We start from the raw sequence: 144,179 nt of genomic DNA on the forward strand, positions 1-144,179 counted from the left end.
CTCCTATATATACATTTTTTCTACATATGTGTATATAGAAAAAAAATATATGTACATAAAAATAGGTATTTTTTACTATCTATAATAATATCCCAGGCACCAAAACATCCAATAGAGGATGTAAGTGCATGGAGTTATACTCTTTTTGTGATGGTATTAATATTAATAACTAAGATAATATGTGGCATTTATAAAGAATTGTGTCTTGGATGTAATGCTAAACTTTTTATTTTTATATTTCATTTTAAAGGTGTGGATTCACTATATTACAGAAATATAATCTATTAAACTGGAAAGGAAAACAAAACACTAGGCTTTCAGCATAAAACATTAAATATATCAGTTAATATAAACACATAACAAAAAATAAATGGTGTTAACACTACACTTAACGTTATGGGATACTATACAGTTCCTATAAATCATGGTTTAATATATCAAAATATGAAGAATATTAATGATTACTATTCTAATGTGAACAGATGTACGAAATCAGTACACTCAGTAAAATTCCAGGTTATGATTTAAGAAAAAGAATGCAAATAGTTATTTAAAATCTTGGAATAACATCAATATATTAACATGTTTAAGTCTAGGTTGTTCAATGATGAGGTTTTTTAATATTCTTTTACTCTTAGTTCTCCATATTTTGAGGAAAAAAACCTGTTTGAAATAAAAAATAAGAATGTATTATGTAATTACCTATAAAATAGCAATACTAGTAATATATTATTAACTTTTGTAAAATAATCATTCAGGCAGTAAATATGTAGCTATGTAATAGGAATGTTACTAAAACACTATACTTCTTTTAACAAGATATGATATACTATCAATTTTTATTGAATTCTTAAAATAAGCTATATTCTACATTGTGTTAATTTTTAATAGCCAATAGTATTTTTTTATTCTAAGGACACAAATAGGTTTTGTTTTTATCCCCACTTTGCAAACTTGCCTAAGATCATACAGTTGCTGAAAGGGGCCTACAGATCTGCATCCAGGAAATATAATTTCAGTGCTACCCTAGGTAAATGCTCTGGATTCAGCACCTCTTCATTGAATGAGTTATTTTTATTCCTTACATTCATTACTGTCTATTCAAATTTCTAGTAAATGAATTCAGTTTGAGGTTGTATTGGGAAAGATGACAAAAGCATAAGTCATTTAACATAAACATTTATTTGAATAACAAGTAAAAATCTTATCAAAAATAGTGATTGGATCTTTTTGCCTGGAGGTAGTATGTTCTTTGAAATTTTTCCTACCACGAGTTAGGTCCTCCAGAATTCATTAACTAGCTTATAGCCTACTGCCTACTTTTATGATTAAGTTCATATGAAATATCTAGAATTCAATCTCTTATTTTTTAAAGGTACAAGTATGTTACTACTATAGAATTCTCTTTTTAGGATTAGCCACTAACCTGTTGCATTATCAATAATTTAAGTCAAAGGAATTATGTTCCTATCTCTGAATCAAATGCCATATACTTTTTGTAACTCTCACCCACAAAAATCCCATTTTTCATTTATATTTTAGGTCAATGTGATAATATCCTGTGCATTATTCCCAATTATAATAGTTCAATCTGCTCTTTCCTCTAAAATCTATGTCATATTATTGCTGATACTCACATAGCATATAGCATTTGATGCTGTTTGCTAACTTTTTAAACATTATTTTATCTACCACCAATAGATTATAAATTCATGGGAGACAAAAGTACATTTATGTTTCTTTGATAGCACTTCTGCAAGTTCTGCAGACACAATATACATACTTACTGAATAAATCATGATAGTCACTTTTAATCAACTGTTCTTCTCAGATCCTAGAAGTCTGTGATATTGAATTAGGAACATACACAAAAGATGGAGCTACTGCTTCTGCAGAGAGTCAGAAGTTCAAAGCCCCACAGGGAACTAGATACTGTGGATACAGGAAAAGCCCATTATTTGGGGCGAAAAAGTTTAGGACACAAAATTTATGTTCGTAACTTATGTGACAATTTTATACTCTTGAAATGTGTGGGTTGATTATCATAATTTTGAATTGATGATTTTTCATGTTTTTCTCTTGGTCTCAAAGCTGTTAATTTTAGTTGATATTAACTAGCTAGGAAAACATGAATTCAGAGTTGAAAATTTATCATAGACCATATACTATGTGCATAAAGTGTGTTGTTTTAAGCCATTAGTACATAAAAAATTCACAGAACAGTAGATTACTTCTTAACGAAAGCCTCCCTTTAAAGTTTGCTTATAAGGAGTACCTTAAATAATTGGAAGGAAGGATGAATGAAACTTTTCAAGTACACACAGATTTTCAGTATTTGTAACAGAAATTTGTGAAAGAAAGTTACTTCCTGGGGTTAAGTTTAATATTATTTAAAATTTTAAAACATGAACAGACTTTGATGTGTGATATAATTATTTAAGAACTTTCCTCATTGATCAAAAACTGTGTATGTTTCTTTCATTTCATTTTGTTCCTGTGGGCTTTGTAAAACATGCTTCAAAGCCAGTCTATTGTAAAGGTTTCATGTTTTATTTTAAGCATTTATGTAAGCTTAAGCATGCTCATTTTCTAATATGATTAGATGGTTGTAAATAAAATGCATTGAACCAGATAAAATCTAATGATAACAATGCAGAGCAACTGAGAAGAATCTATAACAATAGCAATAAGATTCCTTTGGAATGGGAATGATAGAAATACATTTCATTTGAATTATCAATAACAACCAAAGCAATACCAAAAACATCTGAAATATCATAAAGAGCAGCCTGTGAGGAGAGATACCTTTTCTAATTTCACCAATTGGCCTCCATTTACTCCTCCAAGCAAATAGGAATGTACTTTTGGAAAAGCAATGTGACACTTAATCTGTTCTGACAGAATCTTTAATAGTGCATGCTGGTGACAAGAGTGTTCAAATGGCTGCAGAGCCCAGTGAAACAGAGCCTAATTATCTCATTAAACCAGCATAGAAGGCTGTATTTATTTTTCAGTGGAAGGTGTGAAAAAGGAGGAAAAGGAAACTTACTAGAATGAAGGTTATGAAATGTTTAGTTTAATTGTCATTATAAAACTAAAATGTGAATGGTAGATGATTCAGACTAGTCTTTTTATTCCTAAAAATATTTAGGTGGCCAGACAACACTTTACCTTTTTTTTTAAACCATTTTTAATGAAATTCTTGAGCAAGCAAGTAGAAAAGTAATTATTTTGATTTCTTTTCAAATGTTATTTTAAGTCATATGTTAAGCAAACACTTCATAAAAACATTTTCCAATGCGATAACCGAGTTCATCACCTATGAAATGTCTTCATAAAAATCATACCAGCATGTATTCTCTATGGCTAGCATCTTTTATAGTTTTATCTTTTATACATTATATAATGTATCTAAGGATAAATTTCTAGGGGTTGCAAAAGGAATAAAAACAGGTTGCATGCCTGTTTTAAAGAATTCCTAGAGTAAATAACCTTGTTTAGGTGATTTAATTGATAATTTTAGTGTGTAAATAGTGAGTGAATGAGGAATAGTGATTCATGTGACACAGTATCAACTGTATTGTGCACAATCCCTTGACTAAGTATATGAATGATATTTACACTTTATTTCATTATTCTTTGAAGTATTTTAATCAACTATTTCTTCATTTTAATGATATATAGTTGTCCAGAAACCAAACCCTTGTCCCTGAGCTATGGAGAGGTGACCTGGTTGGGCTAGAATACGGGCAGTAAGCCCAGGCTGCAACCAGTAGAGACACCTGTTCCACACAGCACCACAACCCAGAAACCTGAGCACTAATGATCCTTGAGGACTTCACCCTCCCACTACTTCACAAGTGGTGGGAAAAATCAAGTGGCACAGAACTAATTGGCATAGTAGGACTAACCAAGATTGTTGGTACTTTTCCAAACTCTGATTTGCACTGAACCAATAACATTGGCCCAAGTGCTATATAAACTCCTAGACTAGCACACTCAAGTGGTAACCTATTTATTATCAGGTCGCCTATGCAAGTGTTGTTTCTCTTCTTTACACTTGACTAGATCCTCTCTTCACTCTTCCTTTATTAACCTGTGAATTTCAGTTTTCAGATTTGCAAAACAAGAACCTGGAAAGAAGATGGTAGTGAGCTTCTGGAGTCTAGTCCAACACTGGAGGGCACAGCCCTCATTTAGCACTGCAATACTGAGAGATGCAATACACCACTCAATGGTAGTGGAGAAGAATTGGGCTTTGCTGGCTGCCTCCCTTGGTGCTGACTGTGGTAGGCATTCCCTGCTGCATTAACTGCTAACATTAAAATGGACTTTCTCAGTTGCTGAGAGCTGCAGTGTGAATAGGCTCCACCTGCCAGCACAATCAGAGAATCGAGTTTTGTCTCAAACTCGTTTCAGTCTTACTATATTTGTTTCAACTCTATAATTTTGCTCAGATTATTTTTGCAATGGGGGAAAGCAGAATGGAAAGTCATTGACTAGATTTTTATCCTGGGAAGTCTTTCATCATCACTATAAAAGAAGAATGTGCATCTCTTCTCTGGAAAATGTTCTATGACTCTCACCATTCTCCCCACGAAATTCATACAGAAGCTTGTATCCACAAACACCCTCATTTGGAGTTAGTGATTTCTTCTTTTTTCTTATGTGTTTGTTTTGATCATGTTATACTACTTACTAACACAACAGATTCTGATTAATTTTTGGCAGTGTTGTTGTTGTTGTTATTGGCTTTTCCTATTTGACTGTGAGTTGACGTCAATACGTTAAACTAGTCTTCGAACCCAAAAAAAACCACTAATGAGCAATTAGTATGCATATACTACTTATCTAATAAAGTATACCACAAAAAGAGGAGCAATATTAGCACATTTTTGCATACATTATCATAATTTTTAGCTTTATCTCTGAATTTCTGGTATCTATTCTGTTCTGTCCTCATCCTTCCCTTTCAGAAAGATAACTGAGAATATTCATTAATACAGTTTGTAAATTTATTGTCATTTACTCTTCTACTTGCAAAATGTAAAATTATTTAGTATTTTTAAAAATGTAACTACCATGGACATATTAAGTATAAAATGTCTACATTGTCATAGTGAATGTCTTTTAGAGGTCAATTTATGAGAGAGACACAAAAACAAGTTTGCTTAGAGAGAGATTTTAGAGAGATGACATGTTAACTTTCAGAGTGAGGTGAATATTTATAATTAATCTCATTACAACCTCTGGAAAATAATGGCTTATGAAGGAAAAGCAGTGAGATCTTTGGCAGTCTAAATAAAGTATTAAAAGTTGATGTTTGATTGGAAGTTGCTTAAGTTCTTAATTTTGTTCTCCATATCTAAGTTATCTTCCTGTTTTATTCATCAGATTCCTTTAGAAATACTTTTAGAAAATACCTATAGAAATAGCTATAGAAAATAGGTGTAGTAGTACATATTCTTTCTAAAATAAAAATAGGTATAATTTAGAACAATTCAGCAGGATATTAAGTAATTTGAATATTTAAGTCAAAGAAACTTTTGGTTTTTAGTCAATGTCCTATTTTAAAAATCTATAAAATTTTTGAAAAATTATATAATTTAGATATTACAATATTCTTAGGTGTATGACTTGAAAAATATGACTGTCTTCTTTTATTTAGCAAATTGGCTAGATTACTTCATATACGCTGCTAACCTTTCTAAACCTTGCTTTCCCCTCATGTGTATTAAGAGATTAAAATATTGTAACTATTTCTTAGATTTCAGAATGCACAAGTACAAAAAATATAAAGAAAATACATAAGTTTAATTTAAAACATTATTTTACATTTGTAGTTGGTGTCAATATTTCTGAATTTTATTTATAGATATAATCAAGCATATTTTACCATTAAACATCACTAAAAAAGGCAGAGAACAAAAGAATGTTGAAATTAAATTGAACATAGGTATCTTATATAAAAGTACAAGTTATTGTTTGCTAGTTTCTAAATTAGCTATGTCTTTTTCACTTACAACAAAAATATGTGCACTGAGCTTTTTCGTGCTAAGAAAGAGTTAAAATATATGGTCAATATAATGTTGACTTATTCATAAATTTGATGCTTATAAATTACATATTTTCAATATAGAATCAATTTTAAGGATTCTAGCATATATTATAATTAATAAAGTTATAATTTATATTATATAAAATAACAATTTCACATAAAATGGATAATATTCAAGAAATAAGAAATCTCAAATCAAGTATGTATATACACATATAACAATGCTATTAATGTAGACTTTTTCCTGTGCTCCATAATAAATTTTTCTCAAAAGAACAAAAGCAAAGATTTGCTCAGTTTAGTGTTTTTCTCATTTAATTTCATAATTTGTTCAACTCACACTAAAATTATATTTTTTTCTTTAATGCAAAACAGAAGAGTATATTTACTTAATTATTTTTCTGATTTCTACAATGACCTGCTTTGGTTTGATTCCCATTTAGAATAAGTCCTGTTGATTGTGACATTTGTTAGAATAATTCATCACACTAGCCCCTTTCCTCTTTTCCTTTCCTAGAGAAAACAAAAGAAAGAATACTTCCAAGATATTCTCTACTTCTATTGTGTCATGAAATATTGATCTCCTGCATTTAAGTTAAATAATTATGCTACTTTTGCTTGATTACTGCATTAAGTGAAACATAAGTATATGCAGAAACATTCTAGCTCTGAACTAGATTTCTCTGTACTCTGAAGTCTTAAATAAGTAACATGAATCTAGATAATAATATTGATTTGTAATCAGTGTGTACAAATATAACCAGAATAGAAGATAAACCTGGATATGCACATTGCTTTCTTTGTTTCATTGCCTGCTACACCATTTACATGTTATTATACCTTATGTTTATTTTTGTTACATTAAAATATTACTTCAGTCAATAATTTATGCTCAGCAGCACAAGGGGTAAAGCACATCAAACCTTAGATGAAAGTAAAACTATCACATTGCTTTATGTATCCTCTACCTGAATTTGACACAGGGAGAATGATTTTGTACCTGTTAAACCACCTCTAGAGGTGGTTTTCCCCAGATCATGTGGGATCTATGTGGTACCTGAAAGAAAATTGAAATTTTTTCTAAGAAAAATGGGTTGGTAGGAAACATACACAAACATTACAACCTAAAAGCAAAAAAATGAGGGAAATATATAGAAAAGTATGTGGACAATCTAATCCTATACCACACGTCATAAATTATTTTATATGTACACAAAAGAGTTTTTAAAAGCTTATTTACAGAGTGCTTACTATAGATCAATATTATAATCTAAATAGTTTATATGGAAGATCTCCTTGAATCATCACAACAACCTAAGAAAGTAATTCCTTTTTGAGAGCCACTAAATATTTTAAAATTGCAATGATAGCCAAAAGAGTAACAGAAGTCTCCCATGTGCATGTGTACACTCACACATCACCAGTCTTCCCAAATCAGATAATACAATTTAATAATAGTTAATTAAATCATTGGCTCCTACCAATTGTCAACAATGTCCAAAGTTAATCTGAACTATTAGTGATAAAAAGAAAATTGATAAATCCCATAATTAGTACTCTAATTTTGTTTATGTATTCATTGAATGCCCTGTACCTAACAGGTAAATCATAAGGTAAAAAGAGTGTTGTGCAACAATTTGGTGGACACTACTCAAATTTTTCACACTAAAACATACAATTAAATAAAAGGATTATAAAATCTTAACCAAAAAAATCCACAAGTAACTCAATTTAAAAATGGCAAAAAAACTAAGCACTTCTCAAAAGAAGAAATATAAATAGCCAATAATTCATAAAAAACTGTTCAACATCTCTAGCAATAAATTCAAAATCAAAGTTGCATTAAGATTTCATCTTGGGCTGGGGATATAGCACAGTTGGTAGCGTGCCTGCCTGGCAAGCACAAGGCCCTGGGTTCAATCCCCAGCACCGCAAAAAAAAAAAAAAAAAAAAAAAAAAAAGATTTCATCTTGCTCCAGTCATAATGGCAATTATCAAGAATATAAATAATAACAAAATTTGACAAGGATGCAGGGAAAAATTACACTTGTACATTGCTGGTAGGACTGCAAATTAGTATAACCACTCTGGAAAACAGTATGAAGATTCATCAAAAAGCCAGCAATGAAACCACCATACGATTCAGCTATTCCACTCCTCGGTATATATCCACAAGATCTAAATCCACGTATGCCAGTGTTGCAGCTACATCAGTATTTCTAATAGTGCAATTCACAATAGCCAAGCTATGGAAACAAACTAGGTACCCCTCAATAGACAAATGTATAAAGAAAACATGATATACATACATAGAGTTTTATTCAGCTATATAGAAGAATTAAATTATGATGTTTGCCGGTAAATGAATGGGACTGGAAAACATGATACTAAATGATGTAAGGCAGACCCAGAAGGTCAGGGGTCAAATGCTTTCTCTCAATGTGGAAGCTAGACCAGGTTAAGGCAAAAAAGAGAAGAAAGAAAAGAAGAAAAAAGGAAGGAAGGAAGGAAGAGAGAGAGAGAGAGAGAGAGAGAGGGAAGGAGGGAGGGAGGGGAAAGGAAAGGAAAGGAAGAAAGAAAATGGATGGGGAAATTCCATGAAAATGGAAGAGAGATCCATAGAGAAGAGGAAGGGTATTGAGGGGGAGGGAGGAAGGATAAGAAAAGAGAGGAACAGTAGAATGAATCTGACCACTTTCCTATGTACACATATATTAATATGCCACAGTGAATTTCACCTTTATATATATTCATAATACACTAATTTTATGAAAAACTATAAATAAATAGAAGAAAGATCAGTTAAGTAGAAAAAGGGAAATAGGGAGAGGAAGGAGAAGAGTGAAAGGGAAATTACTGTGGACTGAATTGGAGAAAATTTATTTCATGCTTGTACAATTATGTCAAAATGAACCTCAATACTATGTATAACTAAAAAGAGCTAATACATAAAGATCTTAGTTTCTCATTGTATCCAGAGCAAAATGTTTGTCAAAAGGTTTTGCTCATTTCTGTATCCAATCTAATATGCTATCTCAAATTATTAGAAATAATTAAACTTATGTGGAGTTCTCAGTGAAGTATGAAAAAAAAGAGGTCAAACACACAATCATTCCAAGACTTAATTTTGAGATTTGAGTTCTTGAAAATTAACTTAAAATGTTGCTCCTTAAATGTTTTTCAGTTTGGGATTCTGAAAAGCAGAACTCTGCTTTGGCAGAGTTCCAAAAATCACACTTAGTTTAATAACAAACTATGTATCTGAAGAGATCTGGTAGAAAACTGCTAACACTAATTTCACAGCAGTGTCTATCAAGTAGTTCTAGTTTGGCAGAGTAATATGGGGGGATTATTCTTGCCAATTTTTTTTCCTTAGGTAATCATGGAGAAAGCCATTATTCTTCACATATACATATATATATAATATATACTACAGTATTGCTAATAAACATGTTAAATGATCAATATGTATCTAGATAATAAAATAGATTTGTAATAAGTATATACAAATATAATCAGAATAAAAGATGATTCTAGATATGCACATTGTTTTATTTTTCCATTACCTACTTTCCTATTTCCACTTGTTATTGTACCCGATGATTTTTTGGTTAGGTAAATAAAATTTTAATCCATATTTTAACTATACTTTATGTATACACAGGACGTGGTGTTTGTGAGCATCCAAATGCATACTTCCCAGTATTTGACAACTAAATTTGAATAGCATCGAAATATTCTTCTAAAGTGACATTTCTTGGATTATAGATACTTATTAATGTTATCCGAGTCTAAATATTGATAAAGAGTAATTGGAAAAACATTCATAAGAATCAAGAATTTTTGTACAAGTAACATCCAAGACAAGATCAAATTGTAAATATAATACATAGAAATTGCATGAGTGTATTGTGATTTATTGAAAGGCTTTATCTCAAGTAATTTAGACACATGAAATGCATGCATGAAAACAGAATGCCCAGAATTGTATTTGTATGGATTTTGTGTATGTGTGTTTTATTTTATTTTGTTTTTTTTTTTTTTTTCATTTTTAATTAAGAAATTGGCTCAGGGTCCAAATCAAAATAAGATTAAAAAATCACTTGGAAAAAAAATGTAAAGCAATTGATGAAAAATAAAGGACAGAAATAAATATAATGGGGACAACTGCAAAAGAAAGAAAAAGAGGAAATCCAACTCTACAACCCAATTAGAAGATGAATATGAAAATTTATAATGAAGATAAATTAGTGTCTAACCTAGAAAAAATATGTTTTTACAATGCATATCCAATATTTACTCATGATATAGAATTAAAGAGTGAGAAAAGCTTTTTTGGGTACATGATTTTTTGTCCTATTTTTCTCCTTATCTTTATAACATAAATTTAAAGTCTAAAATGTAATATAAAACTAATTGATTTTGTGTTACTCAGTACATGCAGTCAATAGACTGAAGATACAGAAAATATACTATGCTTCATTAAATACCCCTATTGTTCCTGCTATATAGTCATTTGTAGAGTGTATTTGATCTCACATGGTAACATAGTGTTTATGCTTATGGGGATCAATTTAAACTTTAAAGAAATGGATGATCTCATTGGAAATATTTTAATTAATAAATAGATCTAAGCAATGTTTAAATGGTTCATCTCTTCATTCATAGCAATAAGGTTATTGCATATATTTGAATAATAAATTAAGACTTTCAGATATTGACCTAAAATGCTTCAATGTTGCTATAAATACACATTTATAAAGTTATGGGCATTTGTATTTCATCACCATTGTATTCTCCTCTATTATAAATAATGCTACAAAATCATACAGAATTTCCAGTATTTTATGTCATTGCTGAAGGTGTGTTTCTTCATAACTATGAATACCTTTCTTTCTTATTTTTTTATTTTTTTTATTGTAAACAAATGGGATACATGTTGTTTCTCTGTACATGGAGTAAAGGCATACCATTTGTGTAATCATAAATTTACATAGGGTAATGTTGTTTGATTCATTCTGCCATTTTTTTCCCTTCTCCCCCACCCCTCCCACCCCTCCCCTCCCTCTATACAGTCCTTCCTTCCTCCATTCCTGCCCCCCTCCCTAAACCCAACTCCAACCCCAACACTAACCCCTCCCACCCCCCATTATGTGTCATCATCCACTTATTAGTGATATCATTCTTCCTTTGGTTTTTTGAGATTGGCTTATCTCACTTAGTATGATATTCTCCAATTTCATCCATTTGCCTGCAAATGCCATAATTTTATCATTCTTTATGGATGAGCAATATTCCATTATATATATATATACCACATTTTCTTTATTCATTCATCAATTGAAGGACATCTAGGTTGGTTCCACAATCTGGCTATTGTGAACTGAGCAGCTATGAACATTGATGTGGCTGTATCTCTGTAATATGTTGATTTTAAGTCCTTTGGGTATAGGTCAAGAGTGGGATAGCTGGGTCAAATGGTGGTTCCATTCCAAGTTTTCTAAAGAGTCACTATGAATACCTTTCTGAAAAACACCCTACAGTTGCATATTTTTAAGACATATTTTTTAACACTTCACACTGTCTTCTGCCACCAAGTCACTTCTGCAAGACTTTCCAACATTTACTATATCACAGTACATCCAAAAAATGGTAATACTGTTATAAGCATGACTGCTCTGCTCGTAGTCATTCACCCATACCTGTTCCATTTCTGCTGAACTGCCCATGATGTAAGGGGAATCACATTTTCAGTGACGGTCATCCAGCGGAGTCAATTTGGTCTGGGAGACAAACAAATAGTGAGGCTCTTGAATTTGGAATGGTTTATTGTAGATTCAGGAAACCCAAGAACCGGAACCTTGAACCTGGAACCCCGGCGATCGAGGAGAGTCGGCTTATATCCCCTCCAGGAGGTGAAGGGTAGGGCTGATGCCAATTATGCGAAGATCAGGCGAGGAACCAGCTGCCCAATCATGGTAAAGGTCAAAACAAGCAGGCACATCAGGAGCACTCGAGAACACATGTGCATGCATTGTATGCGTGGACTTAATTGAATATGGCCAATGACAAATCACCTGAGTGTGCTTATGTTAATTAACCTTCTCACTGCCAATGTGACCAAAACAACTTCTGGCTGGCTGCCAGGCACCATCTTGGCGTAGTCTGCATGGCATAGCCCCCAACATTCAGAACACTACTCTGTCACACAGAAACAGTACAGTCAGCACAAATTATATAATCCAAGCCAAGAGGCTGACTCTTTTTCTTCTCACCCACTGTCTTTCTGCTCTGAGAATTTCATATATTTGTAGAGCCTTCGTTCTTCCTATTCTTATACATTATAAAATGCAACAGCATCAACTTTCAGCATTATACCCACAATTTGAAAAGTTTTACAGTATAATCTTTACAATTACCCTAATTGGAATAAATTGCTATCTTCCATTCATAAGTAAGGATACTACTGCTCAGGGAGGTTAAATAATTTGCTTTAGAAGACATAGTAAGTAGCAGCAACAGGTATCAAATGCAGTTCCAATGATGCTGAAATAATTTGTCCTTTTTCATTGTGCCGAGAAGAGCCTCAACATTTAAAAAATCTATTCTTCCATTGTTTTAACGTGTTCATGGTCTGTGTTTTAGAATTCATGTTATAAAAAATTAACCTCTTCATTAGTATAGGGTAGAACACTGTTCATTAAGATCTCAAGAAGCTAAATAATTATTTTAAATTTTCTAAGAGAAATGACTCTGGACATTGAAAGCCCCAAGTAAATATGATTATAAACCATTAGACTAGGATTTTTAAATCATTTTAATTACTATATAATTATTATTAGTCTTAAAATACTTGATTAAGACTCTCAATATAATATTTCAAGTCTCTATTATTGAACTCATCCTTATTAGTTTTCTGTCAAGAAAAAATTAAAAATTTGATCACTGTAGTTTCTGTTAAAATTTCTTTGCTCCAATAAATGCAACACACACTCTTAGGGGTCTAGATCCAAACTTAGCCTCTTGCTTCATACCAAACAACATACAAAGAAAATTAGCAACAGCATCAAAGACTCCAACATTAATTTTAGAAAAAAATTAAGTATCTAAAAAACATTTTAGTTATACTTGTTTTTTGAAAATTCCCAATGATTACAGAAAAAAGATTCAGTATAAAATTTTAATTCTTGTTGTTTTCAGTAATGTGTTAAAATGACCATGAGATTTTATGTTTTTTATATAAATTGCTATATTTTTATAATTAATTCAACAATGTTCTCAACAATTAAATGTAACATTATCCTTTTTGTCATTTTTTGGGGGGTCATTTATTCTGTCAGAATGCAAGAAGTAAAATTATTTAATTTTTTTGTGACTGTCAAATTTCTTGATATTACTAAAAGAAATTTAGATAATAGACCTTTATTCATCTACTTATTTGTCCTTGAGTGCTTACTATTTTGCTTGTACCTCATTAAGTGATAGGGAAATGAGGATAATACCTGATTTCACAGAGTTTTATATAACAAGAGCAGAAAAATTCATATGAAAATGGTAAGAGTTATCTTCCTGAGAAGTTTTGCACTACAATTCAGATCTAATATTCACAAAAGGAAAAATGCAAACTAGGGTGGATGCATTTGTTGTGCTTTGTAGCACGACTTTGCCTTTGCAAAACAGTTTTAAAGCTCAATAAATACCTGATGCTGAACATTTTGTTTTAGTGTGGCTTTTCCCTAAATTGCTAATATATTTTATGTTTTATCACATACACCACTTTGGCTTAGTGACCATTATAGGAACCTTAATCTTACAGTGATGTGGCAGATACATTTCTTTTTCCCAGTCACATAATAACATTTGTAAGCTTAATTTTGTAAATGTTTTCATTTTACTTTTTTGTTGTTGTTGTTTCTCACCAATATATCTTTAAGTCCTTACTCTAATGCTAGTAGCACTGATGGCTTTTTTAAAAGGCTTTTTCATAGCATTAATTACACATTATACAGAAGTCATAGATTTTAAACTACATACACTCCTACTTGTTGAAAAATTATAAGTCAATTTGACATCATATTAAATTAATTTAAATTATAATTATAATGCATATTAAACTACTAGCACATTGAACTGTTATCACCAGGTGAATTTCAACTTGGTGTACACATTGCTATAGGAGAATGATGGATTTTCTTTATAAGCTAAAGTGGGGCTGCCATGTGCCAAAGCTTAAAGCAGTTTTATAAGTCATTTTGGCTACAGCTAAGCTTGAAAATGTTTTTAGTTTGGTACAATGGCACACAGCTCTAATCCCAGTGACTCAGGAGGCTGAGGCAGAAGGATCACAAGTTTGAGGTCAGCCTTGGCAATTTAGTTAGATCTTGTCTCAAAATAGCATATTTAAAAAGGCTGGGGATGGTACAACACCCCTGACTTCAATCCCCAGTACTGCCAAAAAAAAAAAAAAAGTCTGATATTGAGACTAAAGTATTTCAAAAGGTCATGCATTATTTAAAATTTTATTCATCAAGTAAGATTTTTATTATTTGTTATATTTCAAATGTGGGCGATTTTCAATTATCTAAAAATGTGATTTATGTCAACTAGCTCTTTGCTTACTTGGGAAAATACTGAGATTTACAAATAAAAGGTCCATGTTCAGATTACGCTCTCAAGAATGACTTTCCAAGACAGGTAAATTTTAAGTTCAAAGACAGCAAGAAAAAAATAATAGGAAAAGAGAACCATTAGTAAAAGCAAGAGTGTGTACTTATCAGAATGGATCATAATATGGTATAAACTGTAGCTTGATTTTATGAACTTAACTGGTGTTATAAAAAGTCACACTTTGCTGGGCGTGGTGGCACACACTTATAATCCCAGCAGCTGGGGAGGCTGATGCAGGAGCATCATAAGTTCAAAGCCAGCCTCAGCAAAAGTGAGATGCTAAGCAAGTGAGTGAGACCTTGTCTCTAAATAAAATACAAAGAAAGGGATGGGGATGTGGCTCAGTGGTCAAGTGCCTGAGTTCAATCCAGTACAAAAAAAAAAAGTCACACCTCTGTGGAAACCTATGATAATTTATTATTTGAATGAAACTTTGGACTCTTCAAGTTCTAGCATAGTATGATTTTCCTCCCAAGTTGGCATAGTGACAGATATCAGGGGAAATTTGGCCATGTTTTAAATAACTTCCTAATGTTGAGCTGACCTCTGGTATTGAATGTTCCCTGTTTCCTTTCATTGTGAAGGAAGGTTTGTGCATTTTCAAAAACTGACAATTGTCACAAAGGAACCAAAGAATAGTTATTCTCTGAACCCTGAAAGTGAATTTTGTGTGGAATGCAAGGAAATAGGTTGAGCATTTACCTTGTGGAACATTTCAGTTTTCCAGGACAAAACTACATTATGAAGTAGCTAATTTTTTTTAGAAATTCAGGAAAGTTAAAATCCATACACACTCTTTAGAAGAGACATTTTATTATAACAAGAAAAATGTGTTAATCTAGAGCAGAGTGATTAGGCCATTTGTCAAATAGAATTACTATTTCTGATAACATTTACAGGTCACATATACTTTTCAAATCTCAATAGAAGTAAGCCTGCTCAAATGGAACTTAACCCACCTGAATTCATGAGATTGATTGTTAGGAGTAAAGGTTGAAGCATTCTGTGAAACATTTTAAACACTTACAGTTATGAAGGAAAAACTAAGAGAGAAACTAAAACTTAGAGAAGTATTTTTATCAAACAGCTTTAATTATAAAGACAATAATTTGGTGACTCTTCACTATGAGCCAAAAAAATATACTATGGGTTTATAAATAGGTGAATTTTAAGTTTTTGTGTGTATGATCACATAATGAGTTATTGAATGCCTGTGTCTTTAACCATGTAATTTTAATGAACTTCTTTACTTAATATATACTATTAGGAAAGTACATATTAATATTACCTATTTGTGAAAAGTATTTTCTATGACAAAAATGTGAAAGTGATAAATACTAAAAAATGATAGAATAATAACTAATTATGTATTAGCTCATTGATATATGCTGTGGAGATTTATATGTACTTTCTAATTAATTTTCTATCAACCCCCAAATGCTTGTGTTTTTATACATAGTTCACTGGTGAAGGTATTTTGAGATTGGGAACTAACTTAATATTTCACACACACACACAAAGAAAAGTGCACTACCAATAATTGTCCAAACTAATTGTAACTCTGGTCTTTGTTATAGCAATTGTTTCTTGTAATCACTCTGTGCTAATTTTCTATGGAAAAGTATCCACTAAGACCAATGTTTCATTCATGGAAAAGTATTATTGTTCCCTCTATTCAGAGATAAGAGTTAGAATAATAAACATACAACTAAAATTTAGAAATCTTTTACAAGAAACCAAAACTGATAAAACTGATTTGTTCTTTGCTAAGAAACTGATTATTAATTTTTTTTTCCTGTACAGAGTTTAGACTAACATCCTTCTAAATAATATACTTGCAAAATAAATAAAATGGATCTAGACAAGTATAATTGAATAACTTCTTATAGCTTTGAGTATATTTTAAATATTTTATTTATCTTAAGTTATTACTTGTAATTCATATATCATTTGCTTCACAAATAAATATGCAATAGTTTCCAAACAAAAATAAAATTATAGCTGGGTGTGACAGTGCACACCTGTAATTTCAGCTGCTTGCAGGGCTACAACAAGAGGATCATGAGTTCAAAGCCAGCCTCAGCAATTTAGTGAGGCCCTAAGCAACTCGGCAAGACCCTGATTCAAAATAAAATATAAAAAAGGGCTGGGATGTGGCTCTGTGGTTGTGTCCCTGAGTTCAATACCCAGTACCAAAATAAATAAATAAGTAAATAAATGAATAAATAAAATTTTACATAGATTTGAAATCATTTGGATGCAGTAATGCATCCTTGTGACATTTTGTCACTTAGAATTTATTGTAGTAATTGTTTACCAAGTGTTTTAAATTTCTCTATCATCATAGTAGAAAAATTAATCTGCTTATGCTAAATTCTAAGTGTATTTTTATAAGTGTCTTTTTAATAAATAGTTCTTTGATTGATAATAATTCTTAATAATTTTAAATTAATTTAAGGAGCATAATATCTTTATGTATAATTCTCAAAAGAGGAACCAAAATGTTCAATTGAATCATTTTTTAATAAAAAACTGAAATAAACAATATTTTGAAGAAAGATGTTCTGCAAAAATAAGAGGAAAAAAACAAGAGATCTGTAGTTATTTACATTAGTGTGAAATAGAATTGGGAAAATTAAAATATAATTGGATCACCATTAATTTGAATCCACAAAGTGTTTGTTATAGATACTATCTTAGAAGTATTATAACATTACCTATTGCCAAGTATTTTATGATAAGTGCTCTGGTGCTGGCAGTGAATAATAGCAAACTATTTCAGATTCTATAGAATAAAAATATAGGATTGGAGTAAGTAATTCAAATTGTCTTCTTTTCCAAGAATATGTAATTTAGCACCTTTTAGGTTGAGATGATTTTAGCTTGAGGACTTCTAAGACCAGATCTAAAACAGTCATATGAATAAAGCATGATCTAATTTTGTGAGGATTGATGTAAGAAACCTAAATAAATGTAAGCTACAGATTACAGATTTTTCATAAAAATTATTGTTATGATTTCAGTATTTTAAAAAAATAAAGATCATAACAAATTTATGATGTATAATTTACAACTTATACAATTTATTATGTTGAATGCAACATGCTTTGTTTTTTCACCTACAGCTTGACTCTCTTCAATTGGGTAGATGCCACCGGTGGTAAGTAGCCCTTGGTACCACCCATAGGCTACTTCAGGCATCTCTCCCATGTGACCTGGCACTGTGGTCACCATGGTACCCAACTCTTGCACAGTGGTACTTTTCCAGTTGTGCCTATGGATGACCTTGCCCACAGGAAGAGATTGAATGAATTATCTTTCTTTGTAAATGAATTTCAGATAAATTTGCATTAGAAAGTACCACCTAAAGAATTATATTCTCAGCTAAAGTTTATCTTAAAAAGCAAGGTAGTATTAAGAAATATAAAGTAACAACTGTATTTACCTCTTCCTAATAATGATATGTATTTTGAAAAATAATATGATACTACTTTACTATATACTATGATTCTATTTCTTTAGAAAACTCTACCTGAGACTTAGCACTACACCTAAAAAATGAACTCATCTCTTAGAAAACAGTTTATGAACCATTTATTGGTGGGGATTAAGCCTTTCAAATAGTAGATACAATAAAAATTATTGAAATGAAGGTTTTCAACTTAGATAAATGTGTTACAAAGAAGCATTTTTTCAATTTTTAATTCATTTTTATTGTAAACAATGGGATACATCTTATTTTTCTGTTTGTACATGAAATAGAGGCATACCATTTGTGTAATGACACTTTTATCTAGGGTAATAGTTTTTGATTCATTCTGTTATGTTTTTTTCTTCCCCCTACCCCTCCCACCCCTCCTATCCCGCTAAACAGTTCCTCCTCCCTCCATTCTTGTCCCCCTCCCACCTCCCATTATGTGTCATCATATGCTTATCAGTGAGATCATTCATCCTTTGGTTTCTGAGATTGGCTTATCTCACTTAGCATAATATTCTCCAATTTCATCGACTTGCCTGCAAATGCCTTAATTTTATTATTTTTTATGGCTGAGTAATATTCCATTGTATATATATACCACAGTTTCTTTATCCATTTATCAATCAAAGGGCAACTAGGTTGGTTCCACAATCTTGCTAATGTGAATTGAGCCGCTATGAACATTGGTGTGGCTGTATCACTGTAGTGTGCTGATTTTAAGTCCTTTGGGTATAGGCCAAGGAGTGGGATAGCTGGGTCAAATGGTAGGTCCATACCAAGTTTTCTAAGGAATCTCCACACTGCTTTCCAGAGCAGCTGCACTAATTTGTAGCCCCACCAGCAATGTATGAGTGTGCCTCTTCCCCCACATCCTTGCCAACACCTATTATTGCTAGTATTCTTGATAATCACCATTCTAACTGGGATGAGATGGAATCTTATGGTAGTTTTGATTTGCATTTCTCTTATTACTAAAGAGGTTGAACATTTTTTCATATATCTGTTGATTGCTTGTACATCTTCTTCTGTGAAGTGTCTGTTCATTTCCTTAGCCCATTTGTTGATTGGGTTATTTGTATTCTTGGTGTAAAGATTTTTGAGTTCTTTATATATTCTGGAAATTAGTGCTCTATCTGAAGTATGCATGGAAAAGATTTTCTCCCACTCTGTAGGCTCTCTCTTCGCATTTGCTGATAGTTTCCTTTGCTGAGAGAAAGTTATTTAGGTTTGAATCTATCCCAGTTATTGATTCTTGCTTTTATTTCTTCTGCAATGGGAGTCCTGCGTTAAGGAAATCTGATCCTAAGCCGACATGTTGAAGATTTGGACCTATTTTTTCTTCTATAAGATGCAGGGTCTCTGGTCTGATTCCAAAGTCCTTGATCCATTTTAAGTTGATTTTTGTGCAGGGTGAGAGATAGGGGTTTAGTTTCATTCTGCTGCATATGGATTTCCAATTTTCCCAGCACCATTGGTTGAAAAGGCTATCTTTTCTCCATTGCATATTTTTGGCCCCTTTGTCTAGTATGAGAAAATTGTATTTATTTGGGTTTGTGTCTATGTCCTCAATTCTGTACCATTGATCTACCTGTCAGTTTTGGTGCCAATACCATGCCGTTTTTGTTACTATTGCTTTGTAGTATAGTTGAAGGTCTGCTATTGTGATACTCCCTTCTTCACTCTTCCTGCTAAGGCTTGCTTTAGCTATTCTGGGTTTCTTATTCTTCCAGATGAATTTCATGATTGCTTGCTCTATTTCTGAAAGGTACATCATTGGGATTTTAATTGGTATTACATTGAATCTGTGTAGCACTTTTGGTTGTATGGCCATTTTGACAATATTAGTACTGCCTATCTAAGAACATGGGAGATCTTTCCATCTTCTAAGGTTTTCTTTAATTTCTTTCTTTAGTGTTCTGTAGTTCTCATTGTAGAGGTCTTTCGGCTCTTTTGTTAGATTGATTCCCAAGTGTTTTATTTTTTCGAAGCTATTGTGAATAAGGTAGTTTTCCTAACTTCTCTTTCTAAAGATTCATCCCTTATGTATAAAAATGCATTGGATTTATGAGCATTGATCTTGTAACCTGCTACTTTACTGAATTCACTTTTGAGATCTAAAAGTTTTCTGGTGGAATTTTCCTGTTCCTCTAAATATATAATCATGTCATCAGCAAATAGGGATAGTTTGAGTTCTTCTTTTCCTATTCATATCCTTTAATTTCCTTGGTTTGTCTAATTGCTCTGGCTAGAGTTTCGAGGACAATGTTGAATAGAAGTGGTGAAAGAGAGCATCCCTGCCTTGTTCTAGTTTTTAGGGGGAATGCTTTCAGTTTTTCACCATTTAGAATGATATTGGCCATGGGCTTAGTGTAGATGGCCTTTACAATGTTCAGGAATGTTCCCACTATCCCTATTTTTTCTAGTATTTTGAGCATGAAGGGGTGCTGTATTTTATCGAGCGCTTTCTCAGCATCTATAGAAATAATCATATGATTCCTGACTTTACGTCTGTTGATATGGTGAATGACATTTATTGATTTCCTAATGTTGAACCAACCTTGCATCCCTGGGATAAAACCCACTTGATCATGGTGCACTATCTTTTTAATATATTTTTGTATGCGATTTGCTAAGATTTTGTTGAGAATTTTTGCATCAATGTTCATTAAGGATATTGGTCTGAAATTTTCTTTCCTCAATGTGTCTCTGTCTGGTTTAGGTATCAGGGTGATATTGGCTTCATAGAATGAGTTTGAGAGGGTTCCCGCCCTCTTCTATTTCATGAAATACTTTGAGAAGTATTGGAATGAGCTCTTCTTTAAAGGTTTTGTAGAACTCAGCTGAGAACCCATCTGGCCCCGGATTTTTCTTTTTTGGTAGGCTTTTGATGATCTTCTATTTCATTACTTGAAATTTATCTATTTAAATTCTGTATGTCCTCCTGGTAATTCAGTTTAGGTAATTCATATGTCTCTAGACACCTGTTGATGTCTTCGAGATTTTCTATATTGTTGGAGTATAGATTTTCAAAATAACTTCTAATTATGTTTTGTATTTCACTCGTGTCTGTTGTGATATTTCCTTGTTCATTCCAAATTTTAGTAATTTGAGTTTTCTCTCTCTTTCTCTTTGTTAGTGTGGCTAAGGGTTGATCAATTTTGTTTATTTTTTCAAAGAACTAACTATTTATTTTGTCAATTTTTTGTATTGTTTCTTTTGTTTCAATTTCATTGATTTCAGCTCTGATTTTAACTATTTCCTGTCTTCTATTACTTTTGGTGTTGCTCTGTTCTTCTTTTTTTAGGACTTTGAACTGTAGTGTTAGTTTGTTTATTTGATGATTTTTTCTTCTTTTATTCAATGCACTCCATGAAATAAATTTTCCTCTAAGTCCTGCTTTCATAGTGTCCCTGAGATTTTGATATGATGTTTCTTTGTTCTCATTTACCTCTAAGAATTTTTTAATTTCCTTCCTGATGTCTTCTGTTATCCATTCATTATACAATAGTGCATTATTTAATCTCCAGGTGTTGGAGTAGTTTCTGTTTCTTACTCTGTCATTTATTTCTAATTTCAATCCATTATGATCTGATAGAATACAAAGTAGTATCTCTATCTTCCTGTACTTGGTAACATTAGCTTTGTGGCATAAAATATGGTCTGTTTTAGAGAACGATTCATGTGCTGCTGAGAAGAAGGTGTATCCATTCTTTGTTGATGCTATATTCTATAAATGTCCATTAAGTCTAAATTATTGATTGTGTTATTGAGATCTATGGTTTCTTTGTTCAATTTTTGTTTGGAGGATCTGTCCAGTGGTGAGAGAGGTGTGTTAAAATCACCTAGTGTTATTGTGTTGTGGTCTGTTTGATTTCTGGAATTGAGAAGGATTTGTTTGACGTACATGATGAGCCGCTTTTTGGGACATAGATATTTATGATTGTTATGTCTTGCTGGTTTATGCTTCCCTTAAGCAGTATGAAATGTCCTTCTTTATCCCTTCTGATTAACTTTGGCTTGAAGTCCACATTATCTAATATGAGATTGGATACACCGGCTTTTTTGCTGTGTCCATGTGCATGGTATTTTTTTTCCCATCCGTTCACCTTTAGTCTGTGGGTATCACTTTCTATGAAATGAGTCTCTTGCAGGCAGTAAATTGTTGGATCTTTCTTTTTATTCCAATCTGCCAGTCTTTATCTTTTGATTGATGAGTTCAGGCCATTAACATTCAGGGTTATTATTAAGATAATATTTGTATTCCCAGTCATTTGGCTCATTATTATTATTTTTTTTTGATACGACTTGGTTTCTCCTTTGTTTGGCTGTTCCTCCATTTGCTGATTTACATCATTGTTTTTCATCTCTTCCTCGTGGAATATTTTGCTGAGAATGTTCTGTAATGCTGGCTTTCATTTTGTAAATTCTTTTTGCTTTTGTTTATCATTGAAGAATTTTATTTCATCGTCAAATCTGAAGGTAAGTTTTGATGGGTGTAAGATTCTTGGTTGGCATCTGTTTTCTTTCAGAGCTTGATAAATGTTGTTCCAGGCCCTTCTAGCTTTTAGGGTTTGGATTGAAAAATCTGCTGATATCCCTATTGATTTTCCCCTGAATGTAATTTGACTCTTTTCTCTCGCAGCCTTAAAAATTCTCTCTTTATTTTGTATGTTAGACATTTTTATTATAATGTGCCTTGGTGTGGGTCTGTTGTAATTTTGGGTATTTGGAGTCCTATAAGCCTTTTGTACTTGATTTTCCATTTTATTCTTCAGATATGGGAAATTTTCTGATTTTATTTCGTTGAATTGATTGTTCATTCCTTTGGTTTGTTTCTCTAAGCCTTCCTCAATCCCAATAATTCTTAAATTTGGCCTTTTCATGATATCCCATAATTCTTGTAGATTCTGTTCATGATTTCTTACCATCTTCTCTGTTTGGTCAAATTTATTTTCAAGATTAAATATTTTGTCTTCAATATATGAGGTTCTGTCTTCCAGGTGTTCTGTCCTATTGGTTATGCTTTCTATGGAGTTTTGAATTTGGTTTATTGTTTCCTTCATTTCCAAGATTTCTGTTTGGTTTTTTTTCAATATCTCTAACTCTTTATTGAAATGATCTTTTGCTTCCTGTATTTGCTCTTTTAGTTGTTGATTGGTGCATTCATTCAATGCCTGCATTTGCTCTTTCATCTCATCATTCAATGCCTGCATTTGCTCTTTCATGTCCTCATTTGCTTCCCTGATCATTTTAATTATGTACATTCTGAACTCCCTTTCTGACCTTTTCTTCTGCTGTGCTGTCATTGGGTTTTATTGCTAAACCATCTAGGTTTGTTTGGGACATTTTCTTGCCTTTTTTTCCTCATATTGCTCAGGTATCTAACCCTCTAGTAGTGAAACTCTGAGATATTGCAGATTTCCTCTATTGACTAATACTTTCTCTGTAGAATTCCAATAACTCACCTCATAGCCTTCAGTAGCCTGAAGTCTTGGAGGAACTTGATAATGTGGTGCTCCACTAGGAAGCTGCCCCTCTAGGGGTGGTGGCCTTCAGGTGGGGCATATTCCCTGTCAGTGATCAGAGGCACCTCCACTTGTTGACTCATGGTCAGCCAAAGGGGGACTAGACTGCAGACTGGGGCACGTCCGATCTGGACCTGTGTCTCTGGTTCTACTTCCCTGGTGGGAAAGCCTCGCCCAGTGGGGAAGACTCACCTGATGGGGAAGTTTTGCTGGGCAGCTCTCCTTTGAGAAGTTCCCTTCGGTCCAGAACTACCACCAGGACTGGGAAGCCCTCCTCTGCGATGTTCCCTGGGGTCTTGACCTACCACCTGGGCTGGGGAGCCTGTCCCTGCAAGGGACTCCCTCTCTGAGCCACCCTCCTCTGCTACATTCCCTGGGGACTGGAGCTACAGCCTGGGCCTCGGGCCCTCACTCTGTGTTGAAGCCTTGCTCTGTGGCCCTCCTCTGCAATGCTCCCGGTTGACTGGGTTCTCGGCTCCAGCAGAGGAGTCTCACTGGGCCATTCTACTTCACAAAGTTCCCTGCGTTTCAGAACTACTTCCCCATCCGGGGAGCCTGACCAGTGGGAGAAACTCACCCGGTGGTTCTGAGTTGGTCCAAAGTCTCTCAATACCTCCTCTTCTTCACTCCTGGGTCTTGTCAAAGGTCCTCTAGCCTCCTGTAGGTGTCTCAGGAAGAGAGTCTCCCTTCCAATGATGATGCCACACCCTCAGGAATAATTCAAAATGCTGCACCAGCCTATAAAGAAACCTCTGACTAGCTCCACGATGCAGGTGGGCTGGTTCATCTGCTGGCTTGCTCCACGATGGCAGCAGACCTTGGTGTTGTGGTCAGGTGGGGTCGCTCAGTGATGGCATCTGTCTTTGGCCTGGTGATTGGGCGGGTTGGCTCTCGGTCACCTAGCTCCGCAATGCAGGCGGGTTGGGTGCCCGCCTTTTACCTCCGTGATGCAGGTAGCCTGACTTACCCACCAGCTTGCTCCAGGACTGCATCCGACCAGTGAAGGCACCATCCTCGGTGCCATAAGGAAGCATTTTGATCTGTGGTTTTCACTCAGGAATGTATATTAGAAGAACGTGGTGAGGTTATAAAAAGTACAAACATTCAAGCTCTATCTTCAGAATTTCATTTAAATGTTTGGAATGGGACCATGACATTGAAATGACATATAGTATCAAATCTCAAGTCATTAATCATGTAATTGGAGACATTCTCAATTCAAGAATCTTACTGCACATACTCTTCTGTGACAATTATGAAACCCATCAGTTTTGTCCATCAAATATTTTGAGCTCGTGACATTTTTTGAGTGGTATGGTTCAATTGTACTCTAGACCCACTGAGAAAGTTATTTTTGGTAATGTGATATTCTTTGGCCATAAAAAGTGAATGGTCTGTACAGATATGTTAAGTAGTAATAAACTTATCATATTCCATTAATTCCTACCTTATTTATTCAGTCTGAGCCTTTGAACTGAGGATATTTGCCTACTGTTACTTTCTTATTTTGTTGAATGACAAAGAAATGAACATAAACTCTTAAAACTATAAGATTTTGGAGCATTTGTTACTGAACCATAACCTAGAAAATTATGATTGATAATACTATTTATGAACTTCAACTCATAAAGAGAAACAATAAAAGTCATTATTTTAAAAGAATGCCTAATGTGTTCTGTTGTCACTCCCCAGAAGAAAATTATGTTGGGGCTCAAGGGAACCAAGACCATAAACACAATTACAATATCTTCCTGTTTAATAATTCATATATTCAATTGGTAGGTACATGATGATAAATTTAATTAAAATTTCTGTGATTTGAGCAACCGAGCAAATAAGTTAAAGAGCACATCTTTTGCCAACAGACTATAATAGTTTCAACCTGAGTTAATTTCTGCTTGTTACTTATCTGTTCAACAATGTCTTGTAATCATTCCTTTAACCTATACATTTATTTTGACATACAAACAGAATAAATTTTCATATGCACTTTTACAACTGTATTGTGGGTGGTTTAATGCTTGTTTTCTGAAACCCTCTCCCCTTCACACAAGTATTGGTTTTTAAAAACTGACATAGTACTTTCATTTTTCTATGTAATAAAATTAGTGCCATAATTCACTTAGCAATATTATCTAAAGTCTTGATTTCTTATTAATTACTTTGTATAGTGAATGCTTTTTCTTTGTACATTTTTCTAATTAACACTTTATAATGTGTTTTAATAGCTTATAAACTTTATAAGGGGAGTTAAATAGATATTTTTTCCAATAAAAAGAAAAACCTAAAATTATACAACATAGCATTAAGCAATAAATAATAATCACATTTTTGGAATCCCTTCATCCATGAGATGATTGGTAATATCAATATTTGTACTGCACAAAGCCTCCTAAAACTATTGTGTTTAAAGTATTCAGGGCTAGGTGACTGTATTTATAGACCCCTTTCCAACCAGACAGAGGTAAATGACAGTCACAGAAATGACAATGTGAATTTCTACAGATTATAGGCTGTGCCATAGATGTTACAGAAAACATGCAATTTTCCCCATTCTTCTCTGATTAGGTTGTGACATGAGGTAGCAAGTGGGAGTGTCTTATTATCAGAAAAACTCTGAATTCACTTTAATTGATTTGAAAGCAAAGATAATAACTTAGCAGTATAATGATTTTTATCTGTTAGTTACACCTATCTGTTATGATACACCTATACCTCTCAAGTTAATGCAATACACAATCAATAAACAGGGAATAACAACTAACTTGTGGAACCTCTTTCATTTCAGGTTTTTAACTCTTCTTGCTTTCAAAATTTCATGTGTTCAGAAATTTTCTTTCCATCACTGATGCATGCTTTCTAAATTCCTATTTACTACCTCTCTTCTTTATTTTCTGAAATGAGATTATTCTGGCATAAATATGATAGATTATAGAGACAATGTTAAGAAACATCTCTATTGTTTATGAGATTACATGTTTTCACAAAGCCATGTGATGGGGTAAAATACTGTCTATATGGGCAGCATATGAAAAACAGCTCTTGTGAAAATTCACTGGTTTTAACACACCTTTTAGATGTAATTAGTTCAAAATGGGCAAAAAGCTTAAAGAACAGTGTGCCTTATTTGCAAAAATTACTGTAGTTCTGTTATCAAAGGTTATCTCCATATTTTTAAGTGTTTAGATATGAGAAATTCCTCTATTTCCCAAAAAATAAAATAAAATAAATTCTAATGGCTTTCTCATCCTTTTTCAAATTTTAAAGTGCAACTTACTTTACTTTAAATAATATAAAATAATAATTCAAAAATAGTCATAATAGTAGATGTTCAAATGATTATTGTTTCTTATTAACGTTGACCACCTTCTATTAAAGAAAATTCAAAAATTTTAAGGACATCTGAGATTAATTTAAAAATACTATCTGCATGAATTCATAAATTATAGAAATAAGTTCTGAAATCACAAATTAGTGGAACCCTGATATTTAATTATAGAGAACTACCTACTAAAGAACATCATAGTAAGGAATACTATTCATACTCTGAAATGTACTTCAACAATCTAATTTTTATTTGTGGAAAGAATACAATGGGAATTTTGATACCATTATTTCCTGTACTCTTATTAGTCACTCTAAAACTGCTTTCCTAATTTTTAAAGTTTTTAATATTTTGAAATAAATATTATTTCTACTTTATAAAGTATTATCTTAAAAAATACATTTTTTTAATAAGTAGTAATAGAATCATGACTTCAAAGTACAAATCAAATATTAAATGTGGAGAGTTTATGTCTTGCTCTCTCTTATACAGATTTTAGGTGATTAAGATTTTGATTTGATGGCTTCACATATTAGTTGTCATTTTAAACTTTTCATTATGTGTTTTATTTTTTAAAAGCCTACTTTTTCACAATCAATGTACCTTTTAACATTATGAGCAGAAAAGAATTACCAAAATACTTTAAAGTTACCAAAATGCATTAACGCTTAGTAAATTTAAAATACTCTTTTCCCACATGAGAAATTTTATGTTATGTGGTAGATTAAATATAAATGCACACATTTATGTAGTCATAATAATAGTTTTCAATTTCCTATCAATTAGCATGAAAATGAAATAAAAAGCTTGCCAAATACTGTATTTTCCCCTCAGAATAAATTCATACATCACAATGTCATGCTACTTACAGTACAATTTTGCCTGGACTTTTTGAAATTCAAGGCTTTACATGATATACCAATCCATCAAGATTCAATATCCTTATGTATGTCAGCTTAAAATCCCTGAACATGATACTGAAACTATGCACTCCCACTGAGCAGTACTACAAAATAAAGAATAACCTCAAATAGCATGATAACTATCAATTGATATTAGTGAAAGAAAATAAAATTTTCCTTATTGTTATACATAAATATCAATTAATGCAATTATGTAACTGAATTGTGTTAAATAAGAGGTAACTATATATTTGACAAAGAAGCAAGAAAGACCAATGCTAGACCACAGGTTTTTATGTTATGTCAACAAGGAAATTACATTTTTTAAAAAAGGAAAATGTTTTAGAAATAAAATAATAATGTGAAAGAGAAGAAGAAAATTTTTGCTTTTATATAGTAAATATATTTCCCCATAGAATTAGGCTAATATATTCTTCTGAACCCTATTTATCCAGTGTTAAGGATTTACACAGGTACGAATAATGATGGATCAGAAGAATGCAGATTCAGGCAAAATTTGTACAAATCCCTAGCTATTTTGATATACTAATATTCAGAATTTTGGAATTAATGATCACCATTCGATTTAAGAATTTCAGTAAACTCATGAAAATATTTAATGAAAAATTAACTCATATTAAGGAATCCTAACCATTAAGAATAAGCTAGAATTATAGAAAAACTTCAAAATTTATTTAAATCATAAAATAATAATTTTACAGAAGGAATAACATATTCAGAATAGAAAATCATTTCATCTCATAATTTTGTTGGTAAAAGGTTTCTTGGGACTTCATTTCTGGTTACTCAATGGGTGGTTAGTGGTGTCATATCTACTAATACAAGGGGAAAACAGTTTCTCTTTGAAGTTAAATATGTATCATTTCATTGTATCCTCAGAAGTTCTTGTATGTTCCATTATTTTAAAAGGAAATTAATTTACATTTGGAAAATCAGAGTTACCTGATTGTTGGGAAGTGATATTCAACCCAAAAACAGACAGGGGGAATACTCAGTTAGACATTGACTATTATGAACATAAATATTGTGCTGTACCTGTATCACATGGAAATTCATGTTATGACCTTGAAACTATTAGAGATTAAGAGTTTATTCAAATTACTCAGAAATAAATGTCAATGATCCGAAACTGCCCTGAACATGATCCATCTGTTAAAGACAATCCTAACATTTGATACCCAGGCATCAAGTTCATGTTTGATTATATCCCTAATTAAGATTCAAATCAATTGGTGAGTTCTAGGGAAACAACTATCTGTTTACCTTAAATTTTTAATGCTTATTTGAGTGTCACCTTTGAGCTAAAATTGCTGTTGATTGTTTTGGACAGTGGTGCAGTCAGTGAAGGCAAATGCATACAGAAAGGGGCAGAGGAAGTAAGAAGCAGAGAGGATATGTGAGAAGAAATGCCTTCAGACAACCTAACTTCAATTCTGAATTCAGAAACTCTGAATACACTAAAATACTCCTGTCTAGATCTAGGTATGGCACTCAGACAGATTGGCAAGCAAGGGATTAGAGTGGAAAAGATAATGAGAATTATGGCAATGCTATTTTGACTATAAATTCTCATTAATTGACACAGTTACCCACATTCCACTACTGTGTACTACGCTGTGCCTTAAAGCATGTTTTCCAGTAGTTAGTTCTGGCTCTGGGAAAATCAAATAGGCAGCAATATGTTTCTTATGTGTTCACTCTTCACTTCCCAAGTGAGAATATAATTTTGTATGATTTGGAACTGCTCTTCATCCTGCAGGTGAGCCTGCTGGAGTGATTATAAATTCCATTTATAATATTTAAACTGCTAGAGGAGTTTTATGAATTATGACCATGGATAGAATTTACTGTCCAGAGAATGTTATCTTTAATTTAGTGACCAAACCAACCTCTATTTTTTTCAAACCTCTATCAGAATAAAATCTTTTTTAAAAAAACAAAAGATCCCATGGGCACTGTCCTTATTATATTAAATAGATTTGGTTCGAAGGTCAATTTTTATAGCTATCATATTAGAGTAGCTATTTAACTGGCAAAAAAATACATTTCAAACAAAGGAGTAAAATAAATCATTCTAAATTTCTAAGCTTTTGCTGAGGTACTACTAATTGTATGCTGAACTTAATGTATTCTGTCTGCTATTTTTCAAGACTGGCTACCAATATTAAACATCAAGTATGTGTTTTTCCCTAGGAATATATTAGAAGTTATTTATATTTTGTGGATTCTGCATATTATTGTGAGATAGTTCACTGTTTTCCTATTACATCCTTAAAAAGAATGAACTTCAGCTGAGGTTGGCATGGGATGCTTATAATTTCAGCTACATAGGAGGCTGAAGCAGGAGGATCACAATTCAAGGTCAGCCTTGACAATTTAGTGAGACCCTACCTCAAAATTTAAAGGTAAGCAAACAAACAAATTACTGGGGATGTAAATCAGTGGAACGCCCACACACTCACATACATACACACACACAAGAAAAGACTTGAAGACAACTTTAAAACTTAGGGGTTCTGGCAATATCTTGACATAATGACATGGACATTAACTACACTAAGGCATAGTCATCTACTTAAACCCAATCCCAAAATATTTATGTCCTCATATTTTTGTCCATACATGGGTAGAAATAAGGTGAAGAATAAATAACTGGAATATAGACTTGATAATTATATCTTAGTGTGGGAAAATTTTAAAGAAAATCATACCATTTCATATAAAAAGTTATGCTCTATATACCTTACTTGAAACTATAAATTAATTGGGGCATTTTCTGCTAAATAAGTTGAAATGGTATAAGAAGTGTATTATTAGTAATTTGAAGTAATTCCTACCTATGGTCCAAATGAAAATTTAAGAGATGCAAGAATATTACTTTCTCAAAACTTCAGTGTAAAGAGTCTGAGAATCATAATGACTGACATGTTTTATAGTATTAATCATAAACTACAGATTATAATGGGATCAAATGTTCTCTTAAGCATGTATCAAATCATACCTCAGTTCACAAATTAACACCAAGGTGTAGTCATCAAGAACACTAATTCTGCCAAGTTACGATCTTTAAAATTTTTGATCAAGCAGTGCAGTGCAGAGAGCTGTGACTGAGGATGAGAGAGCAGTGACTGAGATTGGGGGTCTCTGATGACCTCATAATTGTGGCATGCCTGGTGCCTGGGAATGTTTCTGTGCAAAGGTACAGGATGCTTACCTGCTGTGGCAATGCCTTGCGAGAGGAGGCTCTGTGTAAGGGTCCTATCAGCTCTGACCTTGATCTCAGGCACATAGCTCCTGGGAATAGAGGAATTCTTATGCTAGACAACCACAATGTTTCACCAGTTCAGCTCCTCAGGTTCCTGCCCACTTTACAGTAACTTAACAATGAACTTTCTTGAGAGCTACACAACCTAACATTGCACTTTGCAACTGTGGACTGCAACTGCTGAAAAGCGACATAGATGTCGGAGTTTGTGTAACTTTCCAAATACAAAGAATAATGCTTGCATAGTCTTTAACCTGAGAATGAGACATATATAAATAAAGATTGCTGGTGTAACTCTTTAGATCTGCATCTCCATTAGAGGGCAAAGCTCCACCTGATCTCAGTTTAATCTTCAAAATTTGTTTGTGAATCTTTATTTTCCAATTCCCCTTGGCCTTTCATCTAAACTGAGAGTTTGGCCCCTTTGGTCACGGCAGAGCAGGATAGTATCTAGTAGTAATAACAAAGATTTTTACTTTGATTTCTTGTGTCTTAGATTAAAAAAATAATTTCTATCATCTAAATTTAAAATAGATACAATTTAAGATTTTGGTCAAAATAAAACTGATACTTAACAACATTCTTTGATCACACTTAACAAATAATGATTCCAGAACAAGACCCATTTTTTTATTCCTAAGAATTATAGTTTTGTGATAAATCTATCAATGACTGAGATTTTGTGAAATTTCTGATTTTTCACAATGCATTTAACGTAGTTTTATGAAACTAGTCCTTACTTTCAGAGAGGTGCTTGTAAAAGAAATTTCAGTCTCTCAAGATGGCTTTGTGAAGTCCTAGATATGACTTATTAAGAATTTTGTTTATTATACTAGAATTTCTACCTATGAATAACTTGAATAACTTATAAGTTTATATATCTCAACAGGTTGATGAGTTACTTTACCTCATTTCGTAGGAGACTGAAAACGAGTTTTCCTTTGTTTAATACATGGGAATAAAAATGCCAATTTTTTGAAGTTTTATAGCTTCAAAGTCTTTCTGTTGATGCTATATATTTTAGCTTTGTATCAGATTTTAAAAATACATATTTTCTGTCTGAGACTTTGTTGTGGAAATTAACTTTGTAATTCCTAAGAAATCAAAGCCATGAATACTATCATCAAAGGGGAGTATAAATGTGTTCATAAAAATCCTACAATCTACCATTCTAAACACTTAGAATACATTTTACATACTACAGATAGTCCAACCTCATAGAGAGACAGGCATGGCTAATTCAAATGACTGAAAAAATTTGAAGCTCATTTCATTTATTCTGCCTCTGGAAGAATCATGTGAAAAGTAAGAGTCGTTTACAAGTAAGGGATTATTATTTAACAGATTTGCTATAACCTCCTATAAATTAAAGTCTACATATCAATTTATATGCATATTCAAAGTGTCACTGGGTTATTATGTAAGTTTAGTATAATTCAAACTAAAATCAAAGTTTATTGACCTAGAGTGTTCTTTCTGTTCCTTAATAAGAATCAATACTGTAATCTACTTGTTTGCTCAAGGACAGACTTGATAGATGCATATTGGGATTCATTTATTCACCCCTCCAATCTCATGTAATAAGTCATATTATCATGTTTCCACTTTTTCATAACCTATTATAATGGTCATTTCATCTCCATGCTCATTGTCATGTTTCATTCAGATCTTTGTTACTTTTCACCATGAGGAGAGAGTTCTCACCATGTTTTTCTTCTGGATATGCCCACTTATAATTTACTGCCAAAATAATTTTCTGAATACAGACTTTTTATCATGTCATTCCTAAAACGTTTATATTCTTTGAAGAATTCAGATGTCATGGCCAAGCCTCTAGGTCCCAGATCTGGGTACTAGGGAGGCTGGGGCAGAATGGTCACTTGATTCTAGGAGTTTCAGGAGCCTGAAAAACAGTCAGAGGAGAAAGAGAGAGAGAGAGAGAGAGAGAGAGAGAGAGAGAGAGAGAGAGAGAGAGAGAGAGAGAGAGAAAGAAAGAGAGAAAGAGAGAGAGAGAGAGAGAGAAGGGGGGTAGGTGGAAAGGAAGAAGACATAGGAAAAAGAGGTAATACTGAGTAGAAGGAAGATGAGAGGGAGGATGAGAAGGAGGAAGGAAAAAGAAAAAGGGAGATGGGAGGAGGGGAAGAAGCTGTTTAATCCCCTTTGCCAGACAAATAAGAACTTTTATTATCAGGTTCACATTAAATAAATAGAGTGCTCCAATTTGACATAGACTTATTAACACATTTTGAGCTGCATTTTCTGTTACTGAAAATATAAAATTCCTGAATATATTTTATTTTAATGAAGACAGCTTCATGTTAAACTAACTTCATTTATTTCATATATTTTGTGCATATTTCATATACTAGGAACTGTGGAAATATTAAGAATATGGTAAAGAAAAAAATTCATGCACACAAATATCTGTTATAAAGTTGCAAGCATACAGTAAGAGATAAAGAAATTAGAAATGAAATAGAAGAGAAAAATTTCTATAGGAAATACTGGTATTCAGAAAAATTCAATGTGACTTAAGTATTGATAATATGTGAGAGAAAAGAGATTTCAGAGAAAGGAGTAACAAGAATAAAGTTAACAAATGAGGAATGTGGTGTTATTTATAAATAGCTATTCAACTTAAGCTCACATACTATTTTGCTTGTAGGTTAAAGTTTTTATATTTAACTGCATAAGTGACTGGATGTCACTACAGATTTTAACATAAAATAGATTTTCAGAAGTATGCCTCAAGAAAAATAATTATTATGTTAACATTATTTGTAAGAGTATTGCAAACTTTTTGAAAAGATCACATAGAATTTATGAGAGGCACATAAATGAATGGAGATCTAATGGTGAAAAGACTCAAGAAGAAAACAGAATATATGATGTACAGAGTTTTCAGAAGATGTTTATGAAAATGAGGAATTTTGCTGGTGTGCACTTAAGGAGTGAAACAAAAGTCAATTTTCATTCATAATAACAACATATTATATTTTAAAAGTGAGTACTGTTATCACCTGGGTTTCTAATAACCACCCTGTGGTATTACTAAGAAAAATATTGTCTTCATTACTTGCTTTTTGGACCAGAAGTTCGGAGGAAATTAAGTAATTTTTCCCACAATCTTGCAGACAATGTAGGGGGTAATGCTCCAGTATCAGTGTTTTCAGTCAATACATTTTCTTTTTGTTCTAGCCATGAAAATACATGTGGAGTTCCATACTGGGGGGAAAAGGTTACAGAGATGAATAAGGTTCACTATCTTTCCTAAGGAAGATACTTTTACTATCTACTAGAAAAATAGATTGACTTTAACATGTTAGTCTAAATAGAAGACTACTGAAAAAATGGCAATTACACTGAATCGTGAAGGATTAACATGATCTCCTCTAGCACATAGGGAGTAAGGGCTATATAAGGTACAGGAAATGGTAATGTAAATTCAAAAGAGAAAAAGGAAACAATGATAAGTCCAGAGGACAAATGAGCATGCTTTTTGATGGAAAACAGAATATTTGTGATGAAATGAAACAAAAACAGAAAATTAGTGGTATCTGCTCATCAAGCTTTTAATGTTATGTTTGCTCAGATTTACTCTTATAATGCTAAAGACTTTCAATATTTCTGTGTCAGTGTTCAGTGTGACAAGAATTGTAAATTACTTGTTATGGAGACAGTAGAAACTGATTATGGGAGACATGGGGATATGTTCATGGGTATGTTTGAGTGTGAAAGTTTTAGGACTTTAATGTACGTATTTCCCAGGAAACAAAGGTAGACTTAAGAACAAGAACATAAAGGTTAGGCAACTGTCCTATGAGACAGCATGAAATTAGGGTGCAGCAAGTAAAAACATAGCAATATTGAAGAAATGACAGAGGTTGGAGTGACAGTAATTTTATGTTCTCAAACTTCTCACTTTCAAATAAAGAGTAATAAATTCCCTGGAGGAAAACTGTAAGGAGTATTAATATTTAACTGAAATCTATCCAGTTCTAATAACCATAGCATCCTCCTACTTCTTCTGTTGAAGCAACACTGATAAACACTCTTCAGGTACTATCCATCAAATGTTTTTATTGTGATCTCTTTCACAATATGCTACCCCATATCTTCTCCTTCTAAGCTAAGGCCTCCTATTAGATCCACAACTTAAAAAAAAAATGTAGTTGTAGGTGGACACAATACCTTTATGTTATTTATTTATTTTTATGTGGTGTTGAGAATCAAACCCAGTACTTCACACATGCTAGGTAAGTACTCTACCACTGAGCTAGACAGTCCCTAGACCCACAACTTTTTAGGCCATATATCTTACTCTTAACTGTCCTTGCCATTCTCCTCTAACCTTCGCTACTCTGCAGTTTGGGATATTAGGATCAATATTGCAAACTGCAATATTGGGGGTGAAATAAATGCATGATTCTCTTAATATACCATAAAATCTTGGATTTTTTTTTCTTGAGAAAGTTTAGGAAGTATAATCCAAACTTAATCAGGACTATGATGTATTAGGTTATTTCTTTCAAATTAGTTTGAATAATAGAGAGAATATGAAAACACATGCAAATCCAAAATGCATAAAAGTTTGGTGATGCTTCTTAAAAATTAACTTGCCTTAAGATGGCAGTATTGGTCTTCCTAAGATGTGGGAAAGTTTTAGAAAGGGCTTCATGTGGAAAGTGCAGACTTTCTAAACACTCACCCTCACATAGACAGATACAGAAACCCATGCTTATCAAAGAATTGGATGGATGTAATATACATACAGATTAAACTAAAAGTCTATACAAACAGCGATAATGGGTAAAAACACAAGCAGTGCAAATCTGATTGACAAGTTAGTTAATTAAAAGCAACAAGGAGAAAAGGTTTGGGATCACAGAAGGGATTACTCAAAGTGACAAGTCTTCCAAATTATTTTGTTTCAGTGAAGAAGGAAGAATCAATAAGTGAAATTAAAAACAAACAAGCCAACAAACAAAATCCTCTAGGAAAATATTGCATGTTAATAAATTTAGTGAAATCCCAGTTTATGTAGAAAATATCTTGGTCTGTGGCCACATTATGCTATTAAAAATAAATTGTATAATTTTGAGAAAGGGTAAAGATTCCTGATTATCAGTCACTAGGGAGTACTTCTCATACAAGTTTCATTAACATTCCAAGTTGGTTGACCCATGTTTGGTCAAATCCCTTACAAATCTTTACAGCCTGATTAGTTTGAAATACAAAATATAGCAACCCTTATGTTTCTCAGAGTTTCTGACTCATTCAATAGAATTCATAAGCATTTCAACATTCAAGTCAAAGACAGAAACATGCTAGGAGATATAAATGATGATCTTATAATCAGGCATAGGTCATATTTAAAGTAAAAGTAAAGTAGCCAAAGACAACTTTAAGAACTTAAAAAAATATGTTTTTCAAGATTATATGTAAGGTTAATGGACAATATATGTTGCATATACTGTATTTCAGTAATATAATTGTTTATCAGGCAATTATAATGAGCCACTAGATAGTCTGTAGTATATATTAGTTGTTTAGTATATTATTATTTCTTGAAGTAAATGTATTTTTTTAATATTAATGTTAATTGTCATAACAATCTCAGGTCTTCTTTCTTCACTCACCTTTTACTTTAAAAATACAAGAAAACTAGGACTTGTGGCCTTTTAAACAAATACAAATCCCTTAAACACATATATCATATTTTCCTAAGGATATTTTATATCAAAGATTTAATTTCCATATAACTTTTAATTAGTTGTGTAACATAGCTAAAATGTCATTTAGAGCAGAATCTCATGTGCCTTGGGACAATTATTGAGGCAATAATTTATCATGATTAGCATGTACTCACTTAACATTAAAAACAAAAAGGACAAGTATGCAGAGCAAATCAATGGAATCATAAAAAAGAAAAAAAAGTAATCAAATTATAATCATTAATACAAAAAAAGAGAAACAATTTGAAATAGTTGAAAATTACTTGAGAGGTAAAAATAAAATCATTCATTGTTTTCTTTGAAATTGGATAAATGAAGATAAAAAATTCACAATACATGAGATTGCCCTGATAATCAACAAATTCACAATCAACAAGAGATGTGCAATTTGAGATTTTGAGTAAAGGATTTTCTAATTTTCTGGGTCAAGTCTTATGTTTTGTAAATATGACATATATATTCTAGAATATAGTCTAGAGAAAATAATTTATTTTATCTCTTTACCACTGGGTAACATCTCGGGTTTAATGATTTCACTTGTGAACTGTTGATTTTAGTCTGACAAAGATACATATTTATTTGCATGGGAGTAAAAACAATACCAATGCTTGTATGGGAGATGTTACCCGGTTTACAATCTAATTCATCAATTTAAGGTATGCGTCTCCTTCACTGAATAATGTATCACAGTTTTTAGCACAAGTTCATTTTTCATTTGCCTGATAATGATGATTTTACTATTTGGAAAATTATATGCTGCCACTCTATGTACCTTTATCTACATCCAGTGCATATCTGTATCCAATCTGGCATTTGTCTTTCCCTGGTGGCATCAGTGTTCCATAGTTGGCTGAGCAGGGTGTTTTGAATCAGTTGATGATAGGCATCAGTTCCAAATGAGATTCCAAATAAAAAGTGTACCTTTGTCCAGCGAACACAATTTGTTGAATGCTACTAAACTTTCTAGTATCCATAAGAGTTTGCTGTACTATTCTTTTCTGATGTACCAGTCACTAGCATATGAGCTATACTGTATGATCAATATTCTTAACTGATGAATTTGAGACTGTGTGCTCTCCAATAAAGTAAATTGTCTTTTGAAATCTTATATTTTATCAGTTCTATCAGATTCAAATTAATTAACATTTTCAGGGACCTCTAACATCAATTTAAATCTCATTATATTTTAGCATGAATCCATTCCTTGTTTTAAGTTAGCCATAGATTTGAAACCTGATATATTCATGGAAATGACCATTAACAATAACACTTTATGCAGTTACTCAGCAACATTTCTTAAGCAAAATAAGTGTAATTCTCTCAATTATTTTTGAAAGATAAATGTGACAACTTAAATTGAAAATCAAAACCAAGTGAACCCTACCTATAAAACCAAAATATTTGGTTGTTGATGTCTATCAGTTCACCGACAGATGTTACTCAATTCAAGAACAAAGTATTCTATTAAATGTGCAACATATCAAAGCAATATTCAAAAAACTTAAAATCTTAGTGTATATGTATGTGTGTGTTCCCTGCAGTTCCACACAACTGAGTTCTAAACACCATGACCATCATGACATATGTTGTTATGTGGGAATACACATGTAAAGTTACTGAAGAACATTGCTTGCTACAAATATGATGTGTAGCATGGAGCAGTCAGAGATAATTATGGAGATTTATAGAAAAAAGGATTAGCTCATTCCTGGCTTCTTGTGACACTTAAATTGAAAGATAAAGAATTAGCTCATATACATATATGACTGCATGACTGATGTCATCCTACAATATGTACAATCAGAAAAACTGATAAATTACACTCCATTTACACATGGTTTATAAAAATGTATAAATGCATTCTACTGTTATGTACAACTAATTAGAAAAAGTAAGAAATTAAAAAAAGAAAAGAAAATGGGGTAACAATATGAAAGAAATAATCTATACCTACCTGACAAAAAAGAAAAGATTTTAAATTAGAAATCTGGTACAATCAGATCTGTGTTTACAAAAGTTATTTGGAGGGTCCATGAACAGAAAATGGAAAAATTGCAATGCAAACACAACAAGGCTGGAGTAATGTCACTTTTATTAGAAGCACCAGAATTTATATTTCCTACCATGTTTACATCTTTATCACTACATGTAAATTTATAAGTAATTTTTAAAAAGAAGAAACTTAAGCTTGTAATCTTAGGGATTTTTTAGGATAACCAAATGGATTATAGGAAAAGTCTAACAAGCATACTCACATAATACAAACAAGTAGTTTCCTCAACTCTCATATACCATTTGTAAAATCTAGTTTAAAACCCACCAGAAACCGTACAAAGTCAGAAAAAAAATTCTCAATCATAAATAAAACCCAAATCATTAACTTTTATTTATTTTTATTTCCTTGAAATTATTTTAAGTAATTGGTATAAATTATTTTTACAACTCTCTTAAGTACTTGACATATAGTTATCACCAATATAAAGAATAAAACAATTGAGTCTTTGTGAGGTTGTTACATTCAGAAGTTTTAAAGTTGTTATTCAACTCAGATTTTTCTTTAGTTTTTTTATTTTATAAAGTATTAAAAATATAAAAAAGAGAATAATAAAACATCATAACCCAATTTAAAGTATTTTCAATTTATAGTCCCTACTCAATTCTGACCTTCTCTAGTATTATTTTCAAGATAATCCTTGATAACATGTTTCTTCACCATAGCTATTTTAGCATGTATTACTACAAGATAAGGACTCTTTAAAAAAATAGCCATAAAAACATTTTCTAACTTGAAAATATCCACAATTGAAAAAAAACCCTAAATATCACTTAGTTAAGGTTTTCCAAATCATTTCATGAATGGACTTAAGTAGTTTAAGTTTTTCAATCAAATTTTAAATATGGGCATATTTCAATTATTGACATGGCAGTAATCTACGTACCTATCCTTTGTCTGTTTCCCCCTTTTCATCCATTTATAGTTGTGGTGGCTATATTGCTTGACTTATTTTTGTTCTATAGTTTCCCTTACTATGTATATTGATGATAAAACTCAATGATATAATTTTATAAACTCTATTGATTTTTACATTTCTGTGGATTAGTCAGTATAGCAGGGAGACTTCTTCAGATTCAGTTTTGAGTGTCTTGGCAAAACTTCTTCATAGTCATGTTTTTCTATGAAGAGGTATACAATATTTTATTGACTATTTTTGCAAGCATTGGTAATGGTTGATTAAAACCATTATTTTACTGGGATTGTTAAGTAGTACTCATAATTTTATTTACCATCTCCATTTATATTTAGAATAGTTCTACAAAGAGAAAAACTGACTTACCAATATTTAGTATGCTGAAATAAAATCTATAAAATACATTAAAAATAAATCCTTGAGTCTTTTGTCTTTTTTCTTTCAAGTTTTCCAAATTATTGATTATACAGATTTTTTTTCAATCAGTGTTAACTCTTGAATTTAAATATATATAAACATCTTAACTACAATTACTATCCCTGCTGATACTCAAATTGTTGTTCATCAGGACATTCTTGATATTGATAGAGTAGGCCTATTTTTTAAATTATATTTTGACCACTTAGTGCCAAAATTTTAGATTTTTAAAAATTTTTTCATAAAACATCAACATATCCAAATTTTACTTTTTAACTCCAGTCACTTACCATCATCATAAGAAATTTATTTGTATATCACTTGCAATTATTCTGTGTTTAAAGTATGCTTAAAATGTGTTAGCTACCTTTTCATGGTGTTCTGGGCCCAAGTTTCTAAGAGTGAGGCCTCCTTCATTTATATACTCATTAGTCTATTTTTGTCTTAATCAATTTGTGCTGCCAGAACAAAATAGCTGATATTGGGTAATTTATAGAAGAACTGAAATCATTTCTCAGAGTTCTGGAGGCTGCATAGTCCAAGATCACAGTGCCAGTATTTGATTTGGTGCGAGTCTTCTTATTTCATCCTCATGTGGCAGAAGGGCAAACTAACCAAACACTGCATGAAGCCTCTTTTACAAAGGCCTTAATCCCATTAATGAGAAAGGAGTTCCATGTTTTAATCACCTCTAAAATGCCCTATCTCATAATACATCACTTTGGTGACATGTGAACTATGAAAGGGATTAAGTTACAGCATGAATTTTGGAGAGAACAAAACATTCAAATTACAGCAGGATCTTTCAGAGACACATTATATAGTATTTTAGCATGGACACTGGAGCCAGTTTGACTAGGTACATTTGTAAATTATAAATTTAAGAGCCTGAACAAATCATTTAAATCCTGTGCTTTGACTTTTCCATTTATAAAATGAAGAAGATAATAGTTCCTGTCCAAAAGAATTCTGTTGAATATTATATTAATTAATGTATGCAAAATACTGAGTGTCCTTATCATATATATTATATTTGCAGATTTTCTTTTATTTTCTATTCCATAAAATTTCCTGCCCTCATCCTGAAACAAACTCCCTGATAAAAGGGAAATTATATAATTCTTGAAATCACGACACTTAAGGTTATATAGTTCTGCACTTGTTTGCTATTTTTTTTAAAAGCAAATATCTTCTGCAAGAACATATAATACAATTATGCTGAATTTAGCAAATTAGTCCACAATTGAATATTCTTACCTAGCAGGTGTCCAAAATAGTTTTTTTACAAACCTGAAAAATGTAGTGCTATATTTGCTAGTTTTGTTTAACTAAAACAATTCAGACTATGAAAGTAACTGAAAAGGAACGCAAGCAATATGTATTGTGAGAATTCTTATGAATGAATCCATATGTATAAATTGTTCAGCCGAGTAGAAATTGAACATTCCTATGTATACGTATGATTTTAAATTCTAATTCATGTGAGATATGCTTTCATATTATGTCTATTCACAAATTTTTAAAAGCCACATTATATTCATCTTTCTTCTCTATTCATTATTCAGATATTATTTGATATTCTTGTGTAAAATTTTTCCAAACATCAATATTATACATGAATACCACATTAATAAATGATCTTTAATTAACCTTGAATTTAAATGTGCATTCTTCCTTTTACTGAACTATATCATTTTATATGTGTTTTAGTAATGCAATTTAAGTAAAATCATTACTTCCAAGCAACCAAAGATCCTCTTCGGTACTGTTTTACCTGAAAATGTAATAAGTCATATTATAGAAATAATATAAACCCATTTCACTTTTAACTTAAGAGTTGGAAATATTGCTGTGCCTTTCCAAAAAGCACATTTAAATATTCTCAATCTAAGCAATTATATTTCCTTGTCTCTACAATTTAAACTGGTCATGTAATTGATAGTTTTTTTTCTTTTGATTATCTGGATAATGCATAGCACTGGGAAAATCTATGGTTTTTATGCATTGCACTGAGCAGGTCAAAGATTTTCACAATTTATTATAACTAAATCTTCATAATATTCCATTATTTTCTCCATTATCAAATTGTCTTAATTACCCCCACCATAGAGAATGTACAATTTTGGATGCCATTTATCTATAGGCCTCTTTATTTGGGAAAAAAAATAAGTCCTAGAAGTTTTAATATGAAAAATAAATATAGAGCCACATATTAGGTAGCTTAAAAATTAACTGTCAGTAACTGTTATTCATGGGATGTACAGTTCCTCCCAATTTTACCCTAAACTCCGATCACTAAAAAATACTCATTAAAAAATAATCATTATCACTTGAGTCAAAATGCTTATCAGAGCAAAGTTCCATCATTCAAATGTTGAGCTCCTCTTATTTTTGCAATAGTAGTATGAGCCATCCTTCCCAAATGTAACAAGACTTGAATGTTGTACACTTTTCTGACAGAGTACAGTTTGAATATTTTAAATGAGAAGGGTCTCCTATACTGACCTCTCATTTGGAGCAGTTAAAGAAGTGAGGCAGCTTATGTACTGTATATGTAGTAGCAGAATGATTACTTGAAAGTACTGCTCAGTACTAAATTAGAGGAAAGTTGGTAAAATTTTTAGTTAAAGTGTGCCTTTGAAATTCACTATTTCTATAGCAAGAAGGTTGGAGAAAGGATATGAACTGACACCATTATCTTGATAGCTGTCAAGGAGTTGGTTATTGACATGAAAAAAGATGACTCTGTCTTTCCAAATAATAAGAAAGCTCTTTACATTTTTAAAATGAAAGCCATTTAGTAAAAAGCCTTTGAAAAGTATGTTTCTATGAGTTTAAAATACAAATCAGAAGGTAATCATTCCAACTGATGATAGCAGCAGGAAGACATTTGTGCAACTGTAGTTGCTATTCTAGGGATCTTGCCAATGGGCCACCATTAAAATTGAGTTGGCTTTGATTATAAATGACAATTTTCCAGTATAAGCTTTGCAATTATCTTAATTGCACTAGATTTTAAAAAAATCATAAAATATTGCCCCTTATCCAATTCTTATTCATTGTAGATTTTATTACTCTAAAAATTTTTTAAACTCAAGGCACATGAAAATGTGAAAAACTTCTAACAATATACATAATTTTAATGCCATTTCTCCATCTTCTAGACAAAAGTTTTATTTTCCAACTTAAAAGTTTAAATGTATAAGACCCAAGGAAACTTGGAAACATTTATAGAAAAAAATTCAATAAAAAATTTCAAGGGCCCCTCTCATGCTCCATTCATGCTCCTTTGCCTGTGGTGATGATATTATTCACCAGAATTGGAGAGCCACTGTGTGAGCTTCTGCTGTAGCCATGGACCTGAGGAGGAAACCTAGTCTGCAGCAGACTACAGAACATGTGAGGCTGATCTGTAGTTGCGTGACTATTCCCAGCACTGTGGCCAGATAGCTTCCAGGCACTCCTCCAATGAGAATCAGGACTTGGCTGCCTTTTTTTTCTACTGAGGAAACAACGCCAGTGGCCCTGTTCCATGTGAAGGATGGCATTTTTATATCAACATTAAAGAGGAGTGCCAGTGGATCATTACCTCATTACCATCTATGCTCAGGAGATATTGAGGAAACAAACTGCATTTCCATGCAATCCATAAGGGTGGCAATGGGCCTTTAGTGGGAACCAGAAGTGCAACATCTGCCTGCACGACCACCTGATTGCAGTTTGCTACCAGAAAGTTACATATGGGGAGCATGGCAACCTTATTCTCCCCAGCCTCTTCTGGCACTTCTCCCAGGGTTGCTCTCACAGCCCATAGCTTTGGAAGCAGAAACATGGACACTTCTGGTGACTGAGTCCATGGGGGAATTGGAGCCCATGTCCTTCTCTGTCCAGAATGTCCACACTAGTCCCAGGATAAAGTTTGGCCTCTGGTCCAATGGGAGGATCCCAGTGTGAATTTCTGATGAGTTTAATGAATAGTGTAACGGGAAGGAAGGAAGAAAGGAAGGAAGGAAGGAAGGAAGGAAGGAAGGAAGGAAGGAAGGAAGGAAGGAAGGAAGGAAGGAAGGAAGGGAGGGAGGGAAAGAAAAGAAAAGAAAAGAAAAGAAAAGAAAAGAAAAGAAAAGAAAAGAAAGGAAAAGAAAGAAAAGAAAAGAAAGGAAAAGAAAGACAAGGGAGGGAGAAAAAAGGAACTTGGAGTATTTGGCTCAGTCTCTGGCAGGGCAAATAAAAAATATAGTCTTAGAGTTCATGGGGCAGCAGGAGAAACAGATAGTCTTATAACTGTTCAGATGGACATGATGACTGGATTTATTCATCTTCAAAATGTAGACCAACGGCAATGTGAATTTCAGTTTCTACAGAGGTCAATGTCAAAGAAGGATCTGCTGGGGCTGAGGGAAGCTGCCTTGTAACCATAAGGAGTTGGTGGCTTACTAACTGGATTCCTTACCCAAATGTTGTTCTTAGGGTTCTCTGAGGAAGGTGTCTGACTCACTAGTTTCCCATAGACAAAGAAATTACTACATCAGGGAGGTGTCTCTGGACACCATCCTTTGTTCAGAGGACTCACAGCCATTGTGATCATTTGCTGGAACCCTCTTATCTCTCTTGGTCATGGTGGTTAACTGTACAGATATCAGTTGAGGGGTGATGCCAGATAAAGAAAAGACAAACACACATAGGGAGAAACAGTTGGGGCAAGGTGGATAGCCAAGCCCTGGGGGGGCTTGACTGACATCAGAGTTAGCAAGTTTATTATATAGTTTTCATCAATAGGTTATTTGTGGCAAGGTTTCAGTAAAGCAGGCAATCTGAAGGATGCAGAACTGGTGAGACATTAGGGTCATCTTGTTTTGTTCAGAATTCTCTATCCCTGGGAGAAGGTCCTAAACTCAAGGCCTGAACTGATAGACCACACCTTCTCAGGTAGCTATCCCCCACCCCTGCTGGTCACTGTTACCATAGCAACTGGGACATCTTGACCTACACTTCCCACAGGCAGCTCCCAGAGCAAATACAGGCCATGATTTAGATCACACTCTCCACAATCATTGTTGTTCACATTCAATATCACTACTCTACCTCCCCCACTTGTGTTTTTTGTTTTTTGGTTTTAGTTTTTTCCTGTAGCCAGGACCTTGTTCAAGCTGGGCAAGCACTCTACCACCAAGTTACACTGTGAGACCTTTCATAAAATTTTATTTTGAAACAAGGTCTTACTGATTCATCTAGGCTGGTTTCAAATTTGTCATCCTCCTGCCTCAACCTCACCAGTAGCTGGGATTATAGGCATGCGCCATTGTGCCAAGTTATGTTCCCGTTTTTCTCATATATACATTGTGGTAGTGTAGAAGAGTAGGACCTCTGTAAGGGCCAATTTCTCTGAATTTTTCTTCTAAAATCTGGGAGATGGGGATACCTAAAGTCATTTAAGAAAGTGGAGACCAAGTGACAGGAGGAGAAAGTTCCATGTGTGTATATGTGTGTGTGAGAGAGAGAGAAAGAGAACTTCCCTTCTATGTTCTGACTCCTTGAAGCAAAACTGAGCCTCAGAAGTACTACAGCTTCTCCTCAGCAAACAACACCAGCAACACGAAATTTAGTTTTGGAAATAGAGATTACCTGTTTCATAACAATTATGGTTCTTTCATTTCCAAATATGTTAATTGCTTTTAAAGTAAGAAAATCCATGATAGACTTCCTATTACCATTTTTGTCGTCAATCTATGTTTAAATGTTGAAAGAACTTTAAAAATGCAAAACATATTTTCTTTTCTTTCAATATCTGAAAAAAAGGAGAAAAGTCAATAAGACAAAAAAATAAAAGGACATTTTTATAATGAATTCAGTAAAGGGTTTTTTTAATGAGCTAATCAAAATAGCTTAAGACAAATACTACAAGTCTGTATTTAAAGGTGTCTACACAGGCCTGGGACCTATTTCAAGACTGATTAATTGGTGCCAATAATTTATATTAACCTAACAGGGGATCCTTTGGAAAAAAAAAATATTTATTTTGCTCTCCACCCTACCCTTTTGCCCTTCTTCTTCCTAATTTTTTGGCTGATGAGATTCCCACCTACTGCATGTTCAATCTTTTTTTAGATTCACAGAACCCAGATGACCTTCATAATACCCTTTTCTCAGCAACTTAGTTTTAGTAGATCCAAGTCCATTACTGTTGCATGTTCTAGAAAAGGCAGTCTTCTTAATTGATGAAGACACTGAACAGTTTTTGACCTTACTACCTCTTTTCCTTTTTCATAAAACCCTTACCATCCTTCAGTTCCCCAAGATAGAACTTCAAAGTTCTAGCCCATTTATATGCTTTAGAAACAACTTTGAATGATCCTGATTGCTTCCCACCAACTCTTGTCTCCAGAATTTTGGACACTTACAGCAACTGACAGTCAGGACATTTGATTAGATAATGCTGACATCAACAAAAACAACTTTACAGAAGCAATGGTATTGAGATAGGATAGAAGAAATAAGAGGTAGGTAGAAGGGAGACAAAAGAAAGAAAAGGAGATTATAACTTTAATCTCAAAGCCTTGTACTAAAGTTCCTCATTCCTTTTCACCCCAAACCAGTATTCCTCCCAGGATGTCCCTTCCCAAATTTCTGGGAAATTTATGTATCTTAAAGTTACTGTAAATTTACTCAAAAACTTCATTAGTGGAAATTCAGCAACTTATGGAAAATATCCTAATGTAATATACTAACACATATGTTTTTAGAAGAGATTAAGCAAAAGGGAATATGATATTTTAAGAAACATGTAATATCAATGTATACTCCATAATTAACTATTAATCAGATAATGGAGGCAATGTTAAAGATCCTGAGAATAACTATACCATAAAGTTGCCTTTAAAGACCCTCAAAGTGTATTTTATTCTCAATATAGCTTACCTTCTTCTTCAAATGTGTACTCCTTGCTTTCTGAATAAATCTGCACTTTTGTTTCTGTCTTGAAATTATTTTCTGAGATATTTGTCAAGGACTCCAGCATTCTGAATTGAAATCCTCTCTTTGGGGACCTCCTTGAAACCCTTGGTATTAATTTTACAAGATGCTGTTTAACACCTAGTTTTTAAAATTTACTATAATAGGGAGTTTTATTAAATACCATTTTGAGTTAAATGATATGTTTATCATTTTTTTTGTAGTATGAAGAAACACCACATATATTGGTAACTTGAAGCATAGAAATTTAGCTTTCCTTAAACAATTTTTACCTTAATTTACTTTAAAATTTCAGAAAACCTCTTGTGAGTCTGAAATTAAGGACAATAAGAGAAATCATGTAACACCTAGATGTAGTAATTTAGTACCTGTTGACTAAATTGGGAATTGGCATCTTCAAGATCTTCCTTACAAGTTATGAAACTCCATCAAAAATATAGAAAAAAATATTTTCAGGAAAAAATAAAATGAAAGCTTTCATAAACATGTTTTTGTAGTTTTGTGCTATCAAAACATATGCTAATAACTAAAAAATTTTAAAAACTGCAGTAATCAAATCATTTATCCTTTTGACAGATCAGGAGATAACAATAAAATATCAGTGCCAGATAAGATCACTGGTATAAAAATTTCATATATATTTTAAGAAATCCAGAGTATAAAAATAAGAATTGATAAAATTATCACTTAAGAAATAGAAAGGCAGTCTCATTTAATGCTGTAAAGTAAAAGTGAGAAACTGTTGATTATTTGACATCTGTAAATTTTTTCTGTTTATATATAGAAACCCCTAAAAGGCCACCAAAAAATGAAAAGAAGAAAACCTGTAGGATCTAATAAACTCAGTCAAGTTGCAAAATATAAAATCAACATACAAAAGTAAGTACTATTTCTCTACATTAACATTACATTACATTAACTCCCTTTCTTGAAATTTCTGAAATCTCAAGAAAGCAGTCCCTTTTACAAAAGAAATGGTACAAAATAAATTAAGTAGGAATACATTTAACCAAGGTGGTGAAAGATCTCTTAAGAAATATTTATAAAATGAGACCTGAAATGTTGGTTTTCACTGAGTACTCACTCCTTCCTTGTTTCAAAACCATTACAGTTCTTTCATTTCCAAATGTGTTGACTACATGTAAATTAAAAAGAACTCTCTTTACTCCATCTCAATCCTCTGCAGCATTGTTTTTTTGATAATATGTTCTAACATGTGTTAGATGACGTCTCATTGTGGTGTTAATTTTCACATGATTAGTGATGACAAGCATTTATTTATTTCTGAGTTATTTGTATGTCTTCTTTTAGATATTTATTTTCAGGTCCATTGCCAATTTTTAAATCTGATTATTTGTTTTCTTGATATTGAACTATGTGAGTTCCTTAACATATTTTAGGTACTAACCCCTAGCCAGATGTATAATTCTGCAAATATTTACTCCAATTTTGTAGGTTGTCTCTTTATTTTGTTGATTATTTTCCTATTTTTGGTTAATGACCTTTACTTTTAGGTTTTACACACACACACACACACACACACACACACACACACACACACAGGAACACATTATTGCCCAGACCAAAACCAGGGAGAATTTTCCCTGTTTGCTTCTAGCAGTTTTAGAACCTTATAGATTTTAGGCTATATGTTTCTGTAACCTCTCTTGAGTTGATTTTTTATATATGTTGGGAGATGAGAATCTAATTTCATTTCTTAAATGTGAATATCCAGTTTTCTCAGCATCATTTGTAGAAAAGACTATCCTTTTCCATTTGTGTGTTCTTGATTTCTTTGTCAAAAGTCCATTGACCATAACTGTGAAGATTTATTTCTGTGTTTTCTATTCTGCTTACTAGTGTAAGCAGAATATATGAAGTTTTTATGCCAGTACCATGTTGATTAAATTACTACACTTTGCAACAATTTTGAAATCAGGTAGTTAGATGCTTTAGGTTTGTTGTTTTTGTTTGAGATTGCTTTAACTATATAAAATCTTTTGTGGTTTTGAGGTAGGATCGAAGAAATAAAAAATAGATAGAAAGGAGACATAAAAAACGGACAAGGAAGAAAGACTTTAATTCAGAAATTGCACATACTTTTCCAGGCCTGTTTCTCCCTAAACCAATCTCACTTGTACCAAATTCCTGGGACATCTGTAAATCTATCTGTGCACTGTTAATTAACTCCACACAATAAATAGATTAAGAAAAGAGAGATAAGATATTGTTTGTTTTGTTTTGCTTTGTCTTGGTTTTGGTACCAGGGATTGAACACAGAAGCTTAACCACTGAGCCTCATCCCCAGTTCTTTTTTTAATTTTGATACAGGGTCTCACTAGGTTACTTACAGCCTCACCATGTTGCTGAAATTGACTTCAAATCTGCCTTCCTCCTGCCTCGGCCTCCCGAGCCTCTGGGATTACAGGCCTGCCCCACCAAGCAAGGTGAGATATGATATCTTGAGGAGTCTATAATTTGGGGAACATTCCACAGATATTTACTGATCAGATAATGAAAATCACATCAGCCTGAGGATTCTGAGACTGACAGGAACAGTAGAAACTGTCTTGACATTACTAAACTGCTATCAATCCTACGTACCTTTCCATATCAATCCTGAACCAAGTTTCCTTTAAAAGAACAGTTGGGAGATCTCAAATCATGTCTCTCACTCTCAAGATGGCCTGCATTTTCCCTTGAGTTGATATTCCTTTGCTTTACCTCCAAAAGCATTGTATCTTGAGATATCCCTCATTCTCCCTTGAATGTGTTATCTACTTTCCTCAATAAAACTCTGTCCATGCCTTTGACTGGTGCATGTTGAAATTCTTTCTTTTATTCAATTTAATTTTTTAAATTTGTTCCAACTTGTAAATGATAGTAGAATGCATTTATACATTTTGATAGATCATAGATAAATGAGTGTAATCCCTCAGTTTTCTGATTATACATATTATAGGATCACATCAGTCATGCAGTCATATATGTACATCAGATAATAATAACTATTTCACTCTACTATCATTCCTACCCCCATACCTATTCCCCTCCCTTTACTCCCCTCTACCTAATATATAGTAACTCTATTCTTCCTAGCTCCCTGCTCATTGTAAATTAGCATCTACATATCAGAGAAAACATTTGACCTCCAGTTATTTGGGTTTGGCTTATTTTACTTAGCATGATATTCTCCAACTCCATCCATTTACCAGCAAATGCCATAATTTCATTCCTCTTTAAAACTGAGTAATATCCCATTGTGTGTGTGTGTGTGTGTGTGTGTGTGTGTGTATCATATTTTCTTTATCCATTTACCTGTTGAAGGGGCATCTAAGTTGGTTCCATATTTTAGCTATGATGAATTGAACTGCTATAAACATTGTTGTGGCTGTGTCACTGTAGTATGTTGATTTTTTCTTTTATTTTTACAGAATGCATTTTTATTCATTTTACACAAATGGTGTAGAACTTTTTATTTCTGTGGTTGTACACAATGTAGAGTCACACCATTCATGTAATCATACATGTACATATGGTAATGATGTCTGTCTTATTCCACCATCTTTCATACCCCTGCCCCTCCCCCTTCTCATTTATGTAATCCAAAGTTCCTCCATTCTTCTTTTACCTCCCTGCACCCCCATTAGGAATCATCATCCACTTATCAGAGAAAACATTTGATCTTTGGTTTTATTGGGTTGGCTTGTTTCACTTAGCATCATATTCTCCAACTCCATATATTTACCTGCAAATACTATAATTTTATTCTTCTTTATGGTTGAATGATATTCCATTGTGTGTATATACCACAGTTTCTTTATCTATTCATCTATTAAAGGGCAACTAGGTTGGTTCGTAGTCTAGCTATTGTGGATTGGGCTGCTATAAACATTGATGTGGCTGTGCCACTGTGGTAGGCTGATTTTAAGTCCTTTGAGTATAAAACTTCTGGGTCAAATGGTGGGTCTATTCCAAGTTTTCTAAGGAATATCCATACTGCTTTCAAGAGTGGCTGCACCAATTTGAAACTCCACTAGCAATGTATGAGTGTGCCTTTTACCCCACATCCACACCAACACTTATTATTGCTTGTGTTCTTAATAGTAATTCTAATTTGTGTTAGATGAAATCTTAGGGTGATTTTGATTTGCATTTCTCTAATTACTATAGATGATGAGCACTTTTTCATATATTTGTTAATTGCCTGTATATCTTCTTCTGTGAAGTGTCTGCTCAGTTCCTTAGTCCATTCATTTGTGGGTTCTTTGTATTTTTTGGTGTAATATTTTTTAAGTACTTTATAAACTTTTGAGATTAGTGTGTTATCTGAAGTGTGTGGGGAAAAGATTTTCTTCCACTCTGTAGGTTCTCTTTTCACATTATTGAGTGTTTCCTCTTCTGAGAAAAATCTTTTTAGTTTGAATCCTTCCCATTTATTGATTCTTGCTTTCATTTCTTTGACTTTGGGAGTCTTGTTAAGGAAGTCTGTTCCTAAGTCAACATGATGAAGATTTGGGCCTACTTTTTCTTCTATTTGGTGCAGGGTATCTAGTCTAATTCTGTTTTTATTACTATTGCTCTGTAGTATAGTTTAAGGTCTGGTATTGTGATACCTCCTGCATCACTCTTTGTGATAAGGATTGCTTTGGCCATTCTAGGTCTTTTATTTTTGAAAATGAATTTCATGATTTCTTTCTCTACTTCTATGAAGTGTGTCTTTAGAATTTTAATTGGAATTGCATTGAATCTGTATACTGGTTTTGATGGTATGTCCATTTTGACAATATTAATTCTACCTACCTAAGAACATGGGAGATCTTTCCATCTTCTAAGGTTTTCTTTAGTTTCTTTTTTTAGTGTTCAGTAGTTTTCATTGTAGAGATCTCTCCCAAACATCTTTTGTTAGGTTGATTCCTAAGTATTTTACTTTTTTTGAGGCTACAGTGAATGGAGTAGTTTTCTTAATTTGTCTTTCAGAGGATTCATCACTTATGAATAGAAATGCATTAGATTTATGAATGTTGATTTTATATGCTGCTACTTTGCTGAATTCATTTATTAGTTCTAGAAAATTTTTTGTGGAATTTTCAGGTTCCTCTAAATATACAATCATGTCATCTGCAAATAGTGATAGTTTCAGTTCTTCTTTTTCTATTCATATTCCTTTAATTTCTTTGGTTTGTCTGATTGCTCTGGTTAGCGTTTCAAGGATGATGTAATGTAGGGAACATTCCTCAAGCTTATCTGACAGCAGTTGCTGACACCATGGTCTAAGTAAACTAAACAGTCTGGACAGAGAAACTGAGGTAATGGTAAAGTCTCACTATGGAATGAAGGTCTTTGCAGTTGCTAAGGCTGAGTTACGCGCTGAGGGAAGACCTCGCTTATCAAGCATCCCAGCAAGCTGAGATGTGAACTCACCAGTGCTGCCTTGCCTCATGCTGTGTGCAGGAGCTTACCATCCCCCCGGTCCTTTGTCTCAGACTTGTTGCTGGGCAAAAATACTTAGGCATACTTGATTTGTTTACATTATCTTGATGTATAACTCACCCATAGGTCGATTCTGTTATGATTTAACAAGCGTGTTAACCTGATTGGATAATGTGCCTATATATGTCTTGTACAATCCTAAGTAAATTAGATCTGTGCCTTCAGAGCCCGGTCTCCAATATCTGAACCGGGGTAGACATCATCGTCCTTACCCTCAGCAGGACCCCTAGTCTCTGAACCTCTACAATGTTGAATAGAAGGGGAAAAAGAGGGTAGCCCTGTCTTGTTCCAGTTTTTAGAGGGAATGCTTTCAGTTTTTCTCCATTTAGAATGATGTTGGCCATGGGCTTAGCACAGATAGCCTTTACAATGTTGAGGTATATTCCTACTATTCCTATTTTTTCTGGTGTTTTGAGCATGAAATGGTGCTGTATTTTATCAAATGCTTTTTCTGCATCTATTGAAACGATCATATGATTCTTAACTCTTAAGTCTGTTGATGTGATGAATTACATTTATTAATTCCTGGATGTTGAACAAACCTTGCATCCCTGGGATAAACCCCACTTGATCATGGTGCACTATCTTTTTCAAATGTTTTTGTTTGTGATTTGCAGAATTTTGTTAAGGATTTTTGCATCCATGTTCATCAGGTCTGAAGTTTTCATTCCTTGATGTGTCTTTGCCTGGTTTTGGTATCAGGGTGATACTAGCTTCATAGAATGAGTTTGGATGTGTTCCCTCCTTTTCTATTTCATAGAATACTCTGAGGAATATTGGTATTAGTTCTTCTTTGAGGGTCTTATAGAATTCTGCTGGGAATCCATCTGGTCCCGGGCTTTTCTTGGTTAGTAGGTTTTTGATGGCTTCTTCTATTTCATTTCTTGAAATTGATCTGTTTAAATTGTGTATGTCCTCCTGATTCAGTTTGGGAGGATCATGTCTAGAAATTTGTTGATGTCTTCAAGATTTTCTATTTTGTTGGAGTATAGATTTTTAAAATAGCTTCTAATTATGTTTTGTATTATAGTGTCTGTTGTGACATTTCCATTTTCATTACAAATTTTAGTAATTTGAGTTTTCTTTCTCCTCTGTGTTAGTGTGACTAAAGATTTATCAATTTTGTTCATTTTTTCAAAGAACCAACTTTTTGTATTGTCAATATTTTGAATTGTTTCTTTTGTTTTAATTTCTTTGACTTCAGCTCTGGCTTTAATTATTTCCTGTCTTCTACTACTTTTGGTGTTGATCTGTTCTTCTTATTCTAGGGCTTTCAGATATAATGTTAAGTCATTTATTTGTTGACTTTTTATTCTTTTATTGAATGCATTCCATGCAATGTATTTTCCTCTCAGTACTGTTTTCATAGTGTGGCAGGGATTTTGATATGTTGTGTCATTGTTCTTGTTTACCTCTAAGAATTTATTTTTTAATCTCCTCCCTGATGTATTCTCTTATCCATGCATCATTCAATAGCATATTATTTAGTTTCCAGCTGTTGGATTAGTTTCTGTTTTTCTATTTTATTATTGATTTCTAATTTCTTTCCATTATGATATGATAGAATACAAAGTAGTACTCTATATTTTTTATATTTATAACGAGTTGCTTTGTGACATAATGTATGGTTAATTTTAAAGAAGGATTCGTGTGCTGCTGAGAAAAAAAAAGTATTCATCATTGATGGATGGAATATTCTACATATATCTGTTAAGTCTAAATTTTTATTGTATTATTTAGTTCTATGGTTTCTTTGTTCAGCTTTTGTTTAGAAGATCTATCCAGTGGTGAAAGAGGTGTGTTGAAGTCACCCAGAATTATTTTGTTGTGTTCTATTTGATTCCTGGAATTGAGAAGGATGTGTTTGACATACGTGGATGCTACATTGTTTGGGGCATAAATATTTTTGATTGTCATGTTCTGTTGACTTATGATTTTGTTAAGCAGTATGAAATGTCCTTTCTTATCCCTTCTAACTTTGACTTGAAGTCCACTTTATCTGATATAAGGATGGAAAACTCTGCTTTTTTACTGAGTCATGTGTATGGTATGTTTTTTCCCATCTTTTCACTTTAAGTCTGTGGATATCTTTTACTATGAGATGAGTCTCTTGAAGGCAGCATATTGTTGGGTCTTTTTTAACCCAATCTGCCAGTCTATGTCTTTTGATTAATGAGTAATATTCAGGGTTATTATTGAGATATAATTTGTATTCCTGGACATTTTGGCTTATTTTTGGTTTTTAACTTGATTTGGTTTCTCCTTTGACTGGTAGTTCCTGTATTTGCTGAGCTACATTGTTGTTTTTCATTTCCTCCTCATGGAATATTTTGCTGAGAATGTTCTGTAGACGTTTTATTTGTAAATTCTTTTAACTGTTGTTTATCATGGAAGGATTTTATTTTGTCAACAAATGAAGGTAAGTTTTGCTGGGTATAAGACTCTTGGTTGGCATCCATGTTCTTTCAGTGGTTGAAATATGTCATTCCAGGTTATCCTAGCTTTTAGGGTCTGGGCTGAGAAATCTGCTGATATCCATATTAGTTTCCTCCAGATGTAATCTGATATTTTCTCACACAGCCTTTAAAATTCTATCTTTATTTTGTATGTTGGGCATTTTCATTATAGTGTTCCTTGGTTTGGATCTGTTGTAATTTTGTGCATTTGGTGTCCTATAAGCCCCTTGTATTTGTTTTTTCATTTCATTCTTCAGTTGTGGGAAATTTTCTGATATTATTTCATTGAATAGATTGTTCATTCCTTTGGTTTGTATCTCTATGCCTTCCTCAATTCCAACAATTCTTAAATTTGGTAATTTCATCTTATTCCATAATTCTAGGAAGTTCTGTTCATTATTTCTTACCATCTTCTCTGTATGATCAACTTTATTTTCAAGATTAAATATTTTGTCTTCATTGTCTGCGATTGTCTTCTACATGATCTAGTCTATTGGTGAGTTTTTAATTTGGTTTATTTTTCCTTCATTTCAAGGATTTTTTTTTTTTTTTTTTTTTTAGAATCTCTGTCTCTTTATTGAAATAATCTTTTGCCTACTACATTTGCTCTTTTAACTGTTTATTGAAGTGATCATTCATTGTTTGCTTTTGCTGTCTTATATCATCCTTTACTTCCCAGAATCATTTTAATTATGTACATTCTTAACTCTTTTCTGGCATTTCTTCTCCCATGCTGTCACTGGATTCTATCAATATAGAATCTTGGTTTATTTGGGGTGCTTTCTTCCCTTGTTTTTTCATGTTGTTTGTGTATCTTCCTCTCTATCAGTGTGGATCTGAGGTATTAAAGTTTTCCCTGTATAGTTTTATAGTGTCCCTTCAGGTTTCCAATACCTCGCCTTTAAGGGGAGATCAATATTAGCAGCACCCAATGCAAACAATATGCAACCTCAAACCAGATAGCTCCTATTAAGATATTTCAGTATTGTTGTAATAAACAGAAAGGATGAGTTGAATTATTATCTACAGTATAACCAATAAGTTTGCAATGAAGTTTACAATTTCTAATGGTGTACAAAAATGATGGAGAGGGGTGTAGGATGTAATGTTAATGGGATAAGCAGTGTGTATATAGAGGTACTACATATAATCAAAAGAAGTTTGTTGTTAGTATGAGAAAAGGGAAAAAAGAGACTCTGAGGAAACAGGTAAATAAGAGAAATATTGAGAGAGTGAGAAAAATAAAAAAAATTAAAAATAAAATTTAAAAAATCTCTAATATAACTGTATATACTATTCAAATCTCCCAGTCATCAGTAACCTGATGCATGAGAGGTACCTGATAATGAACCTCTAGTCATTAGTAGTTGTCCCTGGATGGGGGTTGTCCCACCTAAAAATGGTGACTTGGACTTTGGGAATAATCCAAGATGGCAGCAGAGGCTTCTGAACCTGTTGGTAGATGGGGAGCCACAGTTTGCAGGTGGGCGGGAGGACCTGGTTCTGAAGCCCATGTTGAAATTCTTTTCTGTCATGTTTGCTGAGAATCCTACTTGTTCTGAGTGGAGTTTTCTGTTCTCTCTGGGAACACTTGGATTCTTCAGAGACATTTCTTCTTCTGTTATAGTTATACATAGATTTAGGATTGCTTTTTCTATTTCTGTTAGAAATGTCATTGGAATTTTAATGGGGCTTGTATTAAATCTATGAATAGCTTTGTGTTTGTATGGGCATTTAAGCATTATTAATGCTTTGTCCCATTCCATGAACAGAGAATATCTTTCTATTTGTGCCCTCTTAAATTACTTCCACCAATGTAATTCTTAAAATTTTTTAGTATACAGTTGTCAAGTCACAATGATGAAGAAAATGATCATAATCAGCTCTCTGGCTCCATTTGCTCTGCATCCCTGGATTCAATGAACCACAGATGGGAGGTATTAAGAGGATAATTACTTCCAAACCGAAATGTATAGTTTTTTTAAAATTGTCATTACTCCTTAAATAATACTGTGGAGCAATTATTAACACTGCATTTACATTTTATTTAGTATGATGAGTAATCTAGAGATTTAAAGCATACAAGATTATGTGACCAGGTCATATGCAAATACTATGTCTTTTAATTAAAAGACTTAAACTTTGATGGATACCTGTATCTGCATTAAGTCCTAGAACAAATCCTTCATGAATATATTTCATGAGGAAAATCTGCAAATACAGTGTCCATATTTTTCAATCCACTAAAAATAGTTCACAAAATTGTGAAAAACTTCCAGCAGCAATAACTGTGTAACAAAATAAAAAGAAGCACAAATAACCACATAAGTATAATAACATGCATTCATTTTGAAGACAGATTTGTGTTCAAATTCTCTAGATGGTCATCACTTGCTCTGAAGCTGGGCAATTTAATAAATTTCAGATTATTTATATTTTAATAGGTATAATAATACCTCCTTTATAAAGTTTCTGAGATAATTAAATGAACTCCTTTGAATGAATTAAAGAGATTTTTGTTCTTCAACTGCTATACAAATATAAATCATGGTCCTCTTGTTTTATATTTCATAAAAACATGCATTCCTTCTGTATGTTAACCATTTGTTGTGTGATTATTTGATTGATTTTTCCTACACAGGAAGCCATGATGTCCTATTCAAATGATCTTTGGTTTATACTTAGCACAGTGTTATATATGCAGGAGTGCAGTATACTATGAAACTACGTGTATGAGATTATTTATAATCAGAAGACAGACGTGAAAATCTTGGAGTTCCAATATGTGTCACTTTGCAGTATGATGAAACATATTGGGAGTTTTTAATCCTTGGTATGGGGATTTTTTAGGACACATGGACATTTCAGCACACGTATAACTTTTATCAACATTAAAACAAAGCACAAAAAAATTAAAGAAAAGGTTGTCCTTACAAGAATATTTTAAAATCCCTTTATGAAAGAAATATCTGGAACAAAACCCAGACTGAGTACAAATAGCAGAAAGGGGGAAGGATCCCCCAACTCTCATTATAGTTTCTGAGTGAATATTCCCAGTCATTTGTCTGACTCTGTCACTGTATTTGGTCCATGTTCCTGGCCTGTTTACATTGTCTTTCTTGGAGGAAAACTGCCAGCACAAACTGCTTGAGCATCAGATGATGTGTACAGAATCACTTTGGGCACAAATCAAAGTAGACATATGACCTTTAGAAAGTGGGTGCACAAGGATTACCTGAACCCTAGGACATGATGAGGATTTACTTAATAAATAATTCTACAAATAAGTCAATCAATTAATTAATAATTATTTAAGCTTGCTATATAGAGTAGCATAAGTCTGTAATCTTACATACCCATGAGGCTGAAGCAGGAGGATCACAAACTGAGACTGACCTAAGCAACTTAGCTAGACCCTGTTTGAAAAATGAAATAATAAACAAAAGAGGGTAGAATGTGGATATAGCTTAGTGGCAAAGTGCTTGCCTAGCATGCATGAGGCTCTGGGCTCAATTCCCAGTGCTGTAAAAATCAAAGATGATTAAAATAAAATTCAGGGTAAATCCATAAAGATGAGGAAAAGGAAACAAATAATTATTGGCTTCGACAATGCAGAAATATTAAGAATTTTATAATAAGAGCTATCCTGGATCAAACTATAGATCATCTTGAAATGTGGTTTTCAGGGATTATATAATGCTAATAGCACTTTTTAAATCTATGGAAAAGTGAGTTAAATGGATCTGATATAAAAATTGGGAATTCCTAATAGTATGCTATTTTAAATTATGTGCTGATTTAAGTCACAAGAATTTCCTTTGCCTCAGAAAACAATTTCTTATGAGGGAAAATTATTTTGATAACCTGGAAACCCAAACTAAGCACACTCTGAAGTTTTAACAACTTGAACACTGAGTTATACTAAAGCAATAATGGCCCTCAGTGCTAGCATTGTATTAAACTTCAAAGAAGTATATTTGTGGAATTAACCATTCTAGTTAGCAGACTGTTATACTAGTAAGAGTTTTAAAATTCATTACTGAATAATATTGTTGAAATAACCAAAGGATACTATAATTAGATCACAGTGATTTCTTTATAAAAGAAGACAAAAAAATCAGATTTTATACCATATAGTTGCACAGAATATGATTTCAAGTCCACATAATTTTATTTGCCAAAATAATATTAATATGAACCAAAAGTTATACTGTAATAGTCAGGTATACAGGGAAGAAAAAGAAATCTATACTTCTAGAATTCTATAATTTACAAAGACAGAATATACACAGATATAATCATAAGTGTCAAAGTTAGGAATAGTGGTGATAAATGGAATTAGAGGGAGAAAATAAAATCTTGTTGATTTTGAATATTGGTTATTTTTAGTTAATTTATACAGAAAGGAGGAAAGAATTTCAGAAGAGAAAAATGTCCTTAAAATTTTCAAGTATACATAGCTAAAATTATATTAATTCAACATACAGTCAAGACAAAATAATAGACAGTGTCCATTAAAGGACAAATACTGAAGGAGAGTCCACTGTACATGAATGTGTACAGACATACAGAAGAAAATTGAGAGTGGAATAGCTGTCAAACAATATGTCAAAAGTTAGTCTAATATATAATGACACATAATAATGGTGAAAGTGATAATTCATCATCATCAGTATAAATATGAGAAACTGGGTAGAAGGCAGGTTCTGTAGTAAAAGGTTTTATAAATAGAGATCAACTATTTGGTCTTAAAGAGCAAGATAGAGCATAGAAATGTGGCAACATGGAAAACCTTTCTATTGTCCATTCCTAGCTCAAGGATTAGTATGTCTCAGGAAATAGGCAACAGATTGACTATATGAATTCATTGTATATCGCACAACAAATTTGAAGCTAAATCAATTTTAGTGCCATATAAAAGTAACATGACAACTTACAAAAGAAAGGGTAAATGATAGTCACCAGGGTTATAGTAGGAAAAGTGGTAAATTGCTTATCAGAGGGTATAAAGTTTCAGTTAAACAACATGAATACATTCCTGTGTTCCAGAGGTATGCAGTAGAACATTCTCCCAAGTTGACAATGCTGTGCAGTGCACTTAAAAATTTGTTAGGAAGGTAAATCTCATGCTGAATATTCTTATTAGAATAAATGAATAAGTAAATTGTTCTACAAAAAGACTTTAAAAAGTAACATGTCTAACTATAATGTAAATAGTGACAAGATTTAAAGTAACTCTATTCTCAATTTGGTTTTTAGAACTTCCATATACATTTTATAAAACAATTATTTCAAACTTTTTATGTAAGTAGTGGTACTTGGAGGAAGAATTTCATATTCATTATAGAAAACTTTCTGTGGACTTTGGTAACACTGTTATTTCAAAAATAATTATGTTATTGTAACTGTATCAATTCATTAAGACATTGTCCCTATTTTTTATTTTGAAGTCAAACTTCCAATGAATTTTATACAAAACTATATTTAAATTTATTCTATGTATAAATAGATGTACAATATTTTCTATTTTTTCATATATCAGATATATTCTAAAACATGAGTAGATAAAATTTTGAAAATTCAGTTGAATTTTGGTCTCACTAGCTAAATATATGTTGCAATGGTTGAGTTGAATGTCAACTTGATTGGATTAAGAGATGTCAATGATTAAGAGGCTGCTGGGTGTGTCTAGGAATGATTGGAATGTTGGATAGTGAACTTAAGTGGAGACCCTCCCTAGGTGTGGGCAGCACCACCCAATAGGATTGTGGCTTGGGTGGAATAAAAATTGGAAGAACAAGGAAGCAGATGCAGATACAAGCTCAACACTTCTTGAACTTGTTCTTAATTGCAGCTCTGAGGATATCAAACTCTTGCTGCTTCACTCTTGCAAAGTGGACTCTGCCAGTGATTCTCCAGGGAGAGTTTCCAGAAGCCTTGGTCTCAGATTATGGTAGCTCTGTTGATCCTTCTTCTCCTGGGGACTGTACAGCTACTGGCTCTCTAGTCTGCAGAGGACCATTATGGACTATCCAGCTTCTGGTTCTGTAAGGCAATGTAATAAATCCCATTTTTATAATCATACTTCCTGTTAATTCTGTTCCTCTAGAGAACCTTGACTAATACATATGTTTATTTATCAATACCAATATATCATTAAAAAGATAGAGGGAATATAACAATAAACATAAGAATCCAGAATGAATATCACAAGATAACTCAAGTATTGAGGATTTTCTGGAATACATTATGAAAACTGGAATAAATTTTCCTAGATTCTCATTAGAAGAAGGAAATTTGAAGTATATAGTGTTGAAAGGGGCAATTTCCCCAATGGTAATTTTCTTCTTCAAACTTTATAAAATCCACTCTATGAAGAAGAATAATGCTAGCAGTGGAGTGGATGCCCAGCAGTAATTTAAGTTAATTACACAAAATGATGTAACAATCACTGAGATTTTAGCTGTCAAAGCTAGGTTATGCTTTCCAGGATAAACTGTAGGTACAGTTCCAAGTAATTCAGAAATACAAATCATAATCACATAAATTGAACATGTGATTTGAACAAAAAATATAGAAAGCCAATTTAACTGTATATCTTTAGACATCAAGTTTCTCATACATCCATTCAATATACACATCTATATTTGACTTTAGAAATTTTCTAATTTACTATTTATATATTTGTACTTTCTTTTACATGCTTTGTGTTTTGATTTGAGAAATTCTTAATTTCTTAGTTCCTAAATATGTAATCCATTTTTCTATCAATATATTAACTGCTATTTTTATTTATTTATTGTTTTTGGTACTGTGGACTAAACCCAGCGTCTCATACATGCTAAGCACCTGTCCTACCATGGAGCTACACTCCCATTCATATTGTTTACTATGAGCTCTTTATCCCATTTTTAAGGTAAAAAACAATTATTTCCTATTCATAAAACATAAATTAAATATTTGAGTAAATAGTAATCTCTCTTTTTTAATCTTATTACATGCTGACTTTATGAAATGAACTCACGTGAATATACATATATGTATATCCTGGTTTCTTTCCTGATTTTCTACTTATTCATCTACATACATTTTCTATCAATAGGTTAATTTCATGAAATTTATACCTTGCTTTTAAATATATATATATATATTTTATATATTTTATATATTAAATATATATATTAAATATATATATATATATTTTGGTGATACAGGGAGAGTGGGGATTGAATCCAGGGCACTCAACCACTGAGTCACATCCCCAGCTTTATGTTTCATATTTTATTTAGAGACAGGGTCTAACTGAGTTGCTTAGCACCTCACTTTTGCTAAGGCTGACTAAACTTATGATGCTCCTGCCTCAGCCATTGAACCACTGGGATTACAGGTGTATGCCTGTAATTTGAGCCTGAGCCTGGCTCAAATTTATTCTTTTTTTTCAGTTTTGCATTTTATTTTATTTATTTATTTATTTTTTAAACTTTACAGACTGCATTTTAATTTATTGTACACAAATGAGGTACATCTTTTTGTTGCTATGGTTGTGCATGATGTAGATTCATACCATTGGTGTTATCATACATGTACATAGGGTAATGATGTCTGTCTCATTCCACCATTTTTCTTACCCCCTCCCTCTCATTTCCCTCTGTGTAATCTAAAGTTTCTCCATTCTTCTCTCACCCTCTACCCCCAAATCCCCATTATATATCATCATCCAATTATCAGGGAAAACATTTGGTCTTTGATATTTGGAGATTGGTTTATTTCACTTAGCATGATATTCTCCAATTCCATCCATTTATCTGCAAATACCATAATATTATTCTTCTTGATATGAAATTTGAAATATATTTCTCAGTGTCTTTCAATTCTGTGATGATTTTGACTTTATTTCAATTTATTTATTGATTTGCATGGAGGCAGTTGTCAATTTCATATGGATTTACTCATTTAGGAATGTTACTTCAGATCTTCCCTTCACTTTTATATAACCTGACAAATCCTGTAACTACTTAGAGATCTCTTTGTCCTATTTTACGAACTAATATGAAAAACATAGAGTATAGTTGCAGTAATGGTGATATTTCTAGTGTGTTAATTCATTCAATAGAATGACTATAGAGTTTATATTAATAGAGTATACTTAGAAAAATGTATATTTACATGATTCTTTAATTTTCTCCCAACACTGTTTTATTTTTTACATTTGGTGAAAACCTGTCAAACATGTATATATAGAAAGCTTCTCCTAATTTCTCTTTTGTTACTGTGATAACTGATTATTGAATTGTTTTATTTGGATATTTCTTTAATGTGGAAATTTAGTGAATACTTAGGGATATTTGAAAGTATGGTGAATTTCCATAGGATTAACTATATAATATTGGACACATCTTTCTATATATTTCCAAAATTTCCTACTCCCTAAAATTAATATAGTGCATTTTACTTTATTTTTGTGTGTTTGGAATCAATAAAGAATCAACTAATTAGTTAATGGTTAATTTTTAAAGTGTACACAAAATATCCATCTCTATTCTTTCTGAAATATTTTAGAAAAATTAAATTAAATTATATATATTTTTATGGAATAAAAATATTGAAAAGAAAATTTATTTTCACCAAGTTTTGGCATAAATTGAAACTTTTAAATGAAGCAACAGGAAACAAATTGCCTGCCAAGGAAACAACAGGCAATGAAAAATCTATCTGGTCCTGCCGGCAGTTCTGAGACTCATTCCCAGACAGCTGTTACTAGAAGATCTTTTAATGAGTCCCTTTGTGGAAGTGTAAGGTGAAAAGCCAACTTTTAGCATGATGAAAATGAATCACAGGCACATCAGTAGTGAGATATAATGGAAGAAATTGAGTATTACAAGTATGCAATTATATTTTCAAAGTTACATAGATAATAACTATTAGATCAGATCGTTTCAGTCAATAGTGAGCAACAGCAGGTTTTTAATACTACAATATTTAGTTTAAGTAATGTATAAGGCTGGTTGTTCTGTTAGAAAATGCAGATCATAGTAAAGACTCACAGTTTGCCATTTTCACTATTGGAAAAAAGTGAGAAATTACCTTAAAGAGATTTGTGTGTGTGTGTGTGTGTGTGTGTGTGTAATTTTTCAGGAGGTAGCATTTAATCTCCTAATTTAATTCTAATGTGTTTTTAAAAACTGTTTTTTTCCCCTTTTAAGAATTATTACTTAGTAAATGAGTTGGTATGACTTACCCAATTCCAGAAATCAAATATATTACTCATGTCTGTTGTTTGTCTAGATTGGTTGGAATATGATACTAATGAGAATAAGGTCATAGATCTACTTCTCGATCTAGTTTCTATGTTGTCAACTATTTTCTGTAAGTCCTTTATCACATACTACATACCCCAAACTGAAGACATATCTTTCAAAGGTTACTAGTTTTCATTAACAAGAGAGACCACAAAATATAATTGAACATCTCCAATTATACCAGAAAAAATAAGAAGTCATGTTTTATTGATAATGAAAGGTTAATGCTTTTCGTATTTTGCTGGACATATATACTGCTATGCACTGATACCTTCTATATTCTTGTTAATTGGATTATTTTCTGGACAAAAGAATCAAGGAAAGGGTAGGGAAGAATGAAGGAACTTTGGATTATGCAGAGGGGTGCGAGTGGAGGGGTGGGACAGTGGGGATGGAAAGGACAGTAGAATGAAACAGACATTATTACCATATATACATGTATGAAAAAAATAAATAATTTAAAAAATCAAGAAGAGCGTCTTGCATTTATTTTTGCCCAGGAAAAATCCTTAAGAAAATAGGATGTTTGCTTTGCATATTTCAACAATTAAATTAAAATTATTTTAATTTACATATAAAGTGAGATCCTGTAGTATTTGTCTTTCTGTTCCTGGTTTATTTCACTGAATATAATATCCTCTAGATTCGTCCATTTTGTCACAAATGACAAACTTCACTCCTCTTTCAAGACTGAATAGTATTTGGTTTTGCATATACGCTACATTTTTTTCATTTATAGGCACTTCTTTTGTTTTCATATCTTGGCCATTGTAACTAATGCTGCAATGAACATGGAAAAGAAAATATTTAGGGGGTGGCAGATGGGAAAAGGGGAGATAATTGTAAAAGGGTAAAGAGTTTTAGTTGAACAGGAAGAGTAAGTTCTAGGGGTTAATTGCACAGGATAGTGAAGATAGTAATACTATATATTTCAAAATTGTTTGAAAAGTAGATTTGAAATGCTCTCACTACTAAAAGTATGTGAAGAAATGGGTGTGCATTTGTCTGACTTAATCATTATATAATGTATAATTTGTATGACAGCAGCACATTGTACTGCGTAAATAAATGTTACTTTGTCATTTAAAAGATAATTAACTTTAATATTTAGTTAATACAACACAATAACAAAAAATTATTTATATTTTCCATTCAATTTTCAATATTTTGATTGAAGTGAGAAAAGTATAAATTTGAGAAAGCATTTAAAAGCAGGAAAATATTTCCTTTGTCAGTTTATTCCCAGATTAACATTTAATCATCACTGTTTGCCTATTATTCTACTGGCATTTGTATGGAAGGGATTTCACTGCTTCTTGGATTCTGCTACAGTTCAGTTTACTGAAGATATTGTTCCCAAACTTTTTTAGTTCATGGATCACTTTGCTAACCATAAGCTTGATCCAGGCACCTATATTACTATTTTATGAAAGTGATTCTTCCCATTATTATTTGGGATAATGTTAGTTTCTAATGAGACTTCACAAGAAATTCGAGTATTTATCTTCAAGATTTTCAAATATCCTGACAATTACAAAATTCCAGAAACAAAAATGTGATTGTCTTATTGAAGAATTATTATTATAAGAGAGTTTTAGGATATTTGTATAATGATGGAAGAAAAACTAAACTTAAAATCTCAACATAAAATTCATAGGGAGAAAGCTTATCAAAATGATAAGCATTAAATGGTTCTATGAAAGAACTGGGTATCAGAACAACAATAGAAATATGAATGATATTAGAATTACTGAGCATGTGTGGGCAGGAATAACTGATATACTAATCACCTTCTTTAAGTGCACCAAGCAACAGAAGTACAGATTTTGCTTGTCATTATAGGAATTACAGGCATTACAATTAGATGGTATTAGATCTATATATCTATGATTCATGACAATTTTTTTCTTTCATTTCATATATTTTGAAGTATTATTAGATGCTATATTTTTATAGATCAGAACACTAGTGATAATCTTGAATGAAGGTCTATAATAATATACTTTGGAATTTCAAATTCTAACTTGTTTTCCAAGCATGGCCCAGAAAATATCAAGTTTCTGAATCTGAAAAGATTCTGTGGACAGTGAAATACTAATGCTATAATTATCAGTAATTTTTATAATTTAGGGAAATATATATGAAAGAAAACATGTCCTATGTGCACTTGTTTTATTTTTAATCATTATCTATTATGTTATTTCTACCACCTCTAAAACTTAAGAATTTTTATTTTAGAAAAAGCATGCTAATTTCTACTTTACTATTTTGCATCTTTTTCTAGTGACTCAAAACTATCGAATTCTAAATAACTTTTTGATATGTGCATAAATTAACATATATAGTTCATCAATTATAGCATAATATATTTTTAAAATAGGCTATATTAACCAGTTATATTTTTTCTGACAAACATCTAAAACTATCATAGAACATACCATTTATTCTATTAGGGGACATTTTCCTTCAGACAAATATTCCAAATTCTTTGAGTATCTCTCAGGAGCTCTTTCTAAAGTTCTACAAAGTAATCAGGTTTTGGAGCAATGGAGTAACATTATCATACTTCAACTTTATTGCATTTGCATGTCCATTTTAATTTTTCTGTTTCATGAACATCCACTTCAGTAACTATTTTTTTAAAAATAAGCATGAATCATGGTTAAATTACTACATTTATGGCTCACTGAAAACAGATGTTCATTATATATTAGTTAAGAAACTGAAAGAGTTTAGAGAATACTTTGTAGCACATTCAGTAATTGATTATATTTTTTGCTCAATGGTTTTTAACACATTAATGTACAGTAAAAGCTCATCTCTTTAGAACTCTAGGAAAATCAGATTTAAACTATGGTAATCAGTCATCCTTACTAATTCACATGTTCAGTGTTTGAACTTGGAGGCAGGGTTGAAATCAAGATATTGATATCCTGTTGCTTGACAAATCAATTTGCCTAGATCATTACTATCACAAATTCTATCTTCTCCCTCTCTTTCTCTCTCTCTGTCTCTCTGTCTCTCTGTCTCTCTCTCTCTCTATATATATATACATATATATATATATATACACACACACATATACTCAATTGTATTCTTATTCATGCCTATCATTTAATGAATCATCAGTTTACATTAATTAAGCTTTTTATAGTTACTGCTTAAATTCCATCCAGCAGAACTGAATTACAAATGTTAACAAAAGCAGTCAATTTAATCTGAACAAAAATGATATCACATTCAGGGTAAACAATGACCAAAAATACAGCTTTAGTAGATTTATCTGTTTCCTTTGTTTCTGTTTTTTTCTTTCCTGACTCTTCCCTATCACAAATATAGTTCAGATGTAAAGGATCCAAAAAATGAAGAAGGTTTCTATGTTTATGGAGGAGTAAGACTGACCCTACCAGTGGAAATAAATATGAAATGTTGAGATCAAAAATTTGTAAAACAAAGTAAGCAGATTGTTTATGCAACGTAATGCGATATATACTTTACCTATTAAAATATTTTATTTCCTACTCAAACCAAAATTTATTTCTACTGTATACTTACTCTAAATATGTATTGGTTAAGATCTTTAATTCTTTATAATTTGGAATGTCCGTGCTATGATTCTGTTATGTCACTTATTAATAGTTTTCAGTTATAATTTAAACTGCTACTATCACTATGCACAAACTGTATTGTTTCTTGCTCCCCTTATCCATAAATTTTGGATATAAAAAAATAATTAATGTGGCTCTCAAGCTATGTTTTGTTCCTTTTTATAACATTGCTTTAAGAATTCTTTTTTACTTGAATTTTTTGTGTTCATCCTTGACTATGGATTTTCAGTCTTTAGTTCTTCTATTCATTTTTCACTTCTCCAACAATATTTTCTGAAATTAACTTGTGCTTGATTTTGCCATGCAATAGATACAGGTTCTATCCTATTTTAAATTATACAGCTAATTTAATGACTAATAACTTAACTATTTTCAGCTTGTGAGCATTAATTTTTTCACTGAACCTTATTATCAATTCAATGTGAAAATCAGTGTATTTATAGAAGTATATATGCAGAGATATTATAAAGAGATTAAATGAAAGAGAGGGAGAGAGAGGGAGAGGAAAGGGAGAGGCAGAGAAAAAGGAGGATAACAGAGAGAAAGGGAATAAAGGAAAAAGAGATAAATTATTAGATTCTTTCCTTTCTTTTTTATTTTATTGCCTTGGATATATAATCAATTTTTATAGTAATAATTTTCAATTTTAAAGTATGGTTGTATGTGAGTGTGTATGTGTATCTGTGTGTTTGTGTGTCTGTGTGTGTGTCATACTGTGAATTGAACCCAGTGGTGCTCTACAACAGTTATAGCCCCAGATTTTTAATTTTTATTCTATTTTTATTTTATTTTTTTTATTTTGAGACAGGGTCCTGCTGGCTTCAAACTTTCAATCCTCCTGCCTCAGTCTCCTGAGTAGCTAGAATTATAGACATGTACCAAAGCACCTGGCCAATACATTGAAATTTTTGATAATTGCCAGTAGATAAGTTAAGAATGCTGACATTATTTTCCTGCTTTTTTATGATTATAAGTAGCACTTAAAAACAAGACAATTGCTGAATGCTTTCTAATCTATATTGACATATTTTTAGAATTTGTATGTATCCTAACTACATTTTCTGATGCTATCGCATCTTTGGCAAAGAGGATTGGCATTTCAAAATTCTTCTATATAAGGAAATTGAATATCTTCATATTTTATGTCATACAAATAATTTAAGAGGGATTGCTTACATATGCCCTTCTTATATCTTTCTTGGAGTGACTCATCAATAAAACCAACATCTAAATTCTCATTTTATCAAATTGTTACATTGCCTTCTTAGCTAGAATGCTTTTCCTCTTGTGCTTACTGAGTTTACAAAGTGTTTTGCAATTAAAATCATGATTTCTTTCTTTTCTCCTATTCTAGTCATAAAACCTAAACTGTTTGTCAGAAGAATCTCTTGTACATAAATCCTTACTAATAAATAAAATCACCAAAATTTATATTTTCTTATGGAATATTTTAAAGTTTTACTCTGTTACTGTTTGGATTTTATTAATATCTTTTAAATTTTCTATAAAATATTACATAGTGCATGTCTTCTTAAGACTCATAAGTTATGGATAAAGCTTTTTAAAAATAAAATGTTTGTGACCGCTATTCTGTATCAAGCAAGGTTACATCATGGAAGAGCAATAGATTGTAATTCACAAGATTCAAGCTATAAATCCCAATCCTGTCTCAAGAGATATTTGGCTTTCAGTCTATGGGCAAGTGTGGTACTTTAGTTGGTTTGTAGTATTTTTATAAGTGAAATGAAAAGATCAGATTAGAGAATGTCTAAGTCAGCTCTTATTTTAATAGATGATAACAGTTATATTCTTAATCCCATAATATCCTATTTTACAGCATTATGACTTCTGTGATTAGTTAGGATACCAAAATGCAGCAGATTTCCTGGCAATAAAATGATATACATATGTTAGCAACAAAACCATAAAGTTTTAAAGTTTTACATTTAGCCTGAGTCTTACTGCCAGCTCAGTTACAAATTTGTATTTTGCAACCTAATATTTGAAGATTATGAATAGGAGTTCTACCTGTAGGGCCTGCTGCAGGAGAGGTGGTTATCTCATTAGATCTCATTAGCTCAGATAAGTCAGTTCTTCAGGCAAGACAATACTAGGAAAATTTAGAGACATTCAGGAGTAATCTAGATGACCGTTTTATTTCTGAGGAAATATATTTTAAATGCCAGCAAAATGTGAAATGTTGAGTATGCAAAATTTTAATACTACTGCATCAGGTAATGTACCATTCAAATCAGTTCACTCCAGTGTAAGTTAGCAAATGTTTATTGAATACCCATGCAAAGTTTTGTATTACAGCAGAAATTTAGTATATACGAATTATACATACTCTACTGTGAGAGGCAGGCTAATGGTTAGGTGCCTGTGTTTGGAGGCAAGATTGTGTTCAGATACAGCTGTGACCTCATTAACTATGTGACCTAAAGTAAGTAAACTCTACTTCTCTATCATCTTTAGAGATAATACTCATCCCTACCTCAGAGATCCCTAGCTCAGGGTAGCTGTGAGCATTAAATGAGTTGAATTGCACATAAAGAGCAATTTTGTGACATAGTAAGATTTTAAAAAATGTTAGCTAATATTTTTATACATGATCCCTGCTTTGCTTTTACACTTATATACGATTTATTGACAAGGTATATATATATTCAAAAAGTGTTGCTTAAATTAAATTTGCATATACTATTAAACTCTCATGCCTAAATTCAAAGACTGAGTGCCTCAAACGACCACATTTAAATTGTTTCACAATTTTAGATTTCCTTGTGTTTTAAATTCCATGAATAGTTTTTCACTCAAAGTTGATAAAATTTCAAGAAGATAATTTTATAGTTAAAAATACATTGTAAAACATCATATATCACAATTAAAAAACCTTGTCCTTGTTTTCTCAGTTCTGTCCAATTCATAGTTTTAAGGTCACATCTTATCACTGCAACATGCTTCAGTAATAATATTCGGTTCATTCTCCCAATGAAGCAAAAGAGATCATTTATCTATCTACATATTGTTGTTTGTGTATCCAACAGGAAATCCAAACTGCATACCTTATGCACTTAACATCAATAACTGAAAATGTTTTTAAACACAATTTGAAATTTCTGTTATAAATTAAGTAGCATTAAAAATATCATAGCATGCCAAACTATCTCTACTTATTATGTGAAGTTTACACTGAAAACAAATGTCAATAAAATAATATAGGACATTGAAAACAATGGATAAGGAATTAAAGGCACCAATGTAGATTGTACTATATAGGGCAGAGCTAGAAGTTGTAATAATAAAATAATTAACATATGCCTTAAAACTTATATTCTATAGTCACTTATAATTTTGTTCGATCCTGACAAGATGCTGTGAATTACAAATTAGTATTGTTATCCTCTAGTCATAACAAGTCCTGATCAAAATGATTGATTTGTAATATCAATTACACCTGATATTAAAGAACCTTAGCCCAAGTTTTTGATCCCACTTTGAATTTCTCAATTGTATCAGTAGTTCTCAACCTCAGTGCCAATTAGAATCATTTGAAGGGCATCAGAAAAATTCTAGGTAAAAAAAAACCAAACAAAACAAAACATACTCTTGTCTGCTCAACTCCCAGATTAATTAAAATAGAGTTTGTAAGTGTAAAACTTGGTTATTGACAGTAAAAATAACAAACAAGAAAACATTCTTTTATTTCTAATGTGGCAGTCAGTTTTGAAAAATCTGTACTAGATAGCAGATTCTCAGTAAGTCTGGGTGTATGGATGAAGGTGGTGGTGAATGGGAGGACATTGCTAATCAGTAGAACAAACCTCTTACCTACTGACATATTCAAGCATAGATAAGACTGTGACACAGATGAAGAGGAGAACCAAGGCAGTTATTTTGCACTGAGGGGAAAAGCATTACATTTGTCTAGGAGGTATCTAGTATTTTAAGGATAGTGCTTGGTTACATTTGGCAAAGAAAACAGTTGTTCTTTCAAAAATTAAAACAGTTTTGATTAACTTTTCTCCTTGTTTTATGAGTTCTGATTTTTCCATCACCTGTTCTTTTTATTCTACTTTGTAATTCTATTACTTTCTTCATTTTTCTTTGTAATTTTTCAAATGAATTCCTTGCTTTCAATTTTATAGCATCAGCTTGTCCGTGTTTAAAATTCTCTGTAAAGAGTCTTGAAATCTTAGGGGAAAGCATGCAATAGCAGTCTAATCAATCAACCACAGAATGTAGAGCTGTGTTGGGACACTAAACTTGGAGTGTTAATAAGAGCCTTGAGTCCTCATTTGCCCAGACTGTGGTTTTTTGAGAAAAATGTAAGACAGGTAATCCATTCTGCCAAGGCCACTACAAGTTCCCTCCTATCCTATTCCTAACCAATAAAACATTTCCTTTCTTTAAGGAGAATGCATTGTTTATACTGCTTTATATGCTTTTGTAATACCCTTTTTCTCTAGAAGAACATACATGCTTTTTTCTTTGAGGCATATTAGAAGAGAAAATATTTATTCTTATTCTTTATCTGCTTCTATCATTACTTGGGCAATTTTATTCTGTCATGAATGTTTTTGGATCAATTTTAAGCAGCTAAGAAAATCTTTGATGATTCTTATTTTATTCCCAAACAATCATGTTTTAAAAAGTAGTACCTTTGTTATACAAAAGATAATCAAGAACTCCTGGATTTTCAGTGAGAATTACATTTCACAATAAATTTTTCTTTAATATTTTCTTTCTCCTATTTGTTCTTTTATGCTTGAAGTATTTGGTTGCTAATTGTTTGTTTCAGTTTATCTTTATTATTTTTCTTGTTTGTCTTAGTACTGTTCTCTTGCCCAAAATTAATTTTCATAATGGCTATGTCCTGAGATATTATTTTGATTAATTTTCATGACTTTACTTCATATATTCTCTGTTGGCATTTTGACATGTTTTGAGATACTATATCAGTATAAAATCCTTCAAGATGATCCAAGTACAAAAAAGGTACATATTCTACAGTACATAATTAAGTAAAAACTGAATCCTCAGTCCTACAGTATATTATGCCAGAGAGTAAAGGGAAATTTAAAAAAAATAACCACATTTAGTAACTGTGATATGAGTTACTTGCTAAATGCCACACTGGCCTGCAGAAATGTACACATAGTTATAAAGTTAATAGAGTGTACATGGGCATTCTTTTCTGAAGTATCAATTTGTCCTCACAGATTATAACAATTAGAAACATGCTTGGAAGAAATATCACTTGATTCCTTTTCTGAAAAAAAAAAAAAAAAAAAAAAAACGATGCTTCCATATATGTGGATTGAATTTAGATCCACATATTTCACTGTTTCATGCTTTCTCATTATATTTTTAACAATATCATGACTGTTTTCAATAGTGAAAATATTGCATACATGTCTTAAAGTACATTTCCAACATACATTATTAATATTTAATTCCACATTTTTGTTCTCATTAATAGATTATCCATTTTCTCTTTGGAAATTTCATTTCCAGTATATAAGTCAAACAGCATTTAGCAAATAACATGGTAGATTTCACATATATGATAAAATATCAAACTCTGAATTTCGTAGGACTTCTGCTTGGGAAGGTTGCTGAGTAGATTTCAATTGATGAATATTTTACTTATGACAAATAGACTTGAATTGAAATTTAGAGGGGAAAGAAATCTTCAGTTCTGTAATTTGTTTGCTTCATGTAGAAGAAGAAAATATACAGATTATGAAATAAAAATCTTGATCTTTAATTTATTTTATTTTTTAATAAATGTTTTGTCATATTGTAAGCTGTAAAACCATATATTGTTAGTCAAGTTGAATTCGTATCATGGACATGAACACTAAGGACAGGAGGTTCACCCTATATTTTAATTGGCCAGATTTCTGTGATGAATGGAAATGTTATCAAATAAAAAGGGATATTGTTATATAATACTGAATTATGAAAATATATGGAAAATTTCCCTGGATATTAGTCATTAGATTTTCAAAATGTTGTTTTTTGGCAAAGATAAATATTAATGGTCAAAACTAGGTTATATGTAGATAATATTATCTAATTCTCATAAGATTTTATGCATGGGTGTATAGAGTTTCCTGGTAGTTATTTAGGATATTTACATGCATTAAAATGCTGTTAAGAGCCAGGCATGGTGGCACACACCAATAATCCCAGTGGCTCAGGAGGCTAAGGAAGAAGGATAACAAGTTCAAAGCCAGCCTCAGTAACTTAGCAAGGCTCTAAGCAATTTAGTAAGACCCTGTCTAAAAATAAAAAATAAGAGAAGTAAGTATGTGACTCTGTGGCTGAGCACCCCTGCGTTCAATTCCCGGGACCAAAAGAACAAACAAACAGATACTGACGTCAAGTTAATGACTGCATGTAAATTTAAATCATTTATTTATATTTTGAAGCATGATTTTAGTCATTTCAAATTAAGGGTGAATAATATTTCTAAACCAGTGCACTTCTTTTAGTAAATCCATATTTTAATTAACTTCTAACATTTTAAAGGTTATCTTGTTATGATAGCAGTTCAGCAGTGAGCATTATATTTTTTCAAGATGATCTAATTATATACAGATATTTTATAGCACTATAAGCCATATTTTAATTATAAAATTTTAATATACATGTATTAACTGCTGTCTTTCAGTTTCCTTGAACTGCTATAATGAAGTACCAACATTTGAGTCCTTAAAGCAAAATAGAAGTCACCTATTCACAGTTCTAGAAGCTAGAAGAGTGTAATTATGGTGTTGGTAAGGCTATGCTTTATCAGCTTGAGAAGAGGACTCTTTCTTACCACGTCTAGCATCTGCTGTTTTCTGTCAGTCTTTGCCATTACTTTTTCTTGATGCTGTATTGACCCCACCACATGACCATCTTCTTCAAATACATACTTACACGGTCTCCCTTTCTGCATATGTGTTTCTATTTCCAAACTTTTCCTTTACATAATACTAGTCATTTTGGATTACAGTCACTCTAACAACCTTATTTTAACTTGATTACCTCTGTAGGGACCTTTATCCAAGCAATGTTACATTCTGAGATACTAGAGGATTTCAATGTATCTTTTTTGTGGGGACACAGTTTAACCCATAGCAGGTATCTAAGCTAATGTGAGTAGATGAAAATAAGAATATATCATTAATCCTCGACAAATTTCACAATTTGGGGAATTTTTAACAATTCAAACTGCTTATATGTCTTCTTTTAGATAATTGCTATACAAAATAATTTCTCAAAATTCAATACTTCTATTAACCTTCACTTTCCTAACTGATTCTTGTTTTGTTGTTTATATTAAAAACTAGTCTTAGCTGGCACTAAATTTTATCTTTAAAGGAACAGAAGAGGTTTGCTATACCAAGAGTGGGACTATGAAAGTGCTAGAACAGACTGTGAAGAAGGGGAGAGGAAGAGAAGATATAGGCCCAAGGGTATAAAACAGTCATATATAGAATGAGCATGTCTGGGAATCTAATATATGATAGGGAAGGCTAATGTTCACAAAAATGTATTAGGGCTTTTTGTTAAATGAGTTGATATTAACTGTATTGTCACAAAAATAATACTAGTAACTATAAGAGATGATCAGTAAATTAATTATTTCATTATAGTGATTATATCATAACATCATGTTGTATACTCAGTACATACACAATAAATTTATTTGAAAGAAAAGAGTAGGATACAGTGGCACATACCTGTAATCTCAGCTATTTGAGAGGTTGAGGCAGTCAGGTGAGACAGTGCATGTTTGTAATACCAATGACTTGGGTGGCTGAGGCAGGAGAATTGGAGAGTTCACAGCCATCCTCGGCAAAAGTGAGGAGCTAAGCAACTCAGTGAGATCCTGTCTCTAAATAAGATACAATATAGGGCTGGGGATGTGACTCAGTGATTGATTGCCCCTGAGTTCAATCCCTGGTACTCCCCACTGCCACGAAAAAAAAAAAAAGGAAAGAAAAGAAAAGAAAAAAGAGGCTGAGGCAGAAGGATTACAAGTTCAAGGCCATGCTGGATAACTTGGTGAGACCCTGTCTCAAAATAAAATTAAAAAGGGGTAGAGTTGGAACTGTGGTTGTGTGATTGTGGCTCAGTGGTAAAGCACTTGCCTAGTGTGTGTGAGGCACTAGGTTAGGTCCTCAGCACCACATAACAATAAATAATAAAATAAAGATATTGTGTCCATCTACAACTAAAATAATAAAAAATTAAAAAAAAAGAATCTGAAATTTCTTTAAAAAAGAGGGGGTAGATCTATAGCTCAGTTCTGTGTAGCAGGCATGAGGTTCTAGATTCAGTCCTCAGTGCCACCAAAATAAAAAAGGCTTTCAAGTTACCCTGGTGCTAGAGTATTACTTGATCACATGCTTCTATAGATTGGGGTGATGAGGCATGTCATGGAGCTTAAGGGCACACAGAAATCATTTCAACAAAGTTGAGGCTATCTAAACCATATTTATCTCTTTTATGTTTTGAAAATTATTTCAAATTTTGTATTTTATTTTTGAATAGTAATGTGTATGATTTATAGTCTATTGATCATGAGTGATATTTTTGCTTCATAAAAAATATATTCTCATTTTCACTAGTCCTAAAAGTCAAAGCATGGAACAAATCAAAATGCATCCCAATGGATAACATAAAAAGAAAAATCTAAATCCTTAGGTGATTTATAACTTAGTTACCAACTCACTGAGACCCTGCCTCTAAATTAAGAAAAAAAAAAAAAAATACAAAATACCTTTGGGAATGTGGCTCAGTGGTCAAGTGCCCCTGAGCTCAATACCCAGTAACAAAACAAAAACAAAAACAAAAATAATATTAAAAAGTAATTAATTCAAATTCAGTTTTTCAACTTATGAATACATTCATGATTTTGTTAAAAAAAAAAAAAAAACCCCACAAAAACCTGAATTCCTCACATAGGACTTTTATTAGGACCCTACATTGTGCTGAGGGATGTAGGTATCAATTTACATTCCATTTTGTATCCTAAATTGAAAAGTTCAAATTGCAATAATCACACATTCCTGAAGGTTAATAATCAGATATCATTTTGAGAAATTTTATAGTTGATATATAAAAAATATATTGTGGATTTAAACTCTGGCATGGCAGTTACCACAGACACGATTATGAGCCCATGAAACATGTCTAATCCTACCAAAATGCTTGATCATCAAATGTTAGTTTCAATTATTTTATGCTAAATTTTAGAATAAAGCATGTTCCAATTATATTAATCAAAAATGGTCCCATAAAAATTGATTTTACTGGGGTAAAAATGATTTCTAAATATTTGACCTTTCAAGACCCTTTAGGTATATTGTTTACATTGATAATTCAATGCATCTTTAATTTCATCTATTAATAATTATTCCAATTTGAACTTTAAATGCTTATGAAATCAAAATAATTATATTTTCAACCAATTTCACTATTGTTATTTAGTCATAATGTCAGAAATCTAGAATTATGCATCTTCATGATAACTACAATCGAGTTTGTAGGTTTGTCTTTTATGTATAACTAATTCTTTGAAATTTCAGGCTGGGTCATGGTGGGGGAAAAAGTAAACAAAAAATCTAGGAGTAATATTTTAATACATAAAAAAAAAAAAATACCATGACCCAATATGTCAGAATCTCATTGGTTTCCAGCATACAGCAAGATTGATTTTTGTGTGTTATATAGCCTCATCTTTCCTTACTGCCATATGTTTCTACCTCCTCTCTTAATCAGTCACACTACACTGTCTGAACAATCAAAATTCAAATTGTTTCATAAGTATTCAAGCATAGAGCTTTTTATGTTCCTTAACTATGATATTCTCTGTGATTATTTCTGGTACGGACAGGTGGCTTTCTATTGAAAAGTAAGTACTGTAATGTATGCTTTTGATTTTTTATTTAAATTAAATTGATGTATTTTGATATTTGGCACATATTGATTTGCTATCAAATTATATCTCTACGATGTGTAGCACTTTATATAAACTGTTTCTTATAAACTGATATATAAGCATTTCTCTCCTTTATAGTTTATTTTATGACACTGCTAAATAAATCACCACAAAAGAGAATATTTTTAAAGGAATAACTAGTTTTTAAAAGCCCAGTGGAGACATATAAAAGAGAATAGGGAAATATAAAACAAAATAATCCAAAGTTATTCTTTTTTAAATTATGAAGTAGATGTATGGAAACAATACTGCCACAATACAAACAACAATAGCTTGGTTATATTAAAATTTAGAATTTTCTTTTGAGGGTATCTGTAGGATGTAATTGTGTGTGTTGAATTCACTGTGCAGGGACATAGTGTACCCTTAATCTACCAAATGCCACAGTTGCTAGGGCACTTAGTTTGAGCATGTAATGTTTAAAAAAATACTATATGTTGATTAAAATGAAGAACTGCTTCCTGATCTGAGGACACAGTTAAATGGTATAGCTATATATGGATATCAGCGTGTTCATTACAGTTTTTTTTGCAACTGTGTTACACATTTAGTAGAATAACATTAACGTTTTTTTCCCACAGAAGAAATATTTAAGCGTTTGAAAAGACAGAGAATAAACAAATTATTACTACAGAAGGAATTCCTTTTTTCACGTACCCCTCATCATAAGGAAAAACAAAGGCTTTATTTTCAAAGAATGTGTTTTAAGTACAAATTTACTTTAAGATTTTAAGTAGAAAATCAAACATTTAAACACTTCCCAATAAATATTATATTCTTACCAATGGAATCTAGGGATATTCTACTTACTGATGACATTAAAATCACCACCCCCACCAAGGTTCACTGTGAATTTGAAAATATAATCTCGTCTACTTTATTTGGAGAATGAATTAGACTAAAGTAATAAAACAATTTTCAGACTATTTTAAAATGTTTAGCCATTTGAAATGTAATTATATGCCTGCTTATTATTGTATTTTTCACCAGAATTGAAAAAGTTTGCTTTTAATTATCAGTATTTTAATTTTTTGTAGGTTTCTTCACCACAAGTGCTGAACTCTTTTTGAAGGTTCAATTTCTCTCCAACTATACTGATGATTTGTTATGCCATTATATCAGCCTTCTGAAAGTTCAAGATAACTTGGGATGTAACTATCACTTATTCAAATGTCAAAATTAAGCCAATTAAATAGAAAAAAAAAAAGAATTTGGTGCTAAAAAAGGACAAGGACATTTATCAGAATGTTTTCCACATGGGAATGATATCTAGATGGCTTGAAAAAATTTTCAGAGCAGTTTTGCATTATCTCAAAGGAAATGATAATTTATAGCTGTGAATATCTCTATAAGTAAAAGGTATATTTTATGATGTGGCAATGCTGGTAATGATAAAAATAAATTGTTTCTTATGTTATTTAAAATTCTCCTAATAGAATATTATTCATGCTCTCATGGAATTTAAAAATAATATTCACAAATCAACATTAAAATATATTTATTACCTCATATGGGATATGTATATCTAGCCATAAAAATATGACATTTAAGATTGTTAGATATCATATTGCTTATGTAGTTCAGACATTTTTATTTGTAGATTAGAAATTAACAGTCCAGTGATTTTCTCACTCAAAGTCAAACAGGTAGTCAGGGAAAGAATCATTCCTGCATTTAACCAACCATTCACTAAACTGGATTTAACTTAGAGGAAAACAATTCTACATCATAACAGAGTTATAATTGCAATATATGTGAAAAAATGCAATTATAAATGAATCACAGGATGCTACACAGATGATACAGTGGGTGGAGCTATTCAGTATCCTGGCTTTTCCAGAAAAACATGAGATATGGAAGCCAAATTCCTAATGATGACTAGTTTAACAAATATAGTACAGAAGAAAAAGTGATCCATGCATAAGAATGACATATGTAAAAGTCAGGAGTTTATAAAGAGAATTCCATCTTTAAAAATTGCATATAACTGAATAATATTGATGCTGAGATGTCAAGTAAGTGATGAAGATATGAGACAAGGCAGGTAAATAATGTATGATTTACTTTATAATCATATGCTGTGCATGACACTATATTTATAACACTATGAAATTGTTTTTATTTAATATATTCAATTATTTTCAATATTATTTTAATATTTTTACATATTTATATTATAAAATTTATCCACTGAGACCCTTATTTGGAATCTTTAACAATTTAAGGAGAATTTTTCAATGCCCATTATTTAAACATTTAAACCACTTTTTAAAAACATGAAATCATATTTTTGTGTTTATTTTTCTGAAAGAAATAATTTCAAAGGATGAAGGGACAGGAGAGAGAAAAGGAAGAGTTGAGAAGACAAAGATTAGCTACTTTCCTCAGAATGAAATGTAACCATTTCCACTGAAATGAGTAGAGAAAACCAGTTTTGTGTCCTAGGTTTTGATCCTCAATATCTCAATGAAAGAGTCAGCAATTTACAAATTATATTACCCTAAATATAATCACCAGGGTAGAATCCTATCAATCAAATGTTATTATGAGTTTAAAAAGATCAGTATCTTTTTTAGTAGAACAATTATAAGCAAATAAACTAAGGCAAGTAGCAAGAGAAGTGAAGGTCAGTCTATACGTGTCTTGAGAGTGTCATGCCTGGTTTTATCTTGACTACAGGGACTACAAATCCTGGCCCAGGTATGGAATGCTACTGCTAATAAGGAGTAGCCATCTTAGTGGAACCAGGGAAGAACTGTTACAAATTATGGTGTCAGAGAACTGTAGGTTCAGAGGTAAACATTATTGCGAGTGATGCCGCATTATGTCTGTGTCCAGTGTCATAAGTCATGCCATAAGTTGTCCCTCCAAAGTCACCTGGAACAAGCATGTTATAGATATAGAATCTTGGAAGAAAACAGGATGCTTAATTAAATTCTTATATAAATTACTAATAATTTTTTAGTATAAGTATGTTCCAAATACTACTTGAAACACATTTTAAAAAAACTATCGGAAATTCAAATTTAAATGAACATGTTATATTACAATTTGTGAGATCTAGTATTCTCATTTTTTTTCAATTACTCCATACTTTAATTTTAGATTACAAAACTCTAAAAAAAATTGAGAGAAGCCAAAGAAAACCATATAACGGAGGTGAAACATTTCATGAACTTAGAAAAGAAAATTAAGCAGATGGAAATGAGACATAAGCAAAGAGAGCAGGGACTTCAACAGGTAAAGCAATACATCACATTTACATATTTTATAGTCCTTAACTTTAGGATCTTTAATTTCTATAGTTTTAAGATAGTATTCTCCCTATTTTATATTTTATTTAGAGACAGGTCCCACTGAATTGCTTAGCACCTGGCTGAGGCTGGCTTTGAACTCACAATTCTCCTGCCTCAGCCTCCTAAGCCACTGAGATTACAGGCCTGGGCTACCATGACCAGCTTAAGATAGGATTCTTAGTTTTAAAAGATATGCTTCCACAGTGCACAAAGGACAAAACAAGATCAAAATAAATCATGTTGTGGGATAGAGAATAATAACTGCCCATTAATGTGTTCTTAGGATATATTGAGCATTTATAGCACACTGAACTATGAAATGGGGTAAAGTTGACACCCCCTCCTGTAATTGTATAATTTTCCTAAAAACATAAATAAATATAAAAGGAATAAAAAGTTTACTGTTCTCCCTATATCCAACTAAAACCATCTCAATCTTGGATATAAAACTTCACCTGACTCCTGCTAAATTTCTTTACTCCCTAAAACTAGAGAGAAGAGAGGGAAACAGATATTTGATTTGGTATTTCCAAACTCAAATCAATTTTGTACACTCAGGACTTTGCTATAGTTGCTTTATTTATTTTCTCTCTCATCCTTCTTCTAGAAGTGAAATAACATATCCCTTTATATCCCTTTCTCTTCAGATCCTTACTTATATAAGTTCTTGATAGTTAAATGCCCTACTCATGTTTATAGTTCCCTACATTCATAAACTCATCTTTCCCTCTATCATAAACTGAAAAATATTTAAAGAAATAGCCATAAACAGAATGTAGAAATGTAAAAATGCATAGGATTTTAAACCAGTCTCTTTACATAGCCTCTGGTTTGGAAGCTAGTGATATTCTTGGTCTTAATGCCTTTGGCCAGTGACTGTTTAGTTTTACTCTGAACTCATTTACTCAATAGGTATGAAATGCCCATCCAACTCAATGGGTAACAAATTTCTTTCTCCCCAAAGAACACATGTTTATTAATGTGAGTATCTGTAAGGACTTTTTTTTATGTTCCAAAGCCAACAACAACCTCCTGCCTGACTTAGTAGGTTTCTGGTTTTCTTTCTTATTTTCATTTTTCTTTTTGTTTTTAGTCACAAATTGTTGCACTTTTCATGGCTTATGAATAATCATATAAAAGTGATTTCATGCTATTAAAAATATGGTGGCATGCATGGCATACAATTATAAGGTCTCTTATGATTACACAGAAAGTACATGACAATTATATGTCAAAGACATTGAGCTATTTCACTATGGAAAAATATATTCAAATTATTGAAAAATCTGCTTCCTTTCATGACTATTCTGGTTATGAAGATGAATAACATGCTTTCATCTTGGAAAATTGTAAGGGCGACTGCTATGTGTTTAAATTCATCATGGGTTTCCTGGAATCATAGTAATCAGAGAAGGAAAAGGGTTGGTTGGTCATCTCCCCATCTTTGTCTGGATAGGTTTTTATCCTTGAGTAAATTCTCTAGTGATTTGTCTAATCTAGTTTTATATAACTCAAATGGAAAACTTGGAACACATTATCACAATCTAAAAGAGCTTGCTGCTAGGAATTATTATAATGTAAATAAACTTTTTTTTTTTTTTTTTTTGCTCTGCTTAATTTCTCACTAGTTTTATTCATGCCACCTGGGAATAGCCTTAAGGAATTCTAAACACACCTCCCACTTGTCACTTGGTGTGACACCACTCAACCCATTATAAGTTGCTCATACCCAACCTAATACACACAATCATGTTTGGCAAAATTATTTCTATATATTTAAGCAACTCTGTTGTTTGCCAATACCTCTAATATCTTTGAAATTTATAAGAAGCCTAACAGATAAACTTCCAGTGAAATATAGAATTAATGATCTCCATCTCAAGAGATCTTTTGAACATTTGAGGACTTTAAGTAAAGTGAAATCCACTGGCTATTTGCTAAGAATGTGAAAATGTAAGAATTATGCACAACAAACCTGCATAAATATTTCTACTTCCATTTATCCATTTTCCCTGATCCTACTTTTACAGGGTTTATGCTTTTTTTTCATCAACAGTTGGTTACTTTTAAATATGATTGTTGTCCAAGACATTCCTCTTCCCAATGAAAAATTCTCCCTCTTTTAAACAACCCACCTTAGTAGCTCCCTATAAGATGATAACAATAGGTTCAGGCTAAAATAGTGCTCAGTGTCCTGCCTATCCTCCAAGAAACACCTGTGAAACTGAGCTTAAAATCTTACTTCTATGAAACAATGATTATGAAATCCAGGTAGAACTGAGAATTGACAATTGTGAGCAACACTTTTAGATAGCATATTATACTAGAATGGAAGCTAAACAAGGACTGAGATTTATGACTGCCCACCGCCGGCAAGGACAATCACAATGCGTACGCTCTTCTTGATCACAGGAACCAAAAAAAGGGGTTTATTCCACAAGTCTCAGACTTATATTGAGAACAGCAGCCTATCAGAGAGTAGACTACCAGGAAAGTCAGCCTATCAAGGAACAGTCTCCAGGCAGATACCAGAATCGCCTCATGTACAACAGCCAACCAGAGTTACTTCCTAAAACTTGTATATGAGTGCAGCTATGTCTGGCAAGCTGCCAGGCGCCATCTTAGAGATCAGGCCACAGTGCGACTCTGGGGCCCTCAGAGTCTGCCCCTGACAGAGATTTTCTTTTATTTCACTGATATATTTTTACTTCCTAGATCCATATATAAAAATTCAATGGAATTCTTTTTCAATAATTCAGATCACAATTGGTAGGGCAACAAAACACAGTGTCACTTACTGCTTATTATAAAATTGTTGGGGAAATTTCTTGAACTACATAATTATCTTCTATACTCTTTTCCTAAATACTAGCATTTCAGTATGGATGCTGTCTTTCACTATGGAAAGGAAGGGAGAGGCTGTGCAAATCCAGTGGCAGTGTTTTGTGTTATATAATCTCAAATTATAAAAGAGGTTTAGGGAAAAAAACAGATAAAGTCACTCATGGAAACTTGGGAAAACTTTTTTGGTCTGCATAATATGGAATATGTAATATAAATTTGGGGAATTATTGATTAAATAAATCCAGTGGTAGATTTTAATAATGAAATCTTCAACTCGTTGGTAACACAGTATTGCTTTCTATCTTGATAAAGGAAGTGTATCAAACATAACATTTTCATTGTCAGATTAAGGAGGGACTTCCTATTCCTGGAGCTATGCACTGAAAATAAGATTTAGTTATGTCACATAAGAGTAGCAGCTTTATAAAAATGGCAAATGTGCAAACAACAGAGTAAACTTCTATCAAATTGAATTTGTCTTTGAAGAAAAGTAAACTCAAATACAAATCAATCTTATGTGATCTGTTATATTTGAGAAATTTAAGTACCACTGGATTTTTACCAATTTTATTTACAAAAGGACATGTTCAAAGCAAGCAGGACATTTAAAATAAACATCTATTTTAGCAGTGACAAAGTTTGATAGCTGTTGTCAAAATCAGAAGACTTAAGACAGAAAACTGTTTTATGTTCAAACTATAACTATCTGTGATCAGTTAGGATTTATAGAGATGAAAATAAGTTTCTTTATTTCCACTACTAAGAAAAATGTGTATGAATTTTTATAATAGAATCTGTCAGTTGTCCTAAGTGCTGGTCGTCTCACTTACATTACTGAGAGGAGTAGGGGGAAATTTTCCTGTCAAAGCTTTCATTGTGGTAGGGTAGGACTAGAAGACTATTACTAATGTCAGGGGCAATGATTAAAAAAAAAAAAAAAAAAAAAACTATAGTTTTAATCCCTCCTGGCTTTATTGAAAGAACTACCAAAGTGACATAGTGTCTTAACCCACAGGCAGATTTATTAGGGTGGAAATCTCTCTTGCTTTGTATTTAATTAGCTTAGTCTGTGGAGGGAACCTGGTAGCAGGGAAATCTCTCACTTTGACACAAAACATTGAACAACGAACCATACTTCAAGCTCCTAGGAGAGAAGCAAGGACATTCTAATAAATTAACTACTAAGGAGAAAATATTGTTATCTGATCATATCTTTAGAGAAAGAATCTATTATTACATCTTTATCACCTAATTCAAAAGCTTCCAGTTGCCTGCTTTTGCTTGGGACATCAAATGGGAAAACAAGATAAATTGTGAAATGGAGACTTGTCGTTATTATAATAATCTGCATTCACATTTTTATAAAACTGAATTATGGGAAATTGAATGTAGTTAATCTTTATATATTATTCCATAATTTTAATTCTTGTATCATCAATACCAAAACTGTGTATAATATATCAAATGATTTAATATAAAAACTGGATCAGAAAGTAGAAAAATCAAGACTAGCCTCACTTTTCTATGGTCTCATCAAATAATTTGTTGAATTTTATACAATTCGCAATGAGCATAGGTCAGGCAACATTTTTTAGTGCATAAGGGGAAAAAATTAAAGCAAAAGAAAACTTACAAAAATGTGATTATGTTTCTGATATCATTTTGGAAAAAATGCATTTCAGGAAAGAGTTTTAAGATATGTTGTCATATAAAACCTTTTTTGATTCTCAGATTCTTGGTGGAAAAATTTGTTTGATTAGCACATTAACATTTTGAGTATTTGAGAAGGAAAAATATTAAATAGCAGAAAAAGAGTCCTTGATATATATGAGATTATTTACATTGAATGAAATTCCAGAAGACATGAAGTAGTGATTGAATCCAATGCTATCTCAGTTAAAATATCAGCAGAGTTTACTTATTTGACAAGTGTCATTTCTATATTTAAAATGGAAGAAATCAAATATAGTTAAGATGATCTTAATGACTAGCATATTTTTAGGATGTATAAGATCATGAATAAAAATGTCTTACAAAATTATAATTAAGAGATTATAGTATTATACTATAAATATATAATTATACTATCAAAACAGAATGGACGAAAAACAAACAAAAATCAACCCTAAATCACATAAAACACAAAAATCAGTCACAGATAGATTAAAACTCTTGATGTTAACTAATAAAATGTCTAAAGGACATCCTAGTAAAAATATTTATGGTTTTAGAATTGGAAAATAATAGTTAAAACTTTTTACAAATAACTAATCCTAAAAGGATAGTTTCTACATTGTCCTTTACTTATACTGATTCCTTTTTCAAAAAGTGGTGTCATTAGGGATTCTAAAGGCAAACCAGAAAGAAGGAAAAGTGTGTGTCCATGTACATCATTACTATCAGGATCATGAAAATGAAAAACTAAGATAATAATACATGCTTGCCTCAATTTCTAAACTTTAAGGCAGAAAATGCTAAGTGCTGGCATGGATGTGAAGTAGTTGGAACTCTAGCACTCTCCTAGAGAAAATTTGAAAACAAATGTTGAGTTTATGAGGGAGCATTTTCACTCTTTATATATATTAAACACATATCTCCACATATGTATAACAAAAATTATAAGAATTTTCAAAGCAGAAATTTCTGTTAACAATACCAAATATCTGTTAACAGAATGAATAAAACTACCATTTCTACAACAGTAGAATAGATACTACATAATAATAAAAATTAACAAAATATCACCCATATTCACAATATGAATGAATCTTATAAAGAAAATGCTGAGCAAAATAAAGCAAACAGAGAGGAAGACATATTTAAAATTTCATTTATATAATGAGTAAAATCAGACAAAACATACCAATTTTGATAGGATTGGGGTAACACATACCTATAGGTAAGAGAGGCAGGTACTGAATGAAAAGAACTTACCACAAGCATAGCTGTGGGGTCTGATCATTTCATTTCCTAATGGTGATATTTATATGGGTCTAAAGTATTTATTTAACTCTAAGATTGGGCACAAGACAAGAACCACCACACAATGAAGAACAATCCCATAACCATGTCCCAGTCTCTCCTCACTTGGGAAATACATAACAAAAAATAATGTTGGGTATAATGAGACCAATGTAGTTCATGAAATCCCTCAGATTTAGGATTCCTTCACATTTATATTTAGTATGTGCCTTCTAGGGTGTGTGTAGGGAACATTCCTCAAGCTTATTTGTCAGCAGTCACTGACACCATGGTCTAAATAAGCCAAATAATCTGGACGAGAAACTGAAAAAATGGTAAATACTCACCACAGATTGTAGGCCTTTGCAGTTACTGAGGCTGAGCTATGAGCTGAGGGAAAGCCTTGCTCAACAGGCATTGCAGCAAGCTGTGATGTGAACTCCACCGTGCTGCCTCACCTCATGCTGTGTGCTGGAGCTTGCCCTTCCCCCAGTCCTTTGTCTCAGACTTGTTGCTGAGCAGAATCACTTAGGGATACTTGGTTTGTTTACATTAGTACACTGTATAGTTTACTTATAGGTTGGTTCTGTTACGTTTTAACAAGCATCTTAACCTGATTGGATAATGTGCCTATTTATAATCTTTATAATTGTAAGTAAAATTAGATCTGTGCCTTCCGAGTCTAGTCTCCGATATCTGTTTACTGGGAGGCATCGTTTGTCCTCACTCTCAGCGGACCCCAGTCTCCAGTAACAATGGGTGTGTGTATGTGTTGCTAACTAGTGTTATTATGCCCTCAGGGTTATGTGATTCTTTGACACAGCTACATTTAATAAATCCCAGTTCCTTATCAATATTGATCTCAGCTCCGGGTATAGATGTTTGGTCAATCATCTTGAATTTGATAAACTCTTAATGATTAGACTGTAAATGACTTAAAGGGGATTAGGGCAAGAGTTAAATCCCTAGACTTCCTTGAAGTTGGATGAAAGACCATCTGTTTCCATTTCTTTTCCAGTGACACTTTTTAAAAATTATGTGAACTAAAATAATGTAAATTTAAAAAGGTAATTTTAAGTGTAATTTGAAATTTATATTTTTTAAAATATGGCAAGGTCCGCTTTGAAAAATCAATGTTTCTACTTGAAATAAATGTAATTGGTTCATATTTGAACCAATTGGTGTTCCTGCATTATAACTAACTGCATTATATTCTTGTCTAATCAGATTAACAATGAAACTACATCATCATATTATCTTTGACTTGTTATGAAATAATGTTTCATTTTAATATTTACAAAAAAGAATTTAAGATAGTAATGTAATAATATTTAATCAGGAAAATGTTTTCTATCAGTTTTCTTGGATAAGCTATATGTGAAGTTTTTTGGGGGGATACAGTGAGAAATATATGTAGTATACTAATTTTTTTAACATACTAACATTTTGTAGAATATCTTGGATTCGTTAGAATAGTTTTATTTTAAATATACTTTTTATATTATCAAACTGTGAATATCTCTGCAAAATATCCAAACATTTTTTATATGAAACTCCTAATTGCTGAGTGACACAAGTATATTTCAGTAACAGGAAAGCACATTCCAAATAGGAGTTTTTTATAGTATATTTCCACATTACCAAAGAACTGGTAAGCTTCTTTTTTTTATCTCTGAGGTTGCTGCCTGACTTAATTCTTATCACCAAATTGTCCAACTAAGGAGAACTATATCCCAGTTGCTCTTTACACCCAGATAGGTATGTTTTGCAACTATTGTTCTGCTGTCCATTTTGCTTATCATCCTCTTGCATTCACAGAAGTACTATGATTCAATAATATTTTCTATTTATGAATTTAATTAAAACACACAGCAAGTTGTGTGGTAGGGAGGAGGAAAATAGATATGAGTAAGGAAAATGAGACATTTGTAGAAGGTAGACATGAACATGTCAGAATATGTTCATATACTATAATAGTATTTATTTGCATGGGCAAATTTTTCCAGAAGAATTTCAGCAAAATTTCCTGTTTTGGAGTTGTTAGTTCATCGTAATTTTACTCATTTATGTAATATGTATGTCTTATCCTTCAAACATTATCCATGAAAGTGTATCATACACCTAATATTTTTTAAAAAGAAATTCATTTTTAATATAGACTTGTGCTTAAAATAGATCTTGATTTATTTGTTGATAGTTACATTATTAAAATTTCAAAACTGAACAGTTACATCCTTCAGTCTCTTATCTGATTACTATGTTAGTCTTTTCTTTTTAGTATTTCTACCCCTTAGTTCCTAATCATTATACGATCGAGTTTAAAGGGGAAGTTAGGAGACAGCATAACTTATGAATTAGAAGGAGAAAAGTGAAAATTCATTTACTTTAGTATGCTTCAAAGTTTAGTGATGTTAATACAAGGATATGAGCTTCAGTTTAATGCCTAGCCAATACTTTTTCTATTTTTATCTAACACATTCCATGCCTGGAAACACTTTCTCAAATTAATCTTCCATTTGACCAAGAACTTATAGAACTGCATTAAAACATAGATAAGCTTTTTGGACAGGTTTTTGTTTGTTTGTTTGTTTTGTTTTGTTCTATGACCAAAAGACCCTACAAGAACAATTTAGAGAAGGAAAGTTTATTTGGGACTTTGGATTTCAGAGGTCTCAGTTCATAAGTAAATGACTCATTGCTCTGGAACCCTAGGTGAGGCAGAACATCATGGCAGAAAGGTGAACAGGAGGAAAGCAGCTCAGGACATGGCAACAAGAAAATAGAGAGAGAGGTCTGCTCAATATTACAAAATATGTACCCCAAATGTATGTCCCCAGTTACCTACCTCTTTGAGCCACACTGTGACCACTTATATAGTTACTACCCAGTTGACACATATCAGTGGATTAATGCAGAGATTAGAGTTCTCATAACACAATCATTTCACCTCTAAATTTTCTTACATTGTCTCACATATAAGTTTTGGGGAGGGACTAATATCTAAGCCATAACATTAAGTAATAAAATGTAAAAGTAACTGAGTTAATCATCAAATGGAAAGTTGGTAAAAAGGATCATCTATATATTGAATGAATTACACTCACAATAAATTTTAGTTATCTCTAGCAGTCCTGACACTGTGTGCCAACATTTTCATTTGTAGAATTCTTCATTTAAATAGTTCTTGCAATGTTCATCAGAGGATATTCTTCATTGGTTCAGGCTTGTACAATGAGATTAGGTACACCGCTCTTCCTTTATTGTTGTAAATTATTTTTTTTATTAAAAAATATTTATTATTTACCTATTCCTTAAAATATTACTGCATTATTCTTCATCTGCATTTCACATTTTAATTTTAATTTGACAAAAATTCAAGTACAATGAAAAGAAAAGGATAGATGGATCATATCCTTTCCTTTTGATCCTTTGAAGGTCTAACAAAATGTTTAAAAGGAATTATTTAGAAGGCATAACAAATCTTTCCCTTAAATGATTAAGGTCACTTTGATATTGGTATAGATCTAAAATGTCCATTAAAATCACTACAGCAAGAGATTTAGCTAGTTATGCTTAAATTATATTTATTTCAGATTAAACTGAAAACAAGTAAAGTATTTTAAAATTCCCTGGGCTTACATTTTGTATGACATAATATACAGGTATTATATAACAACTGAAAATATAGATATAGAATGACTATCAAAATGAACATACTGAATGCTGTGTTTACTACATGAATTTTGCTAAATCATATGATTACACAGTGTTAACAAAATAATCAATATGTAGCAAATATTGTTTTTGTTTGCTTCTTGTGTATTAGGCACTAAAATCAAGTTACACAGAATTATTTCCAGGTCTTCAAATATATGAAGTAATTTTCTTTACTAAATTTACTATCGTCTTGATAATCTGAATCTCTATAACATAAAATAAATAAAATAAGCACAACTAAATGGAAAACTCCAAAACCAGTTTTTCTTGTTCTCTTTATTATACTAAAAAATTTGGAAATAAAGCAAAACATGATGGTATTAGAAAATATCAACTAAAATAATCAACTTGCATTTATGTTGCATTTGGAACAGGTGTAAGCCAAATCATTTTTATTCTTTAAATTTTTTGGTGATTTATAACTTTAATACATATGATAATTATAATAATAAACTATACAAATTTCATGGTTTATGATTTCATTTCTATTTGATTTAGAATCATTAAACTAAGAACCAATTTAGTTTTATATTGTTCAAGAATAAATTGATTATTCACTTTCATTTATCATATTAGTTACTGTTATGGTTTAACTATTAGGTGTGCACCAAAATTTCATGTTTGAGACAAAGCAAGAAAGTTTAGAGATGAAATGATTGGTCTATGAGAGGTTTAACTTAACCAGTGCATTAATCATTAATCCCCTGATAGGGAATTAACTTGGTTGTAGGCAGGTAGAGTGTGGCTGGAGAAGGTAGGTCCCTGAGGGTGTGTCTTTGAGATTTGTGTATTTGTCCTGGTGAGAAGAGTGTCCCCACTCCTCTCTCTCTCTCTCTCTCTCTCTCTCTCTCTCTCTCTGTCGGGGTACTGCAGACCCCCAGCCCTTCGGCGTGGCCAAGATGGCGCTTGGCAAGGTGCCAAGGAAGTGCTGAGAACAAAACCAGATACCTCCAGTAGACTAATACTCTCTGCCAACAAGTGGCGTTATTTGAGGAAGTTAATGTGATTGGTTATGGGTCCTTGTGGACACTGCATGATTGCTATATCCACACTGTTGTGCTCCATTACTGTCCATGCTTTTCCCTCGTGATCTATAAGCTGATTGGTTGATGTATGTAATGTAAGGCGCTTGCAAGAGCGGCCAGCGCTGGCCAGCCAGAAGAAGCAGACTGCAGAAAATAAAGAACTTGCCCTGATCCGGTTTCGTGTTTCTCTGTGGGCAGGGGACGCGATAGATGGTGCCGAAACCCGGGAACGAGAAAAAATATAAGGGTAAGTTCACATAAGTTCTCAAATCAAGAAAAATTAGTCTGAGAGTTCAAAAGGTGAGACGTCTCGAGGTTCGCGGAGCTGCGACAATTTATCACAAAAGGATCCCAGTAAGAGGGACGAGTCATAAAAAGAGGATCCCCATAGGAGGGACGATTCATCACAAGAGGTTCCCCATAGGAGGGACGATTCATCACAAGAGGTTCCCCATAGGAGGGACGATTCATCACAAAAGGATCCCCGTGGGAGGGACGATTTATCACAAAAGGTTCCCCGTGGGAGGGACGATTCATCACAAAAGGTTCCCCATAGGAGGGACGAGTCAAGTGGTACCAAACTGTGTGCGTGTGTGAGTGAGCGTGTGTGCGTGCGCGCGCCTGTCTTTTGTTTGTGTGTTTAAACTAGTAAACTACCTCGTAGTCATGGGAACGGATCTGTCTAAGATTAGAATACAGCAGCCTCTTAGAGAACTTTTAAAAAATCACGGAACACCATTGAAGGCAAACACGGCCTTCAAGTTCCTAGATACTGTAGAGAAAGTCTCTCCGTGGTTTTTAGACGAGGGATTATTAAATCTTCCTCAGTGGGAACAGCTAGGAGAGGATTTGCGCGACGCGGAGAGACGCGAGCCTTTGCCAATGGGAACTCTGGCAATATGGTCACTTGTTAAATCTTGTTTGATGCAGCAAGGTAAATCAAAAAACCCTTTTAGGGATTTAAAGGGGCCTTTAGAAGAAGGAAGTCAGATCTTAGAAGAAATTAAAGAGGAACGATCATGTTCTCAGACTTCAGAAAGAGAAAGTTATACGGAAAGAGAAAGTTCTGAGGAAGAACTTACTGGGGAGGAGCTTGAGAAAGCTATGGGAAAGTTAAGCGTGCAACCTGAGCGCCATCTAGCATCTAAACGGCTTAGTACACCTATTGCCCCCAGAAGGCTTAGTACACCTGTTGCTCCCAGTGCACCACCTATGGAGTTTAAGGAAAAGGAAAACCATAGCAGACATAGAGGGTGGGCCTCCTTGCAGAATGCTACATATCCAGTATTTGAGGATGCTCAAAATCAAAGATTTCATCAGCTATTAGATTTTAAAATGGTTAAACAGCTAAAAGAAGCAGTGAGCACTTACGGGCCTCAATCGGCTTTTACAGTCTCACTGGTAGAGACCATGATGTCTTTAAATATGCTACCTTTGGATTGGACTAATCTAACTAGAGCAACCTTATCAGGGGGACAGTATCTTATGTGGAAAACAGCTTGGCAGGAAATTTCAATGGACACTGCAAGGCACAATGCAGCTTCAGGGAATCTGCAGGTAGACAGAGACATGTTGATGGGAACAGGGCCTTATGAGGGAGTCCAAGCACAGATTAATTATCATCCTGCGGTGTATGCTCAAATTGCTGTGGCTGCTATTAAAGCATAAAAAACCCTACAAGGGTCAGGAGATTTACAAGGACAGTTGTCAAAAGTTACCCAAGGAAGTAATGAGCCCTATACAGACTTTGTTGATAGATTAATTCAAACAGCTTCTAGAATTTTTGGAGATGCTGATCAAACAATGCCATTAATAAAACAGTTAGCCTATGAACAAGCCAATAAATGGTGCAAAGATGCCATCAGGCCATGGAGAAATAAAGACTTGACTACTTATTTAAGAGTCTACAAAGACATTAATGAGGCCTCTGGAAATAGTGCTGCATTTATTGCTGCACTCGACAGACAAACCTCTGTTCTTGCCACAGTATTAGCACAAAGAGGAGGGAGTAAAAAAGGAGGATCTCCTGGTTCCTGCTTCACATGTGGACAAATGGGACATTTGAGAACATGTTGCCCTTCCAGGAACAATGGCCAAGGAAAGGGGCCTAAGTTATGTCCGCGGTGTAAAAGAGAAAATCATTGGCTTAGTGAATGTTATTCTGTTAGGGACAATGAAGGGAATCTTTTACCAACTAACCCCAAGTTACAAAAAAAAGGGGTGAGGGGCCCGCCCCGGGGCCCACAACAAATATACGGGGTGATTCAACAAGTGCCACGACAGTGGTATCCTCCAACCGAGAAGGGAATGAAGCTCAGGAAAGAAGAGCCACCTCAGGAAGTGCAGGATTGGACATCTGTGCCACCTCCAGACTCGTATTAACCCCTGATATGGGTGTACAAATGGTAGACACAGATTGGGAAGGAAATATTCCGACAAATTCAGTAGGATTGCTTCTAGGCAGAAGTTCTTCTACCTTAAGAGGTCTTATAGTCCACCCAGGAGTAATTGACCCTGATTTTCAAGGACAAGTTAGGGCTATGGTTTCTTCACCCAAAGGAATTACAGTCATTTCTCCAGGAGATAGGATAGCACAAATGTTAATTTTACCTAGTCAACATTCCTTGTGGCCTAGTAAGAAGACAATAAGGGGAAATAACGGATTTGGGTCTACAGGAGGACCCTGGGCTAATTTTACTATGGACCTCCAAGATAGGCCCATAATGCAGTTAATAGTGGGACATAAACCTTTTATAGGATTACTGGACACAGGAGCTGATAAAAGTATAATAAGTGAAGCAGTTTGGCCCAAAGGTTGGCCTGTAGTTACAGCTAATCAAAACTTACAAGGTTTGGGTGTGGCTCAATCACCTAACCAGAGTGCTGCTTCGCTGTCCTGGAGGGATAATGAAGGCCATTCAGGGATTTTTCAACCATATATCTGTAAAATACCTATTTCCTTATGGGGGAGGGATGTCTTAACTCAAATGAATGCTAAATTAACAACAAATATTAATTCTAAACCTGTGACACATATGATGAAAAAGATGCAATATACAGAAAATCAAGGGTTAGGTCGAGAACAACAGGGATCACTACAACCCTTGCCCTTACCTCCTCCAAAAAATGATTTCAGAGGGCTGGGTTTTATATAGGGGCCACTGTTATTACACCAATTCCAATAGTTTGGAAAAATGATGAGCCACAATGGATTCAACAGTGGCCCCTTACTACAGTAAAGTTAGAAGCGGCTCATAAATTAGTACAAGAACAAGTACAGGCAGGACATTTACAACCGTCCACTTCTCCCTGGAATACTCCTATCTTTGTCATTAAGAAAAAGTCTGGAAAGTGGAGACTATTACATGATTTAAGAGCCATTAATGCACAGATGTTCCCTATGGGTCCTATACAACGGGGATTGCCTTTAGTTACAGCTTTACCTAAAAATTGGCCCACTGTCATTTTAGATTTAAAAGATTGTTTTTTCTCAATCCCATTACATAGAAGGGATTGTTGGCGATTTGCTTTTACCTTACCTTCTCTCAATCATGCACAGCCTGACCAAAGATTTGAGTGGACTGTGTTGCCTCAAGGCATGACTAATAGTCCCACATTATGCCAAATGTATGTAGATAAAGCCTTAAAACCTACAAGAGACAATTTTCCAGACTTGTTGATTTATCATTATATGGATGATATCCTTATCTGCCACAAAAACAGACAATTCTTGGAAAAGGCTTTGCAATTTTTAATTTCCACTTTATAACAGTATGGCTTAAACATTTCTCCAGAAAAGCTACAAATGGGAGAAACTCAAGAATATCTAGGTACTAAGCTTACAGCTACTATGGTAAAGCCTTTAAAATTAACCATTAGAACCGATAAGCTTAAAAATCTAAATGATTTTCAAAGACTCCTTGGAGATATAAATTGGATTAGGCCATATTTAAAGATTACCACAGGAGAGCTGAAACCTCTATTTAATATACTTAAAGGAGACCCTAATCTCCATTCTCCGAGAGTCCTTACTTCGGAAGCACAAAAGGTTCTCACGTTGGTAGAACAGAGATTGCAATCAGATTATACAGAAAGATGTGATCCATCCCAACCTCTAATGTTGATTATTATCCCAGAACAACATAGCCCATATGGAATTCTATGGCAAGGAGGACCTTTACAGAGTATCAATCTCCCAACATCGCCCACAAAACAGTTACAAACATTTCCTAAGGCAATAGCTCAGTTGATATACAAAGGGTTAGAAGCCTGTATTACCATATTTGGAAGTCACCCTAAGGTCATTATTATTCCCTATACTAAACTACAAATGCAGTGGTTGATTCAGCATGATGATGATTGGGCTATTTTATATTGCTCAACCACAGCAACATTTGATAATCATTATCCTAAACATCCATGGATACAATTTTGTAAAAATACTCCAATTATATTTCCAAAAATTACAAAGATGCAGCCTTTACATCATTGTCAAACAATATTTACTGATGGATCTAAAAATGGAGTGGGAGCAGTAATAGTTGGAGATAAAACTGAAACCATCATTCTCCCTTCCTCATCTGCCCAAGTAGTGGAGCTTGCTACAGTAGTCTTAGCTTTTAATATCATGAAAGATCAACCTTTTAATTTGTTATCTGACAGTAATTATATAGTACAATCAATACCTTGTTTAGAAACTGTGCCTTATATTCCCGATGGATCCACAGTTGCTCCTTACTTTCGAACCTTGCGTGCCCTAATTTTAGACCACAAATACCCCTTTTATGTAGGACATATTAGAGCTCATTCTGGCCTACCAGGACCACTTGCCAAAGCAAATGCTAAGGCTGATAAAGCCACAAAAACCATCTTTGCTTTTACACTATTTGAACAAGCTAAGATGTTTCATTCACAATTTCATGTTAATTCTACTACTCTTAGAAGAAAGTTCAATATTTCTAAAGATGTTGCTAGACAAATTGTTAAAACATGTCAAAATTGTGCCACCCTATTGCCAGTACAGTCTGTTGGAGTAAATCCCAGAGGACTGTTACCTAATCATATTTGGCAAATGGATGTAACTCATATTCCTGAATTCGGTACTGTAAAGTATGTACATGTTTCAGTAGACACCGCTTCAGGAGTAATTATGGCCTCAGCTCACACTGGTGAAAAGGTTAAAGATGTTATACAACATTGTTTACAAACATTTACAGCCTGGGGCATTCCAAAAATCATCAAAACTGATAATGGGCCAGCTTACACATCCAAAAGTTTTCTTCTATTCACAAAAAATTTTGGTATACAACTTATCACAGGAATTCCTTATAATCCTCAAGGACAAGGAATAGTGGAACGCACTCATTTAACATTAAAAAATTGTTTAATAAAACAAAAAGGGGGAATAGGTGCTGACTTTAGAGCACCTAAAGACAAACTAAATTTAGTACTCTTTATTTTAAATTTTTTAAATGTGGACAAAAATGGAAGCACGGCTGCAGAGAGACATGCTAATCCCGCAAGTACTCAAATGTGGGTAAAGTGGAAAGATATTCTCACAGGTACATGGAAAGGTCCAGATCCAGTTCTTCGGTGGGTCCGAGGGTCTGTTTGTGTCTTCCCACAGGATCAGCAAACACCAATTTGGATACCTGAAAGGTTGACCAGACTGGTGCATCAAAGTAACGATGAAGAACATCGTGCTGATAAGCGCCCTGCTAATGATGATGTTGACACTGGTGAAGACACGAGAATTATGGGCGATAGTTAAAGCCTGGCCATATCCTTTACCGTTAACTAATACTTCCTCTTTACTTCCTCCATTGTTCACCACCAATGCGGCTACAGGATTACCCACCACGTCTTTTGATCCAGATACTCATCTATATAATTTTTCCACTTTCTCCCTCCCTGGAACCTTGTGCTTTGATATACCTAAAAATAATGCTATTAGTAGTAATGACTTTAACCCTTGTATTGTTCTCCAAAAGCAGGTACAGGGTTTCTTTACATCCAAGGATTCTCCTGATGATCTACCCCAAGGCTATAATACGTTTGGTGTTCACTTTGATAATGGTACACAAATAACCACATCAATGGAATATAGGGAAGGGGCAGCCACTTTGATTACAGGACTTATACCTCACAGATTACCACTTCCCACTAATGGATTTAAAACTCCTAGACTTTTTCCTCCATGTAAACCAAAATTTTCCACACTTCCTACCTGGACAGGTTGTCAAGATGCTGAGCAAGCAGCCCCAGTTCAACATGGATTTTTCTTCACACCAAATTTTACTTCTCAGCGTACTACTGATGACTTTCATGATTATGACGGCAAATTTGGCGGAAGGCGCACTAACCCCTTTGATAATTGGTTGCTATTTACCTCGACTTCAGGATATACTAACTTACAACCCTTTTTTGCTCTTAAAGGAGGTTCTTTCAGACAATGCGAATGGACTTCTAGGAAGTGGACTGGAATTGACAGGAGTGGAGCCAAGACTACTACTAATTGTACTCAAAATCTTTCATTCTTGTCCACCCCAGTCTGTGTGTTCCCTCCTTTTATGTTTTTACTAACTAACACTAATAGCACAAATCTTAATTGCTCTCAATCTAGATGCTACCTTTCTCAATGTTGGAATGCTACCAATTTCTCCCGAGCGGTCATCATGCGAATCCCTACTTTTCTGCCTATGCCAGTTTCTGTTACAGATGATGAATTGCCAGTATTGCTTTCCAGAAATAAGAGGGACTTTGGAATCACCGTAGCAGTCATTACCACCATAGTTGCAGCAGCAGCAGCCGCCGCAGCAGCTGTAGCCTTGACGACATCAGTACAGTCAGCAACTAAGCTTAATGAAGTGGTCCAGCAGACAGCTACTGCTCTGTCTACTCAACAAACAGTGGATCAACACCTAAAAGCAGGACTACTTCTGGTGAACCAGCGTGTGGACTTACTTCAAGAACAAATGGACCTTTTACAAAAACTGTTAAGCGTGGGGTGTATTTATCATCTGCCGGGACTGTGCATTACACCTGTAGCTTATCATAATCTTAGTTATGCAGCAAATTTGTCTAAAATCATATCTACTCAGCTACGTGCCAATTGGTCTTATAAATTTGATAATCTTACTGCCATTCTTAGATCACAAATTGTTAGCCTTAATTCTACTAGAGTTAATGTAGCCCCTATATCTGAAATGCAAAATTGGTTATCTTCTTCCTTCAGTTTTGTAAAGCAATGGGCAGGAATGGGAGCATTGTGTGTGTTAATGATCATTGCAATTATCTTCCTCACACGTTTTATCATGCGTATACGCCAAGTTCATGCCAGAGATCGCATCATTTTCCATCAAGCCATGATGGCCTTAGAGGCTGGCAGCTCTCCTCAAGTCTGGCTGAGCATGCTGGATCGGTAGTCAATGACGGGTAAGGAAGGAGGTAACCGTGTACCGACCTAAGACAGGAGCTGTAGCATGCTCTGCAGTTATCCGATGACGGGTAAGGACGATGGTTGACCACTCTGCCTAAGACAGGCACGATCCCAAGCCAGCATTCTTTTAATAAATAAAAAAGGGGGAGCTGTCGGGGTACTGCAGACCCCCAGCCCTTCGGCGTGGCCAAGATGGCGCCTGGCAAGGTGCCAAGGAAGTGCTGAGAACAAAACCAGGTACCTCCAGCAGACTAATACTCTCTGCCAACAAGTGGCGTTATTTGAGGAAGTTAATGTGATTGGTTATGGGTCCTCGTGGACACTGCATGATTGCTATATCCACACTGTTGTGCTCCATTACTGTCCATGCTTTTCCCTCGTGATCTATAAGCTGATTGGTTGATGTATGTAATGTAAGGCGCTTGCAAGAGCGGCCAGCGCTGGCCAGCCAGAAGAAGCAGACTGCAGAAAATAAAGAACTTGCCCTGATCCGGTTTCGTGTTTCTCTGCGGGCAGGGGACGCGATATCTCTCTGTCTGTCTCTGTCTCTGTCTTTCTCTGTTTCCTGGAGCCATATCTCAACAGTTTTCATCTGCCTCATCTCAGGTCCTTAGGAATGGAGTTGACCATCTAGGGACTGGGACCTCTGAAACAGGGAGCACCAAAATAAACTTTTCATCCTCTAAAATTGTTGTTGTCATGTCCTTTGGTCACAGCAGTCAAAAAGTTGACTAAAACATTTAGTTTTTCTAATCAATATGCTCAGAAAATATTTTCAAACTCAATTCAATAAAAAACTTCCTCTGAAGAAAACTTTATTGGAATGTATATATCATTTTTATCAACATTAAATTAATATCCTTCTTGAAACTCATTGATCACCACCTTATTTATTTACTTTTTATAATTGTTGGAGTTTTCTTCTTGCCTCCCACTGTCACTGAAGAATACTTCTAACAGCTTATTCTGTCATGAAAAGAATCAAACTAATGTCTCAATAACTATTAATTTCCCTTAGTATTTTAAAAGTTGAAGAAGGAGTCCCTCTTGACAGATTTAACATCTCAATAATTGTTGTATTTAATGAACAGCAGATGAAATTTATTTTCAATATCAATTTTAGATGAAAGTTCTTCAGACTAAAGACAACAATGAAATTCTGTTTTCAAGAGCAAAAAGATTACTCATATAAAAGATAACGAAGTATTGTCTTTTTGTCACTATTTCTCCAGCTTCTATAACCTGGCCAGACATATATTACAACTTCATTAAATATTCAAAAATAAATTTTGCAATACTAAACCAGTTTGTCACTACCTCTGCAAGAATATCTGTATATCAATTAATTTAGCAACCTATTTCAATGACACAGGGTAACTAGAGTAACAATTTTACATAGAAAATATGCAGAATATACTCTGTACTTCAATATAAAATAATACACAGTGAAAAATTCATGCTAATTTAAGATCAAATGCAATAAGAAATTTCTTCATTTTAGGCTAAGTTCTGAGATTCTTAGCTACATTTTTATTCATTGTTATATGGTCAGTGAAAGTTGAAAGAACTAAAAATGTTTGAAGTTTCAGATTTTATTATAATATATGAGACATTTTGTCAATTTATTAAAAATAGCTATGATTTAATAAACATTCTTTGCAAAGCAAAAAACTGAGCACTTGTTAATTTTTGTGTAGTTAATAATTAATATAGTCTGAATGATTGTCTCCCCACCTCAAATTTGTATTTGGCAACCTAAACACCAGTGTGGCAATATCCAGAGGCGGTGCCTTTGGGAGGTGACTAGATCTTGAGAGCTGAGCCCTAAAAGTTGGATTAAGGTCCTTATAACAGAGATCCCAGGTAGTTTTTTGCTCTTCCACCCAGTAAGGACACACTGACAACATGTCACCCATGGAAAAGCAAGCTTTACCAGATGCTGAATCAACTGAACTTTCTAGCCTCCAAACCTCTGAGATATATTTCCTTAATTTATAAACTTCCCAGTCCACAGTGTTTTACTATAGTAACCCAAATAGCCTAAGACAGTACTCTTCACAATGGTTTGAGTAATGTTTTATTAATTTGATTTCATAGATCAACAATTTAAAGAGCAAAGAGATTAACTTTTGCAAGATGTCACAGCTAGAAAATATAAGAAATGTAGCCCCACAACTCATTTTTGCAATCATTATGGCAAATTGCCTTCTTATATCACCATTTGCTATAGTTGCTGACATAATACATGACCCTGTCCTTCAGGCTAGTACCTTCCATCTTTGTCATGAGTATTGATACAATACATATTTTTACAATATGATTGTGTGGATTTGTAAAATGGAAATATTAACCTATTTTCTTTTCTTACACAATTTGCCTATTTTACTGTTAATTGATCTATTTTTATTTTTGATTTGAGGAAATACTTTTTTTTTCTTTTTCTTATTGAATCATCTCATTATTTGTGGTCATTTCTTTATTCAGAGCATTGTGACTCTTATATACAAGTATTTGAAAATAGATTTGTACTGCTCAGATTGTGAGTTTGCCATGGTCATTTTCCAGACCAATTTTCAGTTTGCATTCATTAAATATAATCAGTGATTACCTTTCCCATTAAAAGAGAGAACAAATAAAGATATAGGGAAGATCAGTGGAGTAGAAAAGGAGATCAAGAGAGAGGGAGGAGGGATAGAAAGAACAGGAAATGTGGAATGAATTTAACAAATCATGCTATGTGTATATATAAATATACCACAGTGAATTCCACCTTTATGTATATATCTACAAAGCACCAGTCAAAAGCAAATAAGTGAAAGAAAGACTAGTGGGAAAGAAGAATAGGGGAAGGGAGGAGGGGAAGGAAAGGAGGGAAAACAGGGATTGAAATGGAATAAATCTAATTCCATGAATGTATGACTTTGTCAAAATGAACCCAACTGTTACATATAACTATAATGCAATAATAAAAAATAAAGTAAAAATGAAAAAAATAAGAAAAAACAATAAGTTTAATATTAAAATTTTCTTAACAAAGGTATTTCATGATGAGAACATAAATTTCAGTTGTGTTAAATTTGCTTAGTTATATGGAGAAATTTAAATAAATGTGGTTAGATTATTTATATTAAACTATTTAAAAATATAGTTATTTTAAAGGTTTTCTGTTATGTTCTTTTATTCAGTAGAAAAATGAACTGTTATAACTAAATATAACAGCATAACTTCAAGTATTTTAAGTGTCTCAGGATGAATTTAGTTCTCCTTATAGGTTTTAAGAAAATCTTTTTTATAATTCAATCATAGCTGTTATTATTATAAATACTGTATTACTTGAGGTTTGTACTTTCTGTTTTTCTGTTTGGATAGAGTTTAGGTTTGGCTCTATAGTGAAACCTCTATACATAGAGTTTTATCTAATCACTAGATTTATTATTTGATTTTTCCCCTAATCTCAAATAATAACTTTAAATTTGAAATAGAATAGTCATAATTTTTCCATTTCTTATGCCAGGAATATTAGATGTCTTCCTTATAAGGCTACATAGAAAGCAGTGCAGACTTTGTAATCATGATGCCTCTAGTCTAGTCCCTCTACCATTGTAGTGTGAAAGTATTCATAAACAATGCATGATAGATGAGCAAGGTTGTGTTCCAATAAAATTTTATTGATAGAAAATGAAACTTTAATTTCATAGAAATTTTATGTGTCATTTTAATATTGCTCTTTTGATTTTTGAAAAAACACAAACATAAAAACATTCTACTCTTGAATCACTCAAAATTGGGCATATTGGATCTTTTTTTAAAAATGTCGATTTGATCATAAGTCATAGTTTATTGGTATCTGCCTTAGATTAAGTAGGGAAAATCATAAGTTTTCCTTCTCTCAAATAAAGATAGGATATTCCACCACCCCATTTTTTTAAGGATAAGATATTTCTTAAACTATGGGTCATTACATTAAAAACAATCATGAAATATTAGGGTCAAAAGTGAGCAAATGGTGCATTCTAATAATTCCAGTGATTCAGGTGGCTGAAGCAGGAAGATCACAAGTTTGAGGACAGTCTCAGCAATTTAGCAAAATTCTCAATAACTCAGTGAGATGCTGTCTCAAAATAAAAGAAAAAAAAGAACTGGCATATAGTTCAGTGATAAAGTGTCCCTGGTTTTAATCCCCAAATTTAAAAAAAAAATTAAAAAGTCACTGGACACACTTTATACCAATTCAGAATGTTAGAGTTTCAGAATTTTAGGGTACTAATTAGGGCACATTTTAAATTAAGAATTTCCATTCCACCACACACTAAACTTTTTTCATAACAGAAGCCAAACTATTAGTAAAGTGATGAAATCACCTTCAATTTAATCTAACCTACTTTTTCCTAGGAAGTGAAATGGATTATTCTTCAGCTTTTGCTATTTATGTCTAATTGCCATTTGATGTTCAGATCTTTTATAACTTGTATCTTAGAATCCATTCTATTTTAAATGTTACAAGACATCAGAGTATTTTATTATATAATTCTAATGTAAGTAGGCTTTTGAAGGATAATGGGGTTTCATATACGAATTTCACTTTAATATTTCTTTTCAGTATATTAACTTCTATTTGCTCTCTGCCAATTAGGTTTAATCTTAGCATTCTCCATTTGAAGGTGCTTTTTTGTTCAATTAAATTCCAAATAATAAAAGGCATATTTTACTTTTGAAAATTCCCTTTAGTATTTTAACTACCTTGAGAAACAAGAGAATATACTAGTTCCAGAATTAACACAAACATATGGAAAGCATGTCATTTTGATTTCAGAAACTATCCATTTATTCATAAAAATGCCACTACGAGTCTTATTACCTCACTGCTAATTAGACTAATTACAGGGTGTTCTAACGCCCCTCTAGATATCCTATTTTGTATTGTTATGCCTTGGGGAATTTCAAGTTAATAACAACTTAAATTTCATATTCTCAGAACCAGTTTATATCTAATTATAATAAAACATGCTCAATTCCCTATCTGAACTTACCACTAATACCATTAATAGACCTGTTACTTCTTACTTAACTAGTAAGATAATTTTAAATATACCAAAGATGAAGTTTCTGTTTCTTCCCACAGAGTGACCCACATTTAACTTTCCTTAAAAACTTACTTTGTAGAATTGGTCAATAAAATCTTTTCTAATTTAGTTTAGTAGAAAAAAAATCTAAAATCTTCTTTTAAAATATTAATGTAAAATAAGATCATTTTTCTCTGTCTTTGATCATTGTAGTTCAAGAGTTTCAGTCACTCTTTTCAATTTATTCAAAAAAATTATATAATCCATTAATAACAATCATTCTCTGATGTGATAAAGCAAAAAAAAAAAATAGAGTGATATGTCCTAAGTATTTAAACATTAATAGTCATAGAATTCAGAGTCTACCCGACTTTTAGCACTAATTTAATTGTTCTATTTTATGACATTACAATATCAACTTTATCACATCTTTAAGGGCTCATGAAACATGAATGGATAAAGATAATGTGGTATGTACACACAATGGAATATTACTCAGCCAATAAGAAGAATGACTTTATGATATCTGCCAGTAAATGGATGGATCTGGAGGTTACCATCCTAATTGAAATAAGCCAATCCTCAAACACCAAAGATAGAATGTTTTCACCAGTATGTGAAAAAATAACCGCAATGGATTGGGGACTGAATAGAAGTTTAGTGGATTAGACAAATGGTAATGAATGGAAGGGAGAAGGGATAGGAAAAGGAAAGACAGTGGAAAGAATCGGAATCCTATGCACATACATGAATGCACCACAGTGAATCTCACCGTTGTGTACATCCATAAGAATGGGGTCCTAACTAGAATAAGATATATTTCATGCTTGTATAATTATATCAATATGTATTCTACTGTCATGTATAACTAAAAAGAATCATTAAAAAAAGAATATATATATATATATATTTTATTTTCTACTCTTTAACTCCAAAATCAATCACGTAAAAATAAAAAGAAATATTAGGGATAGAATCTCAGTAGATATAAGGCAAAGAGAGACTTTTTCCACAAAACCTAGAATAAAGAATATGCTTAATTGAATTACACAAGGGTTGGCCTATAAAATGTTCTTGCATATAGATATAGTCCATGCAATAACCCTGGAGTGATTTTTGGAGAATGTCAAAACGGCAATTTAAAAAAATATTTTCTTGATTTGTTTCCATTTGACTTATAGAGCACATGTTCTGTAACTAATCTTTGCTTTTTCCCTTTGCCTATTCCTTCTTCTTATATTATAATGCCAATAACTCAGTTTTTGTACCTTGTTTTAGTCAGTTGTTTCACTGCTGTGACTGAAAGACCCAACCAGAACAACTGTAGAGGAAGATGCTGATTGACATTTGGTCTTCTGAGCTCCCACCAGAATCAGTTATTAAGCTACACTTACAACTATCTAAAGCATTTCCAGTTTGCACTGCTAAAACACCTCAAAACTATAGTTCAAAATTCCTCCAATTCCAAAATGCTCCAAAATCTTAAGAACCACATGATCAGGTTAGTCAAAGCAACAACTCTCCTTCTTGATTTCTGTTTTAGTCAGCTATTTTGTGACTTAAAGACCTAGTCAGAATAATTGTAGAGAAGTAAAGGTTTATTCAGGGACTCATGGTTTCAGAGGTCTCAATCCATACACAGCAGACTCCATTCCTTGGGGCTCATGGCAGAAGAGTGTTCCAGAGGAAAGTAGCACACTTGATGTTCAGGAAGCAGAGAGAGTCTCCACTTGCCAGATGCAAATATATGCGCCAAACCACGCCCCCATTCCCACCTCCTCCAGTCCCACCCTACCACTTCATTACCAATCAATTAATCCCTATCAGGGATTTAATTCACTGATTAGGTTAGGACTCTCACAACCCAAACATTTCTCCTCTGAACCTTCTTGTATTGTCTCACACATGAGCTTTTGGGCAACACCTCACATCCAAACCATAAGATACTCTTAACTGTGCTTGGTTTTTTGGTAATCTTATTTAGTGTCTTTGTTAGAAATACCATTTACACACCAGAGACTCTCACCATTATATACTCATATTCAAATTTTCTCTAAAATATAGCCTTAAAGTAATATCCATCTTTCTGCTTGACCTCTACTTGAATGAACAGCCTCTACTTGAATGAACAGCTTGAGTTCTTTCAGCCCCAAACATATTCCAACTTCAGCTTTCCTCATCTTAAATGATGACAACTCTATCATTCAAAATGTTCAGTTTAAAATGTTAAAGCTACCCCTTTTTTCTCTGACATACCCCATGTACATGCAACTAGCTCCATTTATAAAATATATTCACAATCAGAGCACTCCTTCAGCCCCTCACTTCCACCAGTAACAATTGGTTTAAGCTGCCATTATCTCTTACATGGATTAGAAAATTTGCCTTTCAATTATCTCTGTACTAACACATGTGACATTTTCCAACTTTTTCAACATAGATTCTGGAGAATCCCTTTAAAATATAGATCATTCTCCTTTTCTCTTTATATTTCTTCATTGGTTCCCAGTATACCTAGTGAAAAGTCAAGTTATTCCAAAACCCTGAACACTCAACATACTCTGACTCTTACCTACTACATGCCTAATCTTTCTTATTACTCATTTTAGACCACTGTTGTGTGACATTAGTCTCCTTGTTGCACTTCCAACACCCTAAGGATACTAATCCTTAAGGTGTTTCTACTTTGTTTCTATTTCTGAAATGCATTTTCCCCATAGTCATATTCTCCTTGATCAAATTACTTTTAAGAGGAGGCCTGCCATAACAACCCTATTTAAAAGGCACTATTCCCACACTCCTATTCTCCTGAACTTATTGTGCTTTTTAAAAATTTCATTGTAATTTGTACCTTCTAATGTATTATATAAAACTATTGTATTTTGAATGTGGTATGCATATTTATATTCCCTAGCTATACAACAACTGTTTATGTTCTTTAAACACTGTAGACTCTCAATAAATGAATGAAACTTGTAGCAGTCACAATATCAGGCACAAATAATTCAAAATCTATAAAATTCAATCTCTAATATAAATAGCTTCTTATCCAATGTGAGAGAGTGAGAGGGGGAGACAGACAGACAAGCAGACGGAAAGCAAACTGACCATTTAATACAGAATGGTAAATATTTTAGTACAAATGTTTATGTGAAACTTCCTATCAAAAGACACTTTTGTGGCATAAAAGGAAAGAAAATCAATTTCTTCCTCAAAAGCAATGGTCTAACCAGTATATTGTAGCAATAATTAGAAGGTATCAGATTAGTTAAATTTGAAAAGTAAAGAGGAGTCCCATGAAATACTATAGACCCTAGAAAATGACATCTAACCAAAAATAACCTTGCATTAACACCAAGACCTAGCATTAATCTGGGAATGTAGGAGGTTCATTTACCAAAATTTTAGGGATGTTGTTACAAAATTATAGTGAAGAGATAATAAAACTAAATGATATCTCCATAAAATAGTGGTTACTCAGGCTGAGAGGAGAGAAAAAGGGTTTATGATGCCAAAGAATATATGTTTAATCTTTTCTAAAATTATGGGAGCCATTTGTGTCTTTGTGTGGGTGTATGGGTTGGTGTGTGTATACATATTTATAACAGAAGCACTCAGTGGCAGAAGCATTGAGTTGATGAGAATTCAACTAAAAATAATCATAACAGTTACCATATCCGTACAAAATCCAGATGAACCAAGACAATGATTTGAAGTTGAAATAAAAACTGGGCACAGTGGTGCATTCCTGTAATCCCAGCTCAGAAGTCTGGGGCAGGATAATCATAACTTCAAGTCCAGCCTGAGCAATTTAGTAAGATTTTGTCTCGAGATAAAAAATAAAGCTGGTGATGTAGTTCACAGTAGCATATGTGGCCCTGAATTCCATCTCTGTCACCACAAAAATAAATAAATATAAAATAAAGCAAAAATGAATTTAATAGATTGCTTTAAGTTAGTATTGATAAACTAATAAATCATTAATAAATTAATAATTAATGAAACTAGTATAACATATGAACCCAAAATTCACAGTGGTATAGAGTGTGCTAAAAAAATATAGTCCTTGACTGGACAGCAACTCTTAAGTAAGAATTTTACTTTGAGGAAAGGAGAATCTTTGGATACCACATAACTATCTTTGCAACAACCAGTATGAGAAAAGGAAAAAAAGAAAAAAGAAAAAAAAAAAAACAAAACTATGGCACATAAGATTAACTAGACTTGAAAAAAAAATTTTTTAATGTAAAAGTAGGGAAACTGGTGTAAAGTACCAAGAAATGCTGGATTTTTGGATTCTGTCAATAGCTTGTTACTGATGCCTTAAGTAAAATACAGAAGTAGGTGGAGTAATTCTTGAGTGAGGTGGTGCATTTGAGAATTTTGTAGCAAACAAAAGAAAATCTCCAACACAAATTTTCCAAGTTCAAATATTGGGTATATTCTGGAATAACAAAACTATGGAGTAATGAGATTCCAAAGACTGTAAATTATAAGCAGACAATAGGTAATATTACTCAAAGCAAGGATGAAAAATGAAAAAAGTGACTTAAAAAATAAGTGACTCATTGTTGAGAATTTGTATCACAAATATATTCATGAGTACCTTACTGAGTATTTCACAGAGAAGGAAACTGGACCTGGAAGGTAGAAGGGCCTTCTAAGGTTATATATACAGATAAATGTTGAGCTTTATTTTCCATTTGTAGTAGTGATAGTAGGATCAAAAGATTCTCATTTTTTCATATTTAAAACAGTATTAAAAATAATGAAGTCAATTAAGAGAGCAACCTTGAGAAGTAGTAAATAAGGCATTATTAAGATAAGCAGAGATTCAACATATCCAGTACAGCCAAGAAGTCTAGAAATATTAACCACAAAATAAAAAAGTTTCTTGGTTATTGACAAACTTGAAAAGAGTGGTTTCAATCCAGCTCCCCAATTATTTTTTCTTTTTTTCCCCAAGACTCAAAAATCTTATTATTCGTATACCCCTCTGAGATCAAATTACTTTCATAAAGTGTAGAGATAAAATTCAGTCATGATATATGAAAATAAGAGGATTATTTTGAATTGTTATGTTTGTTTTTAGACAGATATGAAGTTATGCTAGACTGATTATAGTTGTTACTATAAATAGAAAATCAGGAATATCTTGATTTTAGATAACAGAATATTAAGCATAACTTGATTTTAGTTGTAACTTTCAGTTGTGGCTGAACTCAAGAAAGATGGTTTACTTTCATTAAGATATAGTTTTGTCTTCTTTTAGAACTCAGTTTAGATGTTACTGGAGATAAGAAATCAACTTTGAATCCTCATATTATTTCTTCTTTCATTTCCTACTGCTTCCATGGTTTTCTGTACATACTTCTCTGTTGTACTTAACACTTTAAAATGGAATTATCATTTCTGTACCTGTCTTTCTCAATATTCTAAACTCATTAAACATGCCATAGAATTTAGTTGTATTTATCTCTAGCGTACAACATGGCATTTAGTATATGGGGCTCCCTCAGTAAATGACTGTTGAACTAAAATAATCCTAAATGAGTCTTGATGTGTGCTTATGTCATGAAGTGTTTTAAAAACATAAACTTAATTTATCATGGAATAAAACCTTAATTTACCTAGGAACAACTGTAAACAATTGTTGCTTACAAGAATGAACTAAAGCTTCATCTTTTTGGAGAATTTATCATTTAGTATGGTAGCTATAACCTGTGAATTGTGTACTAATGATATAACAATGAAAGTGAAAAATATTAATTCAAAATTTGTATTATAATAAAAAAATACAAAAGTGCTTCTATCATGCTGCATACAATTGAGAGTATTGTGGGTGAGGTTGTCAAGTAATTCCATTTGTTTTTCACAAAGACTATACTGAAAAAAAGATGTAAAACTTAGAAAGCTTCATCAGGATACCACATTGAAAGATGCAGAATATTAATATTCAGAGCTTTCATTCTGCCTCACAGGAAAATGGAGTTAAAAGGGAAAAAAAAGTCACAATGTGAAAAATGAACAAAGAAAAATTGGAGAGAAGGCAAAGAAAAAGCTGGCAGTCCTGAAATGATTGGGTATGTTTATAAATTGTTACTAAAATATACATTAATACTATTTCTAAATAATCTGTTTTCATTTTTAAAACTGAAAATATGTCACAGTTTCTAAAATAATGTCACTATTTCTGCCATTATACAAATTTTTGACTGATGAAAGGGCAAATTTATAAAGCTATCTGGGCCACTAATTGTTCTTATATAATAATTTATATTATTAATAAAAAGGATTACAACTTATAACCAACATATTGCCAATAATAAACTCATATTATTTGTGTTTTCCATATCTATTTTTAGTTTTTATTTTTATTTGTACAAACATGACCATGGATCTATCATATGTATATACTAACTTATCTAAATTTTGATGTGCAATGAGAAAATTTAGAATTCAAGTCTAGATTTATTAAGAAGCGAAAACCTGAACTAAGGAAGTGGTTGTAAAAAAGAAAAGGCAAAAGTTAGAAGTCCTTCAGATGTAGAAGAAAGAAAGCTTAATAATTGATTGGGTGTGAGGAAAAGCGATAAGGGAAACTCATGATTGACTTAAAGGTTTGAGTCCGAGTTGTAGTGTTTCCATAGATAGAAGGAGACAACACAAGAAGAATGGGTCTGAGGTGAAAAATTATGAGTTTACTTTTAGACAAACTGAGTTTGATATAGCTTTGAACATTTAAAATGAAGTTGTCTTCAGGTAGGTGGAAATGTGAGTAGAATATCAGGGATATATTTTATGTGAAGATGGAGATTTGCGAACTACAATCTTACAAGAAATAAAACTAATTGAGACTTTCTGGTCCATAGTAAAGACAGATTTTTTTTGAAACAAAAAACAAGGACAAAATAACCACTAACATATTTAATTAAAAATAAAAAAAGAAAAATAAATATAATATAGTACTCAGAGGTATAAAAGGAGAGGTAGTATAGTGGAAAAGATTTAAGACGGGAAGGTTGACAGTTTCAAAAGATGTTCATATTTAAGCAAGTGAGAGCTAAAATCATTGGGATTGCTGATTTTCAGGAACACTATCAATAGAATTTTTAAGGACAAATTGTCAAGGTGAAGTAAGTAATTAGTTACTGATTACATTGGGATGAATTGAAAATATCAACATAACAACTATTTTAAGATTTATAGAAAGCATGTTGAAAATCTTCATAATGATGTAAAGTAGGTAAATTATTAAATGTCCTAAAAGGTCTTAATGAAACCTAAGGACATTAATCATTTAGAACTCTAGTATAAAGCCACTTCCTACTTTACATTCACAATATGACAGTATCAATTTGTAGATTTAGCTAACTTTCCTATTTCAGGAACTTAAATAATATCTATTTAAAAAATACTCTGGAATCAATCATCCTTCAGTTTTTAGCTTGACTTTAATTTTACTGTTTGACTTTGTACAATTACTCAATATATCCAATTCTAAAATTTCTGAAATATATAAATGAGTAAACCTATTATCCACTTGATAGGGTACTTATGAGGATAAAAGGAGATCCTATGCTATTAAATAAATACATAAATTCAAGCTTAGGATAATTATTGGGGCATACAAATAACTCAAAATTGATTTTCTTATTTTTTTACAATAAAAAAGTAAAAATATAACAAGAGAACAATTTATATCTAAGTATTCTTACCAAAAGTGAGATAAGGAAAAGTTAAAATAATTTTAGTAAATTATAATAGTATCACTTGGCCTTAGAATACTGACGTTTTGTTTTACACTTATTCTGTTTATTTAGTTGTCCCACTATGCTTTTAAAATTGGGATATCCCCTCCATGTTACTTTTTATTTCCCATTCTTGGTGATCTTTTTGTTCCCCCATGCATTTGATGTGAATTTCATTCTTCCTACTTAGTTAAGGCCTGCCATTCTTGCAAAACAAATCTCTAGTATTCCATCTGTAACAAATTTTCAAACATAACTTTTATGTCTTCAAATATCTGCTTTCCCTCTCCTATGCCTGTTTTGCACTCAAATACATAAGATTTAACTAGAATCTTTGGTGCCATAATGCTGAATGATTTTTCACATGTCATCTTATCATGCCAACTTGATTGTAAACTCACTCTCTTAACTCTGTATAACTAACATGTTTTCCTAGATAATTGCTCTTCCACATTTTCACAAAACTATATAGTGTCAAGGCTTTTGTAAATTGGACAAAGGGATCATATTTATATATCTTCTATGATTTCCTTAATAGTCTTTGTGTTTTAATTTCAAAAAGGATTTATGAACATCAGTTCTTCCTTGTTCATAGATTTCACAAGTATGCAGGCTTATGTTGGGGGAAAACAAAAAATGGAAGCATTGTTACATGGCTCTTCATAGTGTCTATGCTTCCTACAGTCCAGTACAATAGAAACAACATTGTTCTAGATGATATAAAAATGATTTACATATATATATATATTTATATCAGTAAATTTCATATATGTGGGTGTATATATACCCTTATGTGTATATAATTATGTACTGATTATTTTAGTTCCTTGTCATTTTTGCTTTGGTCACAAAACAGATAATCCTTGCTGCATAAGATTAAGTCCAGTGTATGCAATATTATGAAACATCAGATCTTATAACAATGAGGAGGCCTCAGAGAACATTATCTTTGTGATAGCCATTAGGAAATACATGAAAATAAATAGGTGTAATGTGCAGTTCTGGAAATAATTGGTATACTTCAGATATATGTCAAGGCCTCTGGTTATTGTCTGGGTGTTGGGAAAGGGTTTAAGAATTAGATAGAACTGTTATTCTATGAGGAATCTGTAAAGATCAAGGCAAGATCTCAGTTTTGTATACCAGACTGATATAGGTGAGTAATAAAGGAGAGGTAATAAGTGCAACTGCTCAGGGTTCTCATATATACTTAATTCCATGGACTATTTCCTAGCTGCCATGGGAATTCTATTGGTTAAAACAAAAAAAAAGTACTTTGGAAGTTGTTTTGGCTAATGCACTATTTCTTAGAAATACTATCTGAGAAATATGCATCACCAACTACAGGCCTGAAATTAATCACGTGCCAAGGAAATTAAAGAACAAAACCAAAATCTGTGTGTAAAGGGGTTTTACAATTAATGTTTTGTAGTAAATATTTCCATCTAACATACATACTTTACAATTAAAAGAATTGTTTCCATTAGTTTTGGTTCAGTACTATCTGTTCAATTCTTTACAATTTACTTATTCTCTAAGAGTTTCACATAAATGATCCAGAATTAATAATATAACTGACTTAGAAATTTTTGGAACACTAATTAGAATAGTTAATAGAATGTACCTAAAATAATGTCTGACACTAAAGTTGGCAGTGATATTCAGGACACACTTCTTACCTACCCTCTACAGAGTTTCTTATAATTAGGTGGAAATCTACCCACCACTCAGGTGTTCTTTAGGGAGGAAAAGAGTTGGACCATGTGTACAAAACCCTAACTTTTCTAAGAGATGCACAGAAGACTAGATTTTTTTCTTGCCTATCTCAGGGTGCTGAAAGAACCTCACATGCTCCACTTGTTTGGAAGCAAGGGAGAATAAATATAGCCACTTGAGCCAGTGGATTCATAACCCTTCTGGAACCTGTACTGAACCAAGAAGATAAAAACTCCATTTCCCAACTTCTCCCTGGAGAAGGAAAAAATTGGACAATGCATTCAATACCCCAACATTTCTGGGTGCTACCCAAAGGAATGACTTCTCTCTTACATATCTAAGAGAAATAATAGAATGCATAACACTCTGCACCCTTAAGGGATCATGAAAACAACAACAGTTGTTGACTTCAGTTTCACTTGAACCCTGATGACACCCAAGATATTCTAGACAGCTGAGGACTACAAAGCATAAAGACTAGTAGGGATGCTAAAGAGGCCACCAGAATCACTAGCTAGACTGATGGATAAAGGTCTTTTCTGGCATAAGACCAGTCTTTGAAGACTAGGGAAAATTGCTGGAGTTTTTTGGTTGGTATTTTTTTGGTTTTGTTTTTGTTTTTGTTTCCCAGAACATAGATACCAAAATAAAGTGTCAAGAAAAGTGAAGAAACAAAGAAATATATCTAGAACAGAAAACAAAACAAAACAAAGCAAAACAAAAAAACTTCAGGAACTTATCCTAACCCAGAGGAAACATATAATTTATCTGAAAGAGAACTTAAAATAACCATCATAAAGTTACTTGACAGAATCAGGAAAACAATGCATGAATAAACAAAGTTTCAATAATAAGAGAAAATATAAAAAATTACCAAATGAAAATCTTGGAACTGAAGAATGCAATTTATTTAAGTAAAAATTATACTAGTGATGTAGAAGACAAAATGTAGTATAAGAAAGGATAAATACACAAAAAAATGAATCATTTAAGATTATCCAGTCAGGAGAATGAAACATTTTTAAAAGATAGCATTTAAGGGCTTAAGGAACACCATCATGTAGACCACTATAAGTTATCAGAATTCTAGCGGAACAAGAGAGCAGCAAGTTTTCTCAGGGAAGTAATGGCCAAAAGCTTCCAAAAATATGGGAAAGAGAACAGACATTTAGTTCCAGGAAGCCAAAGAGATTGTAAAACATTCAATAAAAAATGGTCCACACCACTCTACACTATAATCAAATTGTTCTAATTCAAAGACAATAAAAAAACTTTTGAAAGGAGCAAAAGAAAAATAACTTTTCAGAAACAACAAAAAACCCATAAAAATATCTCAGTGGGTTTCTCAGTATATGATTAAAGTTATTGTGCTTAAAACAGACTATTAGAACTATGAGATATTTTATGTAAGCTTCATGGTAATTACAAAGAAATACATACAGAAAATTAACAAAAAAGGAAAAAGAATCAAAGCATATTAGTAAAAGAAGCAAAACAAAACAAAAACACGATGGAAAAACAGGGAGACAGCAAGAAAGGAAAAGAATGACAAAAGAAAAAGTTGAAACAAAGAAATACCAATATCACAGTAATCCTTTCCTATTAATAATTATTTCAAATAAGAGAGTTAAATTCTCTAATCCAAAGATATTCAGTAGATGACATTAATTTTAAAGCCCAACTCTATGTCATCTATGAGAGACTCACTTTAAAGACACATTTCAGCTGAAAGTGAAGGGATATAAAATGTTATTAAGTACAAATGGTACCAGAGAGAGAGAAAGAGAGAGAGAGAGAGAGAGAGAGAGAGAGAGAGAGAGAGAGAGAGGAAGTGCCTATATATGGCTATGTTTATTTATCCAACAAAATACACTTTAAGTAAAAAATTTGCTGAATGCAGTGGTGCATGCCTATATTTATTCCTAGCAACTCTGGAGGCTGAGGCAGGAAGTTCACAAGTTCAAGGCCAGCCAGAACAACTGGAGACCATGTCTCAAAATTAAAAATAAAAAGGGCTGGAAATGTGTCTCCATGGTAAAATGCCTCTGGTTTCAATCCCCAGTACCCACACCCTGCAAAAAACAAGAACTGTCACAAAGAAGAAAGAAGAATATTATATAACAATGACAATTTGCCAAGAATATATAGTTATATATGCTCTCTTTAGTTTTCAGAAGTAAAGAGAGGCATAGATGGCAATACAATGGAATGGCAATTACCCCACTTTAAATAATGAATAGAAAATCAAGCAGATAATTAACAAACAGCAGATATAAAAACAATATAGACAAAACAGACCAGAGACATATGCAAAATATTCCTTTTAACAGGTCACAGAATATACATATTTTTCAGGTGAACAAAGCTTAAACTAGTACTGATTGATCTTATTCATATGGGTGAAATTATACATTTGAATTTCTGAATTTCAAATTATACATTTGAAACCAAAGTTTTCCTGGTTTTGAAGACCAAGTGCTATTCCATGTATTTACATACCCCATTCATCAATGTATCTATAAGATATCTTCAATAGCCAGACATTCAGAAGCAGGTAGACGGATGGTTATCAGAGCCTTCAGGGAGGAGAAAATGGAGTGTTGCTATTCAAATTTATAAAGTCTCTGTTATGCAAGATGAATAAATTCCAGAGATCTGTACAACTTCATCCCTATAGTTAACAATACTACATTTAAGCAATACTACATTTAAAATTTTTAAATTGTACACTTAAAATTTTATTAAGAGTAAATCTTACATTAAATGTTTTTAACATGGTAAAAAACTAAGCTTAAAAAAATCACAAATATGTGGGTGCTGTTGTGCACACCTGTAATCCCAGCAGTTTAGGAGGCTGAGGCAGGAAAACCACAGAGTTCAAAGCCAGCCTCAGCAAAAGTAAGGCAGTAAGCAACTCTGTGAGACCCTGTCTGTAAATAAAATACAAAGTAGGAATGGGAATGTGGCTCACTGTTCAATCCAAGTTCAATCCCCAGTACCCGCCAAAAAAAATCACATATATAAATCACTGAATAAAAACATTACAAAATTAACAAAATAAAATAGAAATTATTAAGATAATACTAGAAAATGGATTTAATGATAATATGTTTCTTATTCAATCCATTCTTATAAACATAAAAAAGGAATTAAAAAAAACAGCCAGTAAACTATTGTCAGATTATTTCTAGATCTATTAAAAATTATTTCACATGGTAGGTTAAATAGATCAAATACCTTAGAAAATTAAAATTGCAGAAATGAGATAATTGTCCTAATGATTTGGTTTCACTCTTTGTTAAAATTTTGAAGATTTAATAATTGCCTTAGTTTTCAGAAAAGCACTATCTTTAGAGATGAAGCCATAATTGTACCCCTCTTCTTCAGTGATTGTCAGGCTAGGGCCATGTATAATCTGATGTAGCCTTAGATGATTTTCTAAGATGACATTAGAACAAAGCTGACACTCAAGTTTTCCCTTATCTCCAGACCAGAAAGGATATATTTTTGGAAGATAGAGAAATCATGATTTAATAAATAATGATGAAGAAGGTTATTGATGTCAGGAGCACATATAACTCTATCTTCCTCATCAATATTTAATTAATAAAGAAATAATTTCTCAAAAAGAATATTAGAACAATAGGATAATAAAACAAGGAAATATAAAAAGCTAAGGGGGAGGAATATTAGAATATTTCCTATTGTCCTATATTCTTTTATATGTAAAATATAAATGTAAACATATAAAATAATTTTAATGGAAATGTTAGTATTGCAGTTTTCTAGTCATGCTGACACTACTAATAATTAAACTCTTTTTTTTGGCATTTTCATTTAGTTAATCAGATAAATACACTCAAATGCATCAAGTAGTAGCCTACTTAAGGGTTGCACGAAGCTCCTGGATTACATGAAGAATTTAAACAGGCTAATACCAGTTCAGACACTATCTATCTTTGGTTTTTATTTCGGGTGCTTCCACAATAACCTATTGGGGGTTTGATTTCATTCAGTGGTTTGAAATTAAATATGATAGCAATATACTTTTGAAATTTATTATGAAGCAGAACTTTACGTTAGTATGTTTTTCTTATAGTTGATCCTTATAATCTTGATCTCTGAAGTACATTTAGCATTAACAGTATATTTGGCATGTTGATAACACTAGATATTTCTTAACATTTCTAGACTAAACTCACTCATACTATTGCTTTTCCTCAACTAAATATGTGTCATTGTAAGTTATAAAAGATTCCTACTCAAACTCAGCATGAAATTTTTGAAAAATTTATGTTTGAGAACTTAAAGATAGTTCTGTGAAATATTTTACTATGTCACAACAGCCTCTGTTGCTTTGAAAAATTTAATGGTTTTCCAAGGCATTTAGAAATATCTCGACTTTTTTTGCTTTGCCTGGTGTGTGATATTATTTCTTGTTATTGTTTTGTTAGAAAATATTTCATTGCAGTCATTCTCTAATGATAAATACTTGCTCCACCAATATCATATTGTGTCTCACTATTCTGTTTTCAGGCTTGCTACTTTTCACCATAAAATTTTGTTTCATGTGTAATCATGGTGTAGCTTTTTAAATGTCATTTCACTGAACACATGTCATAACAAAAGTTCAGGTAATTCAATTGCCATGACAACCATATGAATAGGCATTGACTAATTTCACACAATCACAGGCAATGAGAATTATATTCCTACTGTTACCTGGTCAACAGCAATTATAATTCAACATTTATTATAAGACACATTCCAAATTCAGATATATTAGATTGTGAACACATTTAATAGGAATCCTAGGATAGAGGCCAAGGAGGCAGCTGAGTTTCATGAGGTGAAAAAAATATATACACTCTACTGTTGTGTATATCTAAAAAAAAAAGAAAAAAAAAAATGAAACATTTTTATTAGCTGAAAAGGAATAGAAAATGGTTGGAGATCATCATTAGGTAATTATTTTGACTGAAAGATGATCCTTTTTTAAAATTAACATTAAAATTTGCTTTTTACACACACACACACACACACACACACACACACACACACTCAAGGTTGCTATACGTTTAATTTCTCATCCCTACATAACTCTACCCATCAACGTCATTCTTCTATTTCACTAGACCAAATTTTGCTGGTTTTCTGGACGTGTATTCATTCTACGATTCCTAAGTCCTAGTTTTCATGTCTCGTCTAAATTGAACCATCCAGATTTGACTGTACTTCCTTTTTGTTTTTTAAACCAGGGACTGAACTCAGGGGCAAGCTCTACCTCTGAGGTACATAACCAGTCTTCCAATTAACTTTTTTTTTTTTAAGATAGGATCTTTCTCTAAGTTGCTGAGGGTCTGGTTAATTTGTTGAGGCTGTTTTCCAATTTGTGATCCTCCTGCCTCAACCTCCCAAGTCACTGGAATTACACGTGTGTGTCACTGCACCCAGCGATATTCTGTCTTACTGACCAAATTCAGTAAAGTAACAAACTGGTTAAATTTTGTTAGTCTTTCTCTGCTGGTTCAACCACCTGTATGAAGAGGTTGCGTCAGTTAGACATGCTTATTTTTAATCTTCTTTGTCTGCTTGAATTGCCAGTTAGATAAAGTATCCTGAGAAACAAGTCTACATCCCTTTCACTGTGTTTATCATATCCTTTTCATAAATTACAATAAAAACAGTCATTCACTAAATTATTGAATGAACAAAGTGTAAGGAATCCTACGGGAACCATGCTGGACACGGGAAATCACATAAGGGAGTTTATTACACAAACAGAGTATCTCCCTGCAGGGTAAGAGAGAAAATGAGAGGAAAAGAAAGGGAATGAGAAAGGGCATGGGCAAGAAAGAGTGTGAAAGCCAGGAGGATAGAGAAAGTGAGTAGGAGAGAGAGAAGGATGAGAAAAGATGGCGGAGTAGCTACCGTGAAGCAGTTGAATTCTGCCGGGCTAACAGGGGACCAATAACGGAGAAGGATACTTGCAAGCTGACTGATGAACCAATAGCTAGCTAGGATGTTCAAAGACTGACAGTAGTTGGGAGGCGGGGCAAATGGCTGCACCGAAAAGGGCGGGGAGAGCAGCTTTCAGACTGACAAACTAGGTTGCCATGCAACAGAAAGGGCAGGAGAGCAGCTTTGTATTACACAAAATAATTCACTAAAAGAACAGTAATGTTAAATTATTCCAGTAAACTTCTATTATTCTCTAAATATGATTCACTATTTAACATTAACTTTCTGAAATGTTTTGTTCTCAGTTTTCAGTTGTAAATATAATTCAAATAAGTGTAGTTAGTAAAGAGTACTAATCAAAGCATTCAGGAACTACTTTACAGTTTGCATTTGAACACCTAAGGTCAAGAAACATTTACTAACAATGGATTGATCACTTTTCCATAAACATGATGATAAAGGTATAATCCTGCTATTGAGAGTATGTATATCATCTTGTAAAGTGTCTTAGCCCATTTATTGATTGGGTTCTTTTTATTTTTGGTGTAAAGTTTTTTAAGTTCTTTATAAATTTTGGAGAATAGTGCTCTAGCAAAAGTGCATGTGGAAAAGATTTTCTCACACTCTGTAAGATCTCTTTGCACGTTATTGATTGTTTCCTTTTCTGAGAAAAAGTTTTTTCAGTTTGAATCCATCCCATTTATTGATCCTTGCTTTCATTTCTTACGCTTTAGGAGTCTTGTTAAGGAAGTCTGATCCTAAGCCAACATGATGAAGATTTGGGCCTACTTTTTCTTCTATTTGGTGCAGAGTCTCTGGTCTAATTCCTAGGTCCTTGATCCTTTTTGAGTTGAGTTTTGTGCAGGGTGAGAGATAGAGATTTAATCTCATTTTGCTGCATATGGATTTCCAGTTTTCCCAGCACCATTTGTTGAAGAGGCTATCTTTCCTCCATTGTATGTTTTTGGCACCTTTGTCTAGTATGAGGTAACTGTATTTATGTGGGTTTGTTGCTGTGCCTTCTATTCTGTGCCATTGGTCTACCTGTCTATTTTGGTGCCAATACCATGACATTTTTGTTACTATTGCTCTGTAGTATAGTTAAGGTCTGGTAATTTGATACCTCATGCTTTACTCTTCCTGCTCAGGGTTGCTTTGGCTATTCTTGGTCTCTTATTCTTCCAGATGAATTTCATGATTGCTTTCTCTACTCATCTCACTCCAATTAGAATGACTATTATCAAGAACAGAAGCAATAATAGGTGTAGGCATGGAAGTGGGGAAAAAGGTACACTCATACATTGCTGGCGGGGCTGCAAATTAGTGCAGCCACTCTGGAAAGCAGTGTGGAGATTCCTTAGAAAAATTGGAATGCACCCACCATTTGACCCAGCTATCCCACTCCTTGGCCTATACCGAAAGGACTTAAAATCAACGTACTACAGAGATACAGCCACATCAATGTTCATAGCTGCTCAATTCACAATAGTCAGACTGTGGAACCAACCTAGATGTCCTTCAATTGATGAATGGATAAAGAAACTGTGGTATATATACACAATGGAATATTATTCAGCAATAAAGAAGAATAAAATTATGGAATTTGCAGTTAAATGGATGGAGTTGGAGAATATAATGCTAATTGAAATAAGCCAATGCCAAAAAACCAAAGGCTGACTATTTTATCTGATAAGTGGATGATGATACATAATGGGGGTGTGGGGATAAGAGAAGACTGGAGGAACTATGGATTATGTAAAGTGAAATGAGAGGAGGGAGGGGTCAGGGCTATGAAAGATGGTGGAATGAGTCAGACATTATTACCTGATATACATGTATGATTACACAAATGGTGTGACGCTACATCATGTACAACCATGGAAACAAAAAGTTGTACCCCATTTGTGTACAACCAATCAATATGTAAAAAATAAAAAATAAAATATAAATAAACTTAAAAATTATAAAAAGAAAATATTTATATAACAAAGGTATACTTGACATATATGAAATTGCACCAATTCTAATATTGAAGACAGAGATACAATTAAATTTCTTCTCTAGTTCCACAATCTAGAAAAGAACCTGGCAGCAGCATCTATTATTTTCCATAGATATCAGGAAAGATAAGCTTTGTCAAACAGAGTATTAGTGCCATTGTGGTCACAGTTCTTTTTGCCCCTCTAGAAAATATGTTAGAACCAAACTACATTTCAATGCCCCTCCCTGAAGGTGAACTACAAGGTCCATCTACTGAAAACTCTAAAGGGATTCAGAAATAGTCTTATTTTGCAGTCCTTTTCTCCATATCAAGAGAACAACTGAAACTGCGCTGCTTCATTTGGAGGAAGATTCTTTGTCTGGATAAATTAGCTAGTGAATGCATGTTGACTCTGGTCCTGACAGCTCAGCTCTATGGGGCTATAACCTCCTGAGAAATCAGGGCAGCAAGCAGGATGGTAGATGAAGCACAGTGGCATTCTGAGGAAGCTAAATACCTGCAGATCTGTGGCGGAGCTTTTGAGTCAGTGCAAGGGGAGCCTGGGGCCACTCTGAGAGATGATGGTGGAATGTTTCCGAGTACCAGGGTCCCTTGAGGCACTTCACTCATGGAGCTTAGGAAGTATAAGCGGAAGCATTGGAACATTCTTGAAGACTGCAAGTGGGATTTTTAATAAACTTCTTAGATCCAAGGAGGGACCACTTGTCCTCTTTGGTCTTTGACTTCCAAGTCAAGCTCATCTGGTGCATCAGATTAGAGATACCAAAATATTAGGGAAACAAATCCCCGAAATCTAGGTTCCAGGCAGCCTGGGAAGCAGTTTCCTACCCATTGTTTAGGTTCCTCCCACAATGAGAGAAGACAATGCTTTCCAAACCTCACCCAACCCAGTAACACCAAACAGTCCTGGAGCCCAGATAAATAACCTGGTGAGGAGACAACTGTGAACTCTAGGGGGGAAAAAAAAGAATTCTTGGGGATTGCTTTGTCTGCACCATTAGAGACCCTGGAGTGAAGTAATCTTGATAAAGGTAAAGAGAGAGAGTATCAAGGTGTGTGATGCCTAACTACGAAAGTCCTATACCTTAAAGTACCCTGACCACAATCTTAGAGAGGCATTAGCAAGTGCAGGGGTTGCAGAGGCACGACTGAAGGGGAGTGTCGATGACTCTCCTATTGTCCCTGGGTCTGACTAGCAAGCATCAGCACTGCAGACTTGATCCCCCTATGGCAGCAGTGGTGGTCGGTGGCAGCAACTCCTCCCCTGGCTTCCACCTTGATGACTGCGAAAGAGACAGAGATCAAGAGAGGGGAGAGGACAGGTGATAGATGAATAGAAGACTCCTCATCTAAATCTTAACTTCTCCTGCTTGTCCACACTGCACAGCTTGAAAACAAGAGTATCCACTCGATTGCACGGAAGCCATCCCTGTCCATCCGACCAGCACATGCCATGGGTCAACTGGCTTGTACTGGCTGGAGTTTAGGCAGAAAAACTGTCCTTCATGGGCTCACTGCTCCACTGGATTTCTGCTCCCTCTATCTCTGTTGATAACTTGTTAACAAATCATAGTGGGCGACCCTGATTTATTCCTGGCGGTGATGCCCCCTGTGAGTGACCATAAGTCCTGTTCCCTTCAACCTAGGGTAGTACCCAGGATGAGTACCAGGGCATCCTTCTGCTTGCTTCAGAAATAAACAAACTAAGAGATAGTCTAATGTCTTTCTGTCTCTGTAGGGTCCAGAATCCTATATCAAAGTTAAAGTTCAGTGAGTGGTGGTTGAGAGTTGCACTTCTTCAGTCTTTTAGATACCAGAAGGCAGATGAGTATGGTCACTTATTTCCTGTTTGGGGGCTGGGGTCTACCATTACTAACCATTTATGTGTAGGTTCCTTCTGAGTGCTCCTGACCCACCATTATGAGAGTCTCCACTACCGAATATATTATAATGTTGATATATTATCAAGGGGCACCCCTGGACTTATTTATACACTTTAGAAAATGTCAAAATAGCACCAAAAAATTTGTCCTGCAAGGCAAGGCTGAATATATGGCCCAGGACAGATTCCTCAGTCAAAGGGCCAGAATTTTCTTGGCAGGTAAATCAGGTTGGTACTCTAGTTCAATTCAAAGAATTTTGTTGGATCTTAACTATAGTTTTCTCTAGGTTTGGCCTTTCTATTCCCAAGTGTTCCATGGACTGGACAACACTATTCAGATTTTATAAGACCACAAATGTTCTTTGTTCCATTTTCCCGAGTATAGCATATCTGATAATGGCCCCAGATTTACATTCCAAACTGCACATCGGTGGACCTTAACATGGCATATACAAGGAGCTATGTTTCCTACCACTCCCATATGCAAGAGTGAATAAAAGTTTCACTGAATAATGAAGGGACAAGTTTAAATGAATGATGGGAGGGGACAAGATATACCATCTCTTTTCAGGTGAGCAATCTTGGTTCTAGATGTATCAATTCCCTATATGAGTGCTTCTCATTTATACAGTGTATTTGATCATGCTGTCTTTTCTCTTCCTTACTGCACCTCAGTCACCATGGGAGAACATTCAAGGGCTTTCCATCCCCTTTGACACTTACTAAAGACTAAAATGGGAATAATATTTTCATATAGTTCATGGTTTCATGAATCAGGATGGTTTTACAAGTCATTTTGAAATTTTTAAAGTTCAGGATTATGTTCTAAAGTTAAAAACTTACATGTCTTTTTAAATAATGTAAAAAATTTGGTAAAAATTATCACTTTTTCATATAATTATTTTAATTGAAACATCTACTAAGAGTAGTGAATGTTGGAAAAAATATGAAATTTTGATTACTAAATGTAAATGCTAATAGCAATAACCACCACAACAAAAAACAAAACCTCAACACCTGGGCTGCTGTGGGAGAAGAAGGAAGACAATATTATCATCATCATTTTTCATAACTGCTCCTTAAGTCTTTTTCTCCTAAAGAAAAATTGCTTGTGCTGCTTTCCTAAGCAGCTGTGACTGCTTTGCAGTCAAAGTCACTGCTGATCTATGATCATACCTGACAATGCTGACTATGATACAACAGAGCCTTGGCTCCTGCACTTTCCACACAGAACATCTCCAGATGTCATCCACACTCTTGAATCTGATAAACCAATGTCACACACAAACAGGACTTTTTAAAACTAACTGCCTGAGGCACTTACTCTAAAACCAACCACTGAGTTAAATAATTTGGATGGCACGGTGAACCTCAGGGCAGGAGACACTATGATGGCAGATCACATTGGTAGTCATGCCACCATGATGGTATTAATACCGTATGGTCTGCTTGAAGGGCTGGAACATTGTAAACTTTGTTTCTAGGGAGAACATATGTGCCCTCTGTACATATAACCTACTATCACACAGCTGAGTCCTAAAAGATATTCAAGTCAGATTCAATGTACTGGCCAGAGTTCTGCTTTGCCAAAATTGATGCCTCAAACCAGATTTAAAATTATATATACAGAAATTATATATACAATTATATATGCCAAATTATTCATACAGAAACCTAAAGAGGAGACTTACTGGATTTCTAAAGTAGACTCTCGTGGGTTATGGAACATCTTTCCCTGGCTTGGCAAAGTTTGACAATCATGACTGTATTGACTCAATTTGGAAGGCCTGATCATCCTGTTTAGAGAGATTTTGATAATGACCGGGGTCCTCTGTGGCCTCAGACATTTGCATGTCTCTTGTCACAGTCATTCAAAATATGACTCATTTGAGTTTCTGTGAAGTAGGTTATTTATCAGGCAATGAAAAATCAAGTGGTGGAGTTGAGGAGTATAGTTCCTGATCAAAATCCTATGTGTGAGCTTTAAGTACAATCATAGGCAATGACAAAGGCTATTCCTAGTGTGTCTCATAGCAGAAAGCAAAACCTTCTCCACACCAGACTTTATGCACAGTCAGTGCATTGCAACCTTTTAAGGGAGCTGTAATTAAGGACCCAGGAACCACTGACCAGCCATGCTCTTACGTATAAATGCATTCTTAACCCAGGTCCCACCAATTAGATCCGCTTCATTGGGGTTGTTTCTGAAGACTTTTCCAGACACATCAATAGAGTCCTCATTATTGGGGGAGAGGAAACGCTTGGAGATGCTATTCTCTAACTCAGTATTTATAATTTTCCATTCCTATGTCTTCTCCCTTTTCTTCCACTAATCCCCAGGGTCAGTGATATTTCATGGGAAAAATACACCACAGGAAAAGCCCATGTTCTTGCTTTTATTATTTCAATAAATGACTCCTTGACTATTACTTTCATTTTGGTATATTGTCTTAAGCCTACTGATACTTGACTGTTCATCTTTTTCTAGTTCAGTTCTCGACAATGGGAATGGGTGGAGAACTCTGTATATTATCTCTTCTTTTACTGCAGTACTCAAAAGGATAAGTATTTAGAACTTATATATCAAGAATATACTATTTGCTTTTTCTAGGTTACATTAGGAAGAGAAGTCAAGAGTATATAACAGTTTCTTGTAGAAGGAATGAAAGAAGGAAGCATTCTTAAAAGGAAGCAAATGTTTATAAGAATGCTAAAAGTTGTAGTTATATCATAACCAACAATAAATTGTGCTTATGATTTTAAACTGTTTTTTCCACCAAAATAAGGAAAAGAAGCCCTCGTACCATACTGTGTTGTTATCTATGTAGCATATAGCATTACACCTCAATCACATTTACAAAACACAAGATAGGCACTGTAATGAATAGATAAGGTCATGGGACTTGTGTTTTCTTGAGCATGGGATCAGTATACATATATATACAAAAAAAAGTTTACAGAATGGAGTTAACTTTAAACTCACATTTCTGCATGCGTACAGGACATATTTTGCAGCATGCATTTATCTCCACTTTGAAGGTCTCCTATGCTGACATTTTAAATATTATACCTCAACTGTTTATTCTAGATCCTTATCAGATAGTCTACACGGTTCAGTCTTTATCCAAGATGATTAACTTTGTGTTTCACAAGTAACCCTAGTCCCTAAGTGTATATTCTCCATCTCAGTATCCCTAGGGACCACACACAGAAAGGGAAAGAAATAAGTCTGTTTTTTCACTTAATCTGTTTGTCGCATTTTGAAGAATTTGAAGATGATTCATCATAAATCTACATAATAGGAAAATAGATGATTTAGAAAAGAATAAGTTGATAGATTCCACTAATTAAACTCTGGTGAACAATCAAACATCAAAGCAAATCATTAATGTACTGAAGTGAAGAAGAAAGAAGACACACAGAACTGACAGCTTCTGCAATAGAGAATTCTGTCTGAAGTCCTTTCCATAGCAACCAGATGTGGGTGGATAAACATATGAGACTTACTGACTTGCAAGCTTCAGATAAAGTGGTAATGAAAATTTCTACAATAGTTACTGTCAGGGAGTCATTGAGAGTAACTGGAATTTAGGACAGGCACATATATTCTGCTGACCTTTTTTCTAAAAATTCTTTATAGCATATTTTTATGCATATCCACTTTTTGCTATTTTTTATGGAATCCTCAGTCATGTCCCAGAAAATTTTGATATGCTTACTTTCAGAGATCTATTTAATCCATTATTTCTAGTATATGTTCTTTTTAACAGTGTCTAGTTCTCTCTATTAGAAAAAATACAGTGCTGCTGCACATGAAATTTATAACCTAAACATATATTAGAATTGAAGTCTTTAAATTAGATCACCGTCCTCAGGTATTTTTCTTCATGAATCTCATTTTAGCAAGTTTTAATGTTTACTATATAAACAGAATTTTGGCACATAAACTTAGGCTAAAATTAATGTTGTTCCAAATGGACATGAATCAATTTAGTTCAATATCTGGGAGGATTCAAACTATGCATCTTTCTTTGGCTACCTCATACAGTACAGATATTAATTTATAAAGCCTAACCATCATAAATAATTGATTTGAATCCATAGTTGCACACTTGGAATTTATTTATTTTTGTTTTGTATTTTGAATGGGCGGTACTTAAATTCTCATATTTGTGATATAAAAGTTGTACATGGTTTAAATCACACTTTCTTTGAATTGCCTTTTCCTTATCTTAAAATATGTTTTAATATAAACTCTATTCCAAGGTTTGGTACTCTGGTTTCAGTCCCTCCTGAAAGTCTGAATGATTGTCATAAGTTCTGATTTTAAAATAATGAAGAATATGTCCCCACTCAAGTAGTTAACATGTTTTTCTCCCAGTTTATGGATTTAAAAGTGCATTACCTTGACAATACATTTTTATGCTTGTATAATATCCTTCATTATAAGGGAATCAACTTTTCACATAGTGCTACAACCACAATTTTTAATATTGAAAAGCACCTGGACTAAGTGTTTTGAAAATAAAGAAAATATGTATTTTACTGATGATTACTAACATTTTTAATATAAACTTAGAAGCCCTTGATATAAAATAAATATAAGACAAATTTTCATACATTCATATCTTCTTGCTTCTTAATAAGCAAGAATTCACTGTGTCCTAGTTTGCATACTGGGTATAGAAGATACAAAGGTGAAAAAAACATAGTCCTTGTCCTTGAAATGCTCAAAGTCTAGGAAGGGGAAACAGGCAGGCATGAAAAAAGAATAAAATTTAATACAATGCATTTAGTGCTGTAGAAATATGAATTGTGGTTATAATTGCAAAACACCATCTATTGATTGTACAAAATTACTTGTACATATTTTTTGAATATATACTAAAAGAAGACATTTCTAATAATAAACAAACAAAACATTCTTGAATTCTAGATAAGTACCTTATTTTCTGAAATCTTTTTGATTAATTTTAATTTTATTCAAAACTGACAATACATAACTAAAAAACAGTATTATGGTATACTGTGTGCCTTGCATTATGTTAAATTTATGTGTTTTTGTATTTCATTCATGACTATCTTAAGAGATAAGTCATGTTTAGTTTAATATTAATGACTGACTCCTACTATTAAAAGTTTTGCAACAAATATAATTTAGAAAGGTTTTAGAGACTTTTCTGTTATAAAAATGTACATGGTAAATATGAATATTACTTATGTGACAATTAAAATTAAGGTCAACATGTGTAGGCAAAAGTAAAATATATAATTTATAACATAGAATTGAATAACTGAAATTAACCTAAATTTGAACAATAACATTGATAAAAATTATAGGTAAAACAAATAAATGTGATATTTATCCTCAGAGGGAAAAAAGTATCAACATTACACTGTCAACAATTAAGAAGAGTGAGATTTTAACCTAAATGAAACTACACAAGAGGTTAGTCTATCTTAGTTTCATGTAAAAGTGAGATGCTTCTGTAGCTGACTCTGCTGAATTTTCTTTTTTTAAGAATAAACTTTAGCCATGATGGTGGCACACGCCTGTAATACCAGCTGTTCTGGAGACTGAGACAGGAGGATTGCAAATTCAAAGCCAGCCTCAGCACCTTAGCGAAGCCCTAAGCAACTCAGTGAGACTCTCACTCTAAACAAAATACAAAAAAGAATTGGGGATGTAACTCAGTGGTTGAGCACCCCTGGATTCACTCCCCAGTACCAAAAAAAAAAAAAAAAAAAAAGAATAAACTTCATTTTTACTTTATTAGTACAAATACATAGCCAAGGTAAAAATTCCCACAAATATACCATTTACCCTTGCTAAATGAGGATTTTTGGGTTGCTTCCATTTGTCAGTTATTGTATTACAAATTGACTTATATCCAAAGCGGAATACTGGCTCAGAGTCATATACCCTCCATGGGCGATACAAGAACCCAACAATAAAGTACTAACTAGTAGTCACATCAGGGAGAACACAAGTTGAAAAAATCCTAAAGCACATATGCTGACAGCTCCCTTCTTTGCCAGAAACTCTGGTCAAAATCACCAGTCACAGATATTTAGGTCGTTTCTGATATCTAGGGTCTAATAAGGTGCTGGAACTCTTGGGCAAGAGAGGGCTAAACAGATAGCACTGTTTCTTTGAGAAGGGATTTAGCATTGGTGAATCTACCCACATAATCCCAAGAAAGTTTACTTGTCCAGCAGGTCCCAGAAAATTTTTCAAGGTTTATCATGCAGTCAGGTCATTGAGACTGAGACTTCTGACATGCAGACCAAGAGAACCTTGCCAGTTTTGCGAAAGCTTTTCATATCAGAATGCAGAGGTACCCACACTAAATTCTAATCTATTCATTAGTAGCAAATGTCAGTGCATTAGCACTTCTCTACCTATTTCTCTTCCCAGATCAGGAAAATGTTCTCTGGCACTTATGGAATGGGATGCACAAGCACATAGCACAGTAATCCTTAGTACACATTCAGATGTAGACAAAACAACAGTGCATTGAATTAGCCCAAGAGGAGTCACCTGCAAGGTTATCTTAACTTCCTTCCCCCATATTTTGTTTGATACCCACCTCCTTTTTTTCCCCTAAAGACATAGATCTTTCAATGGATATGAATTGATTGTGAACTTCAGGTTTTCATCCCTTAAACTCATAACAGTGATGAAGAGGTGGGATCAAGTGAATAGTCTGTAAGTGGTGAGTTTGTCACAACAAAGAAAGAATGAATTTAGGAAACCTACTCTTTTAAAGAGGATTACTAATAAGCAGTTTGACCTACAGTGGGGAGGAAGATACTATATCTATTATTCTTGTCAAGAAACAAATCTTCTCTTCCCTGAAACAAGACACAATATCTTCCACAATTATTTGCTATGTAAACATCCGTAAAAAAATAATATAGACCTAAAGCTGATCAAGACTCACAGAAACACAACAGACACATGGATATCCATCTGTGATTGGAGACAATATTGTAAGTCAGGATTTTCTTGAACTATAATTTCACTTATGCAAGGATCAGTTCTTCTTGTTTCAAGGACAATTTCGGAGTAAGCCCTTACTTTTTATTTTTTTATTTTTTTGTACTTGGAATTGAACCCAGGGATGCTTAACCACTGAGTCACATCCTAAGTCCTTTTTATTTTCTATTTTGAGACAGGTTCTCACTAAGTTGCTTAAAGTTTCACTAAGTTCCTGAGGCTGGCTTTGAACTAGTGGTACTGCTGCCTCAACCTCCTCAGTTGTTGGGATTATAGGCTTGTGCCACTGAACCCATCCAGAACATATTCATAAATTCTCTTCCTTCTCTCCCTCTCACTAGCTCTTTCTTAAACAATGTACCAGAAGCTATACAACATTAAAAATCTTTATGTTTTTAACAGAAATTTAATATCTTCCCTACTAGATATTAAATGAAGTAAGGATTAAATAGAGTGTTTGTTCTCTTTATCTTAGAATTTTAATGTATCTTGTCTTTCATATGATTAAAATGGTACTTAGTATTTAATTTTAACTTGCATAAATTTAATTCTCATATTGAAATCAGTAAGTAGGGAAATGACATTTTGGTATAATATAGACCTAATATCATTTTAGAAAACATAATTAATGAAATGATGATTGTAAGTAGTGAATCATTCGAAACAATTGGCACTATTTATAATGACGGGAAGAAAGTACATAGAAAACTATTTTGTGAAATCTAATAAATGTTCAAATTTAAATGGAAAAAATAAATTTTTGTTACACTGTGTAAAAATCACTCCTTTCAACACATATGAAAGGTCTTTAAACTTTTGAAAACTTTGGGTTTAGTCAATTACCACAGATGTGTGAAACTAAAAAATGTGTTCCAGTAGGGATCTAAGAGATTTTACATTTCCTCATACAGTGAATAGAAGTCCAGAACATGATTTATATTCTGAGAAGCTGGAATAATATTTGTAAAATTACCTAGAAGAATCACATGTAAAAAAATACACTGACAGAAGGGAATTAAGGAACTCTTAGTGTATATACAACTCTCTGAATATTAAATGTATTTCTTTTTGGAAACCCCACTTATTTCTTCAGTTACTTATGGTATCATTTAGGTAATTTCCACATATTTTCACCAAATTGGACCTGTCTTAATACAATAAAAATAATACAAAATAATGTTTCTAAAATTTCCAGGAAAACATAGTAAGGATGGCATTCCTAAAGTAAAGAATATTCCTTTACATTGTCTATTTGCAAGAGTCTCCAGAGAAATAAATGAAATGTTTCTATAGTTCTACTTATCAGCAATAATAAATGAAATGGGAGGAAATAATTTTAAAGACAAAGAAATATCCTTGCAGTGTGAAAACATTCATTAAATTTTAGAACAATTTATTGACATATTATTTATTGAATCAATATTATTGGAGACATAAAAGAAAACTATAATTTGACTTTAAAGAAAGGAAACATTAAGAATTCACTGATGTATGTATATGCAGAAGATTTCAATTAAGGTCATTTGTACAAATAATTTGAATTAAAAAATCATTATAAACTATTGTTAATTTACAAATTTGATAATCTAATTGAGTTTAGAAAAATGACATATATAATAGTAAGATGTTCAGTATCAGATGTAAACATTACCATTAAGTCAATAATATTAAAAACATCTATGTATATGCAGAGAGAATTTTTTAAAAATAGAGGGATTAAAATAGTGAAAAATATTTTTTAAATATTGTGATAATTCTGTTAATATAAGGGGAAAAAATCCGATACTCTTCATGAGGGAAAATCTGCAGTTCAACAAAGGTAAATTTTTTGGATTGCCACAACAAAGGCAGATTTCCAGTAGTAGAGATTGTATATGTCTCATTAAAAATAGAAAGAGATGTTGATATAGAATTCAGGAAATGGTGTCTTTTAGATAATATTTAAATGAAACAGTGGTTTGATAGTCTAAGAAAAGCAGGGCTGTGTGAACAGTTTAATATCAGGTCTTGGAAGATGAGCTGAACTTCAGTCATTTTTTCCTTGGAAACTAAAATATTAAGATAAATATGGAATATTATGTTTGGAAATCTGAGGTTTGTTCTTATATTGGAAATGAAGGATTCTTTTTTGTGTTAAAATAACTCAGATCTTTTAAGCAAGAGTAAAGTGTTCCACTATCCTATCAAATAGCTGTATTTCTGAAAATCTATGATTTTAGATAATATTCACTCAACATCTATTTTTAATTGACATAAACAGTATTTATAAGGTTACATTTAATTTTTCCCTGTATTTAGCAAAATAAGACAGTATCAAGTGGTAATGTAGCTAAAGATGATAATATTTGGTCATACTCTCTCTCTCAGAATGAGTTAAGCATTGCTCCATTGACCTCTAGTATTGACTCTTACTGAGGAAAAATCAAAGGTCAGCCTGATATTTTCCTTTGATTGATATTTTTCTATGTGTGCACAATTTCTTTTTTAGAAATGTTTGGTTTATGTAATCATCAGGGGAGTTGTAGTGCTTATTCCATCTAGTCAAATGTGTATCATAGCCCTATACAATACAGTTTATAGTATCATATTGGACCCTTAATTGAACATGAGTCTAGGAATTTGTATTTTTATCTGAACATTAGACTAGTTATTTACCTTCCCAACTTACTCAACTGACTTCTCCAGCAGCCCTTTCTACTTTACTCAAAGAGCACGAGAGAAAAATGTACTTGTGTTCTTATATTCTATGATTAGTAGATTGCAATGGAGGATGATCTTTTATCTGGGCATCTCAACTTTGTGTTCTATTTTTCCAGAAGATAATGTGCTGTTCATTGTGTCCTTGTTTTTGCATGAAGTTCTACAAAGTTTCCTGTTATTGCTGGTGGGTGATCTAGTTCTGAGAATATGTAGTCATTCTGCTTTACTGAACTACTATTAAAACAAACAAAATGAGTTCGGGGACAGACTCCTCATTCTACTGAGTATCTGCCAGGGAGGGAAGTAGTCATGTTTACACCTGTGAACTTCCTGGACATTTTACTTTTCCTGAGTTGCCTACTTTTAATTTAATTTTTTTTCAATTTAGGGCATGTTAACATGCAGTTCCATAATTTGACCATTTTGCCTTCTTTTCCAAGTTTTATTTCTTTGGTGTTTATATAAAGCTATGAACCAAAGTGATATGACAAAATATTTTCTTTCTTTCCTTGGTTTCTTGTAGTGAAGCTTTGGAAACTTTGTTTTTCTATGATAATTGACGACATCTACCATTTTCTTATTATTACTACTTATATGAAATCAAATATTTTTTGCATCTTCAATCATGTATTTATTTATAACATTTAGAATATTAAAAGTTTAGGACTATTTAACAGAATAAAATATGAAGAAATTCTTATGAAAGATGTTTTTGTAAGTCATATATTAAATAAATTATGTACCAAATATGCTTGATCTTCAGGGTTTTAGTTAAAGAATGCAAATTTTTTAGTTAGTAAGTAAAACATATATTATCAGTTTTCAACACTGAGCAGTTTCATAATAATACAACTTACTGTTTCTCAAAGCCACTTATTTTAATTTTTTAAATATTATATTTTGGAATTGTGTTTATCATTGTTATTAAAATTTTAAAGATAGCTAAAATGAATGTTGAAATATAATAGTTGACATTTTCCATTTAAGAGAAAAAATATTTCTATTTAAATATTTACCATATTGCTAAGTTATTCAATTTCTTAAATGGTTCCTAGTCATAGAATTGATTACTCAGTTATTTCTCATGTACCTTTCTTGTTTATTGTATTGAATAATATAATGCTGATTCTTGCATAGATTTTTGTCACGTTATCATGCTCCATCAACTCTTTCCTCACTCATATTACTTTGGTTTAACCTTTACTTGAGTGTCCCAAAAGACACTTCTCATTTTCTTTGCTGATATTCATAATTCCTGAACTAAATTCTACAATGTGAATTAAAGGTACACACTGTTTAGCAGATATTTTCTGATTTTACTTGTCCTTTTATTTATTAATGTCCTCCTTCTCTTCCTCCTCTTCTTCTTCTTTTTTCTCACTGACAACACACATGCACATCATACAATATATCATATATATGATATTTATAATACTATCTGAAAAAAATTTAGAAGCAATTGTTATATGACATTTTCCTTGCATTCTGTTTCTTTGTGTGTGTGTGTGTGTGTCTTAAATACAGTGTGATGGGAATAAACACAGATGGTCCTTGATTTATACATTATCTTGATGAACCCATTGTTAGTTGAAAATACCATAAATCAAAATTGCATTTAGTGCACCTAAGCTACTAGAAATCATAGTGCAGTATCAGTACATTGTAGAGTATGAGTTGCCTGTTCTCACCATGGTGTGGAGACTGGAAGCACACAGTATCATGACAGAGTATCATGTACATACGTCGAACCAGGAAAAGATCAGAATTCAAAATTTGAAGAATGGTTTCTACTGAGGGCATACTGCTTTCACACCATTATAAAGCATACTACTACTAATAATAACATTAATAAGTTGAACCATCAACTAATTGGGATATGACTATTTAGAGAAGTATGTTACTTTCATCCAATCCCCTTTTGATTTGGTGCCTAGACCTACACTAAAATTCTAATTTAAATTCTTTAAGTATCCTTGATTTGAATGCTCAGAAACTAGGAAAGGTTTAAATATCTTTATATTTTGTAAGTCTGTATCTGGGCATAAATACTACCTTATTCTAAATATACAATTGTGTGTTACCAAATATTTATTTCACATTCTGTGTAGATTCTGCCTTCCCATCCACACCCTAGTTACTACCCCAAATTCCTTTGATCCTCTTCTGCTATCTATAGTCTTAACTGTGGGGTCTCAAACATTACCAATAATTTTGTATTTTATAATTTTCTTTTTTGATCCAGAAATGTACCCTACTATATCCTATATTTTACTGCCTTTTTACTTTTGTAGTTCAAACCTCTCCTAGAAAATCACTGAACCCTATCATACTGACTATTCCTGCAACAAGTTTCTTAATGTTTTCAGCTGATTATTGTTGATCTGACAAAAATTTTCCCTATAGATATACATAGATTTGATAAATATTAAACAACTTACAGCATAAAAATGAACTGAATTTATTTGCATTTTCAAAAATTTTATTAAAACCTATATTATGTACTTGCCTTCAGTATTATAGGAAATGGATGGTTTTAATCTTGCTATGTTTGTTTTTACTTTATGGAAATTTCTATATATAACTTAACTTTATTATATAACATTATTTCTTCCAGTTGAGTTAATAAGTTTAGGTTGAAGCACAAGAACAACAAAAATAATGAAAAGAAAATAGAAAACTAAAAATACTTGCTTCCGCCCTTTGTATAGGATATTGCCTTAAAGTATCACTTTGGAACCTAAAATAGTACACTCAGCAAATCAATTTCTATCAGAAATTACACATATTAAACATACATCTTTACCAGAATTGGAAAATAGGAATTAATACAAGTTATATAATCAGTGGACTGAAATGACAAAGTTTCTTGTTTTTTGACAAAGAAAAATGTATAAGGAAAAAAACATTTCTTTATCCTTTATCTTTCACTCTATCATGGATGATCTCATTATAAGATTAAGAAATTCAGTGTCTTTTTTTCATAGAAAGTAGAATTTATATGAAAACAGTGATAGTGGGACGTATAGCAATAATAAATAAATAAAATGGAAAAATAATGTCCTAGTTCTTACAAAACTAAATGTTATTACCATAGGTCATTAGTAAGCCATGTATTTGTATTCATTCTTAGATCAATGAGGCCACACAAGAACAGTTTTAATGAATTCAAACCAGAACACATAATGAAATACAACATGAATGAAAATAAAATATATTTTTAGTATTGTCTTGTGTATGCATGTGCCTTGTAACACGGTTTTTATTCTTCTATTCTCAAAAGGTTAAATTAAATAAATGATTGTTCTTAGCATCTAAAGTACATTAACAATCTAAGGAAATAAATTAAAACATTAACTAGAAAAATTTAAAATATTAGCTTATTTTTTCCTTTTAGATCACTTAGTTTAATTTTATTTCATACCCACATTTTAAAAAGTAAACTTTAAAATAAAAATATATGATAAACAGATTATAATTATTTTTAAAAATAACTGTCATTTCAGACCTCAATGTTTCATAATGCCACAATTTTCCAAGAAACTTTTATATCCATATTTATACATTTAAAACTTACAAAATGACTTGAAGGAACATAGCAAACTACCTTGCCTGAATTAACTGATTGAGATTATTCAGTCAGTGGTATATTCCATACTGAATCTATTGTTTGGGGCCTATTTGGTAATACTTGCTAATAAATATGAAAATGTATTTGATGACTGGAAAAAGAAGTTGTGACACATCATGGAAATATTTGTGATGCTGTAATTGAAGCTGTTAAATGTTTTTCTGTAATTAACTATTTGAATTTATTAGTCTTTACCAGTTTATTAGCTAGCTTTCTAAAGAATTGAAGATGTGTGATTTCATCAGTAATCTACTAGTTTAGAGATTTTGTAGGTCTTGTTCTACCAGCAAAGGCAGAGATATTGCTAAGCCTTTATGTTTCCCTTATAGGGAAAGAGGAATGGATTGAAAGAGACTTTAAGAATGTTGGGTAAAAATAAACATTATGTGACATAAGGAATAAACTAAACACTAAAGTTCCAAGTCAAAATAACATTTATGATATTTTTGTCAAGTTCTTTTTAAATTTATATTAAAGACTCAGGAGTAGTTTAACTTGTATGTTTTTATACTATCTTTTTCATCAATATTATTACATAACAGGGATTGACAACAGGGTCAAAATTAGAATTGTGAGAATAATACAAAAGAATAAGGAAAGATGATTTGAGGAATATTTTAAATGGATAATATGCTTAATGCTTAATTCTCAAACTTTAGATTTTTAATTTGATATATAAGTAATATAGTATTGCATCTTTTGTTTGGGGCATATTTGGGAATACTTGTTAATAAATATAAAAGTGTATTTCTTAATGATGAGGAGGTCATTATTTAGGTAACATCATATGAAGTATGAAGATAACTTGTTTGGGCTATGTAATAAATTCATTTGAGTTATGACAATTTCCACAGAACAGAATGAAGGCCATTTTTATTCATTGTGTCTATTAACCACATCACCAATAACTCTTTCAATACATTTTATAACCCTGTTTTAAATAATTATGCCAGATTACAAATGAAAAAAAATAACAGCTTAGTTAGAGAAATGAGTTCTGAGAGATTTATGTTTCGATATTCTAGATAGACTGGTATCAAATTTTCTATCAGTTGTCAAACATACAGTAGTTAGAATATCATCAGATATTAAATTCAAATCATTCCTGTGAATACAAACAGAATTTTATTCAATGACCATATTTTTAACATGTCACATTATTACAAAAGAGTATTTTGTTTAAAAATTACATTTGTTAAATGATCAATTAAGTTTATAATTTTTCTTAACAGTATAGAAAAGAGCCATAACTATTAATGATACTTGATATATTAGTCCTTTTTGTGCTGCTACAACAAAATAATTGAGACTGGATAATTTAAAAAACAGAAATTTATTTCTCACAGTTCTCAAGATTGAAAAGTTCAATATCAGGATACGAGCATTTGGTGTGTGATGAGGTTTTTTTGCTGCAACTCACATGACAAAAAGTAGAAATGCTAGCTAGCTGAGTTCTATGTGAAGCCTCTTTTATAAAGGCCTTAATCTCATTCATGGGGAAGGAGCCATTTTCACCTACTTGTCTCTAAAAGGCCCCACATTTTTAATACTAACACATTGAAAACACCTGAATTTGTGAGGGGACCATGCAAACCATTTAAACTTATAGCATTCGAGTAATAATTTTGCCTATTTTTTTCATGGGTCTAGAAATTATGATTAGTGAAACAAACAAAAAACACTCCAAGTATCAAGAATCTTGTAATATATATTTTCTTAAGTTATTTGTAAGTGTAGTTGATTCCCATTATTCACAAATTCTTCCTCCCTGAATTTGTGAACTCGTTATAATGTTTTTGTAGTACCCAAATCAAACTCTGAGTCATGAGGTGTGCATATTCTCAGAAAAGATAGAATAAGGTAACACTATTGGCTTATTTCAGCTCTTCTACTGTAAACAGTTTCCTTTTTATCATCTTATCTAATGCCATAGTGCCAGGATTTAATAGTTATTTGCTTTTTATTTAGTGATCTACCCATTTAAAATGACCCCAATCATATTTTCGAAGTGCTTTCTAGTTCATAATGTCTTATAAATAAATGGTGTCTTAGGTAAGCTTTGCTCAGGAATGAACCATAGAGTTGTTGGTCATGAGTTCAACATCAATGCCTCGGGAATATATATTAAAATAGAAGTTTTTAAACGGAAACACACATAAAACAGGTTTATGTGTTGATTAGCTCACAAAAATGTTGTAAGTAGGTTCATAGAAATTTGATTATGTATTTCTCCTGGGGATACTGTTTCAGTATTAATTAATTCAGAATTTTCAGTGACTTTATAGAATATAACTACTGCTAATCAGGGAAGTACACTATATATATTTTAATACTTACATGGAACTAAGTGAAGGTGATTCTATGTGTAATTATTCCCTAGAATAAGATCTGATAGGTAAATTATTTGCTTGTTTGCCCCTCTTCTTTTATATTTGTTTCTCTTATCCATGGTGTGTTGTCAGTTTGTTTCCTTTCTAGTTCCATTCATGCACACTTACTTTTATTTATCATCTTTAAGGATAGAATCCTATTGGTTTTCTTCACTTATTTGATCATTTTTCAACTTTGATATGCCTTAGTTGATATGACTTTAAATCTTTAATTATTTGATCATTTTTTAGCTTCAGAATATGACTTCATTGGCATGACCTTATTTTTATCCATTTGTTCATTCATTTATTCATTATTTAATACTTTTGAAGTGATCATGGATATCCTTTGCAAATTTATAATGATGTGGTTTTCTTGCTTATTATTTGTAAGATTTCTTTGTATGTAAACTGGATCTCAGTCTTTTATCAGACATATGCTTCCCTAATATTTTCACTTTGCCTACAGATTATCTTTTAATTTTCCTACTTTTTTTTTTTTCTTTTGGTAGTGCTTGAGTTAGAACCCAAGGCTGCACACTGCTAACATATGTTATCTCAGTTAGCTACAAACATGATTCCTTGGTGTGTCTTCTGAAGAGTCTTAATCTTAATGAAATCTTATTTAGAAATTTTAAAAATTTGGACACTTACTATTCTACAAGAGATCTTTTTTCTGGTTGAAGTTCACAATGATGTTCTATATTTTCTTCTAAAATTTTATAAGTATAGATTTCACATATAAACACGATTTAAGTTCATTTTTAATATGTTTTCAGATACATGTAGAGATTTATTTGGTGTTTTTATGCATATGCAAGTCTAGTTGTTCAACACTACTAACTGAAAAACCCATTATTCCTCCATTAAATTTGCTTAGTGATTTTATTAACATTAAAACGGTCTGTATATTTGGGTTTAAATAATTTCCCTGATGGATGTGTCTTTTCTTTTATCTATAAAATGTTGAATTTTGTTTAAGTCTTGTGATGTAATAATATGATCCTGGAAAATTTTTTTTAAAATTTTAATTAAGTGGTGATACATGAATATCATAATGAAATATATATATATGTATGTATATAGATTATACATACACAGACTATTTATTTATTTATTTATTTATTTATTAGACATACTTTTTTAATACTGGAAACTGAACCATCTAGGGGTGTTCTACCACTCACTTACATAACCAGATCTTTCTATTTTTTATTTTGAGACAGGTCTCATTAAGTTGAAGAGTAAGGAAACTGACCTCAAACTTAACATCTTCCTGCTTCAACCTCCACTGCATCTGACTTCTGTTGATTATTTGGACTTCTCTGGCAGTCTTCTGTTGATTTTGTGCAGTTTTCTCACAAAGTAAGATAATTTTAATGTTGAAGATAATGACAGTGTTTTAAAAATTTCATTTTAATTTCAAACAATGATAAAACATTGTGTCAATAGTCTTTCTGGGGTCTATGTATGTAAATATGTATAACTGAATTATAATATTTATAAGATCCATCCAGGAAGAGCTACCAACATAATGAAAATAGTAAAAGGCTTTTATATTTCCTTCAAAGTCTATTTAATATCTCTTAGAGTATACCTGCATGTTCTTTGAATGATTTTTATTATTCCTCACTAAATACATAATTCTACAATGAGTGTTCTTGGACATGTTTAAAACACACACTTCATTAATAAGAATTTCAATAAAGACCTCTCTCATTGAACAATTACCTTGATCATTATCCTTTCTTTCTACATTCCTATGTCTTTTGTTTTGTTTTGTTTTTTAACAGTGTTGGGACTGAAATAGGATCTTGTATATGCTAGGCAAATGTTCTACCACTGAACTACATCCTCAGTCCTCATATCTTATTAAAAAGGTCATTTTGATTACATAATGTATGTAGACATTATATATCTATATGTAGGTATATCAGGTAAATTATGACCATAATTACCATGAATATCTGTGCCTGTAATTCTCTGTTTAGAAAAGAGTGAAAAAATATCACTGCATGCAAAAAAAAAAGTATACTATTATAATGCCAATGGGAACTAAGATTTAAAATTTGGAATAAATGAAAATTAATATTTTTGCTTATTACTATTATTATTTGAAATTATTATGAAGAATTTTTCAAACTATTTTTCACTTCAGTTAATTAAGATTTAATACTAGTGAACCTACAGCATAAACATGATTTGAAGTTAGTTGTTTGAAATTTACTTTAAAGGGAATATAGATTTAAGAACAAAACCTTACATTTTGAAGGATCACAAGAGACAGGATCAGTAGGAGTTGTATGTGAGATTGGTCACTTGAGATTTGAGCATGCCATTAGTGAAACTTCTGAAAGCTCACCTTATTGAAAACAGAAAGTGTTTTCAGAACAACCAGCCTTTGTCAGGAACTATATTTGGAACTGATGGAGTCCTGGTATAGGAATTCTGTTTTGTTGTTTCAAAGACATGCTTTCATTAAAGAATAATTCCATGCATTTGCTCAACTCCTCTTTCAATGAGTAAAGTACACAAATAAAAAAAAATAAACTTGAAGAAAGATTGAATTAAGTAGTTGGCTTTGAAACCATAGGTGAAACTCTTATTATATCTGTGATATTGTTCTTTTGCATAAATTTTGACAGTAATGTATTTGTGCTTACATTAAAAATACTTTTATTTCCTTGCTATTTCTTTTTACAAGTATAGTAGCTTAATCACCATTTCTGTACATCACAGAATATTTTTCATGTCCCCAAAATAAGATATATATTAATAGTAATGGATATGTATACTTATATGTCTTCCTTTTTTGTCCAATTTTATTGTCTAAATTGTAAGTCCCAAGCGGGTCATGATTACTATCATAACTTCCTATGTTAAGCAAAAGTTCCTGTTCTCTGACCTGAATGTTTTGTGTTTCACCTATATCAACTCTAGCTAGAAAATATCCCTTAAATTCAGATGTCATCACTTATGTGTAAGAAGTTAGAAAATAGATGGAACCAGATGGCGATATTAAAATTTATCATAATTATTAATGATTATAACAGTACTCATAGTTGATTTTCTTTCAGCCTCTGTGCAAACATATTATCTATTAGATGAATATAGAGTTAAGAGCATACCTTGGTTCCAATATTCATGAACTGTATTCCTGAGCAAGGAAGTTTCTTTAAACTTTTTTCCTGGTTTTCTCATCTGTCTCATACAACTGTTGTAGAGTATAACTGAGTCTTTTATTCTGTGCTTCTCATACAGTGAGCACTTGATAAAAATAGCTATTGTTACAATTATTATCGTTATTAACTCTTCTATTCTCACATGAATGCATTTGTGGGATTAGTTGACATATGACACTTTACAAAAGTTGAAGTTTGAAATGGTTGACTTATTGTCCAATGGCACAAAGCTTCTAAGAGTATTTCACAAGTATATCTACATTCATGTAATTATATTAATTGTTTTTAAATGGGCTTAGAATTAAGCAGGTTACACTCCATTTAGGAAAGTCAAATATTTTTATATATAATTTAAAAGAATTGTTGGGGATAAACCCTAAATTCAGTTCAACCTTTGGCTATCACTTAAACCTTTCTTAGAGTGCTATAAAAAGTTTTATACTTAAATTGCATTTGTGCAATATAAGAAGCAATGAGCTCTCATTTTATGTCTTTCCCCTACATCACTTCAGTATGACCCAGTATTCTGGGATAGAACTCAGTGTGTTTCAAGGAATATTAGCCTTAATATATGTTGAGCTATGACAGTTTTTCTCCATATACCTATCTTAGCATTGCTTCCAGGAACTTTCAGATTGCTGGAGATATCTCTAAAAATCAATCCCTTAAGGACCCTGTGTTTCTTTTCTATGTATAATTTTCTATTCCTTCAAGATGAAGTTAAATCCAACAGACTCATATTCCTTCTATGATTTATATATTGCAGCATTAGTCACTTAAGTTTTTAACTACATCATTTTTAAAAATATTTCATCAGAGTGAAATGTTAATGTGAATGTTTTGCTGTGTGTGTGTGTGTGTGTGTGTGTGTGTGTGTGTGTGTATGTGTGTGAGGAGTTGTGCTGTAAGTTATATATGCAACAGCTAATGACTTATTCACTAAGGGTTTAGTCATTGCTATAGTTTGGGTGTGAAATGTCCTCCACAGGACCCTATATTAAAGGCTTGGCTCCCATCCTGTTGGGCTACCGGGAGGTAGTGGAACCTTTAAGAGATGAGATTAGGTCATTGGAAGCATGCCCTTAGGGGATACTGGCTCCAGACTTTCCTTTTCTTCTCTCCTTTGTCTCCTGGCTGCCTAAAGGAAGCAGTTTCCTCTGCCACATGCTTCTGCCAAGATATTCTGCCCTACCATGGGCCCCAAACCAATAGGGTTAATCAGTTATGAAACTACCGAACTTGTGAGTCAAAATAAAACTTTAGTCATTTTAAGTTGATTATCTAAGGTATATTATAACAGGAATGTAAAGCTGACTAACACAGTCATGATACCTTCTTTCATTCCTTAGAAATTTTCTATTATTTTATACATATAAACATTCAAAATGACAGCAAAGGAAGCAATCAACAAACTGAAGAGACAACCTATAGAATGGAAAAAAATATCTGTGAACTAT

Source organism: Sciurus carolinensis, chromosome 5 (genome assembly GCF_902686445.1).
Source record: "Sciurus carolinensis chromosome 5, mSciCar1.2, whole genome shotgun sequence".
Taxonomy (NCBI): Eukaryota; Metazoa; Chordata; class Mammalia; order Rodentia; family Sciuridae; genus Sciurus; species Sciurus carolinensis.